General features: G+C 43.5%; 1 protein-coding gene across 1 annotated transcript; it reads right to left on the reverse strand.

The window, feature by feature from the left end:
- Positions 1-12,157: 12,157 nt before the first annotated feature.
- On the reverse strand, positions 12,158-120,323 carry CASTOR2 (cytosolic arginine sensor for mTORC1 subunit 2). Its single transcript, XM_056506644.1, has 9 exons — positions 119,894-120,323; positions 61,880-61,950; positions 20,535-20,728; positions 19,699-19,831; positions 18,323-18,446; positions 17,636-17,746; positions 16,203-16,285; positions 15,184-15,278; positions 12,158-12,691 (listed from the first exon to the last, which is right to left on the reverse strand). Exons 1-9 carry the CDS (start codon positions 120,004-120,006, stop codon positions 12,626-12,628), a joined length of 990 nt encoding a protein of 329 aa, XP_056362619.1. The 5' UTR covers positions 120,007-120,323; the 3' UTR covers positions 12,158-12,625.
- Between the last annotated feature and the right edge of the window lie 23,856 nt (positions 120,324-144,179).

Genomic DNA, 144,179 nt, shown 5'->3' on the forward strand with positions numbered 1-144,179 from the left:
GGGGAAATTATTTTATTGCCAGTGAAACAGAGTAGGGTAATGAGGAATTAGTGTGTCTAAATAGAAGTCCAACTGTGCCTTTCCCACACCTCTCCTTTCTTCCCAGGCTCAGGCCTGCTTCTGACTTTTCTCATTCCTTTATCTCCTCTGCTACCTTTGCACCTACAGGTTTGTCTGTCACAGATTCTTACTCCTTTCTTTTGACTGCTGCTGTGCAGCAGTTTCTCCTCTTTCTAAAATACAGTTCTTTGAGAGCTGCTCCTGCTGTTGCTGATGGGCTCAGTTGTGGCTCAGAAAATGAACATACCCTCTTCCCTGCCACACCCCTTGTCTGTTGAAGGCAGATCCAACCTGTGTGGCTTGTGCTCCTCCTGTAGGATCAGGGCCATACAGGAGCCCTGTGCTGGGTTAGCTTCAGGTCACCACCACTGTGAATTGCAAAGCAACTTTGCATCATTTTGTCCTTCAAAGTATGGCAAAGTAGACAGCCCAAAATAAACCAGCATCCCTAAATATACCTGCAGGGAGGGAGTGTATGGGCCAAGGGTGCACACAGGGAGCTCCAATTAGAACTAGAATAACCTACTTGATTTGGCATTGATTACACAAGTGATCAGCACTGTGCTGGTGTGTTTGGCTTAAAATAGCCCCAGAGGGCTTCAGGCCAGGCCCCTGCTGCAGAGCCTGTGCAGGAACAGCTCCAAGCACTGCAGCAGCTCAGTGCCACAGCAGCTGAGGCCTGGAGGAGCTGCAGAAAGGATGGGTGAGAGGTACAGGCCTCCACACCCCACCATCCCCAGGAGTCCTGGCAGTTCCTGCTGGAGGGTTGAATGCAGTGTGGCCCCTGGGCTGCCCTGCAGCCCCCACATAGCAAGGCTGGTCTCATCTGCCAGCTGGCTGCCCCACTGGGGATAAAACATGAACACCTGCAAGACAAAGATTATCTTAGGCACTTGCTGTGTTACAACAGAATTTTCTCTACAGGATCCTTCAAAAACAGATGAGTCAGAGAACTAATAATTAGCCTTTGGCATTCAAAATACTCCTGAAACAGTGTAACTTCACTGTGCATCATAACTCACAAAAATCTGTTTTTGTGGCATCTTTTGCAAGAGGCTGGAATCTCCCCCCATCTTCCTCCAGAGCCCCAGCACCTCCTGCTCAAAGGTGTGAGCCTGGGCAGGTGAGGTAAGAAAAATACTGGTATGAAAAGGCATCAGTGTCCTTGGGGTCTGGACACCAGTTGAACAGCCTCAGTCCTGTTACTTACCTTAAGGTGCCATTTGTTTTTGTGGGGAGCTACAGGCAGTGCTGAGATTGTGTGGCAGTTTCTGTGTTGATTTATTTGGGTTTTTGTTTTACTGGATTAAACCCTTGAGGCAGTGCTCTGCATTAAGGCTTCCTTCCATATTAATTAGCAATTCCTCAGTAATTTACATGAAAGTTTTATCACTTGATCACAAGAGCAAACAATGGATTACACTACACTAAAAAGGAGATGCTTTTCTTGACTACAGTTTGTGTAAATGAGCTGCTTCCCTTTAAACAGCTACTGTAAATGGTTAAAACTGTAATATGGTGATGATACATCTGATTTCACGGTTTTTTTGCACACTTCAGGTTGTTCAGCTGTTTCTTGCAGACATGTGACAGTGGTGCTGTGCCCCCGTGCTGCTGACTGAGGCTCAGGACCCACAGTGGCTGCCCTAAAACAGTCCTTGAGGAGGCTGAGTTTGCTCCCCTGCCCCTGCAGGGCTCTGGGGGGGCTGTCCAGGGCTTGTTGCATTCTGCAGTGAGCAGGTAAAACTATGTCTGGCAAATACACTCACAGCATCCCACTGGCCTCTTATGTTAAGGGAAGAGGATAGGGCAGGATTGGTGGTTTCCAGACAGCAGCTGGAGGATGGAGGTGGTGGTGGGTTTCATCTGCAGGGGTACAGTACAGCCAGTGACAGGATCTGGACACCAGAGAGCCTCAGGGATGTGTGCTGGCCTTCAGAAATTGTGTGTGTGTGAGACACCCAACGTGGCTGTAGGTGAAAGAAATGAGAGTTACATCTTGCAGACAATGCCAAGCTCTGCTTTATTTTCATCAGTTTGATCAGTACAAAAGCAGACAGCATAAGTTTCACTTTTTATTCTTTTTCAGTTTAATTACTTTACAAAGTACAAAATATACTGTCATTTATTTTGGAACATTAGGATTTTTTCTTTTTTTCTGTTTTGTTTTTTCATACAGTACATAAATCTCAGCTTTTCAGCATAAGACCAGCAAAGAAAAGCAGCGTGTGCACTTGCTGGGAAAGCAAAACAGCCACTTCTCAGCTCCACACAACGTCCAGTGCATGATCCCAAGCTGCTGCCACCACTCCCTGTGCCTGGTGCTGTAACACCCCTCCTTGTGCAGAGGTCATGAAGGCAACTGGTGCATTCAGCCTCCCCTGTGCCTTGCAGGAGCTGCCCACCCACACGTGCAGGGCCTGGCCCCACTGAGCCCATGGGCACTGCCCAATGGCAGCTGCAGCCCAGAGCAGGAGCTGTACCAAAGGCCCCTGCATGGGGAGGATTCCCCCACCCTGTCTGTTTACATCAGATCTGGTAATTAAAGGGAAATAAATACACCTTTTTTTCCACCCTCCCCAATGAAAGGCTGCATGGGGTTTCTGAGAGGTGAGGAGGGAGGAGAGGCTGCAAGATTTTGGGGCTCCCAGCCCCACTTCAGCCTGTTTGGTGTGTGTCTGTGGTCAGAAGTGGTATTTCACTTACAGAGCAAATGATACATAAATAATTTATTAAATAAAAACTCCTAAAGGTTTGTGTTTCCTGCCCAGCACAGCTGTTCTAAGTGGCCAGGGATGAGAGACAGGCCCTGATCCAAGCTGGGCAGCTGCTGCCCCAGGAGCCTCTCTGTTCCTGGCAGTGCTAGAGATTGGGGTTAGTGTTGTGTAGGTATCTGGAGGGAATGTGGGCTCCTTTGGAGCCCCTGCAAAGGGGAGAAAGAGAAAAGTGCTCAGACTTGTTGAAGCCACTGGAGGCACTAATGAAGGGCTGTTGCACTGTGGCCCCCAGGGGCCAACCCCTGAACTTGTGTGGTGCAGTGGGGCTGTGACCCTCCCTCTGACCCTGCAGGGTGAGGCTCACTGAACTCAGCACAGAGGAACCAAACTGCCTCAGTGCTTGGGTCAGCAGGACAAGTGTCCCCTCTCTGTCAGTGCCACCCCAGCAGCTGCAGAGGCAGTTTGGAGGAGGATGCACTGGCAGAAAATGTGGCTGTCACTGTGCTAAAATGACCACCCTGCTCCTCAACTTTGTGCCTCGCAAGCCCCAAAGCCAGGCCTGGAGCCCACACACAGGGGAGGGATAACAGAATGCCCAGCCACAGCCAGCAGGGACAGGGGACGCATTAACCTTGGCACTAATTGCACTTGGATGCAGCTCTCACTCTCCCACTGTCAACAGCCATTGGACTGGCAAGATTGTTTCTAGCAGCAGTTGCAGGAGATGTTGGGTGAGAGATGAGGGCCACCCTGGATCCAGCACAACCAGAAGCACCTAGAAAAGACTGCCCTGGGATGCTGATTTGCTGCTGTGGTATCACTGGAGCAGTTCACAACTGGAGAACAAATAAAATCCTCGAGGAAGGAAGCACTAACACATGGGACTGGCAGGGATCCTGGTAGGTGGGGCTTGGGGAAGAAGGAGGGCATGACTCATTTTTAATTCTGCGATTACTACTAAAAAATGGCTGAGGTCATTGAGCTGGACAAACAATTCCTAATGGTTGAAGGAGGAATGGAGTGCTCCTCCTCCTGCAGAGCCACCTTCTTTGTACTCTGAACCTCCAGCTTCAGCACCAACCAACACACAATGCCAGAAAAAACAGAGGCTTGCTCCCAGGAAGGAAATGTTAAAATTCAGGGATTTCTTCAAGAGCAGGCCTGGTTCAATAGCCTGTCTGTATATATTTATATGTACTGCTGCAGGGGAACATCTCATGCCCCAGGGCTGAGCCCTGGTGGGAAGGCTCCTGTGCTCTGTGCAGGCTGCTCCTGCCTAGAGACAATGTCCCACAGTTGTAAGAGCACCACCAGCTCTTAAAGTAATTTCAGTGATCTCAAAAATTCAACCCCATCCCAAGGCTGGCACTAGAAATAATTGCAAGAAACAGTGACAACAAAGGCTGCAGAATTTTTTTCTCCTTTGCTCTATGTACAGGAACACCTGGCTCCTTCTTCAGTGTCCCACATGGCAAACACTCTGGCTTTTACCACTGACCACAGAGGAGACTGTTGCTTTTCTTAAGCAGAAGGGAAGTTCCCTTTGCATTCCCTTCCAGCTGATGGGAATGACTGGGCAGCAAGGACACAGAGGATAAGGAGCTCTGTTTACCAGGGCTGTCTCTCCCCTGTGACCTGGCCCAGAGCAGCATCCTACTAGCCTAAGCCTGGGGCTGCTTCAGCATTTCTGCTGGCAAATGGCAAACTGCTCTTTTGGGGCCCAAAGGAGCAGTAATGCTCACATCAGCCAATCTGGCAAGTGGGTACTTCAAGCAGCATTCCCACAAGGACTAGGGGATCAGGTACCTGTAAAATGTTTTTCAAGTACCAAAAGAGCCAGTAGGAATCCTCAAGCTTATTACTGTAACTGCATAAAGCTGGTTTAAATCCTCAGGGTGCTGAAATAGAAGCAGAAAGGCAGTCAGAGCAGGGGAACTCTAAAGAGCAGCCTCCTATGGCATCTTCCCATAGGTACTGTGCAACAAACAGTGCCTCTGCCACAGCCACACAAGGAGGGAAGAAGCAACCAGCCCCTCAAAATGAAGGATGAAAGGAGCCCTATTTTTGGCATAATGTTTGAGGGCTGGGGGGACCCTGTAAAACCAGTGGCTCTGCCTAGAGAGGGACATGGCACCTGCTCAGCTCTCCTGTGTTACAGGCAGAGGACAGAGCTGAACACATCCTGCTCTGCTCTCAAACATATTTCAATATTTCAATCCTGCCAGATGCCTGATGGGCATCTCTGTCCACGTCTGCTCCAAAATCCACACACAGCACATTTACAGAATTTTGCAGAAAGCTAAAAATGGATGAAAACAAAACCCCAAGGAAGCCCAGGGCATTAAACGGCTGTTTTGCAACTCTCCTGCTCCATGCAGCTGGTTCAGTGCTGAGCTGGGCTGGCCATGGCCACACAGGAGCTGTGCAGGCAGGGGAGGAGGTGTGTGGCTGCCACTCCCTTCACCTTGGCTGCAAAGCTTAGGCACTGTCAGCTGGGAGGAGATGCCAGAGGTTTGTGTTCCCTTGTGGCCAGGCCCTCCACAAACTCAGAGCATGCAGAAGCACAGGTCATGGCTGCAGGAGAATTATGGAGCAGGGGGAAGCTATTCCATGTAATCTGCAGGAACAAGGTAACATTCATTCCCAGGCTTTGAACCTGAAATGACCAGTGCTGTCTGGGGAGACCAAGAAAGGATCTTGTTTTGTATATATTCCAAAGAGGTACAGAACCCTAAAATTCATACCCTAAAATGAGAATGTACTTTGACACATACTTCACCCATTTCCCCTCCATACAACAGGGCTGTGCATTGCTCTGTGCTCACCAGAGCATCTGCAGAGGCTATTACTGCTGCAGCCAGGATTTGCTGATCAGCATCCAGTGCACGTCTCACACTGCAGAACCCCTTCCTTCCCTTCACCTTTGCTAACTGGAGCTGATAGTTCAACCCAGCTGTGCTGTAAGGATTAAATAAAGAAAGGGGCCAAGGACAGTAGAGTAACTCACGATTATTTCACAGTCAAGTGTTTCCCTTCCAGGGAAGCTGGGAAGGTCCCCCAGCCTTGCTGAGGATGCACAGACTGTTTCTGTACCCGTTCAGTGCTGCCAGGATGCCTGAGGGTATTGCTGGCCCCTGACATATGGCAGGGTACAGACAGACAGACAGATGTGCTCACGGGGAGAAGGTATCGAAATCTGGAGAAAGGTTTGCACATTTCAGCCAATGTAAACACACCCCAGTGCATGCTACAATGTGTAAATACTATTTGGCAAAGGATTACTGGGTTTTACTCTCCTGCAGTTAATAGAAGTTTAATCCAATGTTTGCAGGCAGGACTGGAACAGGTAAGTGAGATGCCTTAAGCTGCTTACTGGAGATGTCCACAAAGACAAAGTAACAGAGAGAGAAGAAATCCTCATCAGAAAATGACTTCTTGGCCATAAGTGAATGTTGCTGGGGGACACTTTCAGGAATTAGCAGCAATGCTCAGCCTGAGACCAAACAAAGAATTTCTCCCCTTTCATAAACAAAATACCAATTGCCCAGTGCTGATGGGAACATTTGTGCTCAGTGAACACAGACTGTGCCAGTGCAGCACCCAGCACCTCCTATTCACCTTGCTGATCTCTGCATTAGGGAGTTTGGATGAGCTGGTGCTCTTGAACAGTTTTGTGGGTTTATGGGTGGGGAAAACCACAAGGATGGGAGTAACCCTGATACCACCATTACATCCAAACACATGGTGATTCTTGGGAGCCTTCCCCAATGGAGAGCTGAGCATCAGAAAATATTTTAGGTACCGGGGGTTTGGAGGGGTGATGCTACCCACCCTTGCTGGGATGGTGTGCCTGGGACAAATGCATCCTCTGGGAGACTGGGCTGAGCATGGAGGCTGGGCAGGGTGGGGTGATCTGATCCAATCAAAAAGAAGGAAAGTGCTTTGGTGTTCACAACAAGCAGCAGAACTTCAATATATGTGTACAACTAAAAATGAGCATATTTATTCTTTTGCATCACTCAGCACTCCTCCTATCCCTGTTTTTCCCCTACTTTTCCCACACCTGTCACTAAGTAGGATCTCTGTAGACCCTGCACTGCCAGCATGGATGTGTGGGACAATGCCAAGTCAGCCTGGGCTGACCCCATGGCTGCTACAGGCCAGCATGGCCTGAAGCCCTGCCCTTCTGCAGCCAGGCAGTCACTGCAACATCAGCTCACACCAGGGATGGGCCCCTTTGTAAGAAAAAGAATTGTATAGCAAAGCTGAGAAAAGATGGAAAACTGCTTCTCAGAGCCAGGCTCTGATCAAGCACGTGCAATTCAACCTTTAATGTCTGAGACAGCTGCCCAACCTCCACAGGATGTCAGAGTCACACTGCCAAACCCTCATCTCACACACTGTGAGACTTGTGGGGCAGCTGGTGGGGAAACGTGTCAGGAGCTCATGCCTGAAGGCAGCAAATCCTGCAAAAGCAGTGCAATGGCAGAGCTCTGAGCAGAGCTGCTCCCTGCCCTCCCTCTCTCAGGGGTCTGCACATTCCTGAAAGCATCCAGAGCACCAGGAAACAACTGGGTGCTCAGGGAGCTACACTGGAGCCTGAGCAACCTCCTCTGCCACACACTCCCTTATACTGCCTTATTTCCTTCCAGTGCCAGCACGACAAAACGTGCTTCTGAAAAATAAAACCATCCATTTCTGTTGATTAGCTAGAGCCATCAGGACCTCCCAGCAAAACCTAAAAGTCCCCACACCCAACTCTGCATGGCACATCTTAAAAAGTAAATCCATTCTCAGTGTTGTGCTACCCCAAGCAGGACCTGACACCAACAAGGTTTTCATGAGAGGGGATTGATTTGTCTCTGACCAGCAGCCTGTGCCCTGGGAATGGTAACAGAGAACTTGGAGTTTACAACACATTTGGAAGGAGCAGTACAATGAATATGCTTTATAAATGGCACTGTTGTTAAGTGAGTCTTAATACTTATGTCACCCACTGCAGGTGCCACCATCTCTATGCTGCAGTCAAACTTTTTTTTCCATTTTTTCCATTAAGGCCTCCCCATGCAAGAGGCTGAGATGTGCCATCTACAGCACAGCATTACAGAAATTCCAAACTGACTTCAGTGCCTGGAAAGAAACCAAAGGGCAGCACTCCCCCCCAGCCTCTTCCCCTTTGTTGAAGTGTAACAGAAATAGGAAAACAGGATGTTTTCTGTTTCCCTACATGGACCCCAAGAGCACTCCTGGTCAGCAGAAATCTCCAATGGTGAGATGCAAAGACCACGCACTTCAGTGACGGGGTTCAAGCAGCCTCTTCTGCTTTTAACAGGAAAAGACCCTCCAACACTTCATCTATTTAAAAATAAGCTACTGATTTCAGCTCCCCACAGGCAAACAGGTGTGAATTCCCAAACAAATACCAGGGCCCTACACAAGCCATGGGCCTGCTGAGCCCTGGGCAGACAAACCCAGCAGGAAATCTCTGCCCCCAGCCTCATGCAGAGAAGGCCACAGGAGGCAGCTCAGAGGGAATGCTGGTGCCCAGCCCAGGCCACCCTGGCTGCAGGAAAGCTGGAGGAGCTGCTGCCCTGCTGGGGGAAGGCAGGCAGTGCTGGCACCACACTCTGTGCCTGCAGAGCTGGGAGCACCACTGGAAACCCCCAGCCAGGGTCTGGGCACTGTGCAAACTGACCAGCCCTCCTTATAGGCTGAGGCAATTTAGGGCAGCAACTAAGACATACAGAAAGAAAAAGGAGCGAATTTCCTGCAGTCTCTGTGCTTGAGGCACCAAACTGGAGAGGAACAGAATTTTCTAAAGCAGGGAGGGAAATCCAATGTTTCTCTCAGCAAGCAGAGGAACCCCAGCTTTGCTTCAGGCTGACTCCATTGCTGACTTCATAAAACATATGTAGAGAAAATGCAAGGGTGGAACTAATATTCATATTGCCCATTACTTGAATTAAAAATACATGGTGAATAAATGTTTGTACAGTACTCACTACACAGATACACACACGAATGTGTGCCCAGAGTATACACACATACACTCACACTGTGTCTGTATGTGGACCTGTATTGCTTGGGTGCCCACTTGATGTATTGGATGCAACCCTACAGACAAACATGGGTATTTACAGGTGTGCAACAGAGACACATTGTGATTTCTATGGACACACTTCAGATGTATATATATGCACACTGTTGCTCAGTAGAAAGGAATTTGTAGTCAAATTCTATTTAGGTTGAGTGAAAAAAACCAAAACCCTGTTTAATAACACACACATAACATGGAAATGTTGAGGGCTTCTAAGAAAATAAAGGCCTTGTGAAAGACAGAGGGTGCATGAGGGCCATGCTCTCCTCCCCTGCCTACCCCTTTCTGCAGGGCTGGAAACACCTTTTCATTTTGCTGTTTGGTGAATTTTTGTGACATGAGAGGAGAGAGGCCACTGCAGCATTGAGGCAACCCCTCATTAGCAGCAGCCATGGCCAGGGGGAACTGCCCAGAGAGCTGAGCAGGGATGCTGAGGCAGCACTGGCAGCTGCAGGTAATGCAGGCACCAGCCCAAGGGTGTCCCACTGAGACATGTTCCTCCTTTATCCACACAGTACTGAACAGCATGTCAGGGATGCTCAGACATATAAGGCATTTTAAAAAAGGAAAATACTCTTTAACTTTTTCCCACCCCAAAGGCTGGGTGCTGAGAGAATGGGAGCTGTGGAACAGCTTTAGAGCCCCCTGCTTTGGGTTCACTAAGCACTGTGGTGTTAATAGTGTGGTGGTATTATTATTACTATGAAAATATTTGATGAGGCCCCTGCAGAGCCCTTCCTGCAGTGCAGGTCTCACACACAGCACAACTGTGAAAGCTTGCATTGATCCTGACTTCAGGCTGGCTATGGGGACAAGGTTCCACCAATTCTGGCCACATTTGGAGTATCTCAGTTCCCACCAGAAAACATATGAAGGGAATACTAAATGGAAAGCATCAAGTTGTCTGAAACAATCTTCCTGGATGTCAGGACAAAACAATAAAAGGAAATAAAAAGGTGAAGCCAATGATGGTGACAGTGTCAGAGTCCCTCAATGGCATTTTACATCCTGGGAATTTTTCAGGCCAACTTTCCCATGTTGAGACATCAACCTTCCTTTGGAAGGTTTGAAATACCACAAAGCTTTCTACAGATTTCACAAATATAAGGTTGATTCCCTTGGGAAAAAAGTTAAATTACAAACATCAGCCTCTAAAATAGCCTGAGTGCAATGTTAGAAAATTAAAACCAATTTTTTTTTGCTTTCATTTAAGGCTCAGTAAAGTTGTTGCTTGTTTCAAATTAATTCCTTCCTATCCATGCTGAAGTCCATTGGAAGCAGCATTGGCACATGCACAGCAACACATGGAACTCTCTGATGCTCAAACTGGCATTTCCCAAAGGCTGATAAAACCCCAGAGCAAAAAGAAGACCCTGTCCTGATGGCTCTGTCATGGTGGCACTATCCATGCACACAGTGAAAACTCAGGCTCAGCTCAGCTGACCACAAACCTTGGTTGGCCACTCAGCAACTCAGTGGCCCTGTGCCCCCAGCCATGCCAGCAATCTCCATCCCAAAGAGTCACCCCCTGACAAGCTATGGGGTGAAAAGCTCCCAGTGCCCTGGCTGCCCACCCCATCCCAGCTCAGTGCCCACAGCCCTGGGCAAAGTCACAGCAAACATCTCCAAATGCTTTCAACACTGCACTGTGCAGCCTGTGCCTGTGTCCTTGCAGCAGGAGACCAAAGCATCTTTCCAAACAAACATCCAGAGATGCACAGTGCCCACATCTACAATAAACCTTTAGTCCAGCAATCTGGAGTGAATATAAACATATCATGGGACAATTCTGAGAACCCACGTAAAGGAACAGCAAAACATCCTGTTTGGTAAAGCACTGAACACGTGCCTCAGTGCTCCTCAGCAGGGATGTTTAGCTCCAGTAGGGCCAACCAAGGGAAGTCATCCATGCTTTTTCCCATGGATGCTCTGACTCCTTATCTAGATGCCACACAACATCCCACTGGTGCAAAATCAGATTTGAAACCCGGTGTTTGAATCCAGCAGCAGCAGAAACCAAAACTATTCAACCCTCCAGTACTGTGAATGCAGAACTGATCAACTAACTGTGTCTGTGTGTGCTTGCATGTCCAACACACCTGTATAAACCATGCCCACAGTACAATCCCAGGTGCTTGCTTACTGCCTCCAGACTAATGCAAAACCCTGGCTCACAGCTGATATGGCACAGCCTCAGGAAACTCCTGCCAGAGGCTGTCTCTGAAGCACGGCTGGAAAGCCCTCAGGAAAATGGCAAGATCTGCAATTTATGTCACGACTGAAGTGGAAGAAGTGAAGACATGCAAGATATGCTGGGGCTGGTAGTCACAAAAGCAAGGTCCTCTGCAGACAGCTTCTCCTTCCACCACCCCTTGCTGCATGTCACACGTGGGGCAGACTGCTGGCACCCACGTCTGGGTCACAGCAGAGCACTGGGCTCTGCTGTCCTCCACACTGCTGGCAGTGGCCATGGGCACAACCTGGGCTCAGGTGCCACTATGGGCCTTGATGCCTGCTCCTTCTGGCCCTCAGCTGTGGTACAAGCCAGAAGAAAACACACTACCCATGAGAAAAGCTCTATCATCTTTTAGGCCCCATCATCTTTTAGGCATTTTCAGCATCATTCTACTTTCACCAAACAGCAGCAATTTCCACCTGTGTGATGAAGGAACTGAAGAAAATCTGCAGGGGGTCCCCACAAGACTCAGGCACCCTCCTGGCCCTGGCAGGGGCAACCTGCTGTGGCTCTTGGCCAAGGTGGCCTGGGATGTGCAAGAGCAGCTACCCAGGGGCTCTGGGCAATCCTGTATTTCCCCACGTGTGTACACTGGATGGGAAAAAGCCTGAGGGGACAGGAGAAAAGAGGCCTTCCCCCTCTTGCTGGCCCTGGGGAACAAGGGCTGGGGGAAGGCTCTGATATGGGATAAGGGGACAACAGCTGTCCTGGAGCAGGGGATATGGCAGGAGAATACCGGGAGCAGTGAGAGGGTGACTGGGAAAAATTGACCAAAGCCAGACAAGTTTCAATGCAGATACAAGTCTGGTGACACCACCTGCCAGGAGCTGGCCAGAGCTGAGCTCCCCCTGCCCAGGCTTTCTCAGAGCAGCCAGGCTTTGAATGCAGGGAGAAAATAAAAGGGGAAATGTCAAACAACTGGATATTTTCCCCTTTTCCAATACCAAACTGTTCTGTCAGGGGAAACAGAACCCTTTGCTTCCCATCTCAAAACAGGCAGTGATGGACAGTCCTCAGGAAGTCTGATGTGAGGACACAAGCCAGGACTATGCCACGTCTTTTCAGTTTAATTCCAGATTTCATTTTGTTTCTGTTTTCAGGGCTCTCTGAGCCAGTGGCCTGTCCATCTGCTCTTGGCAGTGTGCCCACAGCCATCCCTGCTGCCAATGGGTGTCCTGGGCAGCTCCTTCCACACTGACAGCACAGCCAGGTGCACTTCACTGCAGAGCTGAACACCAGGAAACCATAGGAACTCCCCTTCCTCCTGCCCCTCATTAATAAATTTAATAAAATAATAATAATAATAATAATAATAATAATAATAATAATAATAATAATAATTAAAACAAAGGCTTATTGGAGCCGTTTCTCCTCAACTTTCCACAGTCTCTTTTCATGTCACTCTCTGTAATCAGATTTTTCAAGAAATACTGTGAGAAAAAAAGAATAATAATAATAATAATTATTATTATTATTAGAATAATAAAAAGCATCTGGAACCAGCTCAGAAGATTTCTAATGCTTTTCAGCTTGACTGACTTGGAGTGCATTGACCACACCATTTATATTTTCTTCAGGTACCTGCAAGAAAACAAAAAGAAAGGTCATGTTCCAGCAAAAGGGATGACAAGTAAAAGAGAGGAAGGAGACAAAGCCAGAGCAGTCCCAAGGAGGGACTTTACTGTTTTTTACCTACACCAGAAGTTCACTGAGAAAGGGCTCCATGTACAAGGACACCCCTGTGCACCCATGGTACCCCAGAGCAAACACTCTAAGTGAGATGCAGATGGTTTGCTGTGGTATGATGGGTGCTGGTGGGAGCCAACTATTCTGGGTTTTCTCCTTCCCCTTCCTCTCCCCTCCTTTCCCTTCCCTTTGTTGCTGAAGCACTTGCACACCAGGAGCTCACTCATGCAAGGTGCTGATGGATTTATGTGGCTCCCTAAGGGCTCCATGAGGCTCTCAGGGCACCCACAGGTTTGGAACCCCTAAGTGTGGAGGGGAAGACCATGGTGGGTGACAGGAGAACACACCCATCAAAAGAGGAAGGGAGCTACCAGTCTGTGGTGCATCTGTGCTTTCTTATCCAGTCTTGTGAGGAGACTTAACCATAGAAGTCTGTATTATTCATGGGTGTCTTTTCAGGCTTGCTGCAAGAAAAACCTCTCGTAACAGAAGATGTGAAAAAATCTCAGAGTGACTGTCACTGGCAGAAAAGAACATCAAAAATAAAGTTACATCTGGCAGAAAAAGTACGTCTGACCTCTACATAAACTCCAAGACACTGGCAGCTCTTGAAGAATGGAAAGAGGACTGAGGGAAAAATAAATTATCTGCAAGTTGCTGCAAGAAGCCAAAATAATTCAGGTCAGTGTCTTGGCCAACAAAACCACCCTAGAGCCAATAAACATCCAGCCCAGCCAGCCCAGCCAGAGCAAAGCCAGGCAAAAAATGGCCAAAGGATGGAAGGATTTGACAACTGGAACAGCACTGTCCAGGAGAAAAGGCTTTTAAAACCATACATAAAGAAAATGGTAACTAGCAAAGAAGAACACTGCAATACTGCTGTGAGTAAGGAAGACCTGCAGACCTGCATGCCCCCCCTAACAGCTGCCAGCTGCTCTGGCAGGATGAGGCACTCTGAGAAGCTGGAGCTGCCTGCAGAGTCATGGCAATTATATGGCCTTAGTTTTCAGCTACATATCTATTTTAACTGATAGGACTGAGCTCTCCAGATATGGCTTGACATGTAGAAGCACTCTTCACCTTCTGCTTTGCACAAAAAGTGCACACCTGGGGCCACACAATGGGCAGAAATGTGAGGCAAAGCTAACAGTATTGATTTTTAAATGGTGTTTTATTAGCTTATCTTATCAGCACAGTTAATATTAAAAAAAATGAGACAAACATATATAACACTTTGACCTTTGCTATCTGAAATAATATTTACTTTTACTCTTTACACACATGACCTATCAGCTGTGAATGGTTCACACCAACCGTGAAAAAACAAAGTAATGAAAAAACCCCAAACCTGCTTTGATCTCATTAGAGCTTTTACAGGTCAAAAGTAGGATCTGAACAGTGAATGTGCAAGTGATGGAAAGAGAGGTATAATGGAATAAAGGGCACATTTAAGAAAAAAAATGAACAGCATGAAGCAGCTGACTCCCTCCTGCAGGACCAGAGAAATGGGTTCCAAGACATCCCATTTGTGGCTATAGGCAGAGCATTTTCCTTTTTTAGGGGAATTCCTCATTTTTGAGGGCATCTTCTTTGCAAAGGAAGAGCAGAGGTAGGCCCAGAAAGTAAAATATCCATCAGTATAGAAAATGAAGAGATCTCTCCAAGGATGGCAAGACTCTTGTGTTGATGACTGTGCTGCAACTGCTTATGGGTACTCATGAGAACAAACATGGGAACAACCTTATCTGCTCCAAAATCGCCTTCTTTTGCTGTGCTGGCCATTATTGCTTGTTTATCAAAAAACAGGAAGATGCAGGGACAGCAGAGCTAATAGATGGGTCTCAGACAGCAGAGGACAATGCAGGCATCGAGAGATGAAGGCAGAGGTCTGCTACTGGTAGACTGTCCAAACAGTTCCCAGCACACAAAGACACCTGTGATGATCCACCCTTAAGGGGAAGGAAGCACCTAAGGAAGCACCTTCCCCTTAAGGGTGGGTTGTCACAGCACTGTCCTGACAGTCTGGAGCCTACAACTGTCTTTGGTAGCAAATTGAAGGGTTTGTGGCTATTTCTAATAAAAGATACAGATGCAGTGGAAGAAGCTGCTCAGGGAGGTTGTGAAGTCTCCATCACTGCAGATCTTTAAGGACTGAGACCAGCCTCTTTTGAGAACAACCCTCACTAACAGAGCTGTGCCTTTGGGTAGGACCAGGCTTGGTTCAGGAGGACAGTGACAGCCAGGAGGCTGAAGACAGGAGTGTGCTGGGCTACACTGCAGCAAAGGCACTCCAACAAGCTCTCTGGATGAGAAGTGACATTCTCACAATGAGTTTTCTCCTAAATAAAAGATCTCCCCTACTCCAAAGAAGCTTTATTCATACTCACCAAGGCGTGATCAAACTTAAAAGTACTGATGTAGTAGGCTGGGATGTCAGCTGCAGCCAAAGGCTCAGAAATCTGAGCAACAATTCCACATTCATCTGTGGGGAGATAAAAAATCAAACATTGCCTTGAGGGCTTGCAAAAGTCTCAGAGCTCACCAGCTCTGTGCCTACGTATGGAGAAGTTTGTCTTCACAAGCTCCAATCAGAAGGAATATAGGTAATAAAATGTATTCTTTCTCACAGAATCAAGCTTTTCGGCTACAACAATACATTGCACATTTAGTTTTATTACCCTCTTTTTGCTACAAAAAAACACACATTCTCCAAAGGCACAAAACTGTTAGAACTGGAATAATTTAGAGGTCCAAAGAAAGGCACTGAATAATGTGCAAGAAGAAAGCACAAAATCCAGCCCCATATACCCTTTACATTCATTTTTCTCTATTATTGAACACTTGTTTTTGTTGCAGTATTCAAACCAGACCCTTAAAATTTCAGGGGGCATAGAAATAACAAGAACACTCCTGCAGACATGAAGCATTTGGTCTGTGCTACTTAGGACCAATATTCTTTTGAGTAGAGAAAACGTGCACGACTGCATGTGAAATACATCTGTGAACAAGACTTCCATTTGGACTGCTATAAACCTATAAACAGTCTACTAGAAACACAGAATTACCCAAGCACTGCACTGGAGTATGACAGAGCTTTCTGACCACTGATTTCAGTACTCTACAATTAATTTCCATGTCACCTTTTAGTCCAGTTTTTCTCTTTAACCAGAGCTCGAGCTGTAGCCACCTCCAAAGTCCTGCAGATGAATGCAATGTAGCTGAACTGTTGAGCATGTAGCACTTTCAGTATATTCATTAGTCAAACTTAATTGGAGTCAGGCTTCTATTTGAAAATCTCAGCTCACAAAGTCATGGAAAGCTGCTGCCTCAGATGGATTTTTCCATACCCCTTGAAGGCCCTGAGGTGACTGCCTGCACACCAGCTGATCCTCCAAATGTTACTTACCAAAGCCAAGAGGCTGCCCACCAATCCTCACCATCTTCCACAGCTCACCAGATGCACTTGTAAACAACAAATTATTAGGAAATCTGTAAAAAAAAAGAAAAAAAAAAATGGCAAACATAGCAATTAAAACACAGCAGTGTGTCAAATTCTGCCTGTGGGGGATCTGCTCTTCCTGCATCCTTGAGATGTTTGAAGCCAACAATAATGGGGCAGTAGCCTTGGCAAACTGGGAAAAGTCAAGGCAGGTGGGGCAGATGCACCTGCCTGACCCTCCAGGGATCCTATGGCAAAGCAGCATCTGCTGCTGGAGGTGGGACAGGGACTCAGAGAGGCACGGGAAAAAATTTCTAAGCAGCAGGCTGTGCCCCAGCTTTACAAATGCTGAGATTGTGAAGGTTTGATTTAAGCTGCATTTGGAAACACCTAGGGATGGAGTATGTTTCCATACCTGCTCTCAGGAATGTGAGCAGTAACTGCTGGTTTTGTGTCTCAGCACAATCAGTGGTTTTTTCCATACCATCCTGGGAGGTCCCTGGCACCACTGCAGAGGTCCCTATTTCTTAGCAGGGGAAAGGAGACCAGAGGCTAAGAGAGCTGCCCAAGGTCAAGCAGGCAGCCTGTGAGAGAAGAACTGGCCCCTGCTCCTCTTAAGACACACAAAGGTTTACCCCAATAAGGTCAAAGAAACTTTCAAGATTTCAATTAATTTGAAAAAACAAGTCCCTAGGGCAGGGGACTTGCCCCCAAGAACAAAACCCAAACTGCACTGTATGTCAAAAGCAAATCTAAGCTCTGCTGAGTACAGCATCCCTCCAGGCTGCAGAGCTCAGAGCCTGCTGTGCTGCACAGCTGCAGACACACACACACACACACACACACAGAGGCTGGCTGCTCACCAGTTCACTCCCTCCTTGCTAGACAAACAAGTCATGGTGAGTCTGGTCATGATGATAATGTCCTGAGTCATCACTGTGCTGCATCATAACCAGACTCACCAAGCCCATCCATCTGTAAAAGCAAAGCAGAGGACCCCATCATTGACATCCCCACCCTGATTTTGGCCTTTAGCAGGAAAACTTCAAACACCTACACCAGGTTTTCCTTTTGGGTTTTGCTCTTAGAAGGACAGCTAATGAACAACAGAATAAAAATGCCTAAATCACTTTGCTCCAGTTTTCCTCTTTTGGAAGTGAGATAACCCTACCTCACATTGATTTGTGATCTCACTGAGGGCTTGGACAGATCAGTCCAAAATTTAGATACTGGAACCAAAATGGCAGATTTTACTCAGAAAAGTGACAGGGTGTACAGGCCCATGACACCCATACAGAGACAGTCTAAATTATTAACACAGAGGAGTCTAAGCTGCTTCCTGCTCCTTTCAGAACATCCCTTTTTTTGAAGGTCCAGGTTACTCTAAGACCAAAGCTCACCTCTGCTGTGTCTGGACATCCATGACCAGGGAGATGTAACCCTCAATGAGAGAAAAGGAGAAAAAGCGAATATGTCCCGAGTCTTCGTTGCCCACCACTGAGTCCTTTACTCTGAAGAAACAGAGGAGAACTCCATTAACTGCAGCCAGAAGAGCACATAAAAGGGTTTTTAAAGCAGATATAGCCAGTGAAACCAGAAATGTTCTTACATTGACTTAGGAAGTGACACTGAGTCCTCTTGCTTTATACTAATTTAATTGTTTTTTTATTTTGCAGGTGGAAAACTATTCAGTCCCCACAACTGACAAAACTCTCCATCCCTGCCTCAAGGTCCCCTCACAAGAGACTGGAGCCACAGGCACAAAGGGGCAGCAAACCAGCCAGCTGTAAATGCTCCAGTCCTGTGAGGATGTGCAGCACACTGACCACAGGGCTGCTCTTACCTTCACTCTGAAAACACTCAGCTTTCCAAAGCCAGCAGATGTATTTGGACACTCTCAAACACCTGTTTGGCTTCCACCTGTCAGGACAACTCTCTTGAGCCTGTGAAACCTCCCTCCCCCAGTGCAGAGCGCTGGAGCAGCACAAGGCCACAGCAGATCCCTGGGCACCCCAGAGGAGCAGTGGGATCTGTGCCTCCAGACTGGGCACACCTCTCCTGGAAGCTCCTCTCCCTGCAGGACCTACCCATTGGAGTAAAACATGACATCCATGAGGAGTGTAGCAACAGTGGGAAGGGTATCTGGATCCAGGCTGGTGACGCAGAACATGTTACTTGGACTGGAAAGAGGATGAATGACAGGCCTCTGAACTGAAAGAGACACACACAGACACACACAGCTGTGAAGCCACATCTGCAGCAGGCTCCTGTCTCCATCACTGTTATCCATGCACTGGAACAGTCACACAGAAAGCTGCCAGTATTTTAAGGCAGTGCCTCATTGCTAATGCCCTGCTGGCTCTCAGAGAGGGAATGAGAACTGTGGATAATCTGCTCCTGTGCTGCTCTCCCTCAGGTGTAGGGGGGTATTACCCTGAATACCCTGCCCAGCTCTCTGCTCTGGGGCTTTATCCACATGAGATAAGGGACAAACTAAAGGAGGTGCCAAGAGAAACTGAAAAGTAGACAAAAATGCAGGCTTCCACCATTAAAAAGCAGGGCTATGGAAGGCATTTCTCCAGCTGTGGTTGATGGCAGTCCATCCTGTTTTCCCTCATTTCTGGGGACCTATTTTGCCATAATATCTCGAAAAATTAAAACCCAGCTGCCACACAGTAGTTTGCCTAACAGATTGCAGCCAGTGGCTTTTTAAGATTTAGCAGCCAGCATTTAGGCATGCAACACAGCAAGCTGCATTATCAACATGTGTTTCACTGTGCCCTTTCTTGATGCTTTTTTTTCTTTAAGACTCATTTTCTTAAACAAGGTGAATGTCAGCTCTTGAGTGATGAAACTGAGTGTCACTTCATAATAACTGATCCCTGCTTTTTCCGATTATGGGCAAACAATTACACATGTCTGTAGGCAAGCATACATATATAAGCTGATCCTTTTCCTAATTGTGCCTTTTGGCTTGATACTTGTTCATCTAACCTGCAAACATCCTAAGGTTCTGTACAGCCCTGGACTCATTGTTGCCTTGATCCTCACTGACATTGAAGTGTGAAAGTTGAAAAACAATCTTCTCTGTGCATCACTGCAATACTTAAAAAAGCTTTTTAGAGAAGCCATTTTCCTTTGGAATGTTGAAGCATGGAAATATGAGATACAGACATTATTTTTGCAACTGCAATGAACTGTAACCTTCTGTCCTACCAAAGGCATGTCTTCTCTAGAAAAACTAGCATTAAAAGGCCAAAATTCAGCCAAACTTACTAATGCTGCTCAGAAAGTTAAAAACCTACTCAAATCCTTGGTTGCACTGGGATGGGCTTGTAAGGTTATACTTTTACAACAGGATAAATATTCACCCAAATGTGGAAGGAAGCTAGGAGGCAGGACTTCCACCCCATGTGTCAGGGAAACCAATTCCCTGGCAAGCTGAGCCTGTGCTGGTCCTTACCTAGTTTTGGTTTGACAAATCCATTTGTTACCCCAAAGTCATCAGCAGCCACTGTCTCCCCATTGACTACTCTGAGGATGGTGAACTCGGCAGCCAGCGTGTGCATCACGAAGGGGAGGTCTCGCTCACGCACCTGAAGGTGACAACAGGATTGATTACCTGGTGTAATAATTCTAATTATTCTGGTATGCACCAGAAATGACAAAACACTGAGTGGAGGGAACATACTTGTAGTGCACAGCAAAGTGGACACGACTCCTGCTTGAGTCTTGTTGAGTTACCATTTAGGTGTATCTTAAGGGAAGCACCCTTGGTGATATCATTGTATCAGTATCAGTAGGATGAAGCATCAGAGTGCTTTTATGACTGTAAAAAGATTGTGGAGATTTCTAAGTGGGAGATGCTTCACCTCTTTTCCAGCATTCCTTCAACAACTCAGCACTGCCTGTTCTTTGGTCTAGTTTCCTCAGGAAATAAGTAAATTTCGGAGCCTCTTGGCCACCACCAGGCAACCTGACAGCAGACACTATGTTCCTCTAACTTTCAGAAAACCAGTGTCCGAGTGATGGTGGGAAGTGCTACCAGTATCTCCATAGCAGGAGAGACTGTAGTGAGGGCTCAGCACTCTCATTAGATACCAGACAACCCATGACAACAAATACTTCACCCCATAGCAAAAACTCCTGAGATGTCAGAGGGCCTAACTACAAGGAACAAAGCTCTGGGGAAAGCAGACTTTGGTACTTCTGCCACTCCCAGACAACTTGCTCCCAGAATTGCCCAACTGAACTTAACTCTGAACAGTAACTCTGCCTGGACCCCTCGTGTCCTCTTACCAGGATGAAGTCCGTCTGATAGGTGGAGAGCATAAACACTGAGATGTTTTGGTCAGCTAGGGGTGCTATGACTGACTTGGCAATTTTGGTCACTCCGATGGGCTGGGAGCTGGAGAAACCACTTCCACCAGACACCACGTTGAGGGCAAGCCACGTTGCATCGGCCACGCTCAAGTGTTCCGAGGAAGGGAGCTCTGCAAAGACAGAAGGGGAGGACAGAAGTTTGTTTTAGAGGCAGAGAGAGCCATGTGCCATACTATGTTCCAATATGTGCTTAGCACAGAGCTCAATGCAAGGAGTGAGATGAGCCCCCTTATCCAAACCGCCTGGGCTTCCCATGCTGATCCACAGGCTCGCACTGTGACACTCTTTCAGTATGGATTGCACCAATTTCCATGGCAGGATTCACATCGACTGTCAAGGACAACACAGGGAACTGCTGGTGACTCAGCAATTCACTTGGATGCCAGTGACCAGTTCTGTTGACCTTCCCAACTGGAAACAGCCTGTGGTGGCTGTTACAAAAGGAGATGCCAATGTGGGTGTAAACAAACTGTGTATTCTATTCCCCTCTACACCATTCCTGACAAAGTGTTAATTATAGGTCATTTGCAGGAGCTGCCCATCCCACATCTGACACCCCAGGGTACAAGCTGGGTGTTAAGAGAAGAGGCAAACCCTTGGAGGCAGGGTAGTGTTTTTTCTTCACACCAACGACCCAGCTATGGTAACTCCCCTCTGGGGGAGCACCAGCACAGTCACACCCATACTGAAGGGGGTAATTCCCAACCCCGTACTGGGCACCACCAGAATAAGAGCTGTAATTTTGACCATCAAGAACTCCCCAAAATATCCTATTCCATTGTGAAACTCCCCACCTGGGGGAGGTACTGAGCATTCCTGCCTGGACCTGGGTGTATATAATCCTGACACCACCATCACCACCACGGGATGGATCCAGAGGAGGACCAGAACTTCCACAGGATCACAGCTCTCGATTGCAACCGTCACTTCAACAAGACTGTGATCAGCACCCTGACCAGCAGACTGTACTCTGTGCCAGTCTTCTGTTAGCATTGCATTTATTGCAATCTTTCCATTAAATTGTAACTCCAACCTGAAATCTCTCTCAAGGTAATTGTACTGGGATTGTCCCACTGGTTTGCTTTCAAAGCAGCACAGTGGTATTGGACTTAAATCTCTATCATACAATTTCTTCAAATATTTTACTCAAGCTGTTCTAGGCTCTTTTGTTTCTGTTTTTCTACTCTAATCTAAACCCAAATTTCATATTCCTGGACTGGAAATGGAGGTTGATAGAGCAGGTTGACAGTCTTTGAAGATGCAGAGCAGGCCCCCTATGCATCTGCAGGCTCCTGCCTCCATCTCTAAAGCATAAGAGCCACACAGCTCTGCAAGGGATGGATGGATGGATGGATGGATGGTGTAACACATATACTAGGATTATGAAGTAGGAACTTACTAAGATAATGCAAATTACTTTGGAAATGGAAAATACTAAGAATAATCCCATTCCACTTGCTTCTAATCTGTTGTGGTTAAGAAGTTAAAAATCTGCAGCTAAACCATTTAATACAAATTATTAACTGTTTTAAAAAACCCTTAATGTATGAACAGAAAACCAGATGCAGACTCTGGAATGAAGGCATACACTGCTCTAGGATTCTCTAGATTTTCATTTTTTGTTTGGCAAATTATAGAAACAAACAGTTCAGATCCAGACTAACAATTGCATAATCTCAGCTAAATCGACATGGCATAAGGAACCTGATCTCAGATGCAGATCCAGGCAGGAAGGGCACAGCAGATGTGCCAGGGGAGGCCTCCACACTGAGCTCAGAGGTGAGATGCAGCCCAGGAGTCTGAGAGCATGAACCCCAGCATGGCTGCTCCTGCAGTCAGCACTCTGGCACTTCAGGCAAGTGCTTGCATGTCTCCATGTCAACACTCCTGGCTCCTCCATGCAGGATCCTTTCTTTGTCCTTCAAAGGACCTTTGAAGAGACCTTTGGGAGTTGTTTCTGTACAGCCTCAGACACAGTGTAATAAATTCCTAACCTTACCTTCTCCGAATCCTCAGGCACCACTTCCCTGAGACACTGACAGCACTGAAAACCCAAAATGATCTGAATAACAAACACACTTTGCTCTCTTCAATAACCTCAAATGTGTGGAGCATGAAAACAACCTATAGCATGCACACTGCAAACAGTGGGGACACTGAGGGGTCTGCTTCTGCATTTTGATGTTTGGCTTCATAAACCAATGTTTCTTCTTTCATAATCTGAGTTTATAAGGAATAAAAACTAGACACCAGGGAGAGGGGGCAATTTTGTGCATTAATCAACAGCATGTTATGTCAGAGAGACCTGTGCAAGTTGCTTGAAGCAAATGATTGCAGCAAAATACCATTTTCTCATCAGCCCTTTGCACTTCCAAACCCAAGCTTCCTGCATCACCAGGCATGGAGAAGCTAGAGCTCAAAACAACTGCTGCTGAGCTATATGTTTCAGGGTCCTGTTCTCACCTACTGATCCCACTTGCAGCAGGCACCTCCCAGGTGTGCCCAAGCCCACCAATAACTCCCTACTGGCAGCGAGATCACAGCTCATTTTCTGCTCTGTAAACAGAGAAGATGATAGTCCTGCTTTGTACAGGTGGTAAGGATGGCATTTCATTAAATACCAGTTTAAACACAATTTTGTGCCAGGGATGTGATGGAAGATGCAGTATTTAGTGGTGGACAGAGGCATTATCCCATTTTACTCCAGCAGCAGCTGTGCTGGATGAACTGCCCCAAGAAGACCTCATCAAGCTCTTCCTCAGGGGGAAGGAAAGCTGATTTGCTTATTACACTTATAATTACTCAGAAGTGTTAATAATTTCTGGGTTTATGTGTTTAACAGGCCCTATGAAATGTGACAAGGGCCACTGCTTTTACTTAAGTAACCTGCTTCTCATGATTCAATTAACTTGGAAAAATACATAGGAAGTAATGGAAATAGCAATTTTGGACACTGTTTTCACTAGGCAGCCAGACAGACAAGTACAGCCCAAATCTGAATGAAACAAACTTAGGCTGAAGGCTCAGCAAATTAATCTAAATAGTGTTAAATAAGCCATGTGGGATGGTGCTTTGCCCAGGAAGCTGTTGAATGCTGTAAACCCAAAGAGAGCCAGAACCACCAGTTGTAACATTAGCGCAGACTCAGTGAGGCAGAATAAGGTAATAATTAGAGAGCAAGAGGAGGAACTGCCCACATTCCAGTACCAACTCACCATTGCCATTTTCCCCACAGGAGAACAGAGCTCCAGGCCCCCACAGCTTCAGCACTGCAACATGCCTTGTCCTTCCATCGGGCAGAAATCTCTCTGCTGGGCTTTCAAGATCCTCTGGTTTATCAGAGTGCAGTCACTCCCACTTCTGATCATGGGGGACATCTCAACTCTGGCTGAAAAAGACCTCTAAAAGGTCAGAGATTTGGGCTTTGTTTATTATAATCAGGGTTTTCATTTTGACCTTTCATTGGGATGAAGTCTTAAGATTTTTCTGGTTTTGCTGTGTAAGGCTTTGCAGAGTTGCAGAGAAGGCACCAGGAGCAGTTCAGCTGCCTGCAGGCTCTGTAATCATCATTTGCTGCCCAACACAACAACAACCACAGTCTGGAAGAGCAGGCTTCCAGACTCAAGCTGTCATTCCATCCATGGTCTCTGGCATGGAACACCACAAGCCTCAACAAGATGTGATCATTTGGATAGTCCAGGATGAATTTCCCTGGCAATGCAACGCTGGATACCAATTACTAGTGGGCTCCAAAAGCCTGTGGGGCTGCTCTCCATTGGCACAAGTATCAAACTAATGCCAGTCCCTGTGCAAACCAAACCCAGCCAACATGCCAAATAACATTTAGGGCGTGAGTAACTGCTGATTCACAGCACAGGTGATTTACAAGGTGTGGAGTCTGTCCAGAGCCTCACTGGCCCATCTGGCAGCCCCAGCTGAAGCAGATCAGCCTCTGCAGCACATGTCATCCTGGGATGTGAGGTGCTGAGTATCATATCAGCCATAATTGGCTCCTGAGCTCCAGTAATCAATATCATTTCCAAGGAGGACAACAAACATTGGCTGAAACCCAAATACAACTGAATTGCTGCCTCTGGAGCACTATGCAATGCTGCAAGTACTGTGAGCTGCTGCTCCATGTGACACTCCTAAAATATCCTTGGGAGGATGCTGGGATGATGATGAGATTCCAGCTCATGGGTCTTTGCAAGCAGCCAAGGAAGTAATAGAAAGCAGGGAAGGAAGATCTCCTTGCTTACAACCCTGACCAAAGAGTCAGTCTGGCAGTGTCAGTCTGGCAGTGTCAGTCTGCACAACATTAGAAAAGCAGCATTCTTTCTGCCTACATTTTCTACCCTGAAGACTCCTCAGTTTCAAACACCCTGCATAGTAGGAGGCACGGCACTGGGAGAGAGCCCTACCTCTCCAAAAGAACACTGGAAAATGTGCTAAATGCTCTGAGAAAGGGCAACACCACCAGAGATTTTTTCCTTTTCTGTACTTACTTTAAATGGGTTCACATTTCTCATGGAAATGTTATAGCTGAGGGGGAAAGAATTGGAAAATGCACAGTTCCACAACAGAAATGCATTTCACCCACCCACACTAATATCTAGGTGAGTCCTGTATTACATGCTGCTAACTCCCTTCCCCCCACAAAGACACTCCGTGAGCTGTTCTCTGTGGACTCTTCCAACTTTATGGCAATCAGACACCTCTCAGCTTCCAAGTGAAACTGCGAATAAACGATGGATTTATTGTAGAGCTTGGAGAGAAATGAAGACCCTCAGCTGGTTTCCTCCTTTGGTGTGGTATGTTGGATCATCTCCTAAGCACTTATCTTCACTCAGTACACAAACTTTTACATTAGAGTGGAATGCTCTGAGTGATGTGTTTCTTCTGATACTCTGAATGAATAACTGATCATTTGATTCATCATTATGAGATTTACATTTGCAGACATAGTTAACTCCAAATATTAAGAAATAATTAAATTAAGAAATATTGTGGACTTTCTGACCAGCGTTCTGGCTTTAGAAACTTTACATTGTACTTATTTCACCTTTATAGTTTCCCTCTGCAAAAATGGCAGGTAGAGTCTGGCTTGCATTAAAAAGATAGAGAAAAAGACTCCTGCAATAACAGGACCCCACTTGTAAGTCATTAAAAATATAAGTGCTGCTAACTGCAAAAGTCATGATAAACTGGGAGAGCTGTTGCTCAGTGCTGCCAAGTGGCAACACAGTTTATGTGTACATATATATTTAATAGGATCTTTATGTTTAGTAAAGGGTTCTCTTCCCACTCCCCACACTGCTCTGCAGTTTTAAAATCTCATCTTAAAAAGAAGTGAGGGATTATCTGAGGCTGTAAAGCCTGATCCAAAGCCTAGGCATCTTTCCTACTTCTCTGTCAGCAGCAGCACGCTGGAGGAGCTGGAGAGGCCACGGGGTGCAGGCAGTGGGTGCTGCCAGGCAGAGTGTGCCATGCCCCAGCCATCAGCAGGGAGCTGGGATGCCCAGGGCCCATTGCCAGCACCCAGCTGCTGTGTTTCCCCTGACATCTGCATAAAACACACGTGTTTGAACTGGGTATCTCTGCTCAGGAAACATTTCAGGAAACTTTTATTCTTGCAGGCACTGTGGAAACTGGCCATTTGAGCTCAAGATTCTGAGGGGAGAGTGGGTGGAAGGTAACCTGAATCTTGTTTCTTTTGAGCAATCAGGCAAAGAGAATATTCCTTGAATGTTGTAAAACGGAGTATTCTGTTTCTCACTTTCACACAAAAAGCTGTGTTAAAAAGGGGTTAAAGCAGGATAAAGATATTTATTTATTTATTTAACAGTTTTCATAGTGTGCTAAAATCCAGAAGAGCTCTAGAGATGGTCCAGTGGCTAGCTTTGTGTGTTCTGGTCCTTACTCCTCTGGAAGTACAGAAATTTTTCCTGCAGAATGCCTGGCTCTGCTGCATGGAGAAGCCAGTGATCCAGCACTGTGCTTCCTCCACAGGAGCCCACTGGGGCAGCAAAAACATCCTGGGGGCATTACACTGCAAATCTTGACTTCTCAGAGGATGCAAATAGCCTCTCTTTTGGCCTCCAAACACAGGCTGCCAGCTTTACACTTAATAACTGTGAGCTAAGATTTTTGCTGCCACATAAATTCTAAGTAAGATCCCGTGGGCACTTTGCAGCAGAGAGAGGTGGCTGCCAGGTGGAAGGTACTTAGTGGGAGTTTGATCTGATGCCCCCCACACAGAGCGCTCCCACACCAAGGGACTTATCTGCGCACAGGAGCCAAGCGAGGTGAAAGCCTGTCACTTGGCTTTGAGCTGGGTAACACGATTATTAGGACCAAAAAGTTGTTGTTTATGTGCACAGGAGGAAGAAAATCCCACAGCTCCAATTCAGCTGAAATCATCTCACATGCCGACAAGCTTGAGATCATCCTGGGGAGAAGTCAGCAAACCCATGACCAAGCAGCTTTTGCTATTTTTTCCATTTATGCTAACTGTTTGGTCAGCTGTCACCTTCCTCAGAGGACAACAGTGGAGGTGATCAGAGAATCAGAGAATGCTTTGGGTGGGAAGGGACTTTCACAAGCCATCTAGTGCAACCTGCCTGCGAGGGGTAGGGATGTCTTCAACCAGAGCACTGTGCTCCAAGCCCCATCCAACCAAACCTTGAATGTGTCCAGGGATGGGGCATCCACAACCTCTCTGGGCAAGCAGGGAGACTGTTCCAGAGGCAGGGACAGAAGTTAGCTCTGCAAACACTACTTGAGGCATGAGGAGTGCAGTGCCTCCAGCACCGTGTCTCTGCCTGCAGCGCGCTCAGGCTCACACACAAACCAGCAGCAAGACATCCAGGGCATGGCAGGGATTTTTAAACCTCCACATGTGCTACCAGCAAATGTGACAGCAGGTTTCTCCAGGATTGCAGCAATAGGGACAGAAGACAAGTGAGTCCTCTAAGCCCTTTGCTGGAGGCAAAGACAAACACATTCTTTATTTTATAAAAATCAGTAGACTCAAACTTTAATTTCTGCATCCTTTATTGCTCTTTGTGCATCTCAGATTTGCTCTTGATGCACCTGGGCATGTGCCTGGGCATCTCTGCAGGACTGGACCGACAGCCAGGGAACCTTGCCACCTCTAACTATATGCTTCTGTGTTTCTGACACTTTCTCCTAACAGAGCATGCAAAACTGAGAGGGTTTTTTTATTCCAAATACCCTCAACAGGGAAGCTGTGAAACCTGTCATCTCATTTTCCTATTTAGGTATTATCCCACTCACACAACTGTCAAAAGAACATTAGGTTCATAAACGCACACTGCAGTGAGGAAATAACAGCTTGATGTTTTATATATCTGGCCTCAGTGTTTCTGTGCCTCAGTTTCCTACCTATAAAGTGGGCACAAAGCCCCTATTACTTCTAAATCTTGCTCTCAAGAACCAGCTGACCTGTTCAGCAGAGGTTTATATACATCTCACAACTGAAGCATTTCACAGCTAATACAAAGCAGCATGGAAAATTCCCACACAAAGATTTGAATGTCTAAAAACAGTTTAGAATGGGAGGGACTGGGAAGTTCTGTTCTGACCTCTCTGATCATCTTTTCTTTGTCTCTGAGGGAGGAAGCTGTTCATGCTAGTGCTATTCCAGGGATAATCAGGTAGGTTTGAAAAGCAAAGGTCTCTTAATTCCACTATCAAGACCATAAAACAGAGGAAAAGAAAGGAAATGAAAACAAGAAGTAAGCAAACAAGAATGCACTCTAGGGAAAAGCAAGCACCCTGAGCCTAAGTCCCACTCTGTGAGCTCTAAGCAGCTGTCTCAGACTAGTACAGACCAGCTCTTCCCAAACCCACACCTCCTAGGACTGTTCCTAGGAGGAATTTCAAGCAGTGCATCTTCCCTCACTTCTCACATGACATTTATCTTGTACTAGTTCTTGTCTGCTGTTACAGATTTTCTTTCAATTTATGGAGCAATTAACTCTAAAGGCTATTTATGGATTTACACTAGAATGAGTGAACATATCAAATGCAATTTTCTCATGTTGTCCTGACAATTCAATACAAGCTCTACCCAGTAAAATAACCAGTTTGAATTTTCAACTATTCACATGAATAGGATAAATTACATACACAGGGTGTTACTCATGTGATTCTGGGTCCTATGTCCATTTAATGGAAACCACTGTTACTAGTCACACACAAGGGAGTCCTCTAAGCCCATTACTGGAGAGCAATGATGAACACATTCATCCCACCTTTATTTTATAAAAATTAGTAGACTCAAAAAATTGCTTTAAAGAGCACTGAGGCACCCAGGGCATTTTTTTCAAGCCCTGTTCTCAAAGAGAGAGAAACTACTCCTAACTAGATACATCAAAGGATTTAATAAAGGATATTTACAGCCACCTCAGGAGCCACAGCAGACACTGTATCAGCTCAGCCATCTTCACTGAAGCTTCAATGTCCATGTAAACAATCTGCAGGGGCAAGTGAATATTCTGAAACAGATGGAAACTTTTAAGTACCTGCTTTACCTAAACTGTTCCATCAACTATCCCCCAGACCACAACTATTTCTGCAGCCACTATGATCCAGCAGCTCCTGAGCAAGGCCTTTATAAAAAAATTTAGTGAAGGCAGACTACACTGCTGTAAAGTTTCTCCACTGTTATACATCTGCCCACATATCTGCATGAGATAGGAAAGTCTGACAGGAAAGTGCTGGAGGTGTCACGTGCAAAGATGGAGAAGTATTTTTACTGTATCTGTATTTTTACCACGAATGGTACAGTTACATCCCAGGCACAATGTCTATGCCCTGGGATGATGGAGGAGGACAGCATGGCATTGCAGTTCTTTACCTATCTGGTAACACAGGCACCACTTTCTCAGTAGATGCTAAAGGACCCTTCCTCTGCTGGCATGGACAGACAGCCTTAATAGATTTTGAGGAATGAGATGAGGTAGATCCTGAGATGTGGCACTGTCCTAGAAAGTTTAGTACCTAGTCTACTAAAAGCAGCAGAAGTGGGAATGTATTTATGCTAGTTCCAGAGCTGGCAAAGGAGCATGTGCTGATTAAATTTTTTTTTCTGCTCAGCATGTCCTCGACTATATTTGTACAGAGCAGAGATGACGCCATGTGGCTGACTGATCTATTTACACCTCTGGAGTCCCCTGCTCATCCCATCCCTGTTTCTCAGTTAAGGGTGCAGACATGAATTTGGGCTAGTTCCAGCAATCCAATACACCTGGCACACCACTGGGACTGGACAAACCAGTACCTAATATAAGCTGGACTTTCACCTAATATAAGCTGTTCAGGATCTCTCTCCTGCCTGAATACGGGCTAGCATGGTGTGAGAGATGCTAGTGGGAGTGAACCCTCCCCTCCTGCCAAAGAAACAGCTCTGCCAGAGGGACAGGATCCACCAGCCAGCCTGGAAAGAGGCAAGGACTGCAAATAATACCAGTGACTTCCTCTCCCATCCCACCCCTTGGCCATGTTACACGCCACCTTAGAGCTGTCCTTCCCTTCAGACTCAGCCCGCAGCACTTCATCCAAAGGGGTCTGAGGCATGGGCAACATATCCGAGTCTGTGAAGGGGCTGCTTTTCTGGAGGGAGATTGGTGTTACATTTTACAAAATATGCTTATGACTAAGGGGTAGACAACTGCTACTTGTTTCTACTTACATGCATACACCACCTGCAGACAGAAATGGGATAGCAAAGCTCATCCTGCCCCTGCTCTGGAGGGGCTCACGCAGAGTGCAGCCTTGCCAGCACCTTTAGCCCCATCCTGCTCTCCACCACTGCTGCCACACCAGCCTTACCCTGGGTAAGAAAAACAACCACTGATTTTATTTAAAAATACAAAAACAAGTCTTCCAGGTAAACAGAACCACTTTATCTCCAGCATACAAGCTGAAGAGAGAAATGAATGCAGATGAGGTTTTTTTTTTTTTTACCTCACCTCCTCCCACCAGTGCAGGAGTTGGCAACATTACATCATCCCACACCCCCGCCCCTCGGATCAAACCCTGCAAAGCACAGCTTCTGCTGAGGCTGCTGGAAGCAATAGCCAGGAAAATTAACTCTCTGCTGTGCAGGATGCACTTCCCAGTGGCCAGTAGTGACCCAGTGCTGGATTTTGTGGTCAGCTGTTATAGACAGGGATGTCTGAATCCTCAGAGATGTGCAACCCCAAAGTATTTATCTAGCTGAACAAGTATTTTTATAACTGGACAAAGAGTGTGAGTTGCTCCCAGTCTGTCCCAAATGCAGGACTAAAGATGGGCAAAGAAGCCACCTGATACCTCAGGGACTAGGCTAACAGTTTTGAGAGAGGGACACAGTATGAGTGAGCAGGATTATCAATTTCCACCCACAGACTTCAATTGCACAGAATCGGGTGCTGTGAGTGTCCATTTCCTCCAGCCCCACGTGGGCTTACACAGCAGCTGCTGGCTGAGGCAGAGGCGCAGGCATCTTATGGAGAACAACACAAAAGCTTTTCTTTGCAGGAAATGAAAAAGCAAGGAAACAAACATCAGCACTTGCGCAAGCCCCAGACTGGCTCAGACGGAAAATTACCTTGAGACTGTTTGTGTTCCAGATCAATGGATCAGCTGCAGTGTGGGGCAATTAGCACCTTGAAATTATTCAGAAAGCCGAGGGGTGGGAATTTTAAGGGAGATGGTGAGGGAAGGGTGAGAGCAAATAGGAATAATAATACATTTTTCTGGATAGAAACGTCAATGCCTGGTGCTGGCTGAGCCCAAGCTACAGTGTGAGTGCTGGCTGTTGGATGCTTTTGTAGCCAGGCAAATGGGGGACAGAGGGAGCTGGAAGGGCTGAGACTACATCTTGGGAATGGGTATATGGCCTGAACATGGAAAGCAGAGCCCTTTTTCTGTCTACAAGTAAAGATATCTCCTCCCTAGTTATACTATAAGCCTATTTTCTGCTCTACCTAGCACTCCAAGCAAGGCAAAAGTACTCTGTAAACAGATCATCCTAAGTGAGGTGGGAGGACACAAGGTGCAAACAGGCCACTCAACACTGCAGGCAGGCACCAGCTTGGTTAGGGCTGCATCCAGGTCTGTGACCAGACTCAGGACCAGCTCCCTTCAGAGGAGTGAGCATCCTCACAGGGGCTGGGTGGCCATCTCCCATCATGGTCTTCAGCAGCACACATCCCTTTGCCATTTGGAATGTTATAAAGATACTGGTCTGATTATTCCGGCCACTGTTAGGAACAGGAAGATCTCATTCTTTCCTAAGTGCTGACATACATGCAGCATGCCTTACTGCTGCTCTCAGAGAAGGAGGGAGGGAGGAAAGCATGGATGATAGTGGCTGTCTCCAGTGTAACCTCTTTCACTTCTTTACACAAATCACATCTCCAAACATCCAGGAGAAATGAGATATTGCTCAGATGGGCCTTGTTACCCAGCCACAGGGACAAACAGGAATCCCTTCTCTTCATGTGCAGGGGAAGCACATAGGGGCTTTGTCCACTGCTCCTGAAGATGAACCAGTAAAACAGTCAGATAACATAGACACAGCTAGGATTAAAGCAACTACAGAAAACCCTGCTCCTTTCCAATAGGTCTCCATGCTTCTATTATTAACCCAGGATGAAAAGCATCTCTACCTGAACAGTTTTCTGTCATTCAGTTTTCTATTACTATTATGTCTGCATCTAATCTGAGACCAAGGCAAGCTACTGCAAAAGAGTTTGAGGCACTGATGCTCTTAACACTTTGAAATCATTCTAATCTGATAAGGCACTGAGAGACTTATGCAAGTAAACAAAGCTGGAGTTAATGAAGGACCATGAGAGATAGAGCACACCAGGTATTTAGTGCTGAGAGAGGGGAAGGCAGGAGCAGTGCCCAGCACAGCTCCCCACAGCCCAGGGCCAGAGCTGTGGCAAGGCCTGCAGAGTGGCTGACATGGAGAGAGAAGGGAAGGCAGCCTGCCCCAGCCTCTGAGCACCACAGCCCCTGACAAGGAACATTACACAGCGGGATGTGAGCGCTGCTGCTCACAGCCAGAATCTGAACATTAACATTTTATCACAGCGCTTCCTTCGTCAGGACACAGAGAGATGGACGTGGAGCACAGGATAGAAAACACGGATAAAACCAACCAGGACAGAAGAGTTAGCTGAAAATGAAGCAAACAGGACGCAGAAGGGTTTCTTCTTGCCTCTGCATAGTTGGATGAAGTTTAGCAAAACCTGAGTCCTCTCTGCATTGCCTATGGATAACTTTGGTGTTCCTGAGACAGCCAGGCTTTTGAGTAATCCAGTGCTAAGTGCCACTGAAACAGCATTAGCAGTAATTAAAAATGAGATTCTTTCAACACCAGGCAGTGTACTTTGGAGGCAGTGTTATGATGGCTCAGAATTTTACATCTTTATTTCCACCCTGGGATCAGCGCAACTAGTCCTGGAAGAAACAGGCACAAAATTCATTTATGTCAAGATGGTTCTGAAGTGGAAATGTGTCTTTCCCCTGTTTCTCCAGAACAGCCAAGATAAATACATATATGGAAAGAGACTGACACTGGAAAGCAGCAGCCTTCCTTGGAATGGAAAACATGATCTTCTTCCCTCTAAGTTATTATAATTTTGAAATTAAGGGGCTTTCAGGCAGAGATATAGGAAAAGGAATAACAGTTCCTTACTAGTATGTATGTATATTACAAGGCAAACAACAATGGCAGCAACAACAAGCAAAAATCCAAATAACAAACAACCAAACCAAACAGAACATATAACCCAGTAAAGTCTCTCTGAGCACTTTGTCCCGGCTGCAGTTCCGGGCACGGCCGGCAGGGGCGCTGCTGGCTCCCGGCGGGCAGGCTGCCGTGGCTCCCCGCGCCGCCAGGGGGCGCTGTGGCGCGGCCCGGGCCCCACACGGTGATGGCGGGAAGGGATGGAGGGGAAGGGATGGGGAAGAGGCTTCGCTCCACAAACCCCCCGGGGCAGCCGAGCCCGGGGCCACAGCAGGAACGGCAGGAACGAGCTCACCCTGGGCAGCAAGAGGCAGCCGGCACTCGGCAGCTGCAGCTGGAACCGCGCGCTGTCCCGGCAGGCAGGGAGTGTGGGCTGCAGTGCAGCTCAAACCCGCAGCACTGGCAGAGCACGGCGGGGGCTGAGCAGCAGCAGCCCGGATCGCAACAGGCCCGGGAGAGGCTCCCTGGGAGGGAAAGGAGCTCTGGGATCCCGGGGTTTCCCCTGAGGCACCCCAGCAGATGGGGAAAGTCCCTTTTTTAGCGAGGCAGGGTGTTAATAAGGCCCAGTGCAATGGCTGCTCATACGAGCAGAGCTGCACCCACGGCAGAAGACAGAACAGAACTGGCAGTGGTGGGAACCCTCTCCACAGCGACCGCAGCCTGTGTGCCCTAGGAATGCTGAGAGAACATGAGCAGGCCAGGAGCTCCATCCAAACCCAGCTCAATTCTCCCAGTATCTCTGCCCCTCCAGAGAACCCCCAGGTAAGAGTGCACCCGGAGGAAACATTTTTGTCTCTCCTAAGGACCCAGTCGTTATTGTCTCTTAGCAACAAAAAATTGAAGAAAATTCTCTACAAGAAAGAAACAAAAGGGGAACTTCTAAACCACACAGACCTCAAAGAAGTACTTTACTGCATAGGTGAAAATAACTGCAAAAGCAGTTTTGTTCAGGGGAACGGTAGTGGTAAAGAACCTGACAGCTTATTTGTGCGAAATTAGAGATAAAACCAGAAGATAAGAAGGAAACCAGAATGGTTTAAGTGGGAAATGTCCTAAATGGAAGAAGCAGTTGGGCTGTGGTGGTCTACTAGCACACAAACGTGTAACATACTTGTGTGCATCACTAGACAGGCTCCTCTAGAGAACACGTAAACACACAGCTATGCTCTCTCCTCCTGACCAGCTCCATTTTGAGAGAGTAGCTGGCTTGTAGGACAGTGTTTGTCTTCAGGCCACACATGTGAGTTGGCATCAAAAATATTCGTCTCCTTTTGACCCCAGGAAGTTGGTTCATTCTATTTATGCATTTTTGATCTGTAACCCACAACAGAGGATTTTGGCACTGTTGCTGGAAGGTCAGGGAAGGATCACAGAAGAGCAAGTCCCAGGCACAGAGCACTCAGAGCATAATCCATCAGCTCCCTCCGCCAGGAATTTGCTATGTTTTGAATTCAAAGAATCTCTTTCAAAAACAACAAACTCACTCAGGCATTCATGCCAGGATGGCAAGCTGGCAGCCCAGAGCTGGTGGAACAGCACAGGGAGGATCCCACATTCAGACAGGGCAGCCAGCCTTACAGAGATTCTCAGCTACGAGAGCTGTGAGGAGCTCTTGTGAGGAGATGAGAAGCGGAATGGGATGGAGTGAGATAGAAAAGGCAGGTTCATGCATGAAGAAAAACACTCTCTGAGAAGGGCTTTGCTCCTGCCTGGCTCTAAGCACACTGCTGGGCAGCCTGTTTATCAGCACTCCTGCCTGGAGCAGGACAAAGTGCCTAAAGAGCTGATAGGGAGCTAAAAACCATTCCCTGGATTTCCTTCTCCCTCTGAGGACCCTATGACATTTCAAAACTTGGACCCTTCCATGAGGTGCCGTGAATTGATGATTTCTGGCACTGTTTTATTGAAGGATTCAGTAGGAGAGTCCAGGACTTCTACCAGAAGAGAGGAGGTTCAGCCAGGAGGACAACTTTGGTCCTGAGCCATTATGAAATAAATCAGGAACAAGAGATGACTACATGAGAAAGAACCACAAATATCAATAGGGGAAAATACACCAGGTGATGCTACCAAATGTACATTCTCTCCAAGATCTGCCAGGTAAACTGAAATAGATGTGTTGGATATCCCAGAGGATGCTGTGGAAGAAGGTGGAAGAAAGCTACAGGAATGGGTTTTCAAAGAATGGAAGAGCACCAAACTGGAAGAGATGGCACTTAAGAGTTTCCAGCACTAGTATTTCTAAAGACCTAATTCCCAAATGTCTGAAAAAAATGAATACAGGGCCAGGAGCTTCCCCTTGCACAAGGTAAGCATATATTTAAAGAAGCAATAGCAGAGAAGAGCTGGGTTTTATAATCCCCACTGGAGACAAGCCATGGCATTCTGTTTTTCAGTGCTCGGGCTTAAAAAAAATCTTCCAAATATGACACTTCATCTCACTAGGCAGTACCAGGGGATTTGATCATTACCATTACTTTGTCACAAGATCAGCTCTCCTGCAGCTTCACACCCCATGGAGAAGGACTGCCTTTCCTGGGAAGGGATAATCCCCACAGGATAAGAGCATTTCGGAGAGTAGGCACACACCTCCCAATCTTCTCCAAGCACACCATTTATTGAACACACTCACAAGTGACAATACAAGAAATAAGTATGATGGTGATTTTCCCTGGATGGATAACAGCATCTTCTCCCCTCTGGAGGCCCACCTCCAGGCTGTGCTGGGTATAAACAACCAGGTGCTCCTCTGGCCATGGTGGGTGAAACATCATCACTCACCCACTCACATTCTGGCACGTGAATAAACTTGCCTGCAGTTTGTGTTTCTCAGTAACCCTGCAGTAGTAGTCATGGTGACAAAACTGGGGTCCTTGGCAACACACCAATGATGCTGCAAATCTACGGTGACTAATCCTAAAAGCTTAATTTACAGAAGTCATTTAAATGCTTCAAGATATGCATGTCACTGCAGGGGGTGATTTAACAGCTATGGCATATTTGGTGGTGAAACAGTTTACAGGAGGAACAGCCAGGGCATCTTCTGGCCATAAAATTACATGGATTTTTATTGCAAGATGTAGACTAAAGACATCTAAAGGAAAGCACAATTTAAACACAGGCACAGTAACAAGCCCAGCTGATTTTCAGTCAAAGAGCTGGTCAGAGCTTCCAGATGAAACAGTGTTTTAAATAACAATCCCATACAACAATATCACTGATACAGTACTCCCTGATTTATTTCTCCCTATTCAGAAATGTAATGAATGCCTTCCTCAACACATCTTGCCCATAAGCATGTAAAACCATGATGCAGCAGAGCCAGCTCCCCAGACTGGCCCCATTAAAAGCACACTGAGGACCTCCAGTGCAGTGGTTTCCAGCTTTTCAAGGACAGCCAATGGCCAGCATCTGCTCTATGCTGGCTACCCCGTGCATTTCCCACAGGGGAGCACATGCAGAACAGTGGATCTTGTTTCTTATTCAATGTTTCAGACCTCCAGCTTTTTAGTTTTAAAAGATTTATGGTCATGTCTTCAATTCATATGCTGTTGTTGCCACCAAGGGAAGTGCACCAAAGAGAGTGTATTGCTCTAAATGTGCCTGACTGGCCCAGCAAGGCAGCAGTAAATCCACTGCCTCTTTTTTTCCCAGATTTTACATTTTTCTTTTCCAACTGTCTGCCACTTATGATCCAAAACACAAGGAAATGGAGAGTGGTTTCTATTCACACACTCCTCAGTGAAAAGCTTTTGCATAGACTCTCTCCCTGTCTTCATACAAATAAAGAAATAAGCACTGTGCACCATATCTTACCTCACAGAAAGCAAATCATGCTGGCCTGAGTCCGTAGAGTCCTAAATCTGTACCCCAGAGTGCTTAACAATTATCACTCACCTAATTTGCTGTGATTTTGAGCAAGCATCCACATCACTCAACAACTACCAGAGACAAGCATCAACACACAACCAGGTTAAAACATCTGATCCCACATGATACAATTTCTATGTCCTGATCCACTACTTTACCCTGGTACTCACTGCCCTGCCTGCATAGGCATCTTCCAGCAGAAAGGCTTCCTGCACGTGACCAGGAACTAGGATGTGAAGCACATTCATGTGACAGAAAGTAGGCTGCTTCAGTTAAAAGCAAGCAGACAAAAACACCTGTTGGATAAAATTTTGGTTTTACTTACGAGGATTTCCCCCTTGTTAAAACTTAACACAACATAGCTGCCCTTGTCATTGCAGCTGACCTGTAGCCAATGCACGCACAAAGCACCATTCATTCCCTTCATTATTTGTCAACATTTCTCTTCTTGCAGAAGAAATTGAGTTTAACTAGGAGTTACATGCACTCCTGTTTCATTCTGTTGCTGCAATAATGCAATAGCAACAACAATAACTACGATAGGTACTAATGACTACTTCTGCACTTTCAAGAACAAAATGTCACTTGATGTACACAATGCTTGTGTGGATGCAATCACAAGACGCTTCCTGCCTAAAGTCATGCAAAACAAATACTCTTGAAGACAGACTAAACCTTTGCTCTTCTGAAAAACAAAATCCCTTGCTGATCCCATTTAGGAATTGAAACAGTGATTCTGGAAGGCTTGGACAGTTCTCCCCTCATCTGTTAGGCCTGCAATAGAGCCATTAGTCTCCTTGACCAGTGTTCATTAACAGGATGCATCTACTGTAGTAACAGACCTGAATATAGATTTATGCCATTGCACAGTCTTAGTGCTTAGGTACAGTCAGTTCCATGACTTCTCAATAATGAAGAACAGAAATGGGAATGCTTTACATCAATTACAGCACAGGATGGAAGTCTAAACCCTACTTTCTGAATCCCTCTGTGTGAAGTTGCTTCAACCACAGCTCAGCTTCATCTCTGGTGATAACATGTCTACTACCCTCCCCCAGCACTATCACAAGGTTTTAATTAAAGCACTCACACAATTCTGTGATACATCATGTTATTTACAATATTGTAAGGCTCTGTGCAGACTGAAATCCTGGATATAATTTTTTTGCTCATGAATTTTTCAGCCAGCACTCTTTAGACTTCAGTTGTCCAAATCAAGAAACTTTGCTGGGTCGCTATCAGTGATGCAGCTCACTGCTGATGTCTGGGTCACCTCCCTGCTGCTCCTCCTTGGGTCACTTTCAGCAGCCTGTCGCATTCCTTGTGTCAAGGGGACCACAGCTGTCACACCCACCCTGTGCAGGGCATCTTAGCTGATGTCTGCTTCCCTCTCTAGAGAGGCTGCCACTGCCCTCTATAGCCCTGGCCAAGGCACTTCCATCGTGCAGCACTGCTCAGCCTGGGCTGCCCACTCTGCCTCTGGAAATGGTACTCCAGGTTCTGCACAGCCATGTCGATGCTGTGCTTCAGGGAGGAAGGGCAAACCATGGTCTGCATCACACCAGGGCCAGCTGTGGGGTATCCCGGGGTGCCCATTTCTGCAGTTGTAGCTGGACTGAGCATTTGGGTATGATGGCAGGTTCTGTTGGCAGTTCAAGGGGAAGCTTAAGGATGGAAAAGGCAAGGTACTCTTAGCTGCAGCTCAGCTACAGGAGAACAACCTCCTGTAAAACATTACCTACAAAGCTGTCAAGCTTTCAATGTCTGCTGCAAAATGTAATCCCTGCTACACTTTACACTCAGCTTCCCCTGAAACCCAGCATCTGCCATAAACATTTAAAGCTTAGCTGAACAAAGCATTAGTAGAGAGGCTCTATGGACCAATGGCATGGTCAGTGGGGTGTGCAGAGAGGTGACCTGAAGAGGGATTTACCATTTTTAAAACTCCAGTTAGAAGAAAAAAATCAAGAGCGGACAAGAAGAGGAATAAAAGACAGAAAGGATTGCTGTGCTTCCTAGGGGACTTGTAAGCTCTTCTCAACATCTGCAGAAGGGGTTGAGCCCAGAACCAGAAACACTGGGATGATGCTAGTTAAATGCTTCAATGAATTGGAAGTTATCTTCCAGTATATTTTTAGTTGGCACCAACAGACATTACATAATGGCTATTATATAACAGCACTACAGCTACAAATACTGTCTTCTGGGCTTTTTGTTTGGTTCTTTTCCTTTCTTTCTCTCACCCTCTTTTTCTTCATGATCTTATCCTTAGTGGGGGATTGATCAATAAATGCACTTTACATCAAATGAAGCAGGCAAATCCTTAAGAGAAAAAACAAATGGAGTAAAAATATTGCTACTAATCCTGTGAGCGCTTCTCTCTTGCCCAACCTTAAACAGAATTAACTATTCCCAGAATAGAAATTCCACTAAGGCTTCCCTGTAGTTTAAAGGGACAGGCTGTGAATCTGTGCAGACACTAAATTTCTCAATACCATTTTTTCCTCTATCTCACAGTGATAGTTCAGAAGACAAAAATAAGAGGATGGGGGAGAAGCACTACATAAGAGATGCTGAGGAAAAACTGAAGGTTTTTTATCTGCTAGTAAGATCATTGCCTGTTGGTACTCCTTTAAAATCTTCTTTGGCATATTTTTATCTTTTCTTCTTAACAGCCATACTTGGCAGAGCAACAGAGACTTTTTTCCAGACTATGTGCTACATAAAAAAGAGAAGAAAGTTTGCAGAAGCTAGAAATATTTCCTTTACAACATTTCCTATCTCTGAACCTAAAGAGAGCCAAAGCACGCACATTGCCTCTGAATGCAGAAATAAAATCAGTTCAGTGGCACACTACAAGCTCCCATATCCTGTCACCCTACCAGCTTAGGCAAGGGCCCTCTCTGCTTCTGTAATTCCAGTACAGCACTTTCCTGACAAACACAGCACTCCCAGGACTCCTGCCTTTCTCATGCTGGTCCTCTAAAACAAATTAACTCAGTCCAGGAAGAGCAAGAGACATAATCTCACAAATAATCTCTTATTTGCTAGCAAGCTGCTCCCTTCTGTTGTTTCTCTCTTCCACCTCCCTAAACCTGGAAATGCCACTCATGCTCTCCTGACCTATAAATAAACAAAAGCCTGGACTACCTAGATGGGAAGGCAGCGTGCTGTGCACTTCACTGGTGTCATACACAGGAACAGAAACCACCTTGGGAGAGTGGAGAAAGAAAAAACACAAACAAATGCAGCTACTTGGAGAGCACTGTGTGCTCAGGGAGAGACTTGGCTTTAAAAGCCACAGCAGCACAGAGCAGACCCCAGTACCCAGAGTGGCACTCTGAATAGGGATTACACACATTACTGTGTGGAAGCACAGCCTGGCAGGGCTGCTCCTGTGAACATGAGCAAAAACCCAAGAAAACAGGACAAAGAGGAAACAGAGACATGAAAATGAGTTAGCTGGCATGACAGTGTTAGGTCTGGACTAAAGTAGTGCAGTTAGGGGAGAAGGAATAGCATACAAAAACTTAACAAATGTACTAAGATGTATTATTACAAGGACAGTACTTGTTTTGTAGACTTCTGCCACCTAGCTATTATGATCATCAACCATTAACCTCAGGAAGAGGAAATTTGCTGGAAAAGCTGGCTTGAGAAGTTGTTTTGAGCTGTGAAGGCATGAATGCATGAGACTTCTTCTGCAAGTAGTCCGTGCTAACCACAAAGAATACAGTCCACTTGTCATTCAGGACTGAAAATATTAAGAGAAACAAGTGTCAAAAGCAGTAGGTTTACTTGCATTTGACATAGATTTCTTCTCAACACAAACCAATTAGAGATTTTACAATAACTGATCACTTGTAGCACTGAAAAATAGCAAACACCCATTCAACTGAGACAAAGGTTCATGGTTCTCAGGAAAAAAACTCCTAGCTCATTTCAAAGCTCCTCCCTGCTGACCCTCCAGCTCCAGGTGCTTGGGATAAAGGCCCTTGATATGGCAGCAGTGGTGTTGCTGCTGAGTACCCTTCTCAAGATCAAAGCTCTGCAGGCAAACATGGCACAACTGCTAAATCCCTTGTTAATGAACCCTTTGGCATGGCTGTAGTTAGATAGCAGTGGCTTCCTGGTGCATGTATGCAAAGCAGGGGGAAACGGCATCCTCAGGAATGCACAGCTGAACAGATGGAGGGGCACTGTTTATCCAACAGCGGCTGCAGTTGCTGCTGCAGCGCTGGTGCCAGAGGCACGGCAAACAGCCTGTCCCCAGACAGCGCAGCCACAATGGGAGCACGCCTGGGGCTTTTCCTGCCTGGGGGAAAGAAAAGGATGTTTCATTTGAAAGGAAGGGAGCAGCATACAGACTGTGTGAACTTGTAAAAAATCAGGTTTCACTCTGACATACTCAAATTTTTGGCCAAGGAAAACCAGCTGGACTTTGCAAGGTGATCTCAGTGGACCCAAACATGCATTCCTATTCCCACCCAGCCTCTCTGCACATACCTTTGCGACAGCCTGACATAGCAAACCTCTCTCCTGGGAGAGTACCAGGGTTATCCCTCATAGCCTTGAGGCATAATGCACTGAGGTTCAGTTCCATGGTGTTTCTGAGCTCTTTGGTTTCTTACTTTAAAGAACTTCCAGGGAAGTGCATACAACGGGATTGTGAAGAATCTTATTAACCAGCTGCATGTCCAAGCACGAGCCTCTGCAAACATGCTGCTGCGCAAAAAAACAAAAGCCAACTCCACTGTAAAGACTGTCCCACTGGATTTAAGATGGAATTAAAACATATTTAACTCATATAAGTAATATGTATTAAATTCAAGAATGAAATAGAAAGTCTGAGATCAGCAAAATATGAACCATTAATCAAACAGACACTGTGAACAACTTCACTGTGAAATCTCTAGTGATTAGCTTTGGGCCCTCAGCCAAGGAGGCCTGTGAGCTCTGTTTCACTGACATGTATTTTTAAAAAACCTCCAGCAAAGAGGAGCTCCATTTGGGGCACAGAATACCAGCTTTGGGGGCTGGGACCAGTGTCTGCCACAGATCATCTTGCAAAGCATCTCACTGGATCCCAGTTCTCCAACTAAAAGACTGTGCCCTGCTCCTAAATCCTGCCTAGCTTTTACAACAAAATCTGCAGGGCATAGCCACTTCCTTCCTACACTCACACAGTGCACTACTACCCGTGTTTGGTGATGAGAGCTGTGTACATCTGTAATATACACCATACAGACAAAAAACCCACAGTCGAAAGATGTTCAGGTAAAATAGAGCCAGTCTATGGCAGTTAGCCCTATCATTCCCAATTGTATTTAATGCATTATCTGAAATCACCCAGCAATAGAGAGCCTGCAGCCTCTTTAACAGCCTATTGATTACATGTATTGCACAATCCATGATGCAAACTGCTAGAAGCATCTCTCAAGACTGCATTAACATCTCCTGCACCTCCAGGTATGCCAAAATCTGCCCTGGCTAGGTAAGGATAGCTGACATTTCGTCAACCTAGTGGCCCCTGCCTACTTGTGCTAAGCACATTATGTATTAACTTCTCTGTTTGCAAATTGCCCAGAATGCTCCAGAGACAAGAGTTTACACTGGTAACAAACACAGAATTAAGCTGACAGTTTAAAAAAATAAGTAAAATGTTGCTTTCCATTCAAATTAGAGGGAATAAATGATTATTTATAAGCAAAGAACTTCTCCCACAGAGTGTTTATCCTGGAATGCATCAAAAGGTGTCTGCATTACTGCAGACTGTCATCAACAGAAATGCAAATGTTTAGAAAGAGGGAGAAACAAAGGAACAAGATGATCTTTTCCTTCCAACCCAAACCATTATATAATGGAAAATAACACCAGTTACAAGGTTTATCAGATTGGTCTATATAAAGGAAAATGGGCGAGCAGTGCTCATCTAAACTCTGCCAAAGCAGAAACCACTTAAAAAGTACAAAAGCCGTACAGCATGGGGGCAAGGACAGGTTGCCCAGTGCTGGCTGCAGTGGGAGCCCAGTGACCCAACCACTGCTCAGGTAGGAGCAGGCAGCAAACACACTCCTCTGTTCTGTCAGAGCCATCACTTCCCTCCCTGACTGTGACCCTGGGGGTACAACCCCACAGTCATTGCTGCAGCTTCTCCAGATCCTCAAGCTGAACAAGGCACAGCCCAAAATATGGCTGGAAGGGCCAATTCTTGAGCCAGAATCACCACTATGGCTTGGCTTCTACCTGCCCACCCTGCAAGACATACCAGATGGAGAAAAGAAAACCCTGCAGAGGAAAGTGAGGTGCTAATGACATTTTTTTTTAAAAAAAGAGCAGTCAGAAAAGCAGCATCAAGATGTTTAGCATGCCTCACCAATTGAGAGTGGGTTGATATAACATGCAGTTTAGTTTTAAATGTTTGCACGATGGAAGTTTTTAATCTAAGTTTTTATTGATCACTTGCACCAAATGGAGCAGAAACAGCCATACTCCAAAGGGCCCTGCACTTGTTTCCAAGAGGTGAGTTTACATTTCCATCTAATCAAGAGAGACCAAGGATATAAGCAAAAATGCTTTCTGGCTGCTTTCAAGAGCATGAGAAGCAAAGAAAAGCAAAGAAGATGAGTAGGAACAAGAATAGTTTAAATGCATTTCTGCAGACATGATCCAAGAAATGCAAAGTGGAACTCCACTTACATTGCAGGCAATCAAAAGCAAAAGTCAGTCCCATGACAGGGCTTAGCAGAAACTCGGCACAAGCTCTCAAGCAAAGAACCAACCCAGACATCTTCAGAATAAACACAAGTTCTGAAAGAACTGACTGAGAGAAACGATGGATATCTCAGAGAAGGAGGTTACAAAGTGATGCAGACTAACACCCTGCTCCCCAGCTTTACCCTCTCCTTCCAAGCTGCTCAATCTATGGGCAGACAGGCACATAACCTGGAAAGGACTGAAATGGTTCAAGCCTTTAACACTGCTATCAGGGAGTTTTACCCATTATAGCAAAAACTGTATAAAGATGCTACAACCACAGAAGCCTTCTTGAAGATGCCTGATTGGAACTTTGGACTGTGAGTTAAGCCAGCCTAGATAAGATAAAGGGGACACTATTGTTCAATCATCTCAGGTCTAGGGAGAAACAAACAAGGCTGAGGGAAAGGAATGCATCCACAAGAAAGCCAAACCCAGCAGCTGCACTGAGAATCACCTCTGGCTGGGTTTGGGGTGGGGGAGACCACAACTCACAGAAGCCAAGTTTATACAGCCTCCCCCTGAAATGAGGGGGGGAGAAGGAGGTTTCAGGTGTGTGACATAACCTCTGGCCAGAGGCACTGAACACCCATCCTCCCTTACACAAACTGGCCCAGCTGTGGAACCCCCAAACCCATAGGCCACATCCACAGGACATTCACGTGAGAGGCAGATGAGGGGTGTCATAATCTATCAAAGACCCCCCCAAAGCACTCCCCAGACTCATTCCTGAGGCTTTGCATCACAGGACTGCAAGTGATGCAAATAATGCAAAATAGCCTAGCAAGAGACTGGGCCCCGCCCTGGGGGACGTACCAGGGCATTCCCACCCTGAATATACATATTAATTCATTGGATTCTGTGCTTTTTGGGGGACCTTCAGCACCAAGAAGACCACTGAAGCTGGAATGGATCAATAGAACATCGTTGAGATCCATTGAATGGTGATATTTTCTTTATTCTGCCTCTCTTTCTGTCCTTCTACCTCTTTTCTACTTCTTTCTCGTCCCTTTTCTATTTTTCTCTCTCTTTCGTACTTACTATTAAATAAAACCCTTTATTGAATTTAATATTAAATAAAAATACTACTGACCTTGGCATGGTCTTGTTTGCACCTTATTTTGGGTAGAGGCATTTCTAATAACTTTAAAACTGCATCATGACACAGCCCCAGCAGCAGCTTCACACCTCAGCATGCCTTCAGCTTAGACTCTTTGCTTCAGGCTGTCCTCCTCAGCTCTGTTCCCAAAGTGCTGCCTTGACACAGCTAACCTCTAATTTGTAAGAATTAGAACTGGACCTCCAAATCTGGAGTCCTAGAAATCAAAGGATAAATAACTTTGTCAGCTCTGCTGTGCCCCACTGTTGTTGTGAAATGCCATGGGTCAGCATGGTATGAAAGAAAGCACAGAAGAGAAGCATCTTGCAGAACAAAGCTGCTGTGTTTGTACTGGACTCATATGACCTCTTCCTTAGAGTAAACAAGTCTAGACCTCTGAACCAGACACAGCTGGAGATGGATCTCCACTCCCAGAACCCCCAGCTGATCCTGAAGATGAAAGGGAGCAAGAAAACACTAAAGATGGGGTTGTTGCAGCCCAGTCTCTCCCAAGTGTGGCACAGATGGTCCTTCAAACATGTAAAAGCAACCTGCACTCGAGTTAATCATCAATAAATTACTTATTTGTTATTAAGCTTTTATAACTTCCCTCTATATATGCCCTTGATGAAAAGGGTGATCCTTCTTCTCAGTATAGCTGGACATCACCTGTACATTTTCTCCATAGGGTCAGTTTAGCTTGGAAAGCAATACTTCCATCATCAGTCAGGGAACATCTCCACAGTACTGGTCAGTGCTCAGGGGAACAGCTCATCCTGCAACTGCTGCAAACCAACTAAAGTACTAATGCACGTGCCCCAGCCCCTCAATGGAGGTTAAAGACCCATTTAGCACCTGGTGCTGAAAATGGTGGTTCCTTGCTGATAACTCACAGACCATCATCCTGCAGCCTGCTTTACTCAACCACTCTGGCACAGTAACTGAGGATTTATTTTACACTTAAAAATGTTTAAAGTGGTGCAATATTGAGTGCTCTGCAGGTGGAAGGCTGCCAAACAGAGGTTGTCACAGGCAGGGACACAATCCAATTTATCATGAAACCATTATTTCTATTCCTGCCACTTGCTTTATTTAGTCTCCAGCTTCCCACAGTGGGAAGGACAGGGCTGTTGCAGCCTCAGCCACATTCACCACTGAGCCAGGTGCCACACCAATACCAGAGCTCTGGGCACTGGAACAGAGCTCAAAGCAGCACTCTGATGATGCAACTGAATGCCTCATGGGGCACATACAACAGGAGGTAAATTAGCACAGGCAAACTGAGTTTTTTAATAACCACAGGCACTTTTAGTAATAGTTAAACAAAATGTTCAGAAACAAAACCAGCACAACTACCATCCTGGGCACTGAAAGCTGCTGAAAAACTGCAATTGTATTAGAGCTTCATGGCCTGCTGCACATGCTGCTGCTTTACAGCCAGCCTGTCTCCTGCCACAGCATTCAAATGTAGCTGGCCTTTTCCACTGCCTTGAGCTGATCTAAATGAAAGACAGTTTGTTGTCTGGCAGGTACTTGCTGCCTTGTGTGTCCTCATGGGCAGTGCAGGGAGCAAGTGCTCTAGGTGGCTAATTTCTGCCCACCCACAAACTAATACACACCAGCTTGCTCCTCTTTCTTCTCTTCCCTCCTCCCACCACTCCACCCCAGTCACCCTCTACTACACCTCAAACTGCATCATCTCCTCCTATTTTCCTTGTTGCTATGTCCATCTTTACTTTTTTGTCTCTTCTTGTCACAAGAGAGACAAGAGACAGTGATCCTGTACCCTGTCTTCCCTGACACTAGATCTATGCCCTCACCCAGCCAGCCTGTCTGTACCTCCATCACTGCTGCTCTCACAGATCTGTCCCCTACAATCTCAGACTAACTATTCATACCTTTCTTCTGCTTCTTCCTCTGAAGAGGCAGGGTAACACCAGGGTCAGAAGGCTCCCCTGCTTCTGAACACCCCCGAGGATCTCTGTTCCCAACTGCACCAGTGAGGCCCCCCCCACAACCAAGGGTACAGCATCTTCTGCCAGCATGAGCTGCACTACAGACTGCAAAAAACCCACCAGACCTGATGTCAGTCCTGACGCTTCAGCTGAAAAACTCTAGGGTACACGAACCTCCACCTGGGCTGAATTACTTTAATGAGGTGAAGGTACCTTCTCATGCAAAGACACCTCTGCTGCCAAAGCATGAGAGGATTAGAGCTCTCCAAAAAAGAAATTGTCAATATTTTGCAGTATTCCCTTCCAAGCTACTCCCGAGAACGCCTTAAACAAAATGAAAAAAACTTGAAGAAAGTGATGGCATAACCTCTCTTTAGGTTAGTGAATCTCAGAAAGATTTAGTCAAACACATGGGCATTTTACTGGGAAATGCTGGCAAAGTTACCAGAAAGCTGAACTGTCAGCCCCACCTAGAGAAGTGTTAAACTTTTGCTGACACAGTTCATTATCTTGCAAAACAAATTGTTCCAAGTGAACTGTGCCATTAATGTGTGTGATTCTCCAGTTGTTCAGGCTATTAATGTATAAGATGTATTAGAAGTAAGGGTGGAAAATAGCCTTTGCAAAATATTTTTCAGACCATTAGTTGGCAGAATTTTCTACACAATTTCACTCTCGCATTTCTGAGTCCAAGTGCTTTCTCCTTATTAAGTACTTCCCAAGCTACTAAGCATGATGTGTTTTCAGTGGTTGAACTACTCACACAAAGTATATCACTGACTGCAGCTCTTACTCCACTATTTAACCCAACTGGAGAAGATCAGGTCAAATTAGGCTTATATTGACAAGCAGCTGCCTTGTTTCACTCACCTCAAAGGAAAAAAGGCCAAATCAGTCTTACTCTCTAATCTATGTGTAGCCTAACTGTTAAAATTGAAGAAAGAAGCTGGGAGAAAAACAGTAGATTATTGCATATCTGTCCACTGTAGAAATTATATTATTGTCACTATTCAGCAACTGAACTTGGTCACATACAGATCAGTAATGAAGCCCTTTTCTCTATGGGATATTGGTCACATTAAGCCTCTCTGCCTTCTGCTCATCTTGGCAATAAGGATCTTCTGCATTTTTGTTCAAACCTTTCTTGCCACCTAGAACCTTTGAGCTGCAATAGCCACTTGGAAAAGTACTTGGTAAACACACAAGAGCCTTTCAGATTTTTGCTTCCTGGACCACATGACTATCATTCTTTATGCTGTGGCAGAGGCTAGGAGACCTAGTCATGGACCAGAGACCAGCAGCCTTGAGCTCACTGCAGGAAAAAAAAAAAAAAAAAGAAACAGAAAAATTCAAACCCACGGGAAGCAGCAGATGAAAAGCAGTATTTAACTCTTTTCCTTTACCCAATTTTCCACTGAGTGCTTCAAAGCATCACCTTTCCATCATCAAACAAGGAAGCAGATGCCAGGAGCCTAACTAATCAAAACAGACAACAAAAGTGTTCCAGTCTAAAAGAGTCCATCAAAACCCTACTGAACTCAAGCACAGGAATCGCTATAGAACACGCTGGTTTTTTCCCTAGTAAATTTCCCTCCAGAAACTTCTCAGCCAAGGGACTTTTCAAAGCAGCTGGGTAAGGACTGAGAAAGAGTGACAAATACCATCTGAAACACTGCAGTGCTCTGCCATGAGTACCCCACCCAGGCCTCGTGTCTGGCTCCAAACCCAGTGTTCTGCACTCCCAGCAGAACACAACACCCTGAGTCACAGAGCCCAAGGCAGACCGAGCCACCCAAGGAGACTCCTGTGTGGAGAAGTCATCTGCTCATGCCCTCCTCCTCCCCACTGAGAAGAGCCAGCCTCATCCAACTGCCTGCCTTTCCCCATTTCTACAGGGAGAGACAGGAATCTTTTGGATATATAAGCCATGTTCAGTGCACAAGGGGCTTGCTAAAACCCAGCTCAATATGCTTAAAATTAAGCAGGTGCAAATGCCTTAAAGATGCTACACTACTCCACAAAGAGCTATTCCTCCTGTTCTCAAGAGCCTGCTGTCAGTGAAGTACACTCTGCAGTTCCTTTGAACTTCATGTTTATGAGATACACAAATTGCACTTTTGAAAGCAAACTGGTTTCAGTTTGTGGTTTCCTTTCATCCAAATGGGTGGTAATCTGAGACAATCTGGGAAGCTTCCATGGATTGTCCTTGATTCTTGGATACATAAATACATTTCCTTGGAAAGAAAGGTACATGCAAGCCACTAAAACCAGGCACATTGTGGCATGTTGGGAGCACTCATCTAGGTCAATAATTTGTCTAAACAAATTTTAAAAATGAATTTTGGGGGGAAAATGATACCTGCTCTGTTTAGAGCATGAAAAGCCATGGTAAATATCCATCAAAGCAGGCACTCCTGTCTGCTGCAAACAGCACAGAGCTTGTTTAAGAGGCTACTTTATTTTTTTTCACTGGCTAAAATGCAAGAACAGGCATCCAACAGAAGGTTCTCATCCCACTTCTCCAAAAGCTCAATTCTAACTTCTTAAAAGAAATAAAATAAACCACCTAATTCACCTAAGGATTTCAGCAGTACAACAGCAGTACTCAAGAGGTGAGGATACAACCTGTCATCTAGCTCCAGAGGATTCCCTTCTCTGCTGGGGGAATTTCCTCAATTATGGATGTCAGGGCCCGTGTGTGAGCTGCTTTTTTAACTCGCCAGCTACAGAAAAACTTGGTTTGGTCCTGGCAGATACAGTGAAAATCCAAAATACTTTTCAGTTTTAAGCTAGAGTTGAAGGACAGGTTTCTTAAAAAGAAGAGCTAAAACTGCTTCCTCTTAAACTCCTTCTCTATCCCTGAATTATATATATATATATACACAAATATAGGTATATACAGCAACATACACAGGCTATGTATATATACACACACACACATATATATATGTACATACACACACAGAGATATGTATAAATTGGCAACTCCTAAGTATACAAGTTCAGCTCAGAGAGTTTCAGTAAATAAACATCTTAACCAAGCCCAGGGAAGCAGAAGAGAAAAACAACTGTGAAATAAATACCTTGTAGGTACAGTTACTTTAGCAGGGCTCCAGAGATTAACAGTTACTTAGTGCTTGCAATCTGCTCAGCAATGTGAAAGATACAAAGATAAAGAAATCAGGTTTCTGGGGACCCTCCAAGGGCTCTTGTCAGCCACAATGCTAGTGCTGCTGACACCTCTGGTCCTTGAAAAGTCACCTCTCACATTTTAACAACCTCCTAAATTTAATGTACTCCAAAACCAGCTCAAACAATAAATGCAGAAAGTGACTGTGGAGATACAGTTCTTTCCAACTGTAAAAATGCAACAAATGTGGAAGTAGGCAAGTTGGAACTGAAGAAGGGTTGGTAAATCCTGTAAAATAAACATTAGAATGTTTTGGTAGAACATAGTGATGGAAATCCTAGAGAGAGTAAACCCAAAGAAAAATGGACAAGCAAAACTGGGAACATGTTTACCATTGTGCCTAGATAGTCTGCAGAAATCTTGGAGAAGGATTATGTAGGAAAATAAGCCTGAGTTTTTATGCTACTCTGAAGGAGCTAATTACATCTCTGAAGAAGCACGCTGCATCTTACACTTAACTTTGATGCTAGCTTTGATTCTAGGATTTATATTCACACTCATAAGCACATTCCCAGAGAGAGGCATGGGGAAAGAGAGAGGGAGGTATGAACCCAAACATATTGTAATTCTTTGATTTGTCTTCTGGGGATGAAGTATTCTTATTTTAGAATTTTATTCTTTTCTATCACAAGAAAATCAGCTGGATTTTTTGTGTGAAGAGTACTACAGCTATAATACAGCTGTCAGGATTTTAAGGGAAAATACATTGTGAAACAGCTCATCAAAAAGCAGAATTTGTGTTAGAAAGCAAAGATCTTCCACTGGACTTTTAAGAAAAATAACAGTAAGTAGTCAGTTCTCAATGGAGGAACATTTGCAGGATAAGCTGGCATTAACCTTTGTTATTTTGTATTTTTATTATGGCTCTGTTTATCCTCTTTCCTAAGAATCTTGGAGACACTGTGGATAGCTCTTTGAGAAACAACAAGCTGATGCTCAAAGATCATTAAGAAGTGTTGGGAGAACTGAATCAGACCACAGATACCATCAGCTACAAACAGACAACACCTGAAACCCAACGAAATTATCAGAGTGCTGACAGAGGATATCATGGAGACCAACAGAATGAAGAGGCTTCATAAAGGGTTAGACAACTCTGTGTTGGACTGGTATACTGGTAGCTATTAAATAGGGTAATACACATTCAACCTGTAATTTAGGAATCCCTCAGTTATTGACTGGTAGGAAACTGTAGTGAGGAAGGAAGAATAAAAACTTCCTGCTCATCTCCTATCCCTGCTGATCTTATACAGAAGACAGCCCATGGGCACTGCTCAAATAGCCACAAGCCAATCTGAGGCAACACCCACAGCTCCTTCAAAGACACCAGCATCTCAAAAGAACTGGGTAAGGCCAGATTATTACAGAGAATAATTTTTCACTGTTATTTACACTTCAATTGATGCAGTAATCTCTCTTTCATTGTATTATGGTATCTGAGCAGGATCAGTCACCTAAAAGCAAATGGCTATAGAGAATCCCTACAGAAACCTTCTGAAGAGCTCCTGGTCAGTGGTCCAGGACATGATATAAATGGAGCTCAGCTTGAAGGCAGGGATAAACTCTGACTGCAGGTCAGCAAGCACGTAACTAAAGTTGCAAAACTTTTGAGTAGGCATTTGATTTATCAGAGGTGCAATTCTGCATCATGGTTATATGAAGAGGATCTTAAAGAACTTAAAAGTTCTGCAGTGGTAAGAAGTGGTATGGGAATTGTCAGAATTGTGAGCTCTGGGAAAAAATTAAAATAGGGAGCAAAAGAGCAGAACAAAATTACCTATTTTCTTTTAGATTCAAGATTTCATAGGATGTCTAAGAATTAAAAGAGGTGTCAGACCTCCCAACAGCCACTTTTTGCTCTCACAGGAGTGATTTAGAGATCATCAGTTTGTACAGCCCAAGCATAAGCTGTCCACAAGCATGGATCATGTCAGGATCTAATTAAGATAACCTGATGCTAACACCCTTTGTAAACTGAATAAATGATTTGGGAGAATAGTTGACCTGTATGTTTATTTTAATCACTGCCTGATTTTGTACTAAGTGCACAAGCCTTTAAAGCAACATCTGGGCAGCTACACAGTGTAACAGAACACCCAAGAAGCTACAACCCTCAGCTACAGGTAAATCTCACCTGCCTTCTTCACCCTGGAATGCTCTGTAGCCTCAGCTATGCAAGTCATGTTAGTCCTGCTGTACTGATAAAATGTATTTGTGGAAGGTGGTTCCAGGTGAAAGGCAGATTTAGGGATGACACAGTCCAAAACAATGAGAGGTGTTTGAAGCACAGGGGCAGAGGAGCAGACATGCCTTTGGTGTTACACACTGGGGATCACAAGAGAGACACAGCTCTGCCAAAGGAAGCTGGAAGTCCAACTTGCTCAACTTTCTCATCTCCAAGCTGCATACAAAACATCAGTGTCATGGTCAAAATGAAACATTCTACCATTTTAGGCACATTGCCTAATTAGAAACCATTGTTATCTGAGAACACTGTTTTTGCAGCTGTCAGGAAATTAAATAACCCAAGGGTAACTTGGAATTAAATAAAGCTGTACAAACACATAGCCCAGCTCTGAAATCCTGCCTCTGACAAGCATCCCCTCTGCTTTCCAAGGGACTCAACATTTAACTAGGGCATGCAACTATCATTTTCAATCAGGCCATAGGATTACAAACACTGGTCCTTCTTGAGAGTCTGATGCTGAACTTGAAAATCCATATATCAGAAGGCTACCTTCTTTCCACTAAAAGCAGCAGCACCTCCTGAGGAAAGAGCTCCATTACAAGTGTCTACTAAGAGACCAATCAAAGATTGATTAAATGCTTATACAGAAATCCCTGCTTTCATCTCACTTCTCTTACAATCCTCGTAACTTGAAACTTTGTCAGCAATCTAAACACTAAGCTGGTTCTACTTTTACACTGACTTTTTAAGAATTAAACAAAAAGGAGAAGTGCATTTCTAATGAGATTGATGCAAATCTCATTTCCAATGAGATTGCTGTGGAATGCACAAAAATGCCCACTTGGAAAATCTGTTTCTGGTGGCCTCCTTTCTTAGCTTTCTACTTGTGATTTCTGCTGCGAGAAACAAAAAACTCAGACGCAAAGTCTGAGTTTAAGAGAAAGAGACAAAGTTCTTGAGAGGCCAGACACTGACCCAGCAATAAAAGGTATTGCACAGGAAAGTCAAGTCTATATGCAAAAGCTGTTGCAATGTGTCAACACAAGTCCCACCTGGCCGTGGACACACACTAGGAACGACCTGGAGGATCAGGAGGAAATGACATTTTACAGTAGTGTCTTAGAGCTGACAGTCAGGTCGTTGCAATACAGTGGTAAACAAAGTCTGATTTTGAAGTTCATATAAGTACATATAAGGCAAAATCTGATTTGTGCCATAGAGTATGTATGTGACCTGAAACAAGTAATTTGGTCTCCTTTTTATCAGTCTCCTCATATGTGGGAGAAAATAATTCTTACCTCACAGAGGTCTCATAAGAGAGGAAGTATGAATACACTCCAGAAACAAAGCATCATTATTATGTTTGGCTAAAAATGTGGAACATGGTAAGGCAGATTCCAAAAATAATCATTATGTCCACTCTCACTGGAGAGCTGGGTTGGGAAGACAAGTCTAGGTTAGGCTCTGGTCAGTTTTCAGGAAATCAGGCTGCTCTCTTTCTTCCTCTTCACAGGAGAGCACACCACTAACAATAAGCAAACCTGGAAAATTAAAACTAGATTCAATCTCCAAAAGCTGACATTTGCTCATGAGAATGAAGAAGGGAACAAAAATTGGCTTTTTTCTTTATTGCCAAGCAATGAAGATTAAAAGTTTGGCTCCAGATGTGTTCAGGGCAGGGCTGTGGGTGTGTCAGTCCTGTTTAGGATTGCTTCCTGAGTGCAGGGACCTTGATGCCATCTCTGCTCTATGATCCAGAGCTAGGTCCTTCCCACCCTGGCACCCTTGGCTTTTTGCTCCCAGCCAGGAAAGCTCTGCCACAGGCAGCCTCTCCTCACCCTGCTTCATGAGCAAATGGGATCCACAGCCCAAAAGCACCAAGGATTTGTCTCTGATAGTCCAGTAACAGGAACTGCAGAAATCAGCACATTTCCCACTTCCTGACAAAACTTCCCTGTGTTTCAAAATCTCCTGGCAAGGGCTTTGCTCTCAGACTCTGCAATCTGGGGGTGGAGAGGACCTAGCCCAGACAGTCAAAGGCAGTGTTGCCAATTCTGGTTACTGCCAGCAAGGGCACACAGGTAGTGTGCTCCACTGAAAAGCCAAACCCACAGAAATAAAAGAACATCAAAAGAAGAACCAATGTAGTCAGACTCACATTTACAATTCCTTCTGCATTTTCAAACAAAATAGCAAAAAAAATTTTTTTTCTTCTTTTTTTTTTTCTTAATCCTGTGAAAGATTAAATCTAACGTAAGAGATTTTTAAAAGATTATGTAACTTTTTCCATAAAGGGTATTTTTCCAACCACAATCTCCAATCTGTTTCACTACAGACCTGATTCATTCCTTAGGCTGCAAGTGCACCCATTGTAAAAGGGAATCTTGAGGGACAAAAACTCCCTTGACTATAATATTTACAAGGGCCCTTGCTTATTACATTATCGAAGCATTTCCACGTGTTTACTAATTACTTTTTACAAGACCTGTTATGAGGTGATTTAATTGGATTATCACTGTTACTCAGATGAGGAAACTGAGATACAATGAGAGACTTGTCCAAGGTCAAACAGAAAAGTCTGCATTTCTAGAGTCAGATAGAAGGATTTCAGATGATTCTAGTGAAAACCAAATAACTAGACATATTGCACCAGGATTATGAGTTACCCTTGATCCATCATTAACTTTGGAGATTTTATACCTGGAAAGCTGGAAAAGACTGATCACTGACACCAGGAGAAAATAAAGCTGATTAAGTTTTTGGGCACAAAACCTGCACCTCTGCCTGAGAATCTCTGTCTGGGTACAGACAGGATTTATGTTTGTTTGGTTTTCCAAAATAATTTGATCAAGAGAATCCTCCAAGCCTGTCAGGAACAGAAATTTTCTCACCCTGATGAATGACTGCTGTTTCTTGGGAAACCTGAGGCATCCCCTGCACTCATGAGAACATCTGGCAAACCTACTCAGAGACCAACACTGGGGAGTGCTGCACACTGGAATTTTGCAATGATTACCACAAAAGAGCTGTTTTCTCTGTTTGTAGATGATGAGGAAACTGTTTTTTTCCTGTGGGTTACTGAAGATTCCATTTCTAGACTGAGGCCATAGCATTTATGAGATGCCAAGGTAGAGGAAATCCACTTCCTTGTCCAGGTCATGAACTTGAGAAAAGTATGGCTTAAAGTAGATTCACAGCTAGCAAAGATTGGGAATTGATGGTTGAATCTTTTCAGCCATGGGAAAAGGGATCCATTTTGCTGCTTGTAGTACTGATTCCTCAGCTTGTACTTTACTTCTCAGCCTATGACAGAGGGCACTAGCACTTACCCATCTCTCACAAGGCGTTCCATAGAAAATTCACTTAAAAAGTAGCGAAAGATGACAGAGTCTTACCAGACTTACAATATATAAATGCTTCAAAAGGTCTTAGAGCATGTGTTCAGCCTTGGCCCTTTGTTGCACATTGAGCACCCTGGTGTGTCTCCTCACAGCTGGCAGACTGTAGCAGCTCCAGTACAAACAACACAAGCCACTCTCTCCTCTCAAGCCCACCCTTCAGAAAAAAAACCAGAAATGCACCAGTGGAAGAACAAACAGATGACCAAATGCTCTCTAGTGAAAAAAAAATAAGGACTGCTACTTTTCTATTGAGCTGCATCCTGATCTTAGAGAGCAACCTAAAATTTCAACTAATTATTCCATTGTTTCAGTCAGAAAAGCTTTGTAGGTCCTGCATTTATGAGAGGGGTTGATAAAAATGAGCCCTGGTATCTTTTTGCTCATTTATCTTGGACTTTGGAAAGTACTAGGAAGCAGCCAAGATGTAATAAATTTAAAGGAAGAAACCATAACCAGTCAAGTGGTTCAGGAAGGGAACTCTTGGCTTTCTCACCACTGGCTGTGAAACAAAAATAGATATCAATACACACCCATCAGCTGGAGGAAACAGTGAAAAATATGTATTAGTTATGCAGCACTTCTTTAAATAGGAGTGAACAGAGAAACTGAACCAAAAGACTTTATATGACAGGTTACAAACATAAGGAATAATATATGCTGTCAAAATTTTCAAACCCACTCACATACAAGCTTGAAGAAGAAGTGCTCCTTTCCCCATGTGATGCAAAGCACACCTTAGAATATTATATATTTCTCATTTTCCTCCCTACCCCCAAAAGCTTTAACCACCAAATCCTGCTGCCTCTTGAGAGAGGGCAGAAATCCCACATCATCACAGACCCCCAAAATGTTTATTGATCTATATCAGCAGAGATGCATTGTAGGAAAAGCCTTCCCAACCAAACACACATTTCTAATAAGGCAATAGTCAAATCCCCACATTTTAATTTAGTTCATGAATACCACATTACTTACAAACCCAGAAAACACAGACAAAGCATAGTCTAGCCAATACAGAGATCAGAAGAGAGTGATTGAACAACTGTTTAGTAGAGAAAAACATGTTCTGCCTAGAAACCACAGGCACTCCTGGCTGTCCAGGGGAGGAATCCAGCATGTCAGCAACTTATGCCACTGTGCCTCAGATACAAAGGCCTACTCACTGGGCAATTAAAAATTAAAGAAAAAATAATTATTGAAGGAATATTCAGAAAACCAGATGCAACTACTTTGCTTCCCTCTGTATCTTTAAATAAAGATTGCTTCTAGCTAGATGGGTTCTGTGCTTGGACTTATTTATAAGCTGTTTTCTTACCCAGGTTATACACAGGAAAAGAGAGAGGACACTGAAAGCAATTTACCATTTTGATGTTATTGAAATAGGAACTCAATGTGCTATTAAAGTATATGATGGTCCTGAATCCAAGGTTAGACAAGGTTGCCTGAGGATGTTAGTTATCAAAACAAAGCCCTGCCAGCAAGATGGTTTTTTTTTTATTATTTTTATCTTTTTCTTACTAGAATGAAATTTTTTCTGCCACTGTAACTAGCTGAGATTTCCCAAATAGTTTCATTATTTTTAATGTACTGGACAATTTATTGTGAGGTATGAGCTGAGAATCTTCTCCTAGAAAATGTGTCCATGAATGGATTTCTGGCCTTAGAGAAATTATGAGCCATATCAGGCAGCCAAAGGTTTAAGGGAGGACTATCATGCTCATCTTGCAGATGAATCTCAGTGTGAGGAGACCAAGAGTCTTGTTCTGTGTTCACAAAGTGGATTTGCACCTCAGAAGAAAGTTTCTCACTGCTGCTTCAATACAAAAATGAAACTTCTTTTTCTCTCTGGTTCTGATCCAGAAGAGATCAGCCAGGACCTAAGGTCTGCTGACTGCAATAATTGACATGACATGTGCTTACCAGTTCTAGGAGAAAGAAGACTGGAGTACATGAAGGTGATGCATCCCTCATCCCAAATTTCCCTGAACCTAGAATATGCACGTTTACCAAACTGAAAATCACAGTGATTCACTCCTCCCTTGACCCCAGCACTTGATTTCTTTTTCCCCTCTTCAGTATCTTCCAAGTTCACTGTACACATGAAAGATTGCATGCAAGGGACACCTACCAAGTGCCAAGGTCGAGAAGCCAGCAACTTCACCTTGAAAATGTTAGCAACACGTTGCTTTACAATAATCCACCTTCAGGACAGCTTCACCTGTGTGACAGACTGTCCCAGGCCCCATTTATGCAGATGTTCACAGGGTTTCCATGACAATGGCTACCTCCAGGTGTGATGGCATGTGTTTCCTTTCAACGTGTAAAAGCTAAAACCTTTGATGAACAGATTCTGCTGGGACCAGCAAGATCACAGGCTAGAAGCTCTGTTCATTCAGCTGCCCAGAGACAGTGAGTTTGTCCTTGCTGGTCTCTGAAAAAGGAACAGACTGCACAGAGAATACAGGGGTATGGCCTATCTGCACATGCACAAACAGCTCCTGCTTTCAGCCAAACTTTGGAAAAAAGCAAAGCAACCAAACAAATATTCCTGTATTTCAGGGAGCAGCAGTGACTCCACCTTTCTGCCACGTGCTGACGGTGCAGCAGGGGGATAAATGCCAGGATAATACATGGCTATCCAGGCACCCCACCAGCTGAGACATTTGTCTTCATGCAGGAGTGCCCATGGCCAAACTTTTCCTGGTAGTTCATCCCAGCACTAGCCAGGAAAAGAGCTTTCTGTGCACAGTTCCCTGTGTTACTTGCTGAATAAAATTCATCCTCATGAGCAGGCCAAAGCCCAAGAAACAGCCACTGGAACAAACAAGGTTCTGTGCAAATATAATCCCCACCTCACCACCAGGGAATTAAAGCCAAGAATTAGGCTGTAGCTGTTCCCTTTCAGCACGATGAATGCTTAAGCAGGTCACAGCTTTGCACTGTGGACATTTTCTGGGGAGAAGAAATAACAACTTCTTTACCAGCCCAACTCGCTGCTCTCAGTGGAACAAGCCTAGGGATTATTTTTTGAGAAAACCAGTATGTTTTAAGTGTTAACCTCAAGGATTGATGAAAGTGCTGGTATTTCTTCAGCCTGCTCTTTTCCCATCAGCAGTATTTGTGATGTGCAGGAGAAAGGGCCTGGCTAGCATGGAAGATGCCAGCTAATAGGACAACCTTCTCATTGCTGCTGCAGCAAAAATTCATACAGCTGCCTGAGAAAGAAAGGTTCTCATTTTCCACACAGAAAAACCTGTCCTTCAGAGACTTATATTGAGTTTGTTAAGCACTGCAAGTAAAAAAGTTACCTGGAAAGAAAAAGGAAGTCATTTACTGTTGGACTTGCCATCTGAATTGCTCATCAAAGGTGCAGATTTACCCTGCAATTGACATTCCACTACTCAGGACAAGAGGCAACTGATGCACTCAAGGCAGACACAATTGGTGCTGCTTTGCAAGAAGGTGGGATGTGCAACTCAGGGATTTTGAATCTGTTCATGTGCTGATGAAGCCCATGTGCTGATTACAGGCTATACAACATAAAAGTGAAGTTTCTCTTGCTGAGATATTTCTACCTAGACTGTCACTTTTGGATTTCTCCAGACTATGAAAAACTTACACCACACTGGACTAAGGAGCAGGGATGGAACTACACACAGAGGTAACCCTGAGATGAAGCTCTGGGTGCAGTGACAATTCAGAAAGAACATGAGCTAGACACAAACCCAAAGGATATGGAGGCTGTGGTAGGAGAATTAGCAGGATGTGGTGTATACAGGTCTCACCAGCAGACCATCACTGACAAGGGAAAGCACAGGAAAGGTGATGAAGCCAGCAGCTCTGTGACTAACTACCCACGTTGGGTTTGGCACCTGGCTTCCACACCATGCTGTAGCAGAGGATGGCTTAGCATACTCCCTCCTTCCCATGCACTGCCTGGAAGTTGACCTTTTCTCCTGCAAAGCCCTGTTTTAGCATCCCAACTGCACATGGTGTATTTGAAAGAAACAGGCTTGTTTTATGCCCAAACCACAGCCACAGGAAGGTACACAGCACTAAGTTCAGGTGGCAGAGAGAACCAAGGTAACAGAAGACCCAAACAGAGAGGACTGCTGCTTTGAATTGCAGCAGCACTGCCTGGGTCACAGAGATAACCTGGGCACCAGTGGGACATGCAGTTTCTTGAGGGCAGTGGTCCTGCCAGACCTGGGATTTGCTCCAAGCACAACCAGTGGTGCACACTGCAACAGTCCCACAGTATGGATGAGCAAGAAAACTGCTTGAGCTCACCTTTGTTTTCAAGCTGATATAATTTCCAGAGAGATGAACAGCAGTGTGGCTGCTGGAGACCATACAGGGCCTGTTGCAATTCAACTTGTCCCCAGTGACTGAACTGAAAAATTTGTGTCATGCCAACTAGGCAGAGAAATGAGTGGCATGGATGTCAGATACAGACATGATGCTGGAGATGAGCATGCCCCTGGCACATCCCACCTGAAGGTTCAGTGCCACAGATTTCCCTCCTAAGAATGAGAATCTGTGGGTTTCTTGCTGTGCCATGTGCTATGCCCCTTGGAAAAGAAATCAGAAAATTTCTCCTCCTTTAGTGAGCCTTCACTTGAAATAAAGCTCTTAGAGGGAGGCTCTGCATTCTACTATTATGGCAAAACCAAATTAGAATTGATTTTCCTCAGTTGTCACTGATAATAAAAAACCTGATACTACCAATAGTAGTAAAATTCTTGTGCATATGATCCTTAAAAAAATATGACAAGGGACACTCTGGCAGCAGAACCCTATGTCACCTCTTCTGGGATCAAAAGTACATGGCATAGACTTTAAATCAAACCCCAAAAATCCCAAATTATAAACAGATACAGCTGTAAAGATCCATTCAGCATTCTCAGCCTAGCAATTGATTTACTAAAATCTTCAGGTATTACTGTACTGGTCTAAAATGTAACTTGTTCTATCACATGTTTGTGAGTATTCCTGAAGCTGAAAAGAGCCAACTTCAGCAAGGCTACTGATCATAAAATTCTGTACTAAATAAAGACGGTGTAGTTTCAAATTTTTTCCTTGTGGTTTGGACACTACAAAACCATTGAATATTACAGTGTGACAAGAAGGTTCTCAAGAGTTAATTCCTATTCAGGAATGAAATCCTCCTTTTTTTTCATATTTTAATGAATTTTCTCTGACCTCAAAATGACTTTAATTCCAAATTAAAATGTAGATTTTAATTCCAAACACAGAAAGAATGAGTGAACAAAGATAATAATAATAATAGCTGCCCAATACTTCCTCATTCCCCCACATCAATAATAAACAAAATCTCCACACATGATAAAAGTTATTACAAACTATTTCCATCTACAAAGCCAAGCAATTCTCTACACCAGCTCTTGCACAATGCCAAGAATCTGCAGCTTCAAGCACGTGCCAACCACTTTCTGTGACACACGACCAACTCCACCCTTGACCCTGTCAGCCACCCCAGGCAAAGATGGCACACCTAGCACAGGGAGAGCTGGGTGTAAGAAAGGAGGATAAATCACAGCTTATGGTGATGAGCCAAAGGAGCCAAATCACAACTCCACAGTACTGTGATGACTGCAGAGATGGTACAAACTACTCATGTTCAAGTGCTCCTTTCAAAGGTAGAGGTTGACAGAAGCTGGAAATGCAAGATGTGGTAGGTATACTTATGGAGGCTTGGGGATACAGGCCAGCTCATTTTAATGCAATTATACACAGATGGTTTTGCTTTTTCAAACCTGCTTAAACTACTCTTTAAGACTTGTGTGCGATCCTCTCCCAGCATTCAAATATATTCATATTTCATGTCTGAATGCCTTGAACAGCATGGCAGCAGAGACAGTGTGCTTAAGTGATCAAAGCACCTTTCAGAGCTGTACTGTTTGCACTGACAAACACTTGTTTTACAAACATTTTGGTTATCAGTCTCAGTGAGATGACACGCTTGCCCTGTCCACCTCCATGCTGGATACCAAAGTGGCACATGCTGACACTCACCTAGAAAGCCCTCCTCATCCACAATGATGGTGTAGTCCTCAGGGGTTTCTGTGAGGCTGAAGAACTTGCACCTGGCAAAGGCAAACAGCAGGAGAACAGGATTAGCACCTGGACTCAGCAGAGCCTCATCTTCCACCTAAAATGGAAGTTCTTTCCTGTCCAAGCTGTGCTGAAGGAAAGAGTCACAGTCTGATGTTTATGGAGAGGCCTGAGGCATTAACAGACCTGGATTTTATTTCTAGGCAGCTCATACTGTGTGACCCATATTCCCTGCTGCCTGCCTATGCACAATGAACCCGGTAAAACTATTATTATTTTTATTACTTAGTTCTTAGTTACTTTTCTTAATTACCATATTCCTTAAGGCTTCCCATCACATCCAGGACCTGCTGTGTTGCAATGACACAGAGCAAAAACTTTGCTCACTGACTGCTCACTCCAGCACCCTCCAAAAGCATTTCCATGGTTCATGCATGCACCTTTCTGCCCACTGAAATTTCTTCCTTCTCAAGGTTTGACATCTAACCTCTAAAGCAAGCCCCAGTAACTCTTCTTGCTCCTTCAGAGGCTTTTGCCACCAGCAGACAGCATCCCAGTTTCCTGTGCTGGTCCTCTCCCCTTCCTGGTGAAGAAGAGTGGTAGCAGCCATCAAGCCAATGGACACAAGGCTGAGCTTTCCCCCCTCCTGAGCCCCTGTGGCCTCTGTTCTGCTCCCTCTTCTGCCATCACAGGTCACGTGCAGTGCAGCACCCCCAGCCTGCTCACCATTTAACACAATGTCACCTCTAACAGGAGATACAAATCAAATGTGACATGGGATTCTTCCACTGCAGACACACAAATAAAAAAAGCTTCAGCCTTAAGGCTTAACATCACATAGAGTTGAAAAGAGTTTTTTTTTTCTCTGACACACCAACATATGTACATCAACATCTACTGAAAAAACCCCAACATCTATCTAGCTGGTCCCCAGCAATAGCAGGAAGGTCAGCATGACATTTTGCAAGATCATGTTCACCTTCAGCAGAGCATCAGCACAGTGCTGGTCAGCATCCTTGACACCCACAGGGCTCCCAGCTCCTCCAGGAGAATGCCAGAGCACATGGACAGACTGTGCTTTTTGCCTAAGACCAAGAGAAATTTTTCCCTGTAAATTGGGTGCAGCAGGAAGAGCAGAACCAAAGAGAAGGATTTCCCTACAATACTCTTAAATTTATCTGAGACAACCTACAGAAAATATTTTAAATACTGGAAAAGAGAGATTGTTCTCCATGCCCTCAAATTTCACAGCATCTTCACAGTGTAATTTCTTCATGAAGCACAGTTCAGCAGGATTCAAGAACCAGGAACCACCAAGACTTCTCAGCACTGCTGAGCATCTGGGTCCAAAAGTCTTCAAGACTTCTGAAAGTCTGGAACCCCATATTGGTGACTCAAGACATCAAAAAATGAAAGCATTCACTTCATTTCATCTGATGATGAAAACCCAGCTTCAACATTCTTCTGACTGGCTGAAAAGAACAAACATAGCAGCTATACCCTCCAAAAGCAACAGGGAGAAAAATGAGATGGATGCTGCCCTCCTCACCACCTCATCAGAAAACAGAGGAAACAACATACAGTTCAATTAGTGGTCTGCCATGTAACCAACAGGATTTCATGTACATGGAAAGTATTTGACAACCTGCCTTTAGAGACCTGTCCTGTTTTCCTGGAAGCATCCATCACAACGATCAAGCATAACACTCCCTCCTAGCACAGACATATCATTATAAAATACAGACGTGGCCCCACCACAATAGAAACCACAACTTAATTATTTTGTGTCATTGGTAATAGCTGCTGTGACAGCCACATTCACCAACTCAACTCTCTCCAGGAATAGTTCCAAAAGAAGCAGAAAATAGCAGCAGCTCAATTTTTTACTGTCACTTCTAAACTGCACGAGGCTGCTACCAGTGCAAGGGGTAATACAAGCTGGGCAAAAAGGGCTTCTGGGATGCTGCTTCAGGTGGGTTCCAGGAGGCAGAAGTATTTGTTGCAGAGGATGAATTCCCTAGAGAAGCCACTGAAATAAAACTCTTTGCTACTATTGCATGACTGAATCGTGTGCATGCTGACTAGGGAGAAACCACAGGTCCTAAAGGAGAAAACATTAATATTAAAAACCTAACCTTTCCTGATCTGCGATGGCATTTATGGAACAATTTTTTACTAGAACAGTAATATGTGTCTGTGTGCACATGCTAACCCCAGCAGAAGAAGAATGCTTGTGACAGATGCCAGTTTCTGGGCACACGTCTAAATATGCTGATATTTAAGGGGTATGTAAACATTAAATCCCATAATTACTGTCTCAGAACTCAAGTCAAAACCTCATATCTCCATATACCATCTTAAAGTCCAACCCCCAACTCAGTGTAAAAGGTCAGGACCACAGAGCCATCTGAATTTAAAAGTGGGCTTTCACCAGCACAGAGACCAGTGGTTCTTGTGGTATACATTCACTTAGTTCAAGCCAATGATGCATTCTTTTCCCAGAGGAAATCTAAAGATGAAAAACTGGAATTGCAAACCTTGTGTGATAGGAAAAAATAACTCAATGTCATCTCTCTCCCACATTACACTACACTTGCCTCTTCCATTCAAGTTATTTCAATAATTTCTATTTCCTCTTAAACCAGTCTTTGATAAGTTGAATGCCAACAGCATTTTCTATAATCACACTAAAGGCAAGAAAGGAAAAGAATTGCCCTTGAATAATATTGAGACATCAGACAAACAGTATTTCTTTAAGTACATGTGGAAACTGTATATGTGGGAAGACAGTATTTTTAGTTTCCTAATAGCCAAACCTTGGATGGATTATTTTGGATTTCTGCCTTCTCAGTGTTTAAGCACATTTCCACTTAAGCACTGTTGCTGACTTCAACTGCCTGACAACATATGCCTTTTTCTGGCAATGCCACAAATGTAGACCAATCTATTATTAGATTAGATCTTTGGAACTGCAAAGCTTACACTGTGTATGGAAGAAATACTCAAGCTTGCACAGAGCAGGAAAGTGCCTATGGGATGCAGCAACAGCATTATTTCAGTTTGCAAACACTACTCCAGTCTCCATGGGAGAAGTGAGCAGGAAAGTGGAGTGGTTGGCTGAGCTTGCAGGTCCATACCAGAAGTGTCTCCTCAAGACATTTGGTCTCCTATGTCTGCTGAGATCACAAGAGTGGTAATATTGGGATGAATGTGACTTTTATTTGTTCTGGGTCACACACAGAGAACAAGTTTCTGGGAATACTGCTGTGGATAATTTGAAAGTTCAGTACAGACAATGGTCTCCTTAAAGACCACAAATCCTACCTTGTTATTTATAAAGAAACAGCAATAACAATTAATTAATTATTATCTCAGTAGGGTGAAGTGTTGCAAAACTCTTTGCCCTATGGAAAAGGTTCATTCCAGAAGCACGTGGTGTCCCCACGTGTAGGAAACCATGGGCAAATGCCATTCAAGGCAATCAAATGCAAAGCCTGGAAGTAACACAGAAGTTTGTAAAGAAGCAATTGAACAGAATAGAAATTTAGAAGCAGCAGCAGCAAGTTCATCTGTGTGAATGTGAAAGACATAATTTGTTGGGATTTATTCCAGGCTGTCTTCTCATTTTCGATGAGGAGGGATTTGTACACTTCACTCTGTATGTTCTCATGACAACATATATTCTTATTACAGAATAAGTCTTATGCTAATCATCTAATTATTGGTGATCTTTTGTGCAGTTTATAAATAATGACAAGAGGAAGATTCAATGCAACATCGTGTGAGACATCACTGGAGAGCAGTAAAGGACACCTGTGCTGTTAACGATGTAGAGACCATACAGGACTGCTGAAGGGTGAGCAAGTCCTGCTGAGCACTCCCTGGCTCTCCAGCTCTCAACTCATCTTTTTCTTAAAAAAACAACAGATTGCCAACAAAAAACACCTCCCTCCAAAATTGCAGTTACACTGTTAACTCCAGAAACTGAGATTGAATGCCTTGCTCCATTCTGGTCCTCCTGGCCAGCCTATGACTCAACTTGCATTTGTGATACAGATCTAAACCATCCCTGTTGAGAAGCATAGGGATATAAAACCAAAACAAACCCCATCATACTCACATTTATTGTGCTAATGGGAATTAAATGAGCATCTCAGGCACATTGCTCATATTTTATTGCCGTTGTTCCTCCAGCATTTTTTTAAGCAATATATCAGAAACAGCAGTGTCTTGGGGCAATATCTGGATAAGCTGCAGAGCAATAGCAAAAACCTCTAAATCCCTAGATTTCATCAAAATTTAAAAAAACTATTTCCATGGAACTACATCTGATGCATTGTACAGTGCTGCCTGGATAACTGTATAAGTGCACATCACTTCTTGAAGTCCTTTAATCTGTTCCTCTTGGTTTGATGCCCACCCCTCCTCCCCAGCATCTTTAACAATATTGTTTACAGATTTATCATTGTTAATGACAATGTTAAGCAATGTTTCAAATCTCCACAGAGGATCAATGACTGTTTACATCAAAATGGCAAGAGCTCTTTGCTTTGGGAGAGAATGCTGTAGTCAAATCTCTGAAGGGGAAGTTGGAATAGTAAATGAAAAAGGGATTTAATTTGTATGCAATGGAAAAGAATATTAATTTATTATCTAACAATTAATTAATTGATCTAGACACACCTTTTCCTCTTCTCTCTCTGCTATTCCTGTCTGCCAGCATTCTTGGAGGCCCCTCTATTGTGAGTCAACTTAGTCACACATGAGATGCAAAAGCAATTCTTTCCATTTGAACAAGCCCATCATTTATTTAAGAAGAAGGTAACTGTGCTTTAAAAACTTTGTCTGTACAGCAGTAACAATATCCCCTGATCACTGTCAGAGCTGAACTAATTTTCAGCACAAGAGAGAGGTGGAGTACAACACTGCATTTTCCTTAACCACAAAATTCTCTGCTACAGCCCAAAATCTGAACTGAGAAACAAGTTACAGATGTGGGTGTGGGTCCTAAGGTTTACAGCTGAAAATAAAGTATGATCTAATGTACAACAAAGACTTGTAAACACATCACACCACCTGGATCCTGAAGGATTATCCTATCAGAACAATGCAAACACTGAGAAAAGGATTAAGTCCTGTTTTCTCTTCCCTTCCAAATCAGGCATTATAATATCACTCCTTTAATGCCCTCTGCTGCAGAAAATTGGCTTTTAAATTCTACCAACACTACAATATACCTGAGTTTTCATCAAATGTAATGCTGTTGTACATCCAAACTCATCTATTTGGGTTTCATAGTAGCTATTATTGTGATTAGCCCAAAACCAGTGATTATTTTGTGGATAGCAATGAAAAAAAGACTGCAGAGCACATGCTTTTTATTTCAAAGAAGGGAGCAACCCATGCTCATTGCACTGGGGTAAGAGGTTCTTACAATATTGCTCCAAGATACAAAAGGAGGAAGAAACAGAAAATCTGCTGTGGACTAAAATGAACTTGTTTTCCTACAGGAACCATAAACACAATTTTCCCAGCATGGGACATAACAGTTCCCCCACAGATTTCTAAACTGGATTTCCAGTGCTCAGTATAGAAAGTCAGATGCACAAGAAATGTTTGCAGCTTCAGTGCAGGCAGTAATTGAGAACATGTGTGCTGTGGGAATTAAAGGGAGAGGAGGAGATTCAGCAAGCCATGCTCCATCAGAAGGGAGAGGCAGGAGAAGCACATTTCAGGCCTCATCATTTTCAAAGAGCTTCCATTTGCAAGCAGGCACAACACCCCACACCAATCTGAGGAGGAATGCTGTGAGGCTGTATGTCAACCCCAAATTTAATGCACATTAACAATTTAAGAGCCTGGATAAAAAATTAAAGAACAGAGTTTCACCAACTTTCCTTTAAGTTTAGAGAGAAGCTTTAGCTTCTTTTACAACTAAGGGCACCTTTACAGCAAAAGCAACCTCTGACTGTTCTCATTCTCCAAGGCTCTGCTTTTGGCTCCTGCTCAAGATGGATACTACCCAGCCCAGTGATGTTTAGTATTTCTGCATATTCTAGTTCATATTATATACAAAATAGTGTTGTAAATGTGCCTGTACCCAGCTTTCCTGTAGTTAACCAAATCTACAACTCTCAGAGGCACCAAAAGGAAGCTTCATTTGCCTCCTTTACTAATGAAGTAAAAGGAAGCTCCTTTGTGCCAATTCTTTCTTTCTGGATAAAGATCCCCACAGACATAAGCAAAGCGGAAAATGCATTTCAAGAATTTTAAGGTTTTTAAAGTCAGTCAATACTGACTATCCATGAAGTTTTAGCATTGAAAATATCAGATTATATTATTTTTAACAATGCTCTTCCAAAACACTCACTCTAAATTAGTCTCTTCACACTGCAAAGGAAATGCCCATTGTAAAGGTAAAAGCATAAAACTTATTCCCAGGCCTACCAGACCCAAGGAAAACATGAGATATTATTCAGCAAGTCAGGATTACATGGCTCAGATGGAATTTTGCAGTTTTGGAATATTGTTCCTAAAATCCAGCTGCCAAATCAACACCCAAAACAAAAGCCAGAACTCCTGCAGAAGTATATATGTCATAAATGATAAAGCAGTGTGGGTCACTGTTTGGGTCAGAACCAATGTCATGGCCAGCACCATCCCACAGATGTTTGTTGTTGCTCCCCCACACTGAAGGAACACATCAGTCACTCCATAGGACTGAGCTTTGCTGGGTCTGGCTCAGATCCCTGCTGGACCACCAGTGTGAGAACTCAAAAGCAGCTCAGATCAGGGCCTCAAATCAATGCTCCAAAAGTCTCCAGGAGTTCACGGAGTTACCCATTTCCTCTCCATGTTCTGACATTTGGGATACATTTGCTGGCTGATATAAATGACTGCAGTGGATTCATATTTGGCTTTTGATCCTTTCAGAGTTTCAGCACAAGAACTCTCGTGCTCTCTGTGCAGCACCCAGCACAATGGAGTGTAGACATTTCTAGAGAGCAAAGTGTGCTTTAGGAACATGCTTTGTAGGGCTGTTCAGTTTGCTCAGTGACAAGAAAACAGCTGTTTAGAACCAAGGATTCATAAACTCAATTTCCACCAAACAGCCTGGTGACTGAGTAATAAGATGGCAGGTGAAATACAAAGTCACTAGATGGAAATTAATGCATAAAGGAGGAAAATAAATTAAGTTCTGAATGAAGAATGACAGGCTCTAAATGAGCTAATACCAGTAAAGAAGAAGATGCTGGAGTCTTCAGGGCTGTTCTCCAAAAGGGTCAAGGCTTTCAAAGATGCTGAAAGAACTGGGATAAAATCAGGCAGGGAAGTGAGACTAACTCATTGCTCCAAAGCAAAAAACTTAGCACAATCTCAGCTGCTAAATACTTCATGATCAACCATCACAAGTTACCAAACAGGCTGGAATTCAGGTGGAAGAAACACAGATAAGGTGTCAGTGGTGATCCAAGGCATGGAAAACGAAGCAGATGAGAACTGTCCAACTATGGGATTATGGGAGAAATTATTATGGCCAAGGCGGTTAAAGAATAATTCACTGTTTCACAATGTGAGAAAGTGGGGCATACAATTAATTGATCTGATAACACAAAGTTTTCCATTTAAAAACCAGCATGAGTGTGTACCTGCATGAGAAGGATGGCCAGATAATAACAAAAAAGCCAATATGCACAAGGAAGAGATGGGTTCAAGGAAGAATTAGAAGATCTTAAAGATCATTTCCAACTCAAACCATTCTGGGATTCTAAGATGAGTTCACCAGTGAACATGGTGCCTCTGGTGGTATCTTCCCTTTAGGACATGTCTTGCACTTCTGGCTCCAGGGTATGTAAATTGGCCTCATTTTACATCTCTGAGCAGCCCAGTGAGTGCTATGGGACACATGGTGCAGGGAAAGATGGCTCTTGGGTTTGACCAGCCTTGTATTCCAGAGGACAACACAGCTCAAAGCACAGGTAAGACAGGAAGATACAGCATGAAATAAAAACCTGCAGGTCTCAAGCATTTTTTTTCCCCCTCAGATGTTATTACTGTAGGGAGTACTTGTGCCATCTGACAACCTCTGATACCTACCACTGTTCAGGTAACTGGCCTCAGTTTAAACAGCCCCAAACACATGAAGCACAGAGCAAAGCCCTCTCAAATGTCATCTCACCCTTTTGGCCCTTCTAGGCATGGATCCTAGAGGGACTCTTCATACTTTCTGCCACTTTGGGAAGAATGTGTCAGCCCCTTCCCAAGGTGGGGAAGAGACAATTAGTAGCAATAGTCTGAGCTGGTTATCTGGCTATGAGGCTGCTACCTCAGACACAACTACAGAGAATTCCATGCTTCAAATCCTCATTCTCATATTCATACCTCCAAGCCCGTATATCAAGGATGGGTAAAGGGATGAGTGTGAGGTTAAAGCCAGGTAAAGCCTGTTATCATCACACATCCCCTTCTGGCATAGATATCAGTTATTAAATTTAAAGTTTTTCAAACAAGATTTTGGGATTTACGAGTTCTCCTTTTGTTCCTTTCTCTTAGAGAATTTTCCACCATTTTTGCTGCTAAGACACAAAAAATGACCAGGTACTTAGGGGAGACAAAAGAAGTTGCCAAGCTCAGGGGAGGAGGGCGCCTGGCTGCACTTTTACCTGGGGGTTACTCTCCTTCAGAGATACTGGGAGAACTGGGCTGGGAAAAAAAGGGTCTGGGGCAGCTGCTGGCTCTGTTCTCTCAGCATTCCTAGGGCACACAGGCTGCGGTCGCTGTGGAGAGGGTTCCCACCACTGCCAGTTCTGTTCTGTCTTCTGCCGTGGGTGCAGCTCTGCTCGTACGAGCAGCCATTGCACTGGGCCTTATTAACACCCTGCCTCGCTAAAAAAGGGACTTTCCCCATCTGCTGGGGTGCCTCAGGGGAAACCCCGGGATCCCCGAGCTCCTTCCCCTCCCAGGGAGCCTCTCCCGGGCCTGTTGCGATCCGGGCTGCTGCTGCTCAGCCCCCGCCGTGCTCTGCCAGTGCTGCGGGTTTGTGCTGCACTGCAGCGCACACTCCCTGCCTGCCGGGACAGCGCGCGGTTCCAGCTGCAGCTGCCGAGTGCCGGCTGCCTCTTGCTGCCCAGGGTGAGCTCGTTCCTGCCGTTCCTGCTGCGGCCCCGGGCTCGGCTGCCCCGGGGGGTTTGTGGAGCGAAGCCTCTTCCCCATCCCTTCCCCTCCATCCCTTCCCGCCATCACCGTGTGGGGCCCGGGCCGCGCCACAGCGCCCCCTGGCGGCGCGGGGAGCCACGGCAGCCTGCCCGCCGGGAGCCAGCAGCGCCCCTGCCGGCCGTGCCCGGAACTGCAGCCGGGGCAAAGTGCTCGGAGAGACTTTACTGGGTTATATGTTCTGTTTGGTTTGGTTGCTTGTTATTTGGATTTTTGCTTGTTGTTGCTGCCATTGTTGTTTGCCTTGTAATATACATACATACTAGTAAGGAACTGTTATTCCTTTTCCCATATCTTTGCCTGAAAGCCCCTTAATTTCAAAGTTATAATAATTCAGAGAGAAAGGGGGTCATATTCTCCATTCCAAGGGAAGTTCCTGCCTTCCTTAGGAAAGATCTGTCTTTCAAACCAAGACACAAGATTAATTGTGCTGGGGAAGGGGGGCATGACCAAACCGTATCAGGAAAAAGTCAGCACTTCAGTAACAGTTTATGGTTCCAAGTACCAGAAATCAGTACTAGCTGTCATCTCAGTCAAATTAAAAAGCACCTAAATGGCAGTGGTCAGCTTATGTTGTAAAGAGGCATTTCAAGCCCATGGGAACCAATCCAGTACATTTATAACACATGGACAACCTTTCCACAAGCAGAGGTAGCATGAAACTAACTTCCAAGTAAGTCCCTGAGAGAACAGACAACATCTATTTCCACTCGTCTTGACTGGATAGGGATTTTGAAAGTTAAAGGAAATGCCATGCCCCTGGCAGATTTTAATACTTTAACTAGCAGATTTTCCCTTGCCTTATGCTCTTTCCTTTAAAGCATAAATGAATCAAGTACAGCTTCATTTAAAATATCACTTCTCAAGAAATTCTAATCCCCATTTAATTTTATGTCTTACTGCATTACCTGCATTATCACAGAGAAGGGGAGAATGAGAAGAGGGAAGAAGAGATGCTTCAGTAACCAACAGAGTCCCTAAACACATCCTTTAGGAAACAGCCAAAGACTGCAAGATGACCGGGTCTTACCAAGGCCCAGCAGGCTGTAATCATGTACTTATATCCTGCCCTCACCAAGTGCTGTGCTGGCTAAGTATTAAAATAGACTGAGAAAATTAAAGCAACAAAATAACAGGCATCAGAGATTTACAGAAAATTAAAATCATGAAATCAATAGCTAAGATTAAAAAAACTACAACAAAACGTCACAATCTTCCTCTTGTAAAGGCTTGGGGGAAAACAAATACTCTCAGAACAATATAAAGCTGTATTATCAAATAGTCTTGGATCTTCTTCTGTGTGTAGCTATGTTGAGGCCCACCAAAACCAAATAAGGGTAATGCAGGACAGTGTCAACACCCCATCCTTCCATGCCTGGAAATGCTCTGATTTCATTTTTCCTTCCAACCAGCAAGAGGGCAAGTGGACACAACAGAAAATATGCTGTCAGATGTTGCTTTTAATTTTCATCAATAAAGAAGTTGAAACTATCAGATGACTCAAAAAAGGGAAGATAAGATACTTCCAGACATGTCTAGCCCTGTGACACCTGCGTGCTCATGCCACACTGCCTGGGCTGAAAAGCTCTGAAGGGGATGTTCCCCTGCTGTGGAAAAATGCAACCAGCTCAGGCATCCAAGAGTTCAACATGCAACATAACAGTGTCCAGCTTGGAAAGAAAACAAGTCAAAACTTCAGTGAGCTGAGTCTATCCTGTAAAAGGTTCTTCTGTCACCTCAGTTCTGTACTTTTTAACTGAATTACTTTAGCAGTATAGGATTCCAGGACAACAGACCTGTGTAAAACGTAAGAATCTATAGATCAAAGGGAAAACACTGCCCTGTGAACTGAGGGATATTGTTGAAGTATGCTAACAATCTGTTTCCACTGAAGTCAGGATTTGAAACACTCTTTACAGCTACACACCAGGGTTCTCATTCATTGCCTGTATGAGTCCTTTCTGTCATTGTTATTTCAAAACCCATCAAAGCATGATTATAGGAAAAAAAAATAATTATTGATTCATCTGGGTGAATACCCTAAATTTTGTTTAATGCTTCATAAAGACTCCAGTGAAAAGTTTTACTAACAAACCACAATCAGAATAAATGACAAAACTTCAGGTGGGATGCAGTCCTGGACTTTGGGTAGTGTAAGGCACAATGCAAAGTGCAAACTCATAGCCTGACTCACCAAGTACAATACTCCCATCTCCAGAGCAGCAAACACCAGTGATTAGCAGCACAGAATGACAGAATGGTTTGGCTTGGAAGAAACCTTGAAATCTCTCCTCTTTCAGTTTAAAACCAGTCCCTCTTGTCCTATTCTTATCTGCCCATGTAAAAAAATACTTCTTCTTTTTTTATAAGCCCCTTTAGGCATTGGAAGGGGCTCTGAGGTCCCCCTGGAGCCTGCTCTTCTCCAGACGAGCACCCCCAGCTCTGTCTGGCTCCAGGGCAGAGGGGCTCCAGCCCTGGGAGCACCTCTATGACTCCTCTGGACTCACTCCAACAACTCCATACACTGGACACAGTATTCCAGGTACTCACATGAGAGGAGGAGAATCCTTGACCTGCTGGCCACTCCTGTCTTGATTCAGCCTGGGATGTGCTTGGCTTTCTGGGCACTTTTCATCCACCCCAAGTCCTTCTCCACAGGGCTTCTCTCAGTGAGTTCTCCCTGTCTCACCCTGTCTCTTAAAAATATATTTCAGTCACAACAACAGAAACAAACCCACCAGGTATTGCCTGCACACTCACTGCAGTAAGAGCAGTGAGGAGAGAAAAGCACAGGCCCACAGGACAGCAGGATCACAGTACCCTGCCAGCTTCATCCACAGATCAATCCAAGCAACAGCAGAAAAGCTGGCAAAGGAAATAATGACCTGAATAATAAGATTCAGGCCTCTAGAGAGGATGAATATGAATAAGACTTTTGTAGCATAACAAGGGATCTACACCTAATTTGGTCTGACACGGTGCACAGGTCTCCAGCAGGATCTCATTTCCAGTAACCAGAGTCTCCAGCAGTTCCAGGAGGTTTCTGCAAAGTCTCTAAGTCACCATTTTTTTCCTGCTGACATATATCAGTAAATAAACAACATGGAGGGTTTTGAACAAGGAGTGAGGGGGTGAAAGCTGCTTAAAGAACAGAAAACAATCATAAATGACCCTCTGATTTTCAAAGCTCTTAGGAATCAGGAGGGGAAGCAACACACAAGGTATTAGGAAATCCAGTGGTTATTGCATAAGGTCTCCTTCACTCAGTGCCAAGATTCAAATGTCCCAGGAAGGTTAGGAGCTCAAAAGCCTTCTCCACTGGGTTATGACAGTCTGCCCAGTTTCCAAGCTGAGAGTCTCCTTTGTAATTCCAGTGCATTATGACAGACAACACCTCAGACTCCAGTATTGTCCATCTTAGTCCAAATCTCAAATTGTTGCTACTATTCTTGATGCAGAATATCTCAACAGTCTGTCTGGGCCCACTCTGATGCACCCTCTCCCACTGCTTAAGCTCTGTTGAGCAGCCCTTCCTTCCTCAGCACAGTCCCTGTGGGGGTGGGAATTGCAGTGATGGAGCTGCTAAGGAAGGTGAGCTGACACAGTTCAGATACAATGTCCTTGGGGCATGCACTATCTGTAAAGCTCAGCAGGATCCTGTTCCATAATTAAACACATCTGATCTTGTGACAGTAAGAGAGATATCAAATTGGAACATAACAATATGATGATTAAAATTCAGGTGTGGTACAGGTCACAGTAGTGTGGCAGTGATGAATGTCACACCAGGGGTGTTTTGGAGGAACAAAGTAACTTATTTTCACATATTTGTACAATTAAAATTTCCTTAAGAAGTAACACAAAAACATAATTAAATGCTTCTGTGTTAAACCACATCCTATTTCCCCCTCTAAGTTGTTTCTAAAAGCACTTAGACAAAGCTTCATAAAGGTCAGCTGAAGATATCAACCAAGCTTCCTTATGCAGAATGACTGATTTCTTTGGCCATCAAGAATACATTTATACTTCAAAGAACTGAATAAATTCAAGAGAGGGAAGTTATCACTCATTTGTCAGCAAGCTCTTTGCCTTTTTGCTCCACTGCTAGAAGAAGCAGTTCCATGAATTGCAGAATGATCCTCTGACGTACAAAGCAGTCAAATCCCATCACATCAAATTGCCTAAAGAGCATTTTGCACCATAAACTGCAATTTCACCCACGGATTTAGGTGCTGTTCCTGATGAGTGTGGGATCAAAAATCTGGTCCATGATGAAGCAGAGACAAGAGTGACAGGAATGTCTTTGCACTGCTGTCTTCTGCTGACCACAATGACACAAATGCTTTGGGAATGTGAATTTTTAATTTCTGTCTTCCCTGTAACTATATTCCACTGGTTAACCTCAGCAGAGGATTTGGATGCCCAGGAGGCGTTTGGAGAAATTGTCAGTGAGCAGCTGAAGCATGATCCAGGGTCACACACCAAGGTGTTCCTCCAGTGATATGGTGACTGCCAAGAGTGGCATACTGGCTGTGAGCCAGGGAGCTGCCTGCAGGCAGGTGGGCTGAGCCACGAGTCACTGAAGCTGCCTGGAATGGAAGAGAAGCAGTGACCTACTGAAGAATAATACTAAGATATTATTAAGATGAGAATGCTACTTGGGTTTTTTTGATGTTCAATTGCTCAGCAACAAGTGAAGCAGGGAAGAGATGAACACTCTCTTGCAAAGAAGATTTGAGAAAGAAGTGCTAACAGATCCCCTACTTTGGGCCTAGTTTCAAAGTGGAAGGCAGTTCTAATGCAAACACACTATGTCAGTTGTTCTTTCCATGTAAGCTTTTGACCAATTGCCTAATTTCTATTAAATGTCAGAGTTACAGATTTCAAAGGCACTAAATTCAAACAAGGTTCACTAAAATGGGTGTTACATAGCAGAGGAAAGCCTGTCTACTAGAGCTGTGGGGAAAAGACCATAATGCAAGCACAAACCTTATTAGATAGCAAAGAATCACAGGATGAACTAGGTTGGAAAAGACTTTGAGATCACCAAGTCCAACCCAACGACCTAACACCTCCTCATCAACTAAACCATGGCACTGAGTGCCACATCCAGTCTTTCTTAAACTCACCAGGTGAGTCCATCACCTCCCTGGGCAGACAATTCCAGCACCCAGTCACTCTTTTAGTGAAGAATTTTTTCCAGATGTCTGATCTGATCTTCCCCTGGTGCAGCTTAAGGCTGTGTCCTCTCATTCTGTCAGTGCGGCCTGGGAGACAAGACTGACCCCCACCTGACCACAACCACCTTTCAGAGAGTTGTAGAGGGATAAGGTCTCCCCTGGCCCTTCCTTTCTCCAGACTTCACAACCCCAGCTCCCTCAGCCATTCCTCACTGGGTTTGTGTTCCAGCCCCTCTCCAGCCTCGTTGCCTCCTCTGGACGCGCTCGAGCATCTCAAGGTCCTTCCTGAGCTGAGGGGCCAGAACTGGGTCCAGCACTCAAGGTGTGGCCTCACCAGGGCTGAGTGCAGGGGAAGAATGACCTCCCTGCTCCTGCTGGCCACTGTTCCTGGCCTTCCTGGCCACCAGGGCACACTGCTGGCTCATGTTCAGTCAGTGCTGAGCAGTACCCCCAGGTCCCTTTCAGCCTGGCACTCTGTCCCAGCCTGCAGCACTGCAGGGGTTGGTGTGGCCAAAGTGCAGGACTCAGCACTTGGACTTGTTAAACTTCATCCTGTTGTTCTCTGCCCATCCATCCAGCCTGTCCAGAATCCACAAGAGGCATGTCCCAACCACAGGAAACCTCAGAGCTCACACCATGCTAGATTTCAGAGAGTCTCACCACAAGAGAAAGCAAGAGCAAACCAGCTTTACTAGTTTAGCTGCTCATTTTCAACAGAGAAGTACAGCCTGGGCAGACTTTGTGAGCCAGAATCCTGCCTGGTTTAGAAATCCCACATAAAGCTGTGGTGTTTCTTTATTATCTGGAGAGGCTGGGAAGCCCAACAATAAGTGTCCCCAGCCAAGGGAAGAGCACATGTACAGAGCACAGACTGTACTGGTGGAGACAGCTGTTACAGACCTGAGTTGGGGACCACCCTAGAAGAGAATCAGACCTGACCCAAACACAGCAGCCCATATATCAGGAGCCCAGATGTCCATGTGAGAAAGACTGGCATGACTGAGAGGCATCTCTGGCAAAGGACATGGCTTGGCCAACACTCCTGTCCTGCCAGGTCACAGCAGGCCTTGCTTTGCTCCCAGAGCTCCTCATTTATTCTGGAAAAAACTTTCCTCTGCTAAGAACCAGGGACACCCAAAGCCAGCTCTATGATTCTGGAGGAAAGAAAGCAAGCCTGGGTATGAGTTTTTGAAGGTTGAGGACTGCCAAACTTTTATTAAAGCAGTCCTAAAGTTTTCAGTTACTTCAACATCTGCCTGTATAAATAGAACATTTTTCTCAAAGTGAACAGTGGTCTGTTTTTATCTTCACTATCCTTTGATGTCTTTGCCCAGAGGGCTGGAAATGCTACTTAGCAGCATCACAACAAAAGTGTAGCAGGATCTTCTACATCAACAGCTGAAGACTCAGGAATCTGATACCATTCAGCCTTCACTTTTGGCTGTTTCTGTTAACCTGGATTTTCACCACACTGCAAAAGCTGTACAGAATGCTCAGAATCTTCTAGGAAATGGCCATCTGTTAGCCCTGACACAGCTGAACTAATTTCAGGTTTCAGCACTGTGTATTAGCTGTAAGGCACCAAGCAAACAAAGCTTGAGGAGAACCTCCCAGAAATCAGACTGGGGGATGGTACATCTTACTCATTGATGTAAGGGGAAAATTAACTTAGAGCTGCTGCTTCTGCCTCATTGATGGCAGGACTTTTCCACCATTACTTGCCAGCCAGACAACTTCCACACTAAAATTCAGTAGCCCACCTTTCAAAGGTAGGCAGGGTTGATTACTGTGAGGTTTCCAAAGCATCCCCTGCTTCAAGAGAAGTGCAAATGGAGTCAGCATTTCAGTACCTCTCAAAACACATATGGGTAACCAAAATGAACTGAGCTCCTTTGCACCTGGGTGCCAAGTTTCACACTATAGGGAACCACTGTTTTCCATCCAAGGTGCCACTGTACCATGGGATCTCTCCCTCAGTAATATGAGAAGGGACATCACTGGAGCTATTATAATTTCTAGACCCAGTGAATCACTGAGCAGAGGCAGTAGGTGAGGGAAACTTCATCTAAGCAATTCTTGCTTTCATGAAAGTAAATACATTTGATAAACTCTGAGTAAACCACAGATCATTCATGTTGAGTTAATCTCATTAAGGCCACAGCTCCAGCTCTTTTCTAAGTTGGTAGGAGGCAAAAAACACAACAAGTGAAATCAAAATGAGCTCATGGTGCCAAACACTTTCATGTTACACATGGAACAATGTCATCCTGCACTAATTTGTGCTATGGCTTCTTGTACATTCCTCTGCATTGGTTTCTGATATATTCAAGATGGACTAAATGCTAAATATAAGTTATGAAGCTGACTAACAGTTAAGGTTTTTAACTTATTTAAAGACATGACTGAATCTAGCGCTGTTAGTTTTCCCTCAGCACTCATGTTTATCATAAGCAATTCCACTTCAGAGTAGGTGAGACAGGTAAGGAAAATTTCATTCACCTTCCTAAGAGAAGAATTTTCTTCTTAAATAAACACTATTTACAACCTTCCATGTAAATTCACATTTGCACCACTACAAAGATCCATCAAACTAATGCAAGATTTAGAATTTTCCTGCTTTTACTAGCCTCACAACCTTTGTATCCTATCAGCCATTTGGTAAAACCCAGATTCCCAAGAAAGGGCACTCTCTGCACCACTTATGGGCAGTATTGCAAAGTCAAGCCCTTAGGGATTACATGTACAATTGATCATGAGGAATCAGCCAAATCAGTCTCACTGGTTTATCCAGTTACTCTGCTGGCTTTACAGAGGACAGAACTTAAACAGTTTACAGCATACAAAGACTTTTTTCTAAAGTATTTGTATAGAAAAACCCCACAATAAAAGAAGACATCAGAGACAAGGAACCTCAAAGAAGAGAAAATGTTTTTGCTTAGTAAAGGACATGCTTCACCCCTTGGATCACACAGGTGCTGTAGGACCAACTGCTTTGTCAGCAGAGGCCAGCATTCTCTTTTACTCCCCTATGCAACAACACACATCTATTTCAGGTTTCACTTAGAGTGGCTTTATCTTTTAAGCTGTGTACCTCAGAGAAAAATAAAGTTCCACAGCAGTTTCACCAACACTAGTCCTCCAAAGATGATTTTGAGGGCTAAAAGGATACATTGTCCTGATTGATCTCTGTCCTACACACCCTCAGATTTTGACACCAAGTCCAAAACTTACATATAAAGCAGATGCTCAAGTGTGGGAAAGCAACTGCACATACAGGTGCTGAGTTCTCTGGAACAAAGTTCTGTGGCTTTAGTGAGGTAAAAAAAAGGTCAAAAAAGGTATTCTTACTTTTTTAAGATGCTTTAGTGTGTGAGAGAGCTCTTGTTCTCAAGAGGTAAGTGTAAAGGGCAGCCTTGTTCCCTTGGGAAAAGGTCAGCTCCTCTACTCTAAGAAAACACCCCACAAAATAAGAATGCAGCACTTGCTCCTGCATTTCTCCCTGGCTTTATGTCTATGACTGGAAAGGCTTTTGTCTCTCAAGCACAGGAACAGGCAAATTACTACATTCAATTTCTGCCTAGATAAAAACAGCATGTCTGAGAAAGTAAATGAGTAAATCACTAAATGAGCCAATTTATTTTATTTTTAGATGATAATTGATGATATCATCAATAGAAATGGCAAAGCACTAAAATAATGGAGAAAAGCCAGAAAACATAAAATATATGCAATATGCAGTAATATACTGTTGGTTCTGCTGCTACTACAACTTGGGTGGTAGTTTCTGACAACCTATCTATTCAAGACTTTAATTTAGTTCTCATGGAGTTTTCAATCATCTTTAAAGTTCAATTAAATGAAGTGCACTGAAGTCAAGACATGGAGAAAGTGATAAGGAGAGAAGTGTTCAGCAGTGGGCATATGAGAGCTCATGTACACGCTCTAAATGTTCACATACCTGTCCCTCAAGATGCACCTTCTTTATGTTCATCTGCCATTTAACTGGAAGATGTAGAATACTTCAATTCAAACACAAGCAGTTGCCAGTGCATATTAATAAATATTAGCACTTACAGCACACAATAATACTGTCATAAAGGACAGCTGTGCAACTTGCTGATTTCCATGATTTTGGAGCACAGAGGTAGATGGGTTTGTGCACATATTATTCAGCTGTCCAAGGAGAAAGAACAAACAACCCATTATGTCCATCAGAGAAAGAAAAAACCAATCTGCTGTGGCAAAGACAAATCCGTTTTTAGTGATACTGCAGGGACACTAGTGATTACAAATGCTGGATTCTGGCTTCAATTTGTGGGGTGGGAAGATTAAACGTGCTCTGCCATTTAATAAACTTTACACTAAGCTCTGCTTTTCTCTGCCTCACTCTTTTATCAAAAGAATGAAGCCACTTATCAGATATTTCCAGGCATGCTTCAAATATTATTACCAACTTAAATAATATCAATTGCTTCAGCTGCTAAAGAAAGAAATAAAAGGTGAGACATAGGTCAGAAGCCCACATTTTGGACCAAATACTGTCACCAGCTTAACTCCTGTTACAATCAAAGGCAAGATTACACATAAAGGATCATATTTTAGGCATCAGACAATTTCAACATGCAGAGAAAGAGAAAAGCAGCACAGCCTTGGTGTATTATTAAACAAGAACCAAGTACAAAGATATCCAGTTAATCACAGAGACTGCTGGCATTTTATTCACATTCCCTTGTGTGTTCAGACAGCTTCCATCCTGTCCCAACAACTTAGAAATTGCTGGCACAGGAATGAGGAAGCAGCATTGAAAGCAACGCTCCCCACTCTGCTTCCACCAAACGCCAGCAATTTGCTGTTGTGCCATGCTATCAGATTTGTATGGTTTTCTGATTATCAAATGACTGCCTTGATGCTGATGTATCTAAAAACAGATAAAGTTTTTATGTAATCACATGCCATTTAAAAAAAAAGAAAAAAAAAGCCCTTTTTAAATGAAGCAGCTCAGCTAGACTTCACAGGTGTGGAGAAGGGTCCTGAAGTATTATTCCACAATTCAAAACCAGGATGCCAATTTCTGGGTGTATGTGGAGAAAATTGCCTCTTGTTTGTATTCAACTAGAACCAAGTCTGGTCTAATTCTTATCTCACACCAAAAAAAGAAAAATTTACTGGAAGAGCAAGGAGGGGAGAAAGCAAAAGCTAATATATCCCCATGGAACAATTAACCCATTCCTGTGCTTGAGCACCCATGAGAATTTCCATATTCATAGCTCTGCTTTTATTGTTTACCAAATAATTCTTGGAGGGAGTTTTCAATTAGCTGTGAAGATTCTGGAAAAGTGCTTGAAGATATTTTTTTCTTTTAAATGACCTGAAGGTCTATGAAGAGGATGACTCTCTTGATGGAAGGAACAGATCTCCATGAGCTAAAGTATTTCCCTAGGTAAGAGAAGATTGATGTGCAGGCTGACTCACAGCTGTATGTGCTGAAAAAAAGCCTGCAGAGAGAATTATGCACTTGTGTGCAAAAAGCAGAGCAATGGGCAAAAAAACAAACAAGAAGGAGAGAAGAGATAATGGCAGTAGATGCAGTAAGCATTTACAAGTATATTCAGTTATGTTTTTATAATTTAACTATTGCATTTTTAATAGAAATTATAATGCTCTATTGTACCTCAGTGTAGTGCCAGACTTAGCCTGAGAATCATTGTCTTGTCCTCCCAATACATCCAATTGTCCATCACTCAGCTTTCAAAAGAAGAGGAAAATAAGACATATATTGTGGCATTTCTGAAGATACTGCTGCTTCAGAACAATGCCTATTATGTTATCAAGTGCTCACCTGAACACTTTCTCCCTCAGATACGCCAGGAGCAGGCAGTGCTCTCTAAAACTCCAGATTTCCTGCTAGCCCCATCTTGCTCATATTTGACAGTGTGCTGGCACACAAGACAGTCCCAGCAGGGCAGTTCAAAGCAGCCTCCAGGTAAAAAACCTTATTACTTTTTACAGTGAGAAAGGTTCACTGCCCTGCAACATCAGAACTGCCCCACTCCCAGATAACAACATGTTTTCTGCAGATGTGTGCTCTGGGTGAATTCAACAGGGAAAGTCTTGTCTGACATAAGGCACCAAAAGTTGGGATTCTCTCCCTGTTCCCTATTGCAAACTCAGTCAGAACAGGTCTTGCAGGATAACACAAAGGTAAGAAAGGATACATTCTTAGTCACTTTATTGTGCATACGGAGAACAAAAATTTTGTCACAAATGAGAAGAGGATTAGGCCATTGTGGAGGTGGGGCTTTGTATTTTAGGAATGGTGTTCCCCAACTCAGTGTTCCCACTGGAACACTCCAAACCATGCATTGCTTGCTCACACCTCTCCCCCAATCCTGCAGAGAAGAACTGGAGGCACAAAAGGTAAAGATCAGGGCTAAAATAAGGAAAATTTACTGAAAAGAGTAGTGAAGTAATGAAATGAACAGTAACAGCAACAACATTAGTAACAGGTACAAGGGAGGTGAATGCTTCACCTGCAATTTGGTCACCACACAGAGTCAGCAACACCTGACTGCTGCCAGACCCCTTCCACCTCCCCAGCATGGTGAGCTGCTATAGAATAACCTCCATGTGCTGATCGTGCCCCCTCCTCCCCACTGCAAAAATTAACCCTGTCCTGGCCAGAACTGCCACATGGATATAAATCAGAAGCAAAAGCTTGTGATTCATTGGGCTGGAACAATCCCATCAAATAAGATCAATGCAGCAGCAAGCTACCAGCCAGCTGCACTCAACTCCCAAGCATCAAATCACAATGAGTGATTTAACACCACTGTGAGTTTACACTGGCTGATTTGCTACTCTAAGAACAGCTATGAAGAAAAAGTTAATTTCCCATAACATTCATGGCTATCATGAACTTCTTCCTCTCTCCATCCTGCTTAATTTGTTGCTATTTAATTATATTCCTTTGCTATGGAAATTAAGGCCAGTATTTTCAACTTCACTGCCGAGAGGCAGTCATCATCTGCTTGCAAGTCCTTCAGCAGCTTCCAAACTGCTGAGCTACTGGTAATTCCTGTTGCAAGCAGCTGGAGCTGCAATTGCTCAGCACCTCTGTAGAGAACAACCTACTCAGTGTTTCAGTGCTAAGTCAGTGCTAATTTGAACATTCACACGTTAGAGTTTTATTCCTGATTTCAAACATTCCAGTAGATAAAGCCACATAGAACAAAGCCACTGCAACCCAGCCATGGATGGCCAGGGATTCCCCTGGTTATCATCATTCCCAAATAATCCTGTGCATAGAATGGAACAGAGGAGGAGCTTCACTGTGTTCATGCCCCTGGCCTCCCAGGGCTCATCCTAAACATGATTTAATTGTAGTATTATTCTAAACAGGGCAATAGATCTCCCTGTAACTGTCAGGGAGATCTTACTTTATGAAGGATAATGCTGTTTAACAAGCCTTCCCTCCATTCCAAATCATCTCAGAGAATTTAATTCATTTTTTTCCTATATCTCAGATATGGAAATCAAGCTTAAGTTACTAAGTAAGCAGAAAACTTCAAGGTATTGCATACCCCCCTCAAAATTTCCTCTCTGCTTTGCACAGACCCAGAAGACACTTTTGCTAGTGTGCTTAAAGCAGTAGCCTCAAATGAAACACACTCCTAAAATCCACCTTACTCTGTGATTGCAGCAACAGCAGACACCCAACAGTTGGATCTTTTGAGGTGATAAGAATCTGGGGAGTCTGTAGCATCCCCAAGCCAGAAATACAATGTGTTTATATGGTCAACAGAACAAAAATAATTTATTCTCTGAACTGCCCTTGATGCACTTATCCTTACAAGACTCAAGGAAGAGACTTCCCCCACTCTGGTTTACAGATCACAATTGAGAATTCAAAGCTGTCTGCAGTATTATTCTAGGTTTTCTTGTGTGATCTTAGGCCAATCTCTGCTCTGTGAAATCCCTTTCACATCTGCCTCAGAAAAAAAAAAAAAAGTCTGAGAAGACTGATATTATGACACTGCCAAAAAGCACAGAAGCTCTGGTGCAAACTGAACAGGCTGAGCCTTGTCAAGGTTTAACAAAGTGGAGCACAATCACTAGAAAACAATCAGAAGATGCTGAAGTTTAATTAAAAGAAAAGGCAGAGACCACACTGTAGAGAAGCATGTATGTATGTCCTGCTGGGATCAGCCCCTGCTAACAACCTGTCAGCCTGGCTTTTTCAGGTGGGGAATTGCAGAGACACCAGACAATGAGGAAAGCAGCGAGGACCAATTCAGTCAAACCAGAAAATAATTCTTATAATCACTCAAAAGTCCAACTTACACAAAAAAACTCACGTACACAGTAAGTGCAGCACAGTAACCCTTCCCCCAAGCCTGCAACTCAGACTGTGGAGCAGAACTGAGCCCATTGACAGTGTTCATCCTTCTGCCCTCCCCGCTTGCAAGGGGCCAGAGTGAAAACTGAGTACCTCAAGCCCATCAGTGAAAGAATTAAAGCAAGAGCCCAGATCTCTGTAAGCAGGTCCTTCCCCACATGCTCACCTTTCACAGCTAAAGTCACTGGTCTAAGGAACAAGACTGCCAAAAGCATGAAAATCCAGGTTAGGCAGTATGGTGCCCAGCAGCGAGTGGCTGGTTTCCATGGGGACAGCGGCGGTGCGCGCTGAGCGGTGCGGATGAGGCAGCACGAGGAGCACACACCTCCTGGACAGCAGAGCAGCATCCCAGATCTGGGACAGGACTGACACACAGCACAGCTCCCTCGGCCTGCCCTGGTGAGGCAGAATGTTCCACAGAGCACGGGCTGCTGCAGAAGGCTCCTGCTGGCTCATGTCTTCAGATCAGACAAGCAATGCTTTAACTCCTCCCCGGATTTGCTGGATATAGAAATCCCAGCGGAGGAGGCCTGCCACATCTAAGAAGCACCAGTGCCCTGACTCCTCCCTCTCAGTTTGGAGTGCCAAAAAGCATAGCTGGGCCTCACAACTTACATGTCAGGAAGGAAGGTAAATCACAGGGGCTGACACAGTGCAGGGTCTCGTGGCACACATGGAGAAGAGCCCAGGGCTGTGCAGGAAAGGGGGATGTAGCAGGGGACCAAGCACTGCTTGCAGAGGACTCTGCCTTGCACGGCACTGTTTTTGGCAGTGATCTGGGGCAGACTCCAGATCAAGCTGACACCTACAGAACCAGCAGGCAAGCCTAGAGAGCTGAAAAGTCCTGAAAGGAGAAAAAGCGAGTTTCTTGCTGGCCATAAAGCCTGACAGGGCTGCACAGCAGCAGCCATCTCCCAGCAACAGTCAGTGCAGCATCCACAGAGCAGTCATTAAAACATTCTGTACTGTATTAGACCTCAGGTGTATGCTCAAAAGTAGAATAAAGGACTGCAGTAAAATTAATAAAAATATAAAACTTTTCTACCAACTGAAATACTTAAAGGCCACTTCTGCACATGTTAATGTCAATAAATTTGGGAAGGCTGAGCAGCATGGGGTGGGAATTGGGGGCTGGTTCCTTACACAGCTGCACAGTTGTGCTAATACCTTTATGAAAGTGCATGAGCCATTTATATGCAGCTCAAATGCACACAGACACAGCAAAAGCATGAAGCTATAGAGGGCTTGATGAAATTTAACTCCCCAATGAATTTCAGTTCTATTCCTTCAACTTAATAAATGGCAAGCTTAAACTACTGAAAAAAACAAAGTCATTTGACTGGTCATTGAAGTACATTTCTATGGCTTATGCAATTACAACCCCATGGCAAAGCTGCACCACTTGAAGTACTGTTTAAAAAAAGTAAAGAAATTAAAACCCAGCCAATTATTGCATGCCAGCCCAAAGATTTCAGTACAAGACTCTATGCTGGAAAATACCCTGCAATCATCAGAGCAGGGAATAATTTGTGTCTGTTGCTGCCAAGGAAAAATGGGGCTCCAAATGCAGACACCTCACCCTCCCACCCCCTTCCCATGCAGAATGGGAACAATGCAGCATCATGCACCAGGCTGTTTCCCATCACTTCCTGACACTCAGCAATTCAGGACATGCAGTCTGCAAATGGATTTTACAAATAGATCTTCACATCTCCCTGAAGCAAATAGGTGTAAATTGTCCTTAACTTCATCACTTTCATCTTCCTACATGAAAACAGGTGTAAAACCTACTTTCAGAGACCAGATCAGAGTCAGGTTTAACATTATTCGAGCTGCCACATCTGAGCTCAACTAGACATCCCACCCCCTCACTCCCATATCTGTTCCACAGAGTACAATACTCCTAATCATGATGCTGCACTCCTGCCACTGGAAATAGAAATGGAAAGCAGCTGTCAGGTAAATTAAAGGGCTCCTGAACTGGGATAGTGACCTCTGGAAACAGTCATGAGACTTTATTTTTTTGTTCATTTAAAAAACAAAGCAGTCTTTACTGCAGAATTGGAAGAGTGATAAATTGTGAAAAGAATTCTGCAATTTATAGCCTAAGGTCCAAAAGACCATTTCATCACTTAGTCCAGGTCTCTTTTAGTGCTAGTATCACCTTGGAGCTGGGTCTCAGGAGACAGAGGATAAAGGACTCTCAACAAGAAAATTTCTCAAGACCATTTTCTGATGCTCTTCCACACTGGGCACCTAGCAGGTTCCTGTGAAACCTGCACATCTAGAATTCCTCAGAAACACATGAGGGAAAACTACAGAACACATATTGACACACAACAGGCAATTTAGGACCAGGAATCAGGACAGTATCACCTACCCAGAACTGCCCAAGGAATCATTTTGGGGGGGCTTTTCACTATGGCAGATCCCAATCCTCAGGGAAGCCCTCCTCACAAATTCTTGGTCATTTGCCAGGTAGTTCCTGCCACAAAAATCAGGTAACCACTTTGTTTCTTCTTCTTTCCCTTTTTTTTTTTTTTTTTTTTTTTTTTTTTTGGTGCCCTTTCAGGGTATTATCTAGTGGGGAATTCCAAACAACCTTTTGGTCAACAGAAGGCAAAGGCCACACAGCTCCACACCAGTGGGCAACAGGCCTTTGCTGACACATAGCCAAGGCACCAGGCAGGTGCCAGCTGCAGAGCCAGCACTTACCACTCTCCTCTCAGACTACAGCTGCTGAGCAGTAAATATCAGCATAATTACAAAGAAGGAGAAAACACACAAATAAATATAACCAGCCAGGGACGTCAGCAACACTACAAGAACCCTGTCCTGGAGGCAGCTGCCTTCCTGGCTTGCTGTTGATGCTCTAAGGCTGGAGGATTACAACCTGGCAAATTGGGAAAGTGCCCCACATGTATAAAAAGCCATGACTGTACCACTAGCAGCCTTCTTATCTAGACAGACTCAGCAGGAAAGAGTAGAGATAGAAGCACATTTATCCTACTTTGTGGATAGGAAAAGGAGTCACAGAAATTAAGGCAAAAAATACCACTACTTGGCTTCAAGAAGATTTTCATTGCCTAAAGAAGGGCTGCTGCTCTTAAAATCTGTGAAGCAGCTGTGGCAGTACTGAAACTAAACTGCAGAAACCAAACCTCAGCTCAAAGACTAACCCAAAGCCCCCCTTTACAACCTACTTGTGAGTCCTTGTTTATAGCCCAAAGACAAAGCCCAGCTGTTGCCACCATCATTTCTCCATTCAGTCCAGACAAGTTCCTTGTGCCAAGGCTGCTGCTCCCTCCAGGAAGGCTGCAGACATCTCTAATTTCTCACAGGTCTGTTTTCACTAAGTACATCTACTGCTGTGGAAGTACAAATTTAAAAAGAGAGAAAACAGGAGCCCAAGTACCCATCCTAGGGAATACTAGGAGTGTCTCACTTTTTGCTGGTGGACAGAGAGCAGCAGCAGCAGAGCCTGGCACCACTCCCCAGGCTGCTGGGAGCAGAGGGGATGCTGCACTCCACACTATGCCAGGGACTCTGCCTCCTGTGCTAGAAGAAATCATGGGCATGACAGAGCCACAGGCATCTCATGCTGCCTTTCCACCTCCAAATCAGTATTTAAAGCTACTATGGGAGAAAATGGCTACTTTTTGGTACAAAATTATTTAGTTGTGGCAATAAATTCCAGCTGAGCCACAGAGAAGACACATAAAGAGAGCAATTTTTCCTACCTGCCTAGTGACTGAACCATGTAATTCCCACACCCCCCCACAGATATGTTGTTACATATTTAAGCAATGTTGCTACAGTTAGTGATTATGTCTCAAATACAGTATTTGTTTTTACTGGGGCACTTCTGAAAGCTGCACTCTAACACACTCTGATGGGAACACCATGAAGCACTCTGAGATTGGATGCACACAGCCCGTGTTCCCCACTGCAGGCCCTGCAGTGCAGCAGATCAGAAGGCTGCACGCTGCTTTGAAGGACTGTGCATTAAACATAGCTGCTATAGACTGCTTAGTCTGGGAAACAGATAACACCATAGCAAAGGGAAAGGATCACTTCTTAAAATTATCTAGATGCCACTCAGTCAGGGACTTCCAGCTGTCATCTGTGATGCATCTGTCTGCTTACACTTCACACCACCCCACTGTCCTCAATAATAAATACAACAGCACAGCAACTCCAGTTTTCTTGCAATTTGATCTATAAAAAAGCAGCTGGCCTCCTTTCCCTCTCCCAACAGTACCCTGGGTTTCCTGATACCCTTGGAAATCTTACACAGTTTTTATCAAGCAATTTTGCACTAGGTAGCTCTAAACACCAGTTCCAACTATACCTCTCAAAATATTAATGCCAACATCTCTCACTGTCCTAGGGTGATTTATGATGCCTGTATCCCCAATCCTCTGTTCTGTTTAGGCTGGATATTAAGTTCTGCACCTTTAAAACTGTTTCTGAGAGCAAAGGGTGGGAAAAGAAGCAGGGTTTGTTTTCAGAAGCTGTACTTGCTTCCCTGCATTCCTTCTCACAGACTGTGTTGTCTGCAGCACGGGCAGCAAGGGAGAGCTCTCATTTGCCTTTTAGTTAGATTTTTTTTTAGCTAGCTGAGGCAGAGAAGTTCCCTGGATTGTGTCTTTTCTTTTTCTTGGAACTGACCAGCCCTGCTCTGGACTGAAAATGCAGAGAAACACCAGGAGCTCACACCTGAGGTCCACCAGGGCCTGGGATGTGGCTTTTTCCAGTGCAGGAGGGACAGACAAGAGACTGAGCGAGCTGAGCTAATCCCAGAACAAGGACTTCTAATTTGTCATCTCTTCAGAAGAGTGAGAGGTTTTATTGTTTAATATTATTCATTTTTTATACTTGTGAATACTCTGCTTGTTAAATAAACAGGTTTTTTCCACTTTTATCCAAGGAAATATTTTTCTGAACCAGCTGGGGGAACCAGAGGGGCTGCTTGAAATTGCTTTCTAGAGAAACCCTTTGGACGTTTCCTTCCAAATTTGCCCTAAACCAGGACACTCACCTATCCTTCAGCCTGCCCTGCAAAACAAATCATGAACATGCTTTCTTTAGCTTCTTTGGAGTTTTTGGGAGCTACTAATCATAAATTTAAGACACCACCTAGTTAAATACTCTGCTTAAATATCTTTGGCTCACATGGAAGGAGAGGGATCATATTCAGTAGCCCCTGAATGCAGCACTGTCAAATAAGGGTAAACTTCCCACTCACTAGCAAAATAGGAGCAGGCCAACATGGAAGATTCCTCATTGCACACAGATCCTTATTGCCCTCTTCTTCCCTGAAATGGTACTTGTAAACCAAATAATTGAAGGCATCCCTTTTGGAAAGCTCATCCTGTATTTCAGCAGTTCTCCCTCAGTCTGTCGAGATGCATGGGATACAAGAACAGTGCTTGTATCTCAGCCCTACACCTTCCTGCCAATCAGACTGGGAGACACATTAAAAGCCAATAGAAAGTAGGACAGAAGATGAGGCATAGGATTAACCTAAAGTCAACCCTGATTCTTGGAAGTAATGAAGAAAGTAGATTTCAGTCCCTAAGTGCCTGGCTATGGCTGAGCTCTGACCCAGCCCTTCATGCTCTCTGCAAATCTTAATGCTTACTCTGAAGGGGAAGGAAATCCCACTACAACTGCAAGATTAAATGAACATGTCTCATTTCCCCACATTTTGTCATACTTTCATCTATTGCTGTGTAGCCTCCCTTTTGCAGCACCTTCATATCTCCTTGGATTAAGCTTCTCCTGTTTGCCCCGGGTCTGGCCAGGATAGGGTCAATTTTCACAGTAGCCAGGAGGAGGCATGGCCAGGTTATTCTAGAGGTTATTCTACACCATCCCATGTTATTGCCAGGGGCTGGGGGAAGGGAGTCTTGTGGCAGAAGAATCTGCTGTCAGGGGTTTTCCACGTGAATCATTTGCCTCTGTTGTACCCTCTGTCACTAGTATTGTTGCTGTTCCTGTTCATTTTCTTATCTCATTGCCGTTTCCAGTAAAGTGTTCTTATCTCAACCTGTGCTCTTTACCTTTCATGCCTCCAAATCTCCTCTCCCTTACACCAAAGGAGAAGGGGATGAGCAAGCCAGTGGGAGCACTAAACTGGAAAATACCATTCCTAAACCATGACAGCTTTATCCCATCTTCTACACTAACACTAAGCCTACTGGAAGAGCCAAGGATCCTCCTTTCAAGTCTCCTAAAAGCTGCATCATGCTAAGAAAACCAAAACCTAGGTTTCCTCCCCACACTCTGGGTCACATGTATTCTGGAAGGAAAGGGCCAAGCACTGTTCTCTGACTCCCTTCCATGGGAGCAGACCCGTAGGAGGGGGCTCAGTATGGCCCACGCTCTCCTCCTGGGCCATGCACTGCACAGGCCTGTCAGGAAGAGTGCAGTGCAAGTTGTTCTGCAGTAGCTTTGACCCTCCTCAAGTTCATCCATTGCCTTGTTTTAAAAAGTAGAGAACTACTTGTATTGTATTGGTAAAGAAATAGTTTATTATTTTTAGCATGTTTTTTCCAGGAAATGTATATATGTAACATATATTTAGGCTTCAGTATAACATTAAAAGTGTGCTGAGAGTACATCAGGGAGTAAGAATGAGTTGAACTAATGGCTTGCTGTATTAGGTCTGGCTGAGATGGAGTTCATTTTCCCCCAGCAGCCCTCACAGTGCTGTGCTTTGCACTGGGAGGTGGACAGGTGTCGATGACACACCAGGGTTTTGGCTGCTCAGACACTGGCACAGCATCAGTGCTGTCTCCTCAACAGCTCCCACCAACAAGTCAAGATCCTGGGGTGACACAACCAGGCCAGCTGTCCCAAATTAACCAAAGGGATATTCCAGACCATATGACATTAGCTCAGATATAAAAGCTAAGAAAAGGAGGAGGTGTGTGGGGAGGTGACATTAATTATTTAAGATGCTTATCTTTCCAAGCTACCACCACGTGTACTGAAGCCCTGCTTTCCCAGAAGGGGCCAGAAAGCACTTGCTGATGAAAAGTAGGGAATAAAACTCTTTCCACTCTTTGCTTGTGCACGTGCAAACTTTCCAACTTTATTAAACTGCCTTATCTCAACCTACAATTGTTTTGCACTTTATTTTCTCTCCCCTGCCCAGCTGAGAAGGTGAGCAATAGAGCAGCTAGATGGGTACTTTGTGTCAGCCAAGGTCAACCCAGCACACTTGCTCAGATCCAGCCTCTGCTTTCTGCACTGATTACTGTGGGAATAAGCTGCTCCTACAGCACAAGTGAGGATCAGACCATTTAACTTGTACACAGCATCTCCTCCCTGCACTTCACACACAAGTATTCTGGGATTTGCACATGGCTGCAATAAGAGGGAAGACATCAATACCCTCTCTCTCCCTGATCCTCAAGGAATATTTACCCAACTCTCACATAAAGGAAGCAAGACATCATTGTCTTGTTCCCAGAACCAGCTCCTCTCTATCAGGTGTTAGACACGTTTGTTAAAAAAACAATTAAAGCATTTAAAACACATCATTTAATTAAAAACAATCCTCACAATATCACAAAGGTAAAAGTAATTCCATGTTTTGGCTAAACCCTGAAAATAGAATTGAAGCTGGTGTGGTCAGTCTGTGCACACCACATAGTGCTTTATTTTTAAAGGATACTAATAGAGATTTGAATTGGCTTTTTGATTCACAATTGATCCTGTAAATAACTACCAAATTCATCTGGACACAGCTAAAAGTCAGTGTAGAAAGCTTATTTTCATTGTTAAAATCTGGTAAGATGTATCATCAATATTTTGAATTCCAAGGAAAAAGACAAAAGTAGAAAAATTCAAATTTCTTCCATTCTCTAGGGCCTGTCTCTTCTCCAGCTTCACAAATAATACCTTTAGTAAATACCTGGCTCCTTGCATGAGCATGACAGAACAAATTCACTGCCTTTCACAAAATGTGGATAAACTATTGATACAATCCAGAGCTCCCCCAAATTTTCACTTGCAAGTTCTCCCCATAACATATGCTGGGCCACATTCTCCCTCCAGCCAGCAGGAGCAGCCTTCAGTGTCCCACTGAAGCCTGACTGCAGATTGTCAGTGAGCTCTGTGGTTCTCCAACAGGCAGTTCATAAAGGTCAACTGCTGGCTATGGGAAGCTGAATGGAAAAGAGAAAAACCCCAACAAAACAAAAGAACAGAAGAAAAATATGGAATGAAATTTTTTTAGTAAGCCTTCTTCATTTAAAATTAAGTGTGGTAGAATAAGCCATCACCATGACTTTTTAAAACTTAACTGCTTTTTCCTTTTGGTCTTCTTCATGAGGCTTTCAAAGAGAAAGCAACATACAGCTTAACTTTTCCAAGACTAGGCATTAGTTCCAACTTTCTTAGGAAGACACATAAGAAGTTATTCATAGGAAAAAAACAGAAAAAACAAAACCAAACCAAATTACTCATTTCTTGACATTCTGATAATAGAAATGCTCTAGGAAGATAAAAACAAAACTTCATTTTTTCTCCAATGTGCCTCTGTGTAAGAAGGTAAAAGTCCACTGCTCTGGACAGCTTTTAGTAATTTCATTTTTACTGTTATAGTTTGATGCCAAAATAATTTTTTTCTCAAACAAATGGTTCACTAAAGCCAACATCATTTTTACCACTGAATTCCACAAAATCAAGATTTAGGCCATGGTGCAGAGCATATCTATGTCCAGTTATTTTGAGAACATAAATTAACATTGAGGCATCCATCTGGCATAGCAGATTGTTTGGTGTACTTCATCCCCTGCTAATTAATGATTAGCTCTACTAGGTAACAAGAGAGTTTCTCACCAAGTTTTCCAGTTTCAGAGGACAGGGAGGACAGGCTGCCTGACTGCAGAATTGACCAGCAAAGGCTCACACTGATCTCAGTCCTTTGAAAATCCCATCAATAAAACTGGATTCACTGTAGTAGACAGCAAATTCCTTGGCGAGAAATATTTTGGAGAGTTGGTTTAATTTATGGTTAAAAACTGTCTTTTTGTGAAATATTTGGAGATGACAAAACTCTTCTGATTTGAAAATGTGGAGAAAAATAAAAGAGCCAACAAATTGCACAAATCCCCAGCACCAAGCCCACAAAACAACATAGGCTGAACACACTGATTCCCAGTGTGGGTCCCTTGCACAGATCACCTCAGACAACTGAGCCACTTGAGGCAGTGATGGCAGCCAGGCACCTCACCTCACCCCCAGCCCTCTTCTGATGAAGCCATGCTTGAGGAATCTTCCCAAGGCCCTCTCCTTGTAAAGCTCACCCTCATCCCAAATATAAGCTCCCAAGAGTAGCACTTGGGATGGAGCCAGGTGGCTCATGCTGCAAGTGCAGAGTGATCACACCACAGGGACACAGGATAGGCAAGGACATTCCAGTGGCAGCCTCACTTCTTATCCCAGCTACCAAGAAAACTTGCTGAAAGCTGAAAACAGAGTTCCATTAGTCTGAAAATGCAGAAAGCTCAAGAGATTTGATACCCCTTTGTATGCAACATGCCCTGGGAAGCACTTGAATAGGAAACAAAAAAAGAAGTTAATCTGTTGAAGCTCACATGCTTCAACTGCAGTGTATTTCCTGCAGTTTTGCTAGATTTAACCACTGCTACATATTCATCTGCAGTTTTTTCCAACTGCAAACTTGTACTGCTGCAGGAGCAAACACAGCCCTAGGCAAGCTGCAGAAGAGTAGACTAAAGCTTCCCTGCCCCACTCACCAGGTGCATGTCTCCACCTGCACTCACAGTACTGCCTGTGCCCAAAGTGAAGCTTTCCAACAAACCCAGGAAATCAAAAGTGCTTGTGTCAGGAACTGGGGACTTAACTTACATGAGACACTAGCAATAAAGAAATTATTGCACATGAAAAGACTTTTTAAGCTTTTTTCTGTATCTCAGTTCAGCAAGGTAAAGGGAAAATGATTTTACTCCTCTGTCTGAACTGGCCTGTTTGCATAAGCTAACACATGAAAATGCAAAACAAGCTTGAGGATTAACAATTTTTCATCAAAATAACCCATGTTTCATGGTTCAACCCTGGATAGCAACTCAGCCCCACACAGCTGCTTGCTTCCTCCCCCCACAGTGGGATGGGGAAGGGAACTGGAAGGGTAAAAGACAAAACTTGTGAGTTGAAATAAAGACAGTTGAATAGAGAAAGCAAAAGCCACATGGATAAGAAAAGCAAAGAAAACCAAGGAATTCATTCCCACTTCCCATTGTAGGCAAATGTTTGGGCACCCCCAGGACAGCAGGGTCCCATCCCCTGTAAAAGTAACTTGGGTTACCAGTCAAATGCCACTGACAAGTACCAGTGACTCAATGTCCACCCCTCCCTCCTTCCCCCTGCTCTGCACGCTGAGTATGGCACCACATGGTCTGGGATGGCCCTGGGGTCAGCTGTCCTGGCTGTGTCCTCCCCAACTCCCTGTGCACCTCCAGCCTCCTCTCTGCTGGGGTGAGGAGCAGAAAAGCCCTTGGCTCTGTACAAACACTGCTCAGAGGGAATGAAAACATCCCTGAGTTATCATCACTGTTTCCAGCAGAAATCCAAAACAGGGTCCTATACTAGTTGCTGTGAAGAAAATGAATCATATCCCAGCACACCACATCATAAAAATATTCCAAATACACTTTTTAGGAAATACAATGTTCATGGAAACTACCTTTCTAAATTACATTTATCTCCTCATCAAAACTGCATGCTAAGACAGGTCTTAGTGATCTGCACAAGTGCTTTAGGGCTGGGACCATCTCTCCCACATCAGGCCTGAACTTCCTTATCACACTTCAATGTGGTACAACAAAAGACAAAACCCAAAATCAGAAAGACACACAAAACCCCACAAAACCAGACAAAAAAAGCCACACAAGAAAGCCCCTAACAACCCCCAAAAACCCCACAAGTCAAGTGATCTGGAAAGATCTCTTACAAGCCAATGAAATACTCCTCAAAACAGGAAATTGATTATATATTGTAGTAATGAAATTAACAGCCTGGTTCTTTGTCACAGGGCTCCCAATTCATTGCATAGGACCTGACTGCTAGGAGGGCATGTTGACAACTTCATTTTGGAGACAAGGAAGTTTGCTCTCTGTACCTATTTTTTAAATATCCAACGTCAAAAACCAAGGACTTAGTCCCTGGGATCACCACAAAGCTGCCTCAGCCAACAAGAAGTCTGTATAGTGCAGGATGTGAGGAAAAAAGTACTATTTGGTTTATATGTTCACAAAAAACAGACAAATGAATTTTGAATCTCTCCTACAGAGTGTGAAATCATGGCAGGGAGCCATTCTGGCTGTGGGCTGTGGTCAGTCTGGCCTCTCACAAGGAAAACAAGGCACTTGTACTCATACTGGGTCAGGGTCTTGAGCTTCCCACCTGTAACAGGAACCAAAGCCCCAAGTACAAGGGAGAGGATTCCTATTGTGTGTGGTGGTCAGCCACCAAACCAGGGATGTGATGCAGAAGCTGCTGGAAGGACTGAGTGTAACTTTAAAATAACTGCCTGTCACAAGGAAAACAACTGCAAAACAAAATGCCTTCATCATCCCACCCTCCTGCCTGTGCTCAGCCACTGAGGTGTGCTGAACCTCAGCTGAGCACAGGGCTCCAGTCAAGTGATCCTTGGCCATGAAGTGAAACCTCATGAATGACCAAACACTGCCAGCACACAACAATAGCCCAGAACTTGCCCCATCCCCAAGTATTAAGATAGATAATGAGGCTTATGTGGCCCCAGCACCACCCTACTTCCTGGGTTCTGTTTTCCCCCCTGCTCACACTTCCCCAGCAAACACCAGGCAACACAAACTCTACTGTGCTGTCACACAGCAGCACCACAGCTCAGAGGAGCATGCCATGAGGAAAAGAACAGTCACTGCTACAAAGAGATGCAAGCTATGGCCTGCCTTAGGCTGAGGCAGGACAAGCCTCCTGTGACTGCCCCACAAAACCTCCTGGAAGACAGAAATGCAAAGATTAAGGTCAAGAAAAACAAATTAAGTGCTGCAGAAGGGAGATGGTTACCTCAAGCAGCTCCAAAGCACCCCTGAATAAAACCTGCACATGTATCACACATGCCTGTGTCTGCTGGCTGGAGAAGATCCTGGTGCTGGTCCAAAGGCCACAGAAGCCAGCCCAGCACATGGCACTTACAGAAGGTGACCACTGGGCAACCCTGTCCATCATGCTGAAGGGCTCAGTCTGGGAGCTCTCAAACAGGGATTTCATGGAAGTTACTGTTGATGGCACTGTAGATCTTTTGTAACACAAAGGTGTGCAGCCATTTATCTATTTAAGCACCAGCCGAAATGACAGCAGCAGTTACAATCCTTCAACTGCACAGACTCAAAACTTGCAAAAATGGCAAATTTTCAAAGGAGGTTCCTTTCTCCATCATTTATTTACTTGCTGTTTCAGTTTCTTCTGCTAGTTAACCAGGGTCTGCCACTGCTCTTCCAAGAGTGTCCAAGAGATGCCCTTTGTTATTGAATCAAAGTATTGCTCACCATGTTGATCCCATATCACATAGCTATATACCTCCAGTCTTCCATGCAGGAAATTACAGACTTTGTCAAAAATTGGCTTGAGACAAGAAATAAAAGCTCTTGATATTCAGATGTCACATAAGTATTGTGACTACTATTTAGTAATGAATATTTGATTTAAATCTCTATTTTATGAGAACCACACCTTGATTATTCCTACCTCAAAGTTAATTAAACAATGCTTCTCTGGTATCCAAAGCCCCCATACCAATTTTCTTCAGAACCATATTCACACCTAGAGTTTAAATATTTTAAAATCTTTTGGGCAGTGGAGAAAGCAATGGGAAACAGCTTGAGAAAAGGAACATTTTTTCTGCAAAGGCGTGGAATCACATTCAGATGAGTGATTTCCATAAAGCTAAAGAGGTCAGGAACTCTAAGGTACTGCAGCTTTGAGGCAAACCTCTCCCCTCATTTAGCCTTCTGCATAATCCTCAATTATCATTCATTGCAACATAGTTAACAAAGCAATCATATTTTCTCCAAATCTCTACCTCAAATAACATGATTACACAAGATTAAATAAATAAATAAATAAATAAATAAATAGATAAATAAATAGGCTTAGGCTTAGTTTGCAGACACATCCAAACTGAAAGCCTGGACACTAAGCACAGAAAGAAATTTGCTTTCTAAAACCAGTCTTCCTGTTTCTTAGGGCCCAGCCTCATGAGGATTTTGGCTATTTGGGTATGTTGGTGCTGAAAATGGAATGTCCAGCCAGCACCTACCTCATGCAGGTGCTCTGCAGCTTAACCACTCTTCATGAAATGCTACTGTTCTTTTGTCAATTATTTCTACTCAGAGGTTGTGGTAACACCACTTGTAAAGGAGCTGGCCAGCCATGAGAGGTCCCTGAGCAGTGTTTTCTCTGACTGTGCCTGGCTATTGTGCAGCACTGACCTTACACACTTGGACAAGTAACTCCAACCAGCCCAGTACAGCACATTCTTTCCATGGCAAGCCCCTGACTGTTGAGCAGATGCCATCAGCACTTGTCCATGTTGTGCTGTGCTGTTTTCCTTCTTACCAGACCTTTCTTCTTAAAAGTACAAACTGGCTTTTACAATCTGAATGGCCAAACATGGATAAACTTCAAACCAGACCAGTTTCCCATGCAGATCCCTTAGCACAAGCCTACATTTCAGTGTTGTCCCCAACACAAGTGACACTCTGCAGTTACACTTGTGAAGTCACAGTAGCAGCTGTTCCAGTGGTGCTCAGGGGCGATGCTGGCCCTTCATTGAGAATTTGGGTAAATTTTCTCTTCAGAAATGCAACCAAAACCCAAAATCTTGGCTGAGAGTCATCTGAGAAGCCTTAAACAAGCGCAATCAGTAAGTCAGATCTTATCCTGCTGTTCAGCTGAAGACACAGTTAGACATTCAGCAAGCTTTAAAAACCAGTATTTTCTGTATCTTTGGATTTCCAACTTATGACTGTCAAAGTATGTATGACACTGTTTGTGATTCCACTTGCAATAAAATTCAGGATTGATGATTTGTTTTACAGTCACTGGTCCTGTGACATGAGCCTTTCTTAGAGCTTATAGAAATAATCACATGAAGCCCAAGGATATGTATGTTAGGCACTTGAACAGAAAAAGCAAAATTAACACAATGCCTGTGTAACTGAAGAAGCTTACATTGGAACATAAATAAAAATAGCTCTATTTTTTTTAAATGTCTAGATCAAGATCTCAAAATTAATTGCATTTTTGGACAATGTATGTATAGTTGATCTAAGTGAAAAATGCTTATTTTGTATTTTTTTAATGCATGAAAAATAGCCACAGGTGTATGCAGGCTGTAAAATCACCCTTGGTACAAAGCCTGCAGGCACACAGCATTATTGTTTTTTAGTATCTTCTTGTATCTTATCAAAAAAGTCTTGAGAAATATCATAAGCACTTTCAAAAAGTTAAGATCTCTGTAAAACATTTATGGAATTGTAATCCCTCTATTTCAAGTATTTAAAATGGTTCAGACAGCCATGATTTCACACTCTGTTGGAGAGATTTAAAATTCATTTGAATTTCTGTTATTTGTGAGCATATAAGCAAAACAGTACTTCATTCCCACATCCTGCACTATACAAACTTCTTGTTGGCCTGAGGCAGCTTTGTGGTGATCCCAAGGACAAAAAGCTGCTCTTTGTGATGCTCTATAGATCTCAGTTGCTTATAAAGTAAGTTTGCTGGCTTTATTGCCTTTGAATCCCACACAACCATCTTCAAAAGAATCACCTGACTTTTCTTCTGCCAAAGGGGTCATGGCCAGATGAGAGACTTGGGGGACACTTCCTCAGTCCCTACTGACAGCTTTCTCCCCAGTTTATCAAGTTACTTAACCATCTACCTAGCTAGTAACACTAAATGGAGTGACTAATGTGCTTGAAGTTTTGCATGGCCTAAGGCAGCCTGATGAACTGGTGATGTTGGGAATGCCCCATCTGACCACTGAGCAAAACCAACCACCTAATAAAAGCCAAGCTTTATAAAAGCAGACCTTCCTTCCAAGACTGATGGTTACAATGAGACACTCCCAAACTATCTGGGATTTACACTGCATTGTGAAGTACTGCATTTTCTAATGCCTAGACCATGTAGAAATTTTATATAAAAGTTTAATGACAACTTCTTTAATCAGAAGTGGAATATGATTCCTTTCAGCTTTGTCAGTCTTCTGTTACATGAGTGAACCCAAGAGCTGATGTTTCCTTGGCTGTATAAAGTGGCACTTGGTGAGAAGCAATAACCTTTTTCTTCCCATACTGCACAGCAGCCTGCCTTTAGGTTGGAATCTCTGTGAAACACACTTTTCCACTGAAAATTCTACTAGGGCTCTGAAGTCTCCTGATGTAGTTTCTCCCCCTCTTACCAAATCCAGGCAAGAGAGAAAATGAAGGGAGAAAGAGACAGGGAGAAAATATACAGTTTAATTATCTAGGAGATAGCAGATAATCAAAGCAAGTCACAAGGCTGAAACAAGACAAATACATACTTTTATATAACCAGTAAATATCCATACCATACCCCTAATTACTGAACATCCTGAGGCACAGGTTTAATTGTAACTTCAAAATTATACCCAGTGAGGAACAAAAAACCAAACAGAAAATTGTGTCCACACAGAGCTATGGAGTTTAGAGCTTAGCTCCTAATGTTTTGTTGTCATTACACTATGAAGAATAAATTCAAATCTAGGGACTTACCAAACACTTCTAGGCATTTAAAAATTTTTCCTTGCTTTTCTCTTTTTGAAAGATTAAGTCCCATGCTTTCTTACTGAGAGGATGCCAGAAGGAAGTAATTAGCCTTCATATCATGGCTGAAAACAAAGCCCTAAATCACACAATGCTCTAGTGTCAACAGAAGGCGATTAACACAAAATGACCAAAAAACTGCTTTATGGCTGGAACCTTAGTAAAACTAATGGAAAAAACCTATCAGTGTAGAGAGGAGTCAAAGAGTCGCTATTAGTTTTTGGGCTGGCTTTAATAAAAATACTTAAGTCAGCCAGTGCACAACTTAGCCAACACTGAGCTACACTTAAGCTCACCTTAAGATGCTAGTCCAGCGCTTGGAGAAGCAGAGCAACAGTTTTTTTCCTGGTCCCTTTCCTGATGCCAGTTTCGTTGGGGATGAACCTTCCTGCTCTTTTTGTGGTGAGAAGTACTCAGGGCTGCTACCTTCTCTACCAAGGAGGTGGGAAGAGAACTGAAAGCTCACAATTAATTCAAGTCCTCCCAAGACAAGCAAACCAGCCAACTTACCCCAAAACTCATCCCATGCCTTGCCTGCAGGGGTACTGGTGCCCTCAGGCAGAACTGCAGCAAACAAGCTCCTCCAGCCAGCCTTCCCCTCCAGGACAGAAGGGCTCTAGCAACTGAGAGGCAGAGAGCAGACAGGAAAGCAACAGACTCCTATACTTTCAGGAAGAGAAAACACATTTGGATAAGCTTAGAACAATATAAGGAGAATCTCTTATAAGTACAGGAGACTGCTGGACAAGTGCTCCAAATCACAACCATGCAGTGACTGCCAAGAACAGTATGATAGATGGTATTGTTGTTGTTATCATCACTTGGGGGGACTGACCCAGCCCTAGTGCATCCATCTCAGAGAACACAGCACTGGGACATGGGCACTAGCAGGTTCATCCCTTGGTGAAGTTCCATGAGCACCAGGAGTCACCAGCACTGGTGGCAGCTCCAGTCCACTGCCTCAAATGCAGACAGAGACAATAGAAAACTGCAAAGCTGGACAGATACCAACAAACTGATATGCATATTTAAAGGTACAGGCATGTAGCACCCAACAAACTAGAAGCTTCTGACTGTGCTCCTCGTACCATTGCCCCTCCAGCTCTCAGAAATTATTTGCTGTGGTAGACAGGATAATATTTTCATTCACTGAGCAGAGAGGAAAGGAGAGTATTGTCCCAGCCCAAGTGGCATGGAAGGTAATATGGCATGGAAGGTTCTGCTCTCCTGTCTCTTATTTTAACTAAATAATTCATTCAGGAAGGCATGCCTACTTTTAAGCCCCATTTGTCAAGTATCTGTGAGCTTTGGGACAGCCCTGTCCCTTCACAGGCAAGAGCACTACACTAAAACATTACCTACCTCAAAAATCCCCTACCAGGCCCTGTGTTTTCAGAACTAAGTTTACAAAGAGACCAGACTTTCTATATTATTATCATCAAAACTTCAACTGACACAAAAATCAAGTTGCTTTTTCTTCAAGCTGATCTCCCCTCAAAAGCCTACTAACGGATTTCTGCTGACAGCTCTATGGATTAATCCACCTCTGTCCCTGCAGCAGGCAAATAAAGCCTTACACAAATCAGCAGAGCAAGATGCTGCACTCAGCAGATACCAGAACCGCACATGCTACAAAATACACACAGCCAGATGTAAAGGCAAGGAGGTTGCAGATTAAAGTAACTTTTTGTTATGGCCTTTTATCTTACAAGGTACTCCTGAAAGTAGCTCCTAGCCCAGAATGTTTTTTACACCATTTCATTTTCAGATTGCAGCTCAGATTATTCTGAAGCAAAAGTACCACAGAAAAATGAGCACTGCCATTCACCTTGCAAAAGGGTGGGGAATTAAATTAAGGTTAAAAAAAAGCAGAGGTCTCTGTAAGTATTAATTTCCATCTTGCAGAATTTATCAACAGTCATAGAATTCTTCAATTTCTAGCTGTGCCAGTAGTGTAAAGAGAGAAAAGCAGCAGCACTTATCCTGGCACACAAAGCAATCGAGCAAGGTCCACGCTACATTGACCCTGCCATCTGGACAGTTTGCAGAGGCATTTCCAGCATTATCCTGTATAATCATGTAAAATTGTATTCTGATGAGAGAGGCCAAAAATCCTGTGCTCCAGAGATCCAGCTGATAACAGCAATCAATCAATCCATCTCCCTTATGGATGCAAGACAACACAGTGATGCCCACAACACCGCTTCATAAACATGAACAAATGATCACACTTTCTCGCATATTTTTCAATTCACCAGTTCTCCAGAGTGCAAGAAAAGGAGAAGTTAAGAAGCTGATCCTCTGTCCCCAGTGAAAAACAGAAAGGACTTTGTTGGGGACTGCTGTATGAGCAGGATTAGGCCTGAATGATTTGCCAAAGGCTTTACAACAAATTGGTTGCTGAGCTAAGAATAGAAGCTAGGAATCCTGGTGCTACACACCCCCTGCCTTCTCCCAAAGAGGGCACTTGGGCACACAACTGGACTTGGATGTAGCAAGAGGACACAGTGCCCTTGAGAGGCTTCACTCAGAAATCTTCTCCAAGCTAAAACGCAAGAATAAGAGGATGAGGTAGCAGAACAAGGCTTAGGGAACCACCAAACCAAGCACCAGCATCTTCACACTTGCATTTTACAACAAACAATGGCTTCAAACAAATGCCCTTGCAAAAAGATGAGAGCACTGTAAGCATCAGTTAGGCAGGAAAACAAAGGAATGGGAGAACCTTGGTGAAATAAAAGTTAAAGTAGCAGAAACCATATATATGAGTCTAGAATCTGATCCTTGGGAAAGAACCATCAGAAATCCTGTCACTTGCTGATTTTCCCAGGCTGAGAAACCAACAACAAAATGCCATGTTGCTTCCAGTCTGCTCATCTAGATGCAAAGGGGATGTTTTGTCCTCTTAGTACAGGACTTTCAGTATTCACACATTTGACCACAGATAATCAAGACCTGGCTTAAATACAACATGAATTATCCAAGGATCCCAATGCATGGCACACCAAGAATAAAGGCTGTTTTCCCAGAAACCTCAAGCATACTGATGCACAATTTGCATGAACAGGGTTTTACAGAAACATTCCTCTAACATGTATATTTCAGCCTGGGCTCCAACACACTAACATCAACACAGAGAAACTTGTTGACTTTGCTGTGCAGAGAAGTGGGTTATCATGGCATCCCAAGCAGATTTGTAACAAAATCATTGCCTTGGATAGTGGCATTTCCACTCTTGTATCTGTAGACAGGGCAAAAAAAGAAGTACTTTCTGCAAGAGAAAGCTCTGGTCAAGCATAACTACCAAGTCAGACACATTTCAAAACACAAAGGAATGTAAATCATTGAACAGCCATTGTGTTGTATTAAAGAACAGGTTGGCATTTAATAGGTTTTAGGCTTTCCAATTCTATTCTATTCAATTCTATTTTTTCATCTGGCAATGTTTTTCAACTTTGTACAGTGCAAAATACAGTGAACTGGTACAACCTTGGAGTTTGGGCTGAATGCCATTTGTTTGCCCTACAGCAAATGAAGCCAATAAAATAGGACTGACTTGCAACCTGAACAATTGTTTTCAAAGAAAGATGGTAAACTCCTGGAGAAGTGGGAAATATTCCCATGGAAAAGAGAAAGCCACACCTGTAAGCTTCAGGTATTTCCTTATTATGGAACTTACCTTGGGGACATGACATACCTACTCAGCATTTTTTTCACTTCTTGCTGCCAAAAGCAGGTGATGTATTTGAAGTATATGCAAAGGTTAGTCTCTGTAGACAATCACCATTTTGTAACAACCTGATCTTGTCTGTTTATTAACAAAGGCTGGATCTACATTTTTCCATACAATATACAAACACCTATATAATTTGAGCTGGACTATTACTATAATTGACAAGAATAGGTGTGTTTTTTCATATGGTTCAGAGATATCACAGATGGCATCTTCTCAAAACATGAAAGATGACACTTCATCAGACATAGATGTGCCAGGCAATAAATCTTGGAGCAGAAGGGTCCTTATTTTAATTCTAGTCATCATTGATCAAGAGATACAATTGTCTTTCCAAGACAGACAGGTGAAAACAAAGAAAACCACAAAAATGCTCTGGCTTTCATTTAAATCCTGGTTTACTTGTTTGGTTCTAGTAAAAACAGCCGACCTCAGGTCTGCACAACTCCTGAGATCAGGAGACACTATGCCACAGCTGCCTGCACTATTCAGAACAGCAAGGAGGCCTATTTCAGTCAGGCACATGAATCTGTGTTCCCCTCCCCTTTTAACACTCACCATTTCAGTCCTAAGCATGGAACAGGTTGGAGATCTGCTCACGTGACTTGCATGTCTGTGCACTCCTGACCACAAAAAGATGTCCCAACAGGTTTGGTACTTTGCACCATTCTAGCATCTTTCATATCAATGTCTGCAAATGAAGCTGTGGCCACTGTTCTTCAGAAGAAATAGTCCAAGGCTCCTTCAATGCTGGCAGCTCAGAACTCACAAATAGCCCTCTGGTAAGAAGGCAGAACACACTCAGCATGATGTAAAGCCTACTGGGATCAGGACTCAAACCAGCCTCCTAAATTCTACATTTGTCTAAGAGGGATACTCATTCTTCACTACTAAAGAGGGGCATTCTCAGGCTACACTTACTAGTGATAGACAGGGACCCAGGTACTACAGACAAGGACCATGAAAAAAAAAAAAATCATCCCTCTGCCACGAATCTTTACGAAAAACAAATGTTCCTTAAAAAGCAGGTTTCAGATACAGTTCCCTAGTAGTTACCACAAAAAACCCCCACAATTTAACATAAACTATCTAAAAATATCCCAACACAATTTGATAATGTCCTTTTGACCAGACATTTAAAAAAATCTACAGGCACAATTACATATGACAAAGATAATGACAAAACAAGAGAAGATAAAAGGTAGGCAATACTGTTTCTTCTAGCTAAAAAAAAAAAATAAATTACAGTGCACTCAGTTTGCTGGTTTAATAGGTGATGTGATGGGTCCTTAGTTCATCTTGGGATAATTTAAGAACAGAATGATTAGCAGTGTATGATGACAGTGATCACTAGCTGGTTCCTGGAGAGCTGATAAGTTATTAAGCTAAACAAAGGATCGCTATTATGAGCAAGTCAGTGCACTAACTGTAATTTCCTTGAAAGCTGACTGGTGCATGATTATACTTGTCCACTCAGACTGCCTGCTGGCAGCTCTATATTCTGCTATTGTTCTGAACTGTAGAGTCTTCCCAGTGCCCAGGATACAGCCACAGAAAAATGTATTCTTCATATTCAGGCTTCATTGTGGCAGCTGTCATCTGAAGGACAGTGGGAGACAGACATTCTCTGTTCTGAAGCACAACTGTTATAGCTCCTAAAAACATTTGGTTTTATTTGCCAGCAGGAGCTACCTATACTTTCTAGCTGAGGCAATTTCCATTTCAAGAGAACTCTGACTTTGGAATGACACATGCATATAGCTACAGACATGTTCATATTTATGTGTGTTTATGTGTATTTAAAAGCCACAAATACATATGAGTACATTCCTGGTGGTTTTCTTTGTGAGTTTTAGGAAGACTGCTGGAAGCTCATATGGACATCTTACATTGCTCTCTCAAGGTACAAGGAGAGACAACAGAGAACACCTCCATTAATGAACCTACCAAAACCAGGAAGAAAAAAAACTCAAAAGAAAGCAGCAGCTGGATGACAAGGACGCCAAAGTGGCTAATACACACATGGACTGAAAACACGGCCTTCATCTGTCCTACTAGGAAGTGCTAGTCCTAGCGGTGAAGACTAGATCTAGAAAACAAGAGCAAGATCCAACTGCAGACCTGCTGAGTGAGATGGGGAAGGCACTCACCTTCCTGTGTGCCTCAGTTTCCTCCTCTGCAAAGCAAGCCAGCAGCCTCTGCCCAGTCCCAGAGGCACAGCCAGCACGTGCTATACTGGGTGACCCTGGAGCACTGGGGGCCTGGCACTGCAGGACCACTGCTGAGGCAGCACAGAGGCCAGAGCTGCTGGAGACACGGAGTGAAGCCAGCCTATAGCCCAGCTGGCTATGGGAAGACAGAAGAACAGACATCCCCATTTTTGATGCCCTATATATAATTCTCAGAAATATATCTTCACTCTTGCCCACATGAGCAGCCACACTAAGCCTTTCCTTCCCTTTGGTGCATTTTTACTTCACTCCTGTCCTGAATGTTACCAGCTAGTCTGAGCAGGAGGCAAAATTTTTAAAGCCCTTAATCATCTTTTCCTCAAACAGCAACAGCCATTTTGGAGTCCATGCCCTCTTGGCTTCCAATGAGCCTTGGGGTACCCAAGTGCTTGCTTTTTTTTAATGGGACTTAGGTGATTCTGAAAGTATTATCATGTACCTCACATAGACTTGATATAATGTGAACATTAAGTGGGAAGAAAACCTGACAATGAGAAGATTTGACAAGTGTTTAAAAGGCAGGTCCTAATGAATTTTAAACTTTATTTTACGTAAGGCTCATTTAAGGAGCACATGAAATTCTTATATTGTCCTTTTTTGCTGTGCTGATCCTGCAAGGAATATATAGCCAGGAGTATGTTTTAACAGGCCAAGGAAAAAGTATGAGTAGCAGTCTGTTCTGAATCCAGGAACTGTTCTTGTCACTGAAATTTTTCAAACCCAAGTGAAACGGAAAAATGATTACTGTAAAAACATAAAGAAAATGCAATATTCAACGTGGAACACTAGTAACACATATAGAAAAAGCCTCCCCTATTGTTTTGAAGAAAGGTCAATACCATTGCTAGTTACACACCTTATACCTATATAAATAAATAGCTTTTCTCCCTACAACAAGATCTAATCATCTGACTATTCATTCTCCTGAGTAAAGAAAGGTTAACAAGTCAATCATTTCCACTCCAACTCTGAATTAACCAGCTCACAGCCACACTACTCCAACTGTGACTCTGTTCCATAAACATAAACAAAATGAGGTAGCTTCAAAGTGTAGGGGATCTGATGTTTGTTTCTTTCTCTCCTGAACTTGGAACACACACAAGTTAACAGCAACTTCCAAAACACGAGATAGAAACTCCAGGGACAGGAATTTCATCAAGTGCTTTGCTATGATGCTCCTAGTACACTTTAAGTTATCCACTCAACAGTGATTGCACCTAAAGATAGGTCCATTCTGTGTAGTGTGGCCATCCACACATCTTTAAGAAAATCACGTGGTTATGGTAGTAGGAAATCTCAAAAACAGATAAACAGCAACAACTTGCCATGGAAGGTTATAAAAAATGGATTAACAGCCAATTATGCACTAGTTTAAATAAATCCTCAATGCTATACTATAAACATAGAAGAAAATTAATTTCAAACGTATGCTCATGTACATCTCAGGAATTCTACACAAAGCATGTAACTTATACAAGCACATATTATTTAGCATTTCTGACTTTTTTCCTCTTTTTTTCCCTCCACCAATAGTTAGGTCGTTATCACCTTTATAATGAGATATCCATTCAAAATACACTGCTTCACAAGATCACCAATAGGTGACTGTATTGTTTCAGGACTACTTCAAATTTAAATAATTGCCTAAAATTACAATTCAACCACCATCTGAATGAACAAAGCCATTCAAATGGGTACAGAACACATTCATTTACATTTACATTAATCATTCCGGTCTGATTTCACACTCCTGTGCAAACAAGAAGTATTTCTGGCCTGTCACAGCATAAGAGCTACCAGGGGATAGCTCAGCGGTTCCATGCAAACCCTTGCCTAATAAACTTACCCCTCCTCAGACATGAGGCTTTCCCCACATACAGACACAGAGCACTTGTCCTGGGATCAAACCTCATAGTCCCTGGAATACAGCACTGGGATGGGTAATGAGATAAGGCATAAAGCCTGACTGTATGTACAGGAATTATAAGAACCACTCAGAAATGCTTGGAGTAACTTGATACCAATAGGAAGAGTACAGAGAAAACACTTCCCTACAGTGAGGCTCCATCACATGACCACTCTTACAGTGGAATTTCAGAAACTGCACAATAACCAAAGCACAACATTTACTGGAGGGCATACTGCACACAATACTGCACATTAAAGTCAAACTAAGTCACATTTGGACTTTATGTCATTCTAATACTTTCCCTTACCTAGGTCAAGGACACAAATGAAACTTCTGTGTAGAGAGCTTGAGTAGAAGTAGCTTCATTAGTCTTGCGCATCTATTCAACATCATTACAAATTGTAATTAAGTTGTCTGCAGCAGCACAGAAGTGAGTACATGCCCTTTCCCAAGGCAAGCTTTGCTCTTACCAAGCTATAGAATTTTTTGGTTTCAGCTAGATTTTCACAGTTTAAAGGCAATAAGCAGTTTCACCTGGAATGCTCACAAAGCAGCACAAAGGACCAATGAACTACTGCAGTAAACAGTCTCTCATTCATACCAACAGTTCTGTCCATAACCAAGAGGCTGCACAGTTTCACTTTAAAGTTTAAAAACCACTTTGTCGTGCTGAGATAAGACATTAAATCACACATTATAATGCTTTGTGGAAAGTAATGCCAAATGGAGCAAAGCATTACAGTGTCAATGAGGTCAACAACATGTTAACACAGCAGAGAGCAAAGCTCCATGCATGGCTTTAAGCAGAAGATCCCAATGGACAAAATCCTGAGCAAGCTGCTTGAGTAGCCACTGCCTTGAGCTGGGGGGTTGGGCTACATGATCTTCAGAGATCCTTCTTGACCTCATACATTCTGTGAAGATATGCTGTTTTCTAAGTTTGTGACAATGTACCAGGCTTGGACTGAAAACTGCACAAAAAGGCTTGAGGCTCCACTGCTGCATTAACCCTTAGTCCCACATGAGCCCATCCATGCTCATTCACAAGGCCAGCTCTGGCCTTTATCACTTCCCTTCATCTTTCTCCCCATTAAACCATAAAGCCTGCTCTGGTCAAGCCAAATTCTTGCTTACTTTTTTTGTTTTTAGCCAACATTACACTTGTATGCAGTTTCTGACAGTCACCAAAACATTGTTTTACCGTATGCCAGAAACACTGACAAGAAGAGAATCACTAAAAAACAAAAACAATCATTGAAAATGCTAAAAATTATGCTCTGTTCCTTAGAAATCCAGTTGTTCTGCACATCTGTACCTACCATTACCTTGTCTGCAATGCAGGTAACTACATCCATTTTATTTTCCACAATGAAGCATTGATTTCGTTTGCAAAAAAACCTGCCATAACCACTCTACATTGCTGGCATTTTACCTGAAGAAAAATGTTAACAAACATAATCTATGTCAATTTGTGACCACTTAATTTTTGAGATGGAACTATTGCAAAGCACATAGTCCCACCACTCCCAGCAGAAAAGCACTCACTAACTAGATTTACCTGCAGTAAGCTCAAGAGAGACTGAGCCACAAGTGTGTGGTTTCACACCTCGCTGGCTCAGCAGATACAAAACAAACAAACAAATACAAAATACAGATACAAAACAAATAAAACCCTGCTTGGTTTACAAAAAAGCCAAATGGGTAATAACATGCAACTCACAACACATCATCTCAGTATATCTTGCCTGAAATCTATCCCCAGAGCAGTGAAAGGCCAATTCTAACACCACCCTTCTGCAACCAAGTAGTTTGAATATGAAAACAATTAAGAGCACAATTTTAACATTAGCTCATCTGACATAAAGATACTTGAAATCCAAAAACTTTTGCAGTGACAATATTATTTTAGGTGTGAGATAATTTAAACAACATTTATCAAAATATGTTTGCTGCTCCAAGCTCCAAAGCAAATTAAACAAGTCAGCTGAGGAGGAATCACTGACAAAGCCACTGTAACCAGTCCACTTATACAATACACCAGATTTTGACAGCATATTATCTTCCACAAGATGAGTGAATATTTTCCTCATTTCAAATTACTCAGTTTAGTTCAAAATGATCACTAGTTAATTCCAGGTTGGGAAACAAATTAGGAACTGAAAAGGCAAGTAAACTTGGTTTTCTTCTTCCAGTCTGTAAATAAAAAGCAGGTGTGGAAGGCTGAGACCTTCCAGCTCCAATGTTTTGCCAAGCACAGTCTCAAGTCACCATTGGTTTCATTTGTTTAGTACAGGTCATGTTACACTGCTTAGTTATAAATAAAAAATAAGCTGAGATTTTTTTTCCTTAAATACTTATCACATTTAATACTATGTAGTATTTTAAAAGAGCAAATGAAAATGTTTGCTTTCCATGTTACAAACTCCAATTTCCACCCAAAAGCAGCTTGAAAAATATCACAACTGAAAGACTAATCACATGATAAACCATCCATCATTTTCAAAAAAGCACAAAAATAAAGTCCAAGTAAATCCATGTAAATGCATACAGTTGCTTAGATGCATGCAGAGTATTTCCTTCTCAATATTAAGAGCTACCTTTTTTTCTTCCTGCCAAGATTATATTTACTTGCAAGTGAGTGCCTTAGAGGTTATCTTTTCTTTAGAAAAGAAATAAAAGCTACAGATGTTAAGCAAGATTAACATGGACCATTTTCAGTCAAGGTCTCAGACTTAAAAACTTCCACTAACTCACCCTGTAAAAACATGCATAGCACAAGAAAGAGTTGAATACCCATCTTTTAACCACAGAACTAGGATAAATAGTCAGATATTGCCAAAACCAGTGCATGTCATTACCCAGATTCTCCTCATGTAACATTTCTTAAAGAGTCTGAACAGAAAAAACCAGGGAGAGTCACACATACATTTTTAACTGTTCCACCCATGTCAAAACTTGTAAATTTCCCCCTCCTAGGTTCAGAAATTCCCCCAGTATCAACTTCTTAAATCCATCTATTTGAATACTTTGCATAAGACTTAAAGGTTGCATTTTACTCCTAAATAGACACACATTATGCCATCTCTAGTATCCTCTATAATAAGAACACTAAAACTTTACAGGAAAAGATGAACTTCTCCTTTACAGTAACATCTCAGTCAAATATACATTCAAACTCCTGAGAGGGTTTGGCTCCTATTTTACAATCAATTTGTATTGAAAATATTTGGGTCAAATACAGCTTACCATCAATAACAGCCCACATCTCTCTTCAATTACTGGCCAATAAGTAGCACAAATACCATAAAAACATTTATTCCATCACATTACCAAACATTAACTGGACCACAAAATTTCTAAAAAATCACTTTGCCTGCCCAGGCATCCCCACAAAAACACACCTCAGAGGTTCCAAAAAGGATTAGTGAATGGTTTTCTGCCACCAAGCAAACTTGCCACTTCTGTCTTCCAAATGCCAACTCTGTGCTAAACAACTCTGGCATCTGCTGGGAGATCTGGTATCTCTGGTATTACTGCTGGGAGCCTCCTAAAGCAGGCTGCAGATCAGAAGTAGGCTTTTTATTTCAATCTCTAGTAAGCCACATTTAACAGACCAAAGTAAGGTGGTTCTGGTTGGTGAGGAAGTTTAGGCATTCACTGCATTTCTTTGGATGTGAAAATAAAACATTAATAACTAGTATATAATGTTTATTATATATCAGACCACAAAAATGAGATCAGATTCTCTGTTTCAATGGTCAGCACAGTTAAACTTTGTGTAGTATGTCTTGTAGAGTCATATTTAATCATATATCATATAGTCATATTTAATCAATCTTCATTTCTTCTGTGCCATAATAGAACATTTTTGCCTGTTATTTTCTTTCTTAACAAATATATCTTTTCTACAAAACTAAGCTGAGCTGAGGGTGGGGGGGAAGAGATCTTTTTACTTTTAAATGAGAACAGCAGCTTAGAAGCCTTGCTCTGCTGATTCTGAACTATAATGAATGGAGATACTTCCTCACATTCCTGTTGGGTAATTCTTCCTTTACCAACCTTCAGTTACCAGAAGATCAGATCTGGAGTTTACTCTTGAGTTGGCAGTAAACAAAAAAACAAATCTGTACTGTTTCTGCTGAGAAAAGAAATTGTAGTGCTTGTCTAAAACTCTAACATGCAGGATGATTAAGAAGATGTGTATTGGATAAATGAGGTGGTGTGCTAAACAGCATTTAAAAAAAAAAATCACTGGAAAAACATACATGTTTATAAAGAATGACCAAGGCATTGTCAAAGAATTTAGCCATCAAATAGAGCAAAATTTAAGTTATAATTCAGTAGAGGGGTAGACTGTGGATTCAAACTATTGTGCTAATGAACAATTCAGCTGTTACTTCTAGATGACAAATGCACAGTATTCATACTTTCCCTTAACAGACCTGCACAGGCTCTACTGCTGAAACATACCAGAACCAGTTTGCAGGAAGGGCCACCTAACTTAGAAAAACCATATTTTTAATTTAAATACTGACTTTCATCTCAAAATAATAAAAAATATCAATCTGAGGGGATTTTTAATGAGTTCCATGGCAAAAGATGAGTATTTTTCCTCTTTTCTATTTCTCAGCTGAACACGAACGGGCACCGTTGATGTTTCTTTTACATAACTGATGTTGTACCTTATCCATAGGTGATGTATCTCATCTATGTGACAGCTTTCCCAATAAACTGAAACATGGGAAATAAGGATAAACAACTATCCCACTACAAACTACAGGCAAATATCTTTATTTTAAAGTACAATATCTAGATCAACATTTTTCCAGCACATAGTGCTGCCCAGCATTGCACTCTGGCTTTGATCTAGTACTTCCACCTTTTGAATCTCATTTAGTTTCTAAGCACTTCTGTCAGTTTCTGACTTGGCATCAGCCTCAGCCTGATGGGACCACATGGTAGGTTCAAGACTGACTGCATGACAGAACTGCCAGGCAAAGAAAGAGAAAATCAGGCAGTGCCCCACTGGTAAGCCATGTGCCAGAAGCAGAAAATAAAGGGAAAAAATAACATTTGTAGGTAAACAGTAAGAGCATTGGAAGGAAAACTGTTCCTTCCAAGGTTTAACATGTTAAACACTGCAGAATGCTCTCATAGCCAGCAGCAGCTGAAACACCCAGCAGCCTTAAACACAAACTGATGACATCCACAGTTAAAGAGCTTATATATTTCCTTAACCCAAACAAGTAAATTCTGTTCTCTCCACCTACTCAGTTAGCTGATTCTCACTAGCTCTACTCATCCTGAACAACCACCAGCATGTTCTGCACCAAAAATGCCCATGGTGACACAAACAGGCAGCAGAGTGCTCTGGGGAAGGGCAGGCAGGCAGCTTTAGCCATGAGGCTTCCCATCACTCCAGCCTCCTGTGGTGTCTGGACATCAGCACTCGGTCCTTCTGTGACAGATGGTCACCAAATCAGACTGAAAAAGAAGTCCCCAAACCTCAGATATCACACACATATACACACCCAGAAAAAAAAATAGAATACTCAAGGCATTTGGGAGTCTTTGCCACAACAAAAGAAAACACACGCAATGTGTTTTAGATGAGTAGATATGATCCTCTAACTGGCAAAAGCCTTTACTCAGTGGTCTTCCTAGGATGCATGGGATGGCAGAAGCCACAAGAGACAAAAAAAAAAAAAAAGGTTTTAACTACAGGAGAAACTTGCCTTTGCCAGATAATCATCCAGTGTTGCGGGCTGATCTGTTTCTCATATAAGGGTATAAACAACATGTGTTTGTCTGAGTTCATACCAAAGGAAACAGACTGCTGATCTCAATGTCCTCAAATGATGCATGGATACATTTTAAGCACTTGTTTGTCCTATTATATTCTGAAGTCCAAAATAGACCTTTTATTACAGTATCTCCAATTTCAGGACATGTATACAGTAAACAAGTGATCAGGGAATGAGAAACACTTATATTAATAGCAACAGCATGCTGTTCATAAGTCAATTATTACTAAGCAAAACGGACAGATTACCAAAAATACCACCACAAACTTAAAGACAACAAACCTAGTTTTATTTTTTGCTCAAAACTTAAACAAAATCCAACTTATTCTGTATATTTTATCACCATTCACTTCTTGCTACATTTTTATTGGAATGATTATTTTTAAGGACCTCTCCACACTAAGAACACCTGCCTCCAAGCATCCCTGCATGACAAGCAGTAGCTGCATGACAAGCAGAATCAAACCCAAAGCAGAACCCAGCATGGCTACACCATCCCATCTAGCTTCTCTGGGAAGCACCCAATTCACATGGACAGCTGTCTGTATGTAATGTCAAACCTGTAAGCTTGCAGTGTCTGTAATTCTGTGTCAACTCACCAATACAAAAACTGGAGCATCTTGAAAAAGAACCCAGAGTGAGAGATGCTTTTGAATGGCTGCCTTCAACATTTCAGGTGACCAAGGTCTCATCCTTCACACATGCAGAACTTTGTCCTTCTCTTCAGCATTCAGAAATAATGACCATCTCAAACCAAAGAGTCTCAAAAAACCCTCAGATATCTTAAAATCTGTGATGCTAGACACATAACCTATGATTACTTTAACCACCCAGCCCTGTGAGCAGACAAACTGCTCAACTTTATTCTAGCTATAATTTAATAGCTTTCTCCCTCAACAACTTCACTGCTTACCACCAAATCTTTATATTAGGTACTGGAATAGACAGGAAAGATTACTTGTTAGCATTGACTCCAGATGTTCAGGGGCCTACTAAAGCATTATCCAGAAATCAGGCTAACTACATTACATAGAGCCAGTGCTTGGAAGAACCCTGAGCCCCCTTCATTCTCCTGGCTTGTCCATATAGCTTTATGTAATCTCAAAAGACAAGGGTAGCCTCACCTTCCTACTGTCTATTGCATGCACTGGTGGCTCAATTGTTTGCATAATCCCAAACTATCCTCCACCCAGATTTAACTCCTGTGCACTAAAAGGAATCACAGAACATGCTGGGCTGGAGGGACCCACGAGGGTCATTGAGTGCAACTTCTGGCCCTGCACAGCACCACTCCTAAGAGTCACACCCTGTGCCTGAGTCTTGTCCAAACACTCCTTGAGCTCTGTCAGCCTGGGTGCTGTGACCACTGCCCTGGGGAGCTGTTCAGTGCCCAGCCACCCTCTGGGGAAAGAAGAGCCTGTTCTAACATCCAGCCTTAACCTCCCCTGACACAGCTTCAGGCCATTCCCTCAGGTCCTGTCCCTGTCACACAGAGATCAATGCCTGTCTCTGCTCTTCCCCTCACAGGGAGTTGCAGACTGCAGTGAGTCTCCCCTCAGTCTCCTCTCCTCCAGCTGAGCAGACCCAGTGCCCTCAGCAGCTCCTCACACGCTTCCCCTCGAGGCCCTTCCCTGTCCTCGTGGCCTCCTTTGGACACTCTCTAATAGTTTCAGATCTTTTTTATACTGTGGTGCCCAAACCTGCCAACAGCACTGGAGGTGAGGCTGCCCCAGAGCAGGACAATTCCCTCCCTGCCCCACTGGCAATTCTGGGCCTGGTGCCCCCAGGACAGGGATGCCCCTCCTGGCTCAGATGCCCCTGGCCATCGACCAGGACTCCCAATCACACCCCCTCTGTGTGGTGCTGCTTTCCAGCATCTCCTGCCACAGTCTGTACACACAGACTTGTGTTGGGTTGCCCTATCCCAGGTGCAGAATCCAGCACTTTTCTTTGTTGGATGCAGTTATAAAGTATTTTGCAATTGGGGGTGGGGGAGGGGGGGCGGAAATCCAGACAGGAATGTAGCAAAACAGTATTTGTTTCAAGTCCTCAAGCAGGCTACTTGTGGCACCTCTCCAGTAGCCTGAGACAGTTTAACCAAGGAAGCAGAAACACTTAGTTTTGGTGTGAAGGAAGCTGCTCATTTTGCAGCACACAGGGAAATGAAGACAGTAGTTTTCAGATGAGCAGTTCTCTGCCCCAGAGAACTAACATTTATAGAGGAACACACACACAAGAAGAATAATGCAATGGTGAAGCCACACACAGTTGTTGTATTTACATGCATAAACACACTGCACAGCTTCTGAGTAGGTGAGAATCCTTGGCACCAAGGAACAGTCAAGTCAGACACAGAGACTCAATATGCTAAGCTGGAAGAGACTCACAAGGATTATTGAGTCCAGCTCTCAGGTGAATGGCTAGTACAAGTACTGAATCCCCAACCCTGGAGCTATTAGCACCATACCCTAACCAACACAATCAATAAAACACTAGAATGGTGATGACAGCAACAGCAAAAACATTAGACATATGCAAATCTTCAGTATGCAACCAAAAACGACATGGATCACTCCTCCACTGGGGTGCCTGGCAGAGCCTGCTGTAATCAGTAGGCCTGCACTGACAAAAGCAGAATACCAAGAGCACAGTCCTCAGTCTAACTGCTTAGCAGTTCCACTATTCCTAGACGACCTCTCTTAATTCAATTTTGCATAAAATACCTCATGCCTACCTTAAAGTTATGATTAATAGTATTTTTCTTTCAGCTCAGTTCAGCCCACTATTTCATTCACTTTTGGTCTCACCTCTTCACCATGTTAGCTGCTGTCTTGCTTCTGGCTATCAGAATAGTCTCAAAACTGCTGTTCTCTGTACAAGAAAACATTGCTATTGTAACAGAAGCTAAATTAAAACACTTGTGTCACGAGCAAGGGCAAGAGTGTGAGAGAGTGGCATAAGGCCAAATAAAAAGGGAGATTTGTTACATTTCCTTCCCAAGATGATTAAGAAAAATGTGTAAGATTTAAAACAAGCTGTTCCAGCCCTTTTCCCCGATGTGTGACAACATGAAAGAGACCCTCCAAATCACTTCTCACAGGAGACCTTAGTTTCTTGCATGACTAACATCAGAACACTGATGATGTCATTGTCACCCCTTCGGATCATATCTGTCCTACAAATCATTATTTCTTACTGGCAGCCTTGCAGCACCAGTGAAACTCTGTTCAAGGGCTCACTGGGAAAAATGTAGGTGATGTAGTAACTGGTACCTTTGCTATCTCATCAGAAAAGATTAGCAGGGATGTGGATCACCTCCCTCTTTCATTCTCCTCAGGGGGTCTTGCAGATGGGGTGTGTGGGACAGGAGATTTGTCTTGCACCCCTATAAAAAGTTGTTGACTTTTGGGCATATTCACTTTTTAAAGGAAGAGGAAAGAGAAACAGTGGGGTCATAAATTTATAGAGTTACATCTCCCGGAGACCCTCATGAACAACATGATGTTCATCAAAGATCTGTGGGGCAGGGACCTTGTTTGCCACAGGAGAAAGACTTTCAGTGCTGTCAGTTGTCTCAGGAATGACACAAACAAGCTTCTCCTGCATCTCTACTGCCTGCAAAAATAACAAAATGAACAAAAGGGAAATAAAGAGAAGTTTCCCATGCCAACAAATCATTCCACAAACATCTGTTGTTCCTGATCAGTGAGATTCCACAGAAGGTAAGGAAAGATTGATAATCAGGGTGTATATGTTAAAAGACAACACAGCAACCAGAGACAATACAAAACTGCTCCCAAATGCTGGACAAGGTATCAAATCCCAAAGGGGTTATCTTACTGCCCTAACCCTTTCACAGCTCTCTAACATTGAAAATGTGAAATGTAATATGAAACAAAATGACAGAAGGACCATCCCTGAAGTTTAAAAAATATAAATAAATAAATAAATATCCCAAACAAACAGAAAAAGGCCCATGAAACCCAGTCTATGCATGAAGAGTGACAGATTAAAGACTTCATTGTTGACAGTAAGAGTGACATTTTAAGCATGGGAGAGGAAGCAACAAGACCTTCAAAAAATCAGCAGCAACTTTAAATTACAATGAAACAACACATAAAAATAGAAGCTTAAGACTGAGGACCCTTTAATGCCCAGTGAAGTATCCAGGGACAGCAGTAAACAAGGTGCAGATACACTTTACACTGCAAACAATGTTAGTGGCAAGCCAAATGGGACGAGCCCCAAATCAGAGTGAAATTTCAAGGCATGAAGTTTAAGATAAGAGGCTGTAATCAAATTACAACACAAATGGGTCCATTCATCTGTAAGCTTTTTAACAGAGAGCATTGAATTACAGTTTGAAATAAATTAATTTGCTTTCTATTTCTTAAATATCTATTCATTATTTTCCTATTGCCAAAGAAAATTTCCCATCTTAATAGAAGAATGAACGTGGAGAGAAAACTGAAATACTAATTATCAGGCAGGAAAAACAAGAAGAGTTTGAATTGTGTTATTTACATTCCCATTCCTCTTTCTGAATAGCGTGAAGTCAACAAACTAAGTGAAGACAGAAGAATCTGCAATTGCAATTCAAGTTGTTTTGTGCAAAAGGCCTAGCACCTTACGTACATCCAATAAACTGGCCACAGCATTTTCTTTCCTCCCCCTAAATAAAAATAATAATTCTCACAGTGCCTTCAGTGCCTTCGATTACGTTTTCTTTTTCCTGAAAGCTATCGCAATCCAAATTACTTAATACCACAATTTTTAAGTGCAGAAAAAGCATTGCCCCTCGTCCTCCTCCAGTTTGCAGCACTGGAAAAGCACCTTTTAAACAAACCCGCCTGTGGAAGACCCGCTCTTTTTGTAAGTGCTGCAAGGAACAACAATCCAGAAAGAAAAAAAAAAAACAACAACAAAAAAAGAAAAAAACACCAAAACCCAACAAAAAACAGAGAGAGCGAGAGAGGAAAAAAAAATCCCCAGCACTCCTCCTGCTCGGGCTGCTGTTGCTGCCTTTGTTGTCCGGCGGCCGCCCCGAGCCTGCAGCCGGCCCGGCCGGGCCCCTCGGCCCCCACCTGCTCTCATTCATCCGCCGGGCGCAGCGCCGGCCGGGCAGCGGGCAGCGCACCGGGGCTGCCCTACAGCTGCACGGGGACACCTCAGCCCCAGCGCCCATCCTCACCGCCGCCTCTCCGTCCTGGGATGTACGAAGGGAAGCGCAGGTGTTACCCTCACCCCCAAAACCCTGCCCTTGGCGAGGAGGGCGGCCCCCCTCACCCAGACTTTCGTAAGGAGGGTGCCATCACCCAGCCCAGCACCCTGCCCCTCTGCAGGAAGGACGGTGACCCCCACCCCAACACTGCCCCCTTGCAAGGAGGGGTGCCCTCCCTCCCAGGACCCTGCTTTATTTATTTTTTCCCCCCGGGAGGAGAGCACCCATCAGCCTATCTCTCCAAGGAGGTGGGGTTGCCCTGCTCACTTTCAAGGCAGATGCCCTCCAGCCCAGCCCCGCTAGGAGAGGAGGGTGCCCTGCCAGCACCCAAAGGAGCAAGGAGGGTACGCGCCCAACTCTGTCCCCTCGCAAGGAGGACGCCCCCCGCCCCCACACTGCCCCATCCCCAGCACCTACCTCGTCTTAGAGGACAGGAAAGCAAGTTTGATTAATCCATAGGTAAACAACTGGATGCTCTCCTTGGCTATGCTGGCCACTCTGAGCCTGTGCTCTAGGATGTGCAGTTCCATCTTTTCCTCTTTCTCATTTGTAGTTCATCTATCCCTGGGGTTTATGTTGTGTTTTTGAATGGGGAGGGGGAGGGGGGGCTGTTATTGTCAGTGCTTTTTTTTTTTTTTTTTCCTCCCCCTCCCCGGTTCCGTCTGTCCCTTCCCGGCTCTGGCGCGGGGGGCGGCAGCAGGGGACGAAGGAGCAGAGGGTGCAAAAGTTGGAGCGGCGGGGAGGCCGGCGGGGCGCGGAGCGGAGCAGAGCAGCGGAGCCCGGAGTGCCGAGCAGCTGGTGCTCGCTGGAACAAACAACTTGCCACTCAAGCCCGCCCGGCGCGCCTGCGCCGCGCCCCGCCGCATGCCGGGCCTTGGAGTCCGCGCGGCCGCCGGGCCCCGAGCGGGGCGGGGCAGCCCCGCCCCGGGCAGGCAGAGAACGCGCCCGCCCTCACAGCCCGCCCGGCCTCTCACAGCCCTCACAGCCCGGCCTGCCCCTCACAGCCCGGCCGGCCCCTCAGCCCGCCCGCCTTCACAGCCCGCCCTGCCCCTCACAGCCCGCCCGGCCCCTTCACAGCCCACCCTGCCCCTCAGCCCGCCCGGCCCCTTCACAGCCCGCCCTGCCCCTCACAGCCCGCCCAGACCGCCCTGCCCCTCAGCCCGCCTGCCCCTCACAGCCCGCCCTGCCCCTCACAGCCCGCCCTGCCCCTCAGCCCGCCTGCCCCTCACAGCCCGCCCGGCCTCTCACAGCCCTCACAGCCCGGCCGGCCCCTTCACAGCCCGCCCTGCCCCTCAGCCCGCCTGCCCCTCACAGCCCGCCCAGACCGCCCTGCCCCTCAGCCCGCCTGCCCCTCACAGCCAGCCCGGCCCCTCAGCCCGCCCGCCCGCCCTCACAGCCCTCAGAGCTCGCCCGTAGCCCCCCACCTCAGCCCGCCCCGCCGGGCCCCTTAGCGGCGGCTCAGACCACTCGCTTAAAAAATAGTAAAAAACACCAAAAAGGCCATTAAAACGGGAATCAGCGCCCAGCCGGTTAGAGTGTTGTTTTGGTTTGTTTCATTTTCTTTACGCCTATCGGCTTGCTGGGAAATCTTTCACAGCCCAGAAACTAGCAGGAAGGAGAACTCTGGAAGTTTTCATTAACAGCAGGGAAATAGTCAAATCTTACCTTGTCCATTCCTTCGTGTGGCAGATGGGAAATCTTTGTCCATTTCTCTGTCAGCAATAATAATGTGGAAAAAGCGGTAGACTTCGCATGTGAGTGTTACAGAGGTAAAATCGCAGCTGTCAAGAAGATAAAACCGGCCGTGTGTGTGGTAACGCTGGAAGGGTGAATGGCTGGAAGGGTGAACGGCCTGTTTGTCTCCATTCTTGCCCCACTCTCAGCACAAGGAGGCTGAGCAGAGGTGGGAAGGGTTCCCCCAACCAGCACACCAGCAATGGGACCGCTCTGGCAGTGCCCCACGACACTGACAGTGCCCCACTGCACTGACACCCTGCAGGCAGCACAGCAGTAAAATTCAGTCTCGGGGAATTCACAAAACACGGCTTAGGCAATAAAACTGATTCAGGTTCTGTACAAGGGTCCCTCTGACTTCAGGCCACACTGATTCTGCCATAAGCACACCACCAGCACCTAGTCACTGTGGCCCTTTTCACCAAAAGATTTTAAATAAGCTTGAGAAAGACCATCAAGAGAAACCTTTCTGTTCTACACAGGGAAACTGAGTCATAGGATGTGCCCAAGATTAGAGCTTAGCCAGCCAAACCCCACTCCAAGTGACTCTTCTCCCCTGTAGAGCAAGAAGATCTTCTGCTTAACTTACAAATGAAGTTCTTTAGGGTCTGTCTTGTTGCAGAAATCTCCTGTCTGGAGACAAGCTTCCAACACTAGGATTTCCAAGTTCTTTCTGTTCTGTTCTGTTCTGTTAATTCCCATGGGATGATTGTATTTTTCCCCTAGACATGTCTGTTCTTACTCTGTCTGTGGCCATACTCCTGAAAGGCTGTCTTAATTTTGTTATATCTAAAAATGAAAAACTTGAAATTAGAGGCATTCATATTGATAGTTTGTCAAAATCATTTAGAGGAAATGTAACCAACATAAAGTATCAAATTTCTACTTCATTTAAAAAAAAAACCCTTTAAAAACTAGTTTTCCTTCATAGCCTCAGTTCAGATGACTCTAAGCATTGCATTTTAGGAAGCTGAAGAGTTTTAATCTGCTTCCACTGCCAGTTGAAGGTCTTGGACTTCAAAGCTCTGAATGTGTCTGTGCCCAGCTACAAAAAATGCCTGTACCTGCATCTACAAATCACAGATACCTGTGTTCCTCTGGGGCAATGCAGACCACAGAGTCCAGAAGGAAGCAGCCAGGGACAAAATATGCACACGCTATCTTGGTTGATGGAATCTTCTGGAGGAAATCAGACAAATGTAACCTAAACCATTTCTAGGAAATGCTGCAAAACTTTCCTCTTTTAAGAGATGTTTCCATCATAATCAGGATACCATTCACCACATCAACTCTTCCCCTTCCCATTTAGAAAAAAATGTTGCCCCCCAGCAGAGCTTTCTCAACCCAGAAAGTCCAGACACTCCAGGAAAGCCACCAGGGATTTTGCTGTTACCGACTAATTACCACAGAGAATGCTTACATGAAACAATGAGAAAGTTAGAACAGACCCAAAGGTAAAATCAGTGGGAACCTTTTGAACAAGCAGCTCATCAGAGACTTTGTTCTGCCTGCAGGGAAGGAGAAAAGGAGGCCCTGAGTTAGTCATCTGTATTTACTAAAAAAATAGAAGAATCAAGCAAACAAGCAAAAAAAAAAAAAAAAAAAAAAAAAAAAAAAAAAAAAAAAAAAAGTTCCCCCCAGCCCACAAAACACACAAAAATACTTCTTCATTTTGTGAGTTTACATCTGGTGCTCTCCAAAATTGCAGTGTCGTTTCTGGGCCTGTTCAGCTGCTACAGTTTTCCAAGTCTTGCAAAGAAGGCCTAAAGGCATTTGAGCTAGAAACACTGACCTCATGGCTACTGTGAACCTTTACACAGTTGACTGTAGGAAGCACTGGGAAAATATAAAGCCCTACCAACGCTCAATAAAATTTTCTACTCATGAAAAATATGTCTAGCTCAGCACAGGCAAATTTTTCAAGAGCAGCAACCTGGCAATTAGCCAAAATAGAAATAGGAGCCCCCTCCTCCAGCTGACATTAGTATTCAAATCTCTCTCTCCCTTGTTGCCAGGTACATCTGGGAGATTCTTTGCAGGGAGCAGCCTAGAATGTGTTGTTAATATACATAACATACTATATAATGTTTTTTGATTACTGCAATTTCAAGTTTTCCTTATTTTTGCAGCTCAGGAGGACTTAGTTGGCCCAGCCCAGCACCAGAGCAAGGACCTGTTGTGCAAGATGATGTAACTGTCCATTTTTACTAAAACCAGAGCTCATTCCCTGCCTACACAGCTTGCAGTGTCAGTAACCACAGCACATGCTGGGCAGACAGAACACAGGAATGGGGAGCTCAGACAAGAACACAGGCAGAGGAGATAGCAGCAAAACAAATCTCACCAGGTTCTTTGAGTCATCTCCTGCCTGGATGGCCAGCAGAGCACTTAGGAGCTGTCATAAGCAGATGAGATCTCTAAGCACTCTGGGTCAGATACCACCTGTAACACCAAGCTGAATTTGGGGGTTGAAGCCTTTAGGCCAGAGGTGGTGGGGTTTCTCCAGTAAAAAAATAGAGACTGTGCTTGGACCAACAAGGACTTCTCAGATATCTTCTTTTCTGCTCATGATCACAAGGACCTTCTAACAGATGAGCAGTGAATGAGCCATCTCCAGCTTGCCCTGGAGCATGGTTTATCTGGAAGTGAGGTCCTCAGAAGGAATGGGTTATTGTATGAAAAACTTGAGTTCAAGGAGATGCTCTGCATTTTTGCCTTGAACATTCTCAGCAGCAACCAAGGTACATTTCACCAACAGTTCTCTGGGAGACTCTGCTCTTCTGAGTCTGAATTTTGTCTGAGAACAAAAATTCTCATAAAGTACATGAAGTTCACCACCCAAGTATCTGCATGCAATTTGCATCAAAACCACACTGAAATACTCCACAACAGTCAGCTTCAGCAAATAGAAATTGCAAATATGTAGAAATGGTTTAGGTGAAAGCAATGTAATTACACACTGTGACAAACAGTTCATGAAGATCAGCACTGCACACAGAGGAAAAATAAAGGAGAATTTCTAATCACGTGAACCATCATGTTTTATGCAGTTGCTACAAACTACAGCAGATATTTCAGCATTATTTTATTTAGGTGGTGGAAATTTGTTGTTAAAAAATTTTGGAGTATTTTCTGATATGATGAAAAAGCCCAAAATTATCTTATTTAGTTCTTTAAGATGAAGCTATGGTAGCCTTTTTCAGATGGAATTTAACACGCAGTATCTAACTTTTTGGCAATTAAACTTAATTTTAAAAAATTAATACAATTTAGATTAAATTATCATTCATGATTTGTATGACATTGCACTGCTGCAAATCTAACATTGTTGTTGGTAGAATTATGTTCTTCTTTCAAAAAGATCTGAAGATCAACAGCATCTTGACCTCTGACTAGAGCTTGTAACAGCTGCTAAGACCTAAAATAGTGGAAAATAAAAGCCTAATGTGAGTGATGTAATGGCAATACCCTGGATAGATATGCCCAAGGTAAGATGAATCCAGTGTCACAGTAATTCGTACTAGCATTTGCTTTTCTTCAGCAGGCAGAACATATTAGGTTTTTAGCACATGTGTAGCTCTGGTGTGAAACCAGGGTCAGTGTGCATCTCTGGGGTCCCTTTCAGACCCAGTACAGAAGGGATACAGCAATTTGTTCCAGCTCCTAAGGTGTTCTGTTGAGTGCAGACTGTCTAAAGGTTTGGGAACTGGAGGTACCTTCAGGTCAGTTGCTGATTTTGACCAAAAGGGAGCCACATTTCTTAGCAGCCTGAACCAGTTTGCTCTGAGATGGAAGTTACTAAGTAACTATAATTATCTGGGAACTCCTTGCTTAGATTAAACAGGCCTTTTTGACCCAGGGATTGTAATGCTTCTTTAGACAAACAGGTAAACAAAGGCAGAGAGAGGCAGGCAACACCTAGGTCACACCATCAGTTATTATGATTTTGGAAGTACAATTCATAGGCCATTGCTTGATCACAAGACCACTACAAGATTTTCTGAGGCAGACAGATAGGATGGGTTTACAAGTTGCTTTTACTTCAGTGACAGTTAATCTCTTAAGGCAAAAACATCAGTCCTTTAGGAACAATAATGTGTAGTATATTAAAGTGAAAATAAAAATTTTGTAAAGGGGGGAAGCTTCCCAAATGGTACTTTCTGAGCTTGCTTGTGGAAAATTACTAATTTATTTAATTGAAAAGAACGATTTATTTCAGACTAATTTCCTTCTAGCAACAAGAGACATTTCAAAACTTGATTGCAGTTAATATCCCAATGTTTCAAAGCATTTTATTCATCTATCAAATAAGATAATGAAGACTAATTTACTGTTGAGGTACAAAGTGGGCTGAGCAGGTCAGGCACTTCATGCTCCCAGGCTAGCAGGGGTGTGGATGAGTCTGAGCTGTGCATCAGCTCCTTGGAGAGGCCAAGTCCTGCAGGAGAGCTCAGGGGGCCACAGCAGTCAAAGAATGTGCAAAGGCAGCTCCTCCTGTGCACAAAACCACATTTCCCCTAACCTGAACAGCAGCAGAGAGCTCCTTTCACACAGCACCTTGCAAATGGAGATTGTCCAACTCAACAGCTTGGTCAGGGAGGACTGAATGCCACAACTGCCCCACCTATGTTCTGTACTTTGGTGATACCTCACAGCTACTGCCCTGGAAGAACAGAAAACAATGGGACTCCCAGTACTGGCCTGGGGAAAGGAAGCTTTGGCACTTGTAATCATGTCACATAGCCTCTGGAAAAAAAGGAAGAAATTGCATGTACCTATTATGTGTAGCTGGACATGGTGACTCCCAGATTAAGGACTCACCAACTGCAAAGTACCTTCCCAAAACTCACATACCATAAAATGCCAGATTTGTACTGCCCCCCCTCTAAGGTAAGAAATATTTACTCACCTTTAGCCTGTGAGAAGCCAAGCATAAATATTTGGTCTTGGTATTTTTATTCAATTCATTCTTCTCTTAACTAATGTCTGGCAAGACTTGTCCCCATCCTTGGAGATTACTTGGGTACAGCCACTCCTATGAAGCCCTCATTTTCATTTACCACCTAGGTGTGTTGTGAAGTTGAACCTTGACTTTGCTGGAAACATTCAAAATCTAGAATGTAAGATGATTATTAACAGAAAGAGGAAAATTAGTGCATGTGTTGCTGAACTAAAACATCACACAAAATAGAAGCTGGTAATTTCCTAGGCAAGATGCTGATCCTGCTGGTTTGTTGAGCAGGTGACTTAGACCTGTTTGCTGCAATAAGCATTATTGAAACAGACTCAGTACAGCTCATTATCTCTACACAATTCCAGGTTAAGGTCATGTCCACTTTATGAACGCTGACAATCATTGTTGATACAAAACTGAGAAAGGATCAGGATGTGGGAAAGACATCTTCACAGCTACTAGGAGGTGTTAAAGATGACCTTATCTTCTCATTTAGTTCTGATACTGAAATAAGCAGTTGAAGAAAATACTGCCTCCCGCCCTCCCAGCCCCAGACTGCCAGCCTCCTGAAGATCAACACATCTGCAAATACATTCTGCAAACCTCAGGGAAGAAAGCCAGATTGCAGCCTGCCTTATCTCTTCTGACTGGCTGAATGTATTTCAGGCCTCAAGCATCACATGACTGTACATAACATATGAATACAATAACTAACATGGCTTTTATAACAGATCAGCAGGGATCAGCAGTGTTGAACAAACACCCTTATTTGCAAAAGCACCTTCCCAGCCCATGAAACAGGTGACCTTGTCTCCCAAGGGTTACAGTGCAGAGTTAATGATCCACAAATTAAGGATTTCAAACTTATCCACAGCTCCCCTCTTAGCTGCACCATTTTGCACCAAATCAAATAAACACTGTCACTGCTCTATAGAAACCCAGTGCTGTAAGAGAGGCCAGAGTTCAGGAGGCAGTGGACAGTGCATTTTCTGCAAGAAGGCATCAGCTGGTGGGGACAAGATTTCATGAGAAAGCATAGATCAGTATCTTGTTTAATGTCCTTTGTTGTACCTCCCACTGAGGAACATAGTGCATATCTCACCGTCAGCTGTGTGACCAGGTTAGGCTACACAGTGGCCTGGGGACTTCTAAAGACCAGTCCAATCTCTAATATACTAAATACTAAAATACTAAACCATTAGTATTTTCCAGAAACAGGTTTATACACACTAGAAAGATCTGATTGTACAGGACAGAATCCTTTATGCTCTGCTGGGATTCACAAGATTTAGTTCCACATGAGATACCATATGAAAAATCCCCTGTATATGGAAAAATCCCCTTGCCTCTTGCATTCCCAAAAAACTACATCCCCTATCTCAATGGTAAGAAGGCCTTATTTGCCCATATATTTATAGAGTAACCCTATGTGCACAGAAGGCAGTACACTTCTGACCAGACCACACTTCCTTTACAGCTGGTGTAGCTAAGTTGAGCTCACAGGGTGTTGTCATCACCATTTGAAGACCCCCAGAACCTGTCAGTCAATGTAACCTCTGGATAAATCCTGTGGGCTTTTGACTTTGTGGGCCTGGAACACCATGCTCTTTCCTCACTAGGGAGCTTTTGGCTGCGGCAGTGCATTTACTGCTGTTGAAGCTGGCTTTAGAAGTTGCAGCCTGCCCTAAGAGATTATTTCCTACACATTTGCTGTACTGGTCAAAGTTTTTGTCTGGCCACAGGACAGACAGGGAGCTCCTGTGGTAGAAGTTTGACAAAGAAGAGGAAACTGAATATTTTAAATTCACTCTACAGCCTGCCCTCTTTAAGAGAAGCTGAGGCAAGCAGGCAGGAATCAGTTGGACAAGGTGGCGTTGCTTGGACAAAGTAGATCCTGTTGGTCATTTGTCTGTAAAAGACAGCAAGGCTGAGCCAGCATGTCCAGGTCTCTCTTGGCAGAAGTTCTAACAGAGAAGCAATCTAGTCTGTCTAACCACCTCCATTTCCTCCAGCACTTTATCAACATCCATTCACTCCTGTTTGTCTTCTCCAGCAGGGTCTTTTAGAGATGATTGCTTTGATACCAATGAGCATTTCTGCAGTGATTTAGAAGATAAAGCCCAGTTGTTCTCATAGTTTCTAACATGGAGTTTTCCTTTAAATATCTCAACCCTTTTGATTCCAGACAGCAAATTCCAGCAAATACTTGAAAATGCTCTCCTCCTCTTGCCTCTCATACCAGCATTAAGTTTTCAAACCATTGTTATCCCTTGAAAACAGTCTACAGCAGCATGCACAAGTGTTCTCATGCACTTAATGAAGTTTAATAGTAGACACAGACTAAGACCAAAATGAAGGTTATACTAAAGAGACATTAAAACAACTAAGCAATTAGGAAATGTACACATATTTACTTACACAAGAACTGCTTCTGCAACACTTGAGAATCATGTATGATAGTTTCAGGTTCCAATTTGCAAATGCAAGAATCCTAGAAATGTATCTATCAACAGGATACCTCTTCAGAGAACTAGAAATGTGTTTTCACATTATAAGATTGTGTGTTCCACCATGGTGACATAGTAATACTTTGTACTTGGATAATACACTGTATTTGTAGGTTCGTAGATACTGCAAGGGAGGAGTTGCTGAAACAAATTCAGCAATGGAAACATAATGAGCTGCAGAACTGGACCATCTTGCCTTGAATCCTGTTTCACACAGTAAGTCATGGCAGAATGTAAAAATAGAAAATTTTTGTAACCCCTCCTGCTGCACCCAGTCTAGAGTCCAACATGGAGAAAAGCTCACATTCTTCTAAACCACTCAGTCTTTATTTGAAGAGCAAAATTTTAGTAGTAATAATTGGAGTGCCCTGAAGAGCTAAAGCTGAATTGAAGAACAAAGTCTGTTAGACAGCAGAGGAAAAATCACGGAAATGTTTTAAAATGTAGCATTACAAACACTGGAAACAGTCTGAAGAAATGGGACAGTGAGACACAGGGAAGCAAGTAGAAGGAGGCAGAGTCAACTGCATTGATCTGTGTAGAAAGTTTGTTTTATAAGAAACAGTTCACTGCTAGGTTAAATCATGGCTTTCTTCTGCCACTGGCCACAATAAAAAACAAGAGCAACAACATGAAGAATCCCAGCTTTAGAGATCAAAGGAGAAATTCAGGCACACTGTTGTATAATATGGTCACACATATCCCCTTTACAACTGTTTTCTCTCCCTCTGTTATAACTACCCATATATTTGTCTTGGGAGTTGAGGGGTTTGACTCGTGCTTATAAAGCTGGTTTCAAGGTCCCATGCTGCCTGTATCAGCCAGCATGTAACACACTTCTTTACACTCAGAGCCACTTTTCAAATCTCAGTTTTGATTACTTCCAGGCTGTGTTTCACGCTATGCTGTTACTTATTTGAATGAACTCTGCCTACTCTATCATTTGTTTCAAACTAGGAGATCTTTGGGGCTGTAATGCTACACTCAAATACAGGATGATACTGCAAAGTAACTTAAAGGGAATGAGGCCAAACAACATGTAATCATGTCTAACAAGGAGGGAGGGGGGAAAGTGCAGAGGGGGATGGGTGGGGAGAAGTGAGATGCAATAAAGCCTGGGTGAAGAAAACCCATGCTTCTGATTTTTATGAGGCCTGGCAAATAAACAGAAGGACAGCTCTGGCTGAAAGGGAGGAGGAGGGTCTGGCAATCAGGTGGATGGACAGTGAAAGCCATTTACTGCATCGACAACTGAATTTTTTTCTAGTGGCCAGTTTTCACTAGGGGAAGACAATAGTTCTGGAGAAAAACCTCTGCAAGAAATTGTTCTTATTTTTTTTTACATTGCTGTTCATAACTTGCAGAAAGCAGAAAAAGGAAGAAAAAAGTTACACCAAGAAGAGAGTATCCAGACAGCTACCTGTCTCCTAATCTGCTTGTTACCTGACCACTAAGCCTTCTCAGTTCTTTGCATTAACTTGAGTCTTCTTTACCTCTCTTCCCATAAAACTCACATTAATTTCTTACTCTTTAAGTGGTGTGAGTAGGCAGTGATATTATCATGTGCTTCTTGAACAGAGCTAGAAATGGGATAAACTTCTGAGGCAGAAATAACACAAAATTTGTTTCCATGTTTGCAGAACAAATAGATTCATTGAAGGGAAGGCAATATGGTCACAAGGATATTTCACTGCCTAGGCTAAATAACAGAAAGGTGTCTGCACTGGAGTAATATGTCCTGGGGGAAATGATAATGGAATAAATACAACAGTATTTGTTTAACTCAGGAATTTGCAAAGAGAAAAAAGAGCAGGAGATGATGAAGCCTAAAGAAGAGCTGAAGTCCAAGAGGTTTTTACAGGAGGTTTTTACCCCTTCCTCATGACAAACGCCAGTCATGGAAGCACTTTATCTTGTTCTCTGAATTCTTGGCTATGAACCTCTAGCTAAGCATACCAGAACTCCCCCTACTGAGGAGCCATCACAACCACAACTAAATACTTGGGGAATTTCTTTGGCAAAAGACTTCTCTGTTGGAAAGTGCTGATTTGTTGAAAACAAAGCTTTCTGTGGAAAAAATGCCATCTTCAACAAAATACTAGCTGGAAGATGTTCCTCTGCTCACAGTGCAATTGCTTGGCAGGACCAGGCAGATCCAGCATCCCCTCTGGGGTCCTTCTGCACCAGCCACACACTGCATGGACAGACAGACAGACAGACAAGCATGGTGCAGAAGGGCAGATTTAGAAGAAGTGTTTGAACCTGGCCCTTCCCACTGGGCTACTACCATATGGGAAGGGAATTGGTTCCTATTGCAGCCTCTTTCTCCAAAAGGCTTAGGCACTTCTTCTTTTTCAAGAAGAGAGCAAACAAAAAGGCAAAATCATCCAACTTTGCATAAAACAGCTCTCTGTTTCCACTCTCTGGTTTTAACACAAATGGTATCATTGCACTCACGCTAGGGATTGATAATTATTTTGGCTAAAGAAAACTGAACAAGGGTGAGATCTTGCAAACCTTGTGATAGCACTACATTTAGAAAGATTAAGCATGAGACTTAAAATGAAAGAAAGCCTCCATTGCTCTCTACCCCTGCAGCCTGAGACTGGATCTCCTTGTGTGCCACACTTCATTTTCAGCACCATTTCAACAAATCAGTGGAATGAGGTTCAAGCTGGGCTTCTCTCAAAGTGCCAGATTCTCCTTTTAAATCATGTGGCTATGATAAGACTTTGTTTCCAATAATATAACTGCAGGAATTTTTGTTTCTTTTATGCTCAGAGGGAAGACAGAAAGACTCTTTCTGGTTCTTGAATCTTTCTATGCTGTCATAAGCAACCACATTGTTTAAATCTTTTCCCAAAGATCTCAGACCCTGTATATGCCAAGGAATTTTAAAACACAGCTCAGCTACTTGGCAAATTCTTAGTGAGCTCAACCTGAGTGTGTGCTTGTCCATGCTCATGGCTGCATGGGAGCTGTTGCTGTTGGGGCCCAGGGCTGAGGAACTCAGTGCACTGCACTGTGGTTCCTCTGCTCAAGGCAGGTAGTGCATGTTTCACTCTAGTTGTTGTCCTGAGTCTGAAAAGAACTCTGCCTTCCCCTGATTCTCTATTTCCAAAGCAGCATCCTCATATAGCTTCAAGTCCCTATCAAACTTAGACAGAAAAACAAATGAAAGAATGACCTTTAGAAAAAAAAAAATATATATACGAAAGAACACAAAAAAGTATTTTTGGTTGATTTTTTGGAAACCACAAGCCATGGAAACAGGATATAGACAAAGTCTGACAGACACTACTTGCTGGAATACAGCTGAGTGTAAATTAATTGAGATTCCAAGCAACAAGGAAGGCCTGTCCACAAAATAGCTTCAGCCACCTTGACCCAAGTCTGCAGTTAGGATTAAGAGCTGAGCCACAGCCATTTCAAACACCATGACATTGTCTCACCTTAAGTGCTTTTTCTGGTCCAAAATAAAGTTTATTTGTGAGTTGGTATTTTGTGACTGACATTTTTATGTGTCTTGTTTTCTGTTGTGGCAATGACTGTTGTAGCAACAAGTGATAATGCCTTGTACTTCAGGTTTGCTGGTGTATAAGCCACTCCAGAGGCAATTGCCCAGGGAGAAAGCAGCAATGAGCCATGCAGTAGCCATAGAGAGAGCACTGAGAAGAGTTAGAGCATGCTGCTGTGCCACCAGTCTTCTCAGCAATTAGAGAAAGAAAGGTTGGCAGAGACACTCAGTCCCCAGAGGTGTTTCCCATCAGGTTTTTGAGCTGTAAACTCAAGTGCTAGAAAAAGCAGAAAAAACCCAAGAGCCACTTGGAGAGAAAGGGGCTCTTTGCCAAAGCATGGGTCAATGGAAATCTGCTGTGACCAAAAGAGTAATAGAGAGATTGTCCCCATGTCACAGTGTCTATTAGCATAGTGACTTCCAGCATCCTCATGACCACGTCTGACTGACAAGGTGACCATGGTTCCATCAGCAGTGTGCACACATCATGTTTGGTACTCTCATAGATGTAAAAAGGTATATGTAGAAAGGGATAGCAAACCTGTCATCCCAAATAGCATAAAGAGATTATTTTCCTAAAACATAGATGTTGAATGTCAGTTTGATGCCAATCCCTGATTTTAAATTTTTTTTAGTTGCTTCACAAGATTTTTCATGCAAATGCTAAGTGCTCCAATTGCTTAGATAATCCAGTCTAAATATGTATAGACTTGGTAGGACATTATGGCTTGCTTACAGCTTTTGACTAATGGTAGGAGAAAAATCCATAATATAATCTTGTGAGACTTGACTCAGTCAGAATTCGAAATCAGATTTTGGCACACTTGTCATCTCTGTATTTAGACTCTTTGATACAGATTTACAGCCTTTTAAATCTGTTTCTTCCCAACTTTCAGCCTAAACATTTCCTTGGATACACAAAAATATCCATGACAAATTAAAATACATGCATTGACTAGCTGATCACAGAAAACTTCATCTGGTAGGCAAGAAGAATGTTCCTATTACACTGTTGTTGACAAATCCAGAAGCAAATATTCTTTATGAGAAAGATACATTGCTAGCAGTGTGGGCTTGCCAGAAACTCAAATCCTGTGAACATAAATGGCTTGATACTGAGGAGAAATGGTTGAGGCCACTATTGGAAAGCTAGAGTGTTGTTTTTTTTTCTTTTTATCACTCAAAAGAGAAAAAAAGAACTAGTCAAGTGTCTTTGCTGTAAGTTATAAGAAATTATTACAAGGGTTTTTTGTTACTTTGGTTTTGGTTGGTTTGTTTTTGTTTGTTAGTTGGTTTTTGGTTGGTTGGGTTTTTTTGGTTTCTCCTTTATATGGAATCTATCTGGAGAGAATTGCATTGATAAAATGTTGAAAAAACAGAATGCAGGCTGCCCTCCATAGTCTGTATATTACATCTGCTTTTATCTGCTCCAGTAGCAAGAGGAGCAAACTCAGGCAGCCAGGATAATATCACTGTCACTTGCATGGTGTGGTCACTTTTGTGCAAGTCCCTCTTTGAAACCCCACCAGACTTCACTGCACAGCACCAGTTTACACCAGCTCTGATTCTCAGGCTTGTTCTCTACCAGTCTGCTGGGTGGAAACAATGATAAGAGCTTCAAAGAAAAAGCCAATCATTTTCTGTAGTAATTTCAAGTTTTCTTGTGCTGTGCTTTTCCAATTTACAGATGACTTGCTTATTAACCCAGTTTGCCCTTGTGGTATCACTAATAATCAAGGTGTTGTTTCCTGCTCTGCTGGTCCACCACTCTGTGCAAAAGCTGCATCTCCAATTAGATGAGAAAACCAGATTTACTGCAGAGCAGCAGCAAGCAATCCTCAGAATTGACCCTGCAATCTTTACCAAATTGGAATTCCCATGGAATTTTGATTGAGGTGTGCAGAATTCACCTTTAAAGTTCATATAAGAAAAGAAACATAGCGAGGACAAACACAAGTGGGGACTCTGATAGTCCTGAGAAAGGTAAAATGTAACATCAAATGCTAATATAAGGATATCAGGAATTAGAGTCCTTCTACAAAGTGCAGAAATTTTATTCTGTACATTTATTTTCAACTAAGTATTTCCCCATGCCTTTATTATTTTAGAAAAAATGAGAAACACTCTTCCAAGCCTATATGAATGTGATATTTCAAAAATATTTTCCCCATGTAAATAGAACAAAAATGCCAACTTCATTCTTTCATTGTGACTATTTATTGTCTTTTTTTTTATTTTAAGCTCCCAGTTATGTGTTTCAAATACTACAAATTATAAAAGAATTGTTCAAAGCAGATGTTTCTATGTCAAAACCTTTCCCATAAAAATCATTGTGAAAGAAAAAATGTGATAGCATAGGCTCAGAATAAGCCTTCTCCTGAAAAAAAGGTTAGATTTGAATGAATTATCATTTTACAACACAAACATTTTGATAAGAAATTTGTGATTAATTCCTTTCAAAACCTCTCAAGAAGGAAAATCCTTTTAACTATCTGTAAGCCTGGAATTATTGTGCAAGTGTTCTGAAGAGTGCTAGAGGCAGAGACAGGTATGTACTCAAAGCCACCTGGGCACTTCTCCTTCATGACTCACTCTGCAAAGCTCAAAGGAAGCACAGAGAGTGTTCCTCTCCAAATGACAATAGAACAATGCAATCCCCATGCCCTTGACAAATCAGGTCAGAACAAAATAGGCTGCTTCATTTTCACTTGTCACTCCAATATCCTTTTGCATGCTCTTCATCAAGGAGGACAAGAAGGGTACATTGAGTGGCTTCCTCCATTCCACATTATCTGTTCTGCATCTGCAGAGATGATACATGCTGATGAGTTAATGCTTTCCTTAGAGCATGCCTGTATATGAACTTGTGTTCTCTTCCCCAAGAGTGGGAGCAGGAAGCACGTTCTGAGTCTTGAGATTCTACTCATCAATGGAGTATGCCACCATTAGAGCACTAAGCTGTCACAAAAATAATAGCTTAATTACATTTTTATGATGAGAAGTTTCCACTAAAACTGATCCAGTAATGCATTATACTATTTTCTATGCTTATGACAAGGACCTTGAAAATTGTAAAATTGTAAACTTTTGTGTAAGAGAATAAGCCAGACCTAATTGCAATGTCCAAGTGCCAGCCCTGCATTTTAGTTTCTTCCCTCCCTATCCCTGAAAATTTCAAATCCATAACCAGTGCCCAAATGTAAGACTTATTATTCCCCCCTGCACTTATATGTTTGGTCTCCAAGTAAGTCTCTCTATGTGGCTTAAGCCCTCTGTCTCAGTACAGGCTTGTTGACTTTTATCATTTCTCATACAGCAGTAAATTATATTGAAAAGGCTTCACAGAATATAGAGGCCATCAATAAAATAGCAGAGAAGAGGGAAAAAAACATACTGGTAACAACTATGATTAGGAAATTCCAAAACTTTGCTGGATGAACAATGGTATAGGCACCAAAGGGTCACTTTTTCAGTTCATTCTTGAACAGAGCTGTCTTGGTTTGAAAGAAACCTGTCTGTCAAGGAAGGGGGGAACCTCCCTTGGAATAGAAAATATGACCCCCTTCCCTCAGAATTATATAACTTTGAAATTAAGCAGCTTTCAGGCAAAGAGATGGGAAAAGAGCTACACATTATATTCTGCTGTTCATTAAAAAGAGAAGAAATGCATGCATGACTCCAGGAAATGAACAGATCAGACACATAAGGCCACAGACAACAGCAGGAATCCAGCTGCTTCCACAATCTGCTATGTTTTGCATTGGAAAGCATGGTAGGAATACACTTAAGGAAATGCTACCTGCCCACTCCTACTGAGTATATAAGTTTAGCATTTCTTAGGGTAAAAAAAGACTATAGTTTCTATAAAGGAGCAATGGAAAATCAGTTATTTAATTTCTTCAACCACAGTAAAATAAATTACAGTTTCTAACACCACTCAATTTGGAGTAGGTCAGATTCTTCCCTCTCTTTTATTGAGCAAAAACAATCCCAAAAAACTCAACAAAAACCAACTTGTGGTGACTTCTGCAAAAAGCAACAAGATACTGCTGAAGTTAAAAGCATGTGTTTTCCTGTGTAACAATGCAGGTTTTTTCTACTACTGTTAATGCAAATGACTGTTGTGGGCCAAATGTGAGTAGAGATGTGGATGCATCAGCAGAGATGCTGTGCAAAGTAAACACTCAGCCTTGTTCTAACAGCAGCAGAGGAAGGCTTCAGTGAGACTAAGAACCAAGGTTTGGTGTCCTTTTGGCATTAATATTTATGCACAAACACTTTTCTTTCAAGAAAGATGTCAGTGTTTGCCTGCAGAAGGTCACAGTGGGTTTTCTCCCAGCCCGGCCAAATCTGCTGGATACTCACAAGTAGTTAACAAAAAGATGAGACAACACTGGAGCACAATAAATCCAAGACCATTTACCAATCACTCATTCCATTGCTTCCAATCTTGCCTCTCCTCCTGTTTTCTTGGGGCCTCAGGCTCATTTCATCAAATACTGAAAGGCAATATCTAGATCAAGAAGAAGGGAGTGAATTCTATTGCTGAAAAGACCATGTCAGTAAAAACATCATGCACAAAGAAACACATCTAATTGGAAAGCTGAAGAACAAATACTCTCCCTTCCTGCTGAAAGCATATATTCCACACCTGCTCTTTCAACAAAAAACCAAAGTTGACCAAAGCCAGTGCTCCCAGGGAAATGCCAGCCAGGTTACATCCCTATCTCTGCAGTCAGTTTCACCTGATTGCAAAGGGTAATATTATCTCTGTAAGTGATGGACACAAGATCTGGGCAAATGCAATATCTGATTTTAAAAATTCCTCTGCTGAGATTATATAATCTACAAATGTGAAAACCAAATACATGTCCCACGAAAGCTACATTTAGAAGGAGATACAGAAGTCTGGAATTGTATTTATGATGCTGACATAGGGAACTGATTTGGATCCCTGTTTTATTTGCCAGCACACTGTTAATGTCTATATCTGATGCTGCAAAGACTTGTTTCTGTCACTTTCTACAAGAAAAGCAATAGTTAAGTTGGCATGAGATTCCCTATGTCATTGACAATTTCATAGTACTGGAATCAGGTGGACTTTCACTGTTCCATCTCTATTCAGTTGTTTGCTTTGTAATCAGTCTATTTTTAAAATCAGAATCATCTCTCATGGATATTTGGCTGTGTCTGAGTGCTGTACATGAATTAACCTTCAAATGTGCAAATGTAACAGCCTGCAGTGATTGCAGTCATCTTTCATTACAGACCCTTTTACACAAATAGGTTTTTTCCACCTAGATAAGCTTCCCCAAAATTAGCAAAACCAATTCCACAGGCATCAAAGAAGGAGGCACCAGAGGCAGAAACCAAGAAGCAAGGTGAGCCTATCTGTCAGTCCAGGGCCAGGGACAATGTCACCATCCTCACTGTCCTCCCTTGAGCCCTGCCAGGGGTTTCATGCCTGTGCTGGTCCCAGAGCAGGTGCCCATCACCCTGAGCACCTGAGCTTGAGCTGGCATTGCAAACTGCTTCGTTTCCAGCTGTGGCTCAGGACTCTGCACACAAGTGATTCTCCTGCCACTCCAAAGGATTAGCAGAAGCATCTGGCCAAGAGGTGATACTTACAACTAAGAGAGGTGATATCCAAAACTGTGGCAGCAAAAGTCATCTGCTTTCCTCTACAAGAGTGTTAAGCATGTGGAGGGACTCATGTGCTTGAAGAGTGCCAAACACATGAACTGAAGCACCTGCCTAAAGTGCTCAGGTGAACTGCAGCCTCCAGAATCTGAAGAGCTATTTTAGAATGTGGCCATGAAAGACAAGTATTTTCCAGAAGGCTTAACATAACCCCCTCAAAAATACACTTTGGGTCACTGTAAATGTACCATAAACCCTGGATTTACAGGGATAATATTTCATTAGAAATCAGGGTGTATGTGCAGCAAAGGAAATACGGCAAAATGGTTTGTAGAATTTAAATAGTATTTTCTGTTATCTAACAGAAAATATTTTTAGATTTCATGCTTCATCACAGTTTTGACTTTTTGTTTTAAAACGTGATTACAGCATTCTCACTGCTTCGCAAAGAGGATTCATAGTACATTTTAATTGGTGCTCAGGCATACATTTTGGTTTTGATTCTTTCCCCAACATGCGATAGAAATACATAATAAAGTCTCAAAATAGGTGATGAAATCTCCTTCACGGCAGTTAGCTGCTTTAGAGACAGTTTCATCAACATATTCTTCAATAAACTTATTAACATATTTTTAAAAAGGCGGAAACTGTTTCCTCTCTGGAATCTGGGAAAGGAGTTCTGTTCTCCTGCCTAAATATACTAAAGTGATGGAACACTGCTATCTCAGCTTCTAGACACAAATAGCACAGCCATATTCTCTAGTGGACCTGTCCCAAGTTTCTTTTTATTTCATTTAAAACAGAAAGCTGGAATTCGTTCTGGTTTACCCAAACTGTTGTAGATTCTCAGATAGATGTTCTTTTCAGGACAAGAGTAAAGAAGTTTATTCAGGGACTATCCCAGAATTATCAGCCAGACACATCACTGCCTGTGAACCCATCTCAGACTCGGGCATAGCTCCAGAAGCCTGAGACTATTTTTGCCATCTGCAATGCTTGTCATCCACTGGCAGCTGAGAAGTGCCTACACTGCTGCTTCCTCCACTGGAGGTTTGGAAGCAACACAGAGGGAACAGAAGGAAGCACTGAGAACATTTTGTATTCTTGTGTTTGTGCTATGCAGAATAACACGTTTGGTGGTTTGCTTCAGGCACCTGGAAAGCAATTACCCTTGAGCTGGTCCAGGTTCTCACACCTGTGATGTGGATCATCCCTGTATTGATAGACTGACAGTGACTGCTGGCACTGGAAAGAACAGGCTAGATAGCCAAGGTCTGCTGACTTAACAGTTTTTTCTGAGCTTACAAATAACAATATCAGCAGGCATTTCTGAAAGGGTTCATGGGCCTCAGTGATACTAAAATATTTTGTTACACTGACCTTGTAGCACCACCCATGCTTAACTGGATATCCCTTAACAGACTGAATTAAGAGGGAAAACAAACAATTTCTCCTGTAACATGCCAAACAGCAAGAGGACAGATTGCTTATTGACTTTCCTTTGCTTTTTGTCTTTCAAAACACAGGAGCAGATCATGTGTTTCTGTCCCATTGCTTTGTGCCTTGTTTAAGCAGGGGCTGCCCTCACACTCTGTGGTGGTCAGGAACAGCCAGCAGCAAATGAGACCAGGGGGTTCCATAGCCCAAATCTGCTTTTCCTGACCATGCACAGCATAGCTTTATTGGGAGGATGCCCATTTGTCCTCCACTTGGCTGAGTAACTTCTTATTCTAAAAAAAAAAATAAATTTAACAGGCTAAATACTCAGACAACTTAATATCTTAGTAAATGATATTAAAATACATTGTTTTCAGTCCCTAAACTGAAGCTTAAGCATAGCAAATGAAGCTCAAGATTTTAAGTTCAGTATTTTGTGCAAGAAACTGCACTGAAGAGCAAAGAGAGAAATATTGTGTTCCCAAGGCTCTCCCTCTCCAACAGGGTATTACAGGAAAATAGAACCCCATTTTCAGTGTAAGAATCAGCTGCCCTTTCAAATGCATGCATTCTACAAGGACTGCAGTGACCAGCTTGAGTTTTGGTCCAAAGGGCAGTGCTGAGCAGCATCATTTTTTGCCCCAGGAGTGGCTGTGGGACAGGCTTTAGGGCTGCTGAATAAATTAGGTTGTTGGCTGGCTAAACAGACTAATGCCACTTCCTTGGCTTTGACAGGGCTGCTGAGTGATGCTGACTGCTAGACATGCTACTTTGCAAAACAGAGCTGCAATAGACTTTTTGCTTTTGGCTGAAGGCCACAGATGTGAAGGTTTTGATGGGATGTGTTGTATGAATCTATCTGACCATTCTCAATCCATTCACACTGGCATTCAGGCACTGAGAGCACAAGTAAATTATAGGTTGATGACAGCTTAGATTGGTTGGGACAGCTCTTAGGAGACTGGGGGTTTAGTAGCTGGATAAGGAACTTGGTTAAAGTAGCTGTTTATGCTTTGGGTGTTATTTTGTGTGTACATGTTGTAGTCCCTTGTGCTTTGCTTATAGAGACTGATTGATAAATCAATAAAGAAAATTTTATTGGTACAAAAGGAAGGGGGAGATGTTGGAAAACAAATGGGAGATGGAACAGACAGCACAGCAGAACAAGATATTACGGCCTTGGTGGATTATAAGCTCTGGAACAGGAACTTGTAGATATGAAAAAGTACAGCATATCCAGCTAGGGAGCTCTCTGACACGATGTGGTTTTGGGAGGCTGCCTAATGCAAACAACAGGCTATCTGCAGTGAGAAATTTCTGCTAGAAGTTGTAGCCCTGGAACTGTAACTGTATATAAGGCTGAATTGTGAGAACAATAAATGACTTCAATGACTTCAACACCCTGTTCTTCTATGCTTGGACTTCAAATGCTCTGCCTTCAATAAACCACTTCAGCTTTTACTTCTTTTTGCTCGGGCATTGGCTCTTTGCTTGGATTACTTGTTGCACCCTTCCTTTGGAGTCCTGTCTCTCAGTCACTGCCATTTATCTGCTAGTGCTTCCTCCTCCTTATCAGGTGCTTACAGACAGCAATATTATGATAGGGAAGCTGCTGCTTGTGCTGCGTCAGAAAGCAAAAAGCAGTAAGGATGTGTACAAACACAACTCAACCAAGCCAAACTCCAGGTCCTCATCAATGAATCAAGAACCAGTTGGGAATACACTTACCTCAACCTTCACAAACAGGACACCTCACCTGCTGGAGATGGAGCATGCTGGAAAACCATTGAGTCTTATAGCAGCTGATGAAATAATGTTAGAAGCTTAGCCTCTTCAGGTGCCCTGCCAGCTGCATTATTATGCTTTATTCTGTGTAGAAACCAACAGCCAGGCATGTATAAATTACTGGGATCTTTGTGGCTCCTCTCCCTGATCTACAGGATGCAAGACCATGGTCCAGAATACCTTCATTTTCAGTTCCAAGTTTGATGTGAGGAAGAAGATTTGCTATAAAAGCATAGTGTACTTCAATGTTAAGTTAGAAATACTGGGTTCAGCTCTTTGCTTCTGCTAGGAGGATTTCCAGTGCCTAGGGCTAAGCTATATCCTCACACTAAATGGCATTCCTGAAGGCCTGAGAGTGGCTTTAACTCCTCATTGCTGGCTGAAACCCAAGGGAACCCAGCCTGACAGAAGCTGGTGCCTACCCTGTAATCTCTGTGTCAATTGGTATCACATAAGTCACTACAATTTATTAATCTTACTCTCCACTTGCTTTGGGAACAATTTTTCCACTATTTCTCTGGGACAGAAATGGTTGGAATGGTATATTAAAGTTACAGGGGTCACAGTGTGACCCATGTCTTTTGGGGACAATTCATACAAAGGATGGCTGTGCAGACTTGACCACTTTTCCCCAGTTTTACCCAGTAACACCAACTGACAAAATGTTAGCTCCTGTATCCCATGATACTACTCAATAGGAGGTAAAGATTATATTCAAGTCATTGTTCATGAATTTATGACAATAACTGAAATGGGAAAGCAGAAGTTGCCTTTCTTGCAATGAAAATCTGTATTATGTCTGTTAGAGCTTACTGGTTTGTATCCAGGATTTAATTTCTTTTCTATGGAAGCAAATCAATTTTCAGCACTAAGGTATTTTGATGTATTCGTTTATCTCTGATTTATTTGTATTATTTGTATAAACATGGCAAATTTAAATTCTAAACACCTTCAACCCTTCACCCCTCTAATGGTAATTAATTCACAGTGTGTTCCAGTACCACTCAGTGCAGGCTTAATCAGATCATCAGTGGTGGATGTCAACCACAACATCTGTGACATTTGCATCAAACCAGGAGGAGGGTGGTGCTGTATGAAGCCACTCTTGTGGCACAGTTCATTTTGAGATTGTAAGCAGCCATGCTGCTTAGAAAGCAGGATTAGATGAAGTATTCTATTAGTGCACTTAATCCATAACTGAAATAATATTCATTACTCCTGTCCCATTGTAGGAGACAAATGTTTTATTTAAGCTCAGAATGACCTATCTGAACAGGATCTATGTAGTTACATTATAAAACTGAAGTCTGTAGTGAAAAGGATAAGTTGGAGCTTGTAATATGGCAAAATTGTGTATCAGCTAGGACACTGATGTGTCAAAGGTGCCACCACTATGTCAGTGTTTCTCCTTTGCAGGCAGCAAGGATAAAATTGTCATTTTTCCCTTTAAATATGGCACTGTGGTCTATATTGGAGAGGTCCAACCACTGTGCCTTCCCTGGATATATCTGAGCAAAGCATTAACTTGTCAGACCACTGACTGCTGGTATTTCCACAATATCTGTGCTGCAGCCATGGTTTTGGCTCACACTCCAGAACTGAGCTGGAGGACTCCAGACTAAAACAATGAGTGCTGACAGCTCCAGTGAGGAGCCAGGCTGCTGTCGTGCCGGCTGTCAGAGCACATATGCTGTGCTGTGGCTGTGGCTGGGCTGGAACAGTGACACAAAGGCTGCCTGCAGGCCCTGTCAGAGCTGCTCCTCCTGGCTGGGATCAGCTGCAGGTCTGTCAGTGAGTTGCTCTGGAGGTGTCACTGGTGGCTGCCTTTGCTGCAGTGAGGGCAGAGCTGGTGCCTGCAGTGGGGCTGTGCTGAGGGGCAGCAGCCATGGCTGCACCTACCTGACTCTAAACCTCTCCTGCTGCTGTGGTGCCCAAAGAGGCCACCTAGAGCAGAGGCTAGACAGTGTTAAAGGAATAAAATAGGGATTTATTAGAAGGCCTTCAAAGGATACACCTTGGGCAGTAAAAGAGCCCAGCTGTGGCTCCACACAAGACAGACCCAAGGTGGACTCCAAGTCAGGAGCTCTCACACTTTTATGAGTTCTGGTCCATTTCCATACTGGGCTTTATTGTCCAATTCCAGCTCCAGCTTCTGCAGTCCCATCCTCCCAGATTCTCTCCTCAATTCTCTGCTGTTTGCAATTTTTGGGCCTGAAGCTGCAGCGTGTCCTTGGTTCTGGGGTTAGAAAAAGTTTGTTTTGTCTGACTGAGCTGTGAGGAGAACTTGCTAATGCTTTATCTGAAGGTCAGAGTTATATACCAATGCAGTACAGAGTCTGGAAAATATGAAAGTTAAAACTCAAGGCATTAGCTAGACCCAATTTGGAATAACAAAGAGGAATTAAATTTGTTAACAAAGTATTAAAAGTTTTCTATGTCTGGAAACATTTTTACAGCCCTCATGTACTTTGGTCACTTGAGACAGTCTTGCTGGAACAAAATGAAGCTTTACATGTTTCACTCTGCTTTGGAGAAGTGAAAAGTGGTTTGCACTGGGGAGAGGGGTGCACATTTGTGTGCATGACAGACTGGGGTGTTTACTTTCTATTCCCTTTCTATTTCTTGATTCAGAGTAGATGTTTTTTCATCCTGCATAATTTCAAAGGATGAAATAGGGACTAAAATGGGAATTGCCCTGGTCAGTACACCCTGATTAATTTTGCCCAATTTCACTTGCCTGAATGCTGTTTTGATGACATTGAGGTTAATGGAGGAGGGGATGGTGGATGGGAATAGAAAAAATAATGATGAATTACCAGACCAGGTAAAAAGACAGAAGTAATAAACTCAAAGTAAATTAATTATTGGTTGGTACAGATTTTTTGAATATACATAAACTCTTGCTGAATGACAGTGTCTAGAACAGAACAGGGAAGAGAAATGGAGGGGAGGTAAAAATCAAACAATTCTGTAGCAGTTTCTAGTTTAGGGTTGTTTGGTGTTTTTTACAGTTCTAAGAAAAGGAGCAGAGCAGCCCAGAATCTTCTTTGGATAAGGAGCATACCTGCCTATGGCCAATCTTTTGGTCAGATAAGATAAATCAAATTGTGCATAAGGGAATGGCCAAGT

The sequence above is a fragment of the Oenanthe melanoleuca genome, chromosome 19 (genome assembly GCF_029582105.1).
Source record: "Oenanthe melanoleuca isolate GR-GAL-2019-014 chromosome 19, OMel1.0, whole genome shotgun sequence".
Classification (NCBI taxonomy): Eukaryota; Metazoa; Chordata; class Aves; order Passeriformes; family Muscicapidae; genus Oenanthe; species Oenanthe melanoleuca.

Coding starts and splice junctions, on each gene's coding strand:
- CASTOR2 (XM_056506644.1), bottom strand. CDS start 120,006: ATGGAACTGCACATCCTAGAGCACAGGCTCAGAGTGGCCAGCATAGCC. Junction 20,729..61,879: donor GGATGAGGAGGGCTTTCTAG/GTGAGTGTCAGC, acceptor CTGTCTTTGCAG/AGCTCCCTTCCTCGGAACAC. Junction 19,832..20,534: donor ATCAGACGGACTTCATCCTG/GTAAGAGGACAC, acceptor TGTCACCTTCAG/GTGCGTGAGCGAGACCTCCC.